Raw genomic sequence first — 108,504 nt, 5'->3', positions numbered from 1 at the left:
ATTCCTGATTGGGAGGTGGCCGTGAGAGGCTGATCGCCCCCCATTACCGCCTGTATACTACACGATGCAGGAAGCACGATGAGGCTGAAACTTGGCCCGATCGAGAAAATTCTTGCGAGACTGGAGAATTGGCCCAAAAAGGGCAAAAAGATGCCACAGAGATATTTCAAAGTCTATTCTCTGAGGTGATTTCTGAAAATGTTACATTTTTTGGAACTGCCTATGCTGAAGAGCGTTTAGTTATCGGCTTCATGAAGATAAGTCTACTGAATCAAATAAAAAAAATATCCAGGATTTTTTATACTGAGTTCTTCTGAAGTTGTTTTCAGTATCAGTGCCTTTATGTCCTGTCATACTGCTAGTCCAGTACAGGGCCGGTCTAATCGTAAAAGTCTGAAATTCTCATCTGGTTTGCTTTTGTGAAGGCCCAATCAGAATCAGAATGTCTTTGTACGTACACAGCAGAGACAATCTGTGAAGATTTTAGGTCATTCAGGTCATGGTTAAGCTTAAAAAAGTTCAATAGGCAACTGGACGTGAAGATTTCTAGAAGACGTTTCGCCTCTCAATCAAGAGGCTTCTTCAGCTTTAACTACTGGTTGGGAGAACCGAGATTAATATACTGTAGGTGTAACAAAGAATTAGGAGGGGACGAAAGGTGGCTTTGATCTCTCCCACTGGATTGGCCAAGGAGATCTCAATGAGGGGTTTTGATGGTCGTTTGGGGGTTCTGAAGGGTTGTTAACGAATGACAATAGGAACATTGTCATTCCCTATGTTGCTGTAGTCCCTGAAAAATCTCAGGATGATTTTCAACCAGCACCAGATCCCTGTGCACTTCAAACCTGGCAACACCCTGAGACAAAATCTGGTTAACCTCAGAGAGAAACCCAGAAACAAGACCGACAATGTGGTTCACGTTGTTCAGTGTAGTGAAAGGTACACAGACCTTTATATTGGAGAAAGCAGGCATTCCCCTACACAGGTGCATAGATAAACACAGGTGGGCAAACTCCTCAGGGCATGACTCAGTGGTTCACCCACACCTGAAGGGTATACAACACTCGTTTGAGGACAAAGTCCATATTCTTGCAAAGGAAGAAAGATCGTTTGAGTGAGGGGTTAAGGAATCCATCTTTGTTGGAAAACCCATCTCTCAACAGAGGAGGTGGTCTTGGACATAACCTTCCACCTACAAAACACTTTTAGGAACAATATCCAGAGGATTCACCTCCTACCTGCCCCCACCTGACTCACATTTCAATGAGGTATGTGAGCGAAACTGCTCTGACAAGGGTTCTTGACGACCCATCAGAACCCCCTAATGACCATTAATAAACCCATGTGACCTCCTTGGCCCATCTAGTGGCAGGTTTTAAAAGACTTGTCTTTTTCAAATGACATTTGAATTGAGAAAGCTTCCTGGAGAGGTGGCGAAACGTCTTCAAACTTTCGAAACCAAGTCCAGTGGATTTTTTTGAACTTTTACGGAAAAAGTATCTTGTATGAGAGGCAAAACATCTTCTAGAAAACTTAACGTTGAGTTGCCTAGACTGAAATAAAAAATATCAAATCCAACACAGTATCTTTACAGGACACAATGGCACAATGCAAAAAAGAAAAAAAAAGGGTCATGCAGTTTGAACTGCTCAGTTCTCTTTCTCTTTGTCCTCATTTTTCATTTTTAGATCTTTTCATTTCCTATTTTTTTACTCTTTGCCTCATTAATTTCACACGAGAGAACAATTTTACTGTTTTATAGATACCCTCTAACGTCGTGTACCTCTGTTGTAAATGTGATGTTATTTTAATATTTCATAGAGTCGTTTTCATGAGTTTTATTAATCTCCAAATGGCTTCCTGTTCTCGTGATTAATAACTGGTTCTGTTGTTTCATTTATTTAAAGTTGCAACTGTATTTCAGTGGACTTTTGTGTTTATGACATAAAATGTATCGTATTACGTCTCTTGGACTTACAGCTCTTTATTTACATTTCATCTGCTTTTCATTTCGTTTTTCTTTTCATCTCGAACTACAGCAACAGCCAACAACCATTTTCATCCTGTTTTTATGGCCATCTTTACCAATAATTAAAGAGAATAGTGCATCTTTAAGAAAACAACAGATCAACGATCTTAGCGATAAGCCATCCTTGTTCAAGAGATGTAGCTCAGTTAAAATGTTAAATTGCAGCAGGAAAATATGCATCATCTAACCTTCTGCTTTAGTGCTGGTTTTGATTCTTGTAGCACTCACTATACAAGCTGAGTCCACCTCCTGACACCCTGTGTTGCTGACATGCGAGTGGAAATTGATGTTTTGTCTCGGATGGAGCTCCTTCCTCTCACTGCAGGCAGGTGAGACTCCACAGACCTCTTTAACCCCGGTGCTCACTTCGCCAGAGGCCTTCAGCTACACTCTCTGCACTCACTATTCAGAAAAAAATGGAGAGGTTACTGTAAGGTCAAGTTTTCCTGTTGATCAGTTTTTCCCAAACTTTATAGAAAACATTTCGATGAGCAACTAGTAGGAAAAAAAAATAAAAACATGGAAAATAAACACAACTGTGACGGATTCTTTCTGATTTGATTGTCTTTCAGCAGATTTTAAATGAAGCACAGCTCTAAGAGAAAAATTATCTTGTAAAAGATTCAAGCTCTATTGATAAAGTTGAATTTGTGTTTTTTGTTGTTGTTGCTTTAATCATGCTGGCCCAAGGAAAAGCTACACTAAGCCAACGCCTGCAAATAATATAAGTTGATGAGTTGGCTTTCCCTGCCAAATAAACCAATTAGGAGCGCAGAGTGGAAGCAGCCCTGAAAAATGTTGGGGGTACGAGGGAAGCTCAGCTTGCTCCATGGCAAATTTCAGTTTCAGTTTTTTTTTTCTTCAACCTCTCAGAGACACTTATGTCTCCAAAGACCCCAATGAGGCCATCCGAGCGCCGCAGGGGGTCAAAATCTGTTTTCATTTGGATACAGAACTTTGCAAACAAAAAAGGAATATTATCAGTGTAATAACAAAACTATGTATCCTTTATATTAGTAAGCTGTGCCTTTCAGGGAAATTTGAACAATTTCATAAGATGGTAATAGATAGCCCATTTTTCTGTTTGCAAAATATGACAAATGTTCGCAGATATTGTCACATAAATTAGTCACATCTGATTTTTTTTTTTTTGTTCCAGAACGTTTCCAAAGTTACTACTTAATACTTTCAAACTGCTGGGAGGAACAACGTGTACTTTTCTTAATTTGTTCCTGAGTTGTTAATGTAAGCTGTTTTAGATGGAACATGTCTACCCCCTGCTGGTTATTCTATGAACTGCAACCAATGTTTATGTGATTCCAGCTTCTTTTCACCGTTTGAATTTAACATATTCTTTGACATCTTGAGAAACTTTTTTCGTCTATGTAAAACAACTTATCAGACGAAACAGTTTACATCATTTCCGTTTTCCATAAGATATTGTGGATATTTTAAATATCCCAGAGCTTTATGTCAGACAGAAGCCAGTAAATATCTTTAGAATATTTTAATTAATCTGTTTAAATAAATAATAAAATAATAAATAAATCTATAAACCTGTATTTTGGCTAATTTACATCAAGATGGCATTAATTTCACTGAATTAGCAGCATACTTGTAAGCTCAGCTCATCAGTATAAGGGCTGCTCGCTGTGTCTCTGTTCTTTGTGTCATCTTTAACTCCTTATTAAGGATATATTAGTCAATAAAGGAAATAAACAATTGGATTAGTACTCTTCTCATTCATCCGGATTTCTCTGCTTAAAAAAGGCTTCCCTGTGTTTAGATAAACAGATATGTAGTTTCAGATTAGTGTAGTAATAAGTTGTGATTGTGTTTGAAAGAAGAAGAAAAACAAGCAAGTCAACTCTTGTTTTCAGGCATATTTAATTGGCACATGAAATTAAACACATTACAAAGTATTCAGTGCTCCAAAATGACAAGCATGGGGCCACCAAATGGAACTCAAAAGAAAAAGTGCAAAAACACACCATTTGGTAGGTCTCATAAAGGAAAAAAGAAGTCTTACTAGTCAAAGCAAATAAATCTGTGGTAAGACTGTCCATAGTTGAAATAGTCGTTTTCCTTTATTTTTTTTATTTATTTATCTTTTTTATTAAAGTCATATATTCTCTCTCTAATATCAACGTATCACATCCTCTGTACAGGCGATTCAAAGGCCTAAAAGATTTGGGGTGAGGCAGATCGCTGCAGTAAATCTGCTTCACTCTCATTGTTTATCACAAAAAATAACAAAGCCAGAGAAAGTTGACATCTGATGAGATGGGGGGGTGGAAGCGTATTTATAGCCCTGCAAATTCGTCATTTTCTCCATCATAAGTGATCATTGTTTTCAGCACCTCTCCATACGAGAATTGTTCATGAAAATCTGCACTGAACAGAACACAACAGAGTGGTATTGTTGGGTTTTTTGTTTTTTTTTTCCTGCAGAGAAGTCATTTAGGTGGGATGAGTAAAAACAACAGAATATTTTAACAACAACAAAATCGAGGAAAAACAAAGAATATCAAAGAAATGAATCAAATAAAAAAGGTTCAAATCTTGTTCACTATGTGCCTTCAAATGTAGGTAAAGAGTCGTAGTCTTCTAGTTTGAGTTAGGCATGGGCTGATATAACTTTCTGGTTTACCTTTCTAAAACAGTATCAAGGAATAAAGATTTTAAATTAAAAAGCAGCCTGTAAACTACCTGCTCTTGTTTAAATACCCCCTTTCTAATTTTTTTCTATGTATACCCCTTTGTCATGTTGCTGGTGAAGATTCTCAGTCATCCTGGTCATTGTCATTCTTTAATTTTCTTTGTTTGGAACCCCCTTGTCACAGACTAAGATTACATGCTACAGGAAATTGGCCATTATTCTACTGCCTATTGTATTGAACTGGCTCTTGTGTGTCGCGGTTATAATGTGTGATGTTTGGCTCATGTTTGCATTGCTAAAGAATGGATAAAACCACAGATGAAATGTCACACTGCCAACCCCAAAAAATAGCATTAACCAGACTCCAGCTCTGCTCTGCTGTCTTCCCTAATGAAGATTTACCTAAAATTAAATAAATGGTTTCATTTTATTGCAAACGAATTCATTAAATCATTTTATCACCACTTGGTTAGACTCTTATAGCTCTGAAATATTATTATTTCCAGATGGTCTTCTGATTCCAATATATGCATAAGTACCAAATCAGCACATTCAATCCCAATAGACATCACCAATGCATCAAAGTAGTGACTTTTTCTGTAAAATCCTCTCTTTTGCACATTCTAAATATCCTAACTACACCAGGGAGCGTAATCACCGATCCTTCCTCCCAGCAGCTGTAAGACTCTATAGCCATCCTTGTTCCCAACAACCTCAATAATGTGTTACATTTATGCTGATTTTTGCACAATCAGTTAAATAACATGCTGCTGCCATTTTTGCACATCTCTGGTGTCACTGCTTTTTTTCCCACATATCCATTACTGTAAAAATGTCCACCGTTATACATTGATTATTTATTCTCCTGATGCACAGTATTTATATTGGTAAAACACTGTACAGTACAGTATTTAAATTGTTTATTTTCTTTACTCTTGTCACTTATTTTGTAATTTTTATACACTTTTTTTAAGGTCAACATCTGTGTGACTACTTTTGCTATAATTTTTTGCTGCTGTAACACCACAATTTCCCCATTGTGGGACAATAACTGAATTTTGTATTCTAGGAACCCTGTAATGTTTTTTGTTTCTTTCTTTTAGGAAACAGTTTCTTTATTCAAAATTTTTGTTGCTAAAAACAGTTGAACTGATCCTTTCCGTGGGTGTGATTAAAAACACAGTAGTTATCTTTCTGTCAGCTGATTAAAGGTGTGCAGCAGGGGATGGAGTTGTCTAAATGATCATTAAACCTAAAGAGAACTCCAATGACTTTGGTATTTCAAATTAATTTAAACATCGAAATATATCAGAAGATTAAGGTATTTTGCAAACCAGTATCCAGCCCATGCCTAAACACACTGATGATATTAACAAACTCTGACCACATCTTTTTTTTTTTTTTTTTGTCCCAAGTGGTTAAGGCTCAAATCAGGTGATGATCTGCATGTTGTCACACTTCAGTCTCAGAAAAATGTTCATCACAGTACATTTTCATTTACAGTAGAAACAGGGTTCTGTTTTTCTGGAGTAGCCAAAAACCACGCTGAGACATTCCTCACAGGGTAATGAACTGTAAACTAACCACAAGTCGCGTTAAGCTTTACAAACGAATGGTAAAAGAAATGCAAAAGACGTCTGTGACTGATGAATGTGTAAGATCAGTCAAAAAAAACAACATCATGGCTCCCTATCGTCCTCATCTGTGATTAAACTTTGGAGCGAAGGGAGGAGGAAACGATCACATATTTGCAGTTAAATACAAGGAGACATGCTTCTGAACAAACAAGACAAAAGAAATGTACATAAATATAAAAAAACACACAGGCACTGAACCCAAACAGTAGCATTCAGGTTAATTTAAACAGTGTGACCAGGCAATGAGGGTTAACTGAACAGAAAGGCTGGAGGCAGCAGCAGCAGGACGGAGAGAGGTGGGAGCGTAAGCCGCCTCTCCCAGCCGCCAGCAGAGGGGGGCGAGGAGGAGGACAGGGCAAGCATGCACCACACCACACGCCCCGAGCCGTTGCCAATTGAGAGGGAGGGGAAAGAGAAACAAGAGGAAGCAGCTGTGGGACAGGTAGGCTGAGCTACCTGAGGGGGGCGGGAAGGAGAGTAGGGAAAGGGTGTGGTCAGAGAGAGGAACGGACACCAGTGACAGGACAGGGATTTATTTTGGATGAGAGTGATGGGAGGAAACGGATCCATGTCCTCCAACCGATCCTGGATATCTGGGAATAATGACGGTGAACATTGACACAAACAGTGGAACAAATAAGCAGAAACACGAAAAGCAAAGATGATTCCTTCAGTTTTGGCTCAGATGAGAGCTGAAAATGATGGCCTGTTGTTGGTGTTGTTTGTTTTTTTTTCTTTTGAGTGACTTGTGAAGGTGATGCTTTCACAAATGAAACTGGGATGATTTCTTTTTTCCAAACCGATGGAAACACACACAGCTTCCTTCAGCTATGTTGACGTTCCCGGCGCCTCCTTCAGCTCCTCTGTCCTCTTTCTGACCACACACTCTCCAATACTTGTGAGCATCACAAGGATTAGAGGGAAAAATAACAGAAAAAAACAGGGCAGCAGGGGGGGAATAAGAGCGAGGATGCCAGACAGCTTCTTCAATGCCGCAAGCAAGGTTAGTGACATTAAGAAGCAAGGCTCTGCTGTAGAACCAGGAGCAAGATGGTGTGCTGTCCCGTGAGCGGGGAGTTAAAATGGAGAATGTTAGGAGAGCCAGAACTGATCTCTTTGTTCAGCGGAGAAAGCTCAACGCTGCCGATAATTACTTTTGCCAAAATGTTTGTGAATTTCAGCCGCCTTCCTATCATCCATCGCTCTCTCTCTCTCAGATATTGTTTTTTTAAGATTCAGCCCATCTGTCACTTTCTCGCACGGTGGTTTACTCCGAGGCTGCTTGCCCTGCCATCCCTCAGCCAGCCTCTCGCTTTTAGGAATCTGTAATTTAGAAGGAGAATACACACAAACGGACAAAAATAAAAAATAAAAAATGAACAAAAGGAGGAAAACAATTAGTCATAAAGAAACTCAGGAAAACCCAGAATATTTCAATACGGACAGAAAGGCTGTGGGATTTGTGTCTCTGCATAAAGTAACACTATAGCGGTAAATGTAGCCTTACTCACCACCCTTCAGCTATTCCACATTCTTACATTACAAACACAAACCAGGATTATTTTGTTGGGATTTTAATGCATGAATGTGCATAATTGTGAGTTGGACGGAAAAAATAAATCTCATGATCATAATAACTTTTGATATTTTTTGCGCTATAAAACTTTCAAAATCAATTGTTACAGTATTTAGATAGGAATACAGTATACTGTATTTTCAATTAACCACCAACTGACAGAGCAATCTCAGCAGGTGGAAAATAACATTTAACCAATTAGCCTTGAGTACAAAAAAAGAAACTGTCTCTCAATGGGGCATATTTGTTTAAAACAAGCTTATTTTTATTAAGTGAAGTTACTCACAATGAATGGAGAAGCCAGACATTATACTCAAGTAAAAGCAAAAAGTACAATGCTTTAAAACTGCTCCTAAAAGTGAATGTGACTATGTGATTAATAGTAACTAGTTACTACCCACCTCTGCTCTCAAGTCTTCAGTAAAAGCCTGAAATACAGGAATATCTTAACCTGTTGAAGGCTGCATAAGACTTGAGGCTGGTGGTGTGGAGGGCAGAGCTACAGTAACACCATAAATCAAAGCACAGCTGTGTGTTAAAATGGCCTAGTCAAAGTACAGACCCGAATCAACTGAGAATCTCTAGCAAGGCTTGAACATTGAAGCTCTAAAATTTAGCCAAAATGAGATGAAGCTATTTTGTAAAGAGAATTAATAAAAATGTTTATAAGAAGTACTTTAAAAAGCTTCAAATACATTGTAGAAAAACACAAATCTATTTCACCAAAACTAGATTCCTGTGTTCTAATTCATTAATTTCCTTCCACTTCACAATTATGCACTAGTTTATGTCTTAAAAACTTTTTAACAGGATAAAATGTGGGGGGAAAAAACAACAACAAAGAGGTATGACTGTTTTAACAAGGCACTGTATGTGTGTAATCAACCAGAAATATAATCTTAGAGCCACAATCCTCCCAGATTATTAAACTAGAGGAGCAACTGCACTTTGTCACAACTTTCCTACTTCCAAGTCATGACCAGACCTTCAAGGATGCCGCAGCATGCAACACTTCAAACACTCTCTGGTAAAAGCTGTAACACAGCTGACTAAAGCTGAAATAAGGTCTTTGAACTTATCTGTGAAATAGTAAGTTTGTCTTGTAGCAGTAAATATTTAGTGGCAGTGAAGCTGAATGACTGAAGTGTGTTGATAGAAAAACCCATGCAAGACACTGCAGAGCCTCAAAAAGTCACATCTCAGCCCAGTCTCACCGTAGAGCTCAGAGAAGCTTATTTCTCTTTCCGTTATTCCTTTACCACTGGCCTGGAAAAAAGATCCAGAACAGGCCAACAATTTCATTATCAAAAAGTGAATCGAAAAGATGGAAAAAGAGGGAAAATAAATGCTTTATAAAATCAACCCTAATAGGGGACAATAATTACTGATGCAGTAGTATCTCTAACATTGAAAGCATGCGACATTATAGAGCTGAGGTCACCGATTTTATTTTGCCTACAAAAGTTACGCGAGACGCAATATTAATACAGCAGATCTAAACAGCATTTTATGTGATTGCACATTGAGCATATTTATCTTAGAAGTGCAAAATGTTACAAAACTCATGATTTTGACTTTTATTGTGATCAGATCTTTAACACTGTTAGTTTAAGTTGATCTTTACAATCTGACATTTAAAGATAATAAAGAAGATCAAGAGGTTGTGTTTGAGTGTCAGTGACTGATTTGTCCCGGAGCTTGACTGAAGGTTGCGACTCATGTTGCGTTGCGTGGCCACTAGGTGGCGGTGCAGTGAAGGGTTGTGCTGTGAGCCTGTCCTTAGGGTCTTCACATGCTAACCATCTGCACAGTTTGCATGTGAGAAACGTCAACCAAGTGCTTTGCTCACACTCCAACTCCCTGCAATAACTGTCATGAGGCACAGCTGACAAATCTGATTGGTCCGTCCCTCTACAGAGACAGGAAGTGTATCTTTTCAGGCCACTAATAATCTCTAATCTCTGACCCAGTCATTTAGTGAATGGAAACGTTCTGATTTGGGTAACAAAAAAAAAACCTTGTCATAGGGTGAACTTTCTGGGTTAAATGTACGTCATAGCACCTTTGGCGTTTGGTTCCAAATTGACCTCGATGTAAGATGTTGGGACGTATCCCTCTTCCTCTTCGTTCCTCCGAACCCGTGTCCAGCCGTCTCCTTTGTCTTCCTCTATGACGTACAACAGCTCACCCTCCGCCACGGCAATGGTGCCCTCGTTATGACCTGCGCAAGGAGGAAAGCAGAGCCGAAGTCAGGGAAATGGCAACTAACACTAACTATAAACTGATTCACAATAATTCTTGTAAATCAAATTTGCAACAAAAAAAAAAGAAGTAACAGTAAAAGGAAACCATTAAACTACCATTCATAAACTTAGGTCAACATAACATAGATCTCTATATTTATGAGATAAGAGCAAAACTAAACTGGGTTCAGCCTGCAATAAAACGGCATCACATCCACCTGCTCAGTCATGCAAGGTGAAGCCTGTCAGAGCCGATTCATCTCACATCAGCGTCACATTCCTAAAGGCTGTTAGAGTAAAACTCATGTTTAGGAGCTGAGAACAGTCAGAGCTAATTGTTTGAAATCAAGAAACAAAAGTTTTTTTACCCCAAGAAAGTTTTTTTTTTCTAAATTTCTTTAGTCTTGATCACCATCCATGATGTCACGGATTAGGATGTTTAGCAGTAGAACATTACAGTTAGTGCATTTTTGTGAGGAAGAATGTAAGGTTCTCTATTTCCAAATGAAAATCTGAACAGTGTGGCCGTGCATCTATGTTCAAAAAGCTAAAACATCCTGTCAAGGATCAACTTTGCATATAAAAAAACTTGTTTATCTGTTCTTCCTCAGTTTGCCATGTATTCTTAATTTGATTTGGGTCTGGACTTTGACTGGACCGTTCTAAATAACAATACGCTTTGATTTTAATCAGAGGTCTTCAACATGGAGGTGGTTTTTTTCCCCCTTGTGGCTCAATTTTTCACTTCATGTGTCATATTAACATGAAAATAAAAACTGCTTAAATAATCATTTAAAATACTTTCATGCTTTATTCATACAAGTGCCAAAAGCTGCGTTAAGATCTGATAACTGTGGAGTTACTCAACATTTCATTTTTTTCAAAATATTTGTTGTTTTAACCAGTTAAATATTAAACAGCACCTTCTACCTATAGAAGTAATAAAAACCAGGTCTTTTTTTGGCAGAGTTTGAATTGATGGACATTTTTTGGTAAATCGGTAGGGTTACCATAACGCTGCTTTAATAATCTCCACAACTTTGTCCCTTGCCTGCTTGGTCTTTGTAATGTTACTAATGTTCTCAAACATTCTACTGATGCGTCACAGAATGGATTTAGCTGAGGTTAAACCAAACTCAGGAAACCTGTCTAGTTTCCTATCTAGTATAGGCACTACTTCCTGGTGCTCCGCCACATAAAACCAGACAGAATACTTTAGAAATAATGAAAGATGAATTGAAATGAATTTTTCCACAATCCATTGGACATTTTCAAGTAGGGCTGCAACCAATGATTATTATGCTAACCCATTAATTTGTCTGTTATTGTTTTTTCAATGAACAGCAAATGGGTCATATAGAAGACTGTTTACAGAATTTCAAATCAGGTGAAACTAAAACTTTTCTGGCTAGAGCATTTGGCAGACGAAACTTTTAAAAAAATCATAAATACAAAATATTTATATATCTTTTATACAAGATTGATATAATTACTGCTCTAAATGGGTTTCTCTCCCAGTTAAGGGCATGTTATAGGGTCTCTATACTCCATTTAACTATTAATCAATGACTAAATTAGTTGACGATTATTTCAATAATCGATTAATCCGATTAATTGTTTCAGCCCTAATTTCAACCTTTTAAAAAGCTATAGCAGAGATGCTCTTTAAAACTGAGAGAGAACAGGTTGATTTGAATTAAAGTAAAGAACCTCAGAACAGTTGGAAAGCAGAATATTTGGGAGGCATCAAAGGTAAGCCTAATGTGTGATGCACATGTGCCGTTGGCATGAAGACAAAACATCTCCCTTAAGTCCGCTTTTTTTATTATAAAGGCCTAAAGTCAGTTAGCTGTTCAGAATCCTGTGGGACCGAATCCTGCAGACGAAGAGGGCTTCTCTTTTACTCTTTTGAAGAGTTTAACTCCTTTCTTTGACTTTCTTGGATGTAAGTAATCCATCCTTTACCAAGCATGATATTCAATGATCATTGCACCAACCAGCTCAGGACAGTTTGCAAATATTAGCAGAAAAAGAGGAAGAGAGAAACACACTTCCACAGAAGCGTCCCGACCTAAGCTGCCTGAATCGAAGGAATCGTGCTTTTCCACATCCTTTTTAACTCAGATCATTTCCTAAAATCCTGGCCTTTCACAGCTTCTAACCATAACTGCTCAGAAAATATGTGAAACTGGCTATCTACCTTCAAAGGGGTACAGAGCTTTGCAGGTGCCGATAGTGGGCAGGGTGTCGTCGTCGTCGAATTCCTCGTCAAAATCCGGCATGGTGCTGGGGATGGTGTTGGGGTTGATGATTGCTTTGACCTGAGTTTCTGAGTTCTGCTCCTCCGTGTAGCTGCCATCCGGGCTGCTCAGGGACCAACACACACATTAAACATACAGTGAAAACACAAGCAGTTTCCATCCAATATAAGAAGGTGTGTGGCAGTTGCTTGTAGATTTCCCCAGCACTGATGTTTGCCTGAGTATACCATACCTCTCTCTGTCCTGTGCACAGTTGTTGCTCACAGCTGTGTTGCTCTGGGCCTCATAAAATCCACTCCTGCGGTTTGAATCGCTCTTGGAAGGCATCTTCTCCTCTACTTCCGCTAGCCAACCCTGAAATAGAAGCAGTTTTCAAACCTACAGAACTGCACTAAGAAGAGGACAAACTCCATAAATATAAGGCAAAGCTGGTAAGAGATGTGAAGCTTGCCATACTTTTGTGACTTTCTTTTTTTTTTTGTAAAAGATGTTATTGATGTTCTGTATGTCCTGCTTTGTGTTGCTCTATTTAATACACAACCCTTTTAAAATTACCAAAATTTTCAGTGTGCACTTTTCAATACTCTTGTAGTGCACTGAATTAGTCCAGTCAACTTAACATTTATTAAAAGTCCCTTCGGCAAATATTGCAGGACATCTGCAGGACCGCTTCATCTGCATCAGCATCTTGTCCTAATATGTCCTTTCTCTTTTGCACTTATGAGCACCTCATTGCTAACTGTTGTGAATTTACAAACATCCCCTCTCTGCCAACATTAACATTCACGGCGCATCTGGCTCTAAACTAACCTCAAACTTCTGCACTTCAGCCTGGAGCTTCTCGATGTTTTGGCCTATTTCCGCTAGCCGGGGGTCCACGCTGGCCGGGTCTCCCATCTGGGGATTTTTCACGTACACATCTTTCATCTTAGTTAGTGCATCCCTAGGAAGAAGCAGGTTCATGAAAGTCATTATTGCATGAATAAAATAGGGAAAAAACAATGACTGTTTTGAATCAAGGTGGCAAATAAACACCTCTGGTCCATTTCTTTATGAATATCTTTGTTGAGGTCATCGATCTTGCCTTGCAGCTTCTTCCTCCTCTGCTCTGGGGGCAGATGACTGAAGTCCTCTGGTCCCGATCCCTATGAGGAGGGAAAAAAGGAGACAAAAAAGAAAAGGGAATACATAAAATCTGTAAGAATGGAGTAACATTGATAGCGTATAACTTCATAGTAAGCTTATCTATTTAGATGCAGTATCTCCATTTACCAAACACCAGATAAGTCAATAGCTAATAAACGGATTAGATTCATCCTGTTACACAGATCAGTAAAGGAGATACTGCAGCCACTCTTTAAAACACTGAAAACTAAACATGAGAAGTTTGTCTGCAAAGTCTTGAGGCCTTTCACCCGTTCAGTCGTCACACCTAATCTAGCACGTTCTGCCAGAAGTGGTATATACTGAGTTAGTGTGAGTAAGCTAATGAGTTTGAAGCGGAGTGATTCATCTCTGGCAGGACTGATTGTCCCTGATTTGGAGGTTTAGGGAGTTTAAAAGCTGGTTTGACTGTTTCCAGTCTGAATTCCTGCACTAAATGAGTCAGACTGATCAATCTGTCAAACTTTCACATTTCTGCGGTTTTATTTTATAAGCTTTATGAACCCAGGAAAAGCACATGAAGCTTCAAAATAAAACCTCATACTGCAAAAATGCAGTATGAGGTTTAATTTAATTAAGTAATTTTTCTTTAGAAGTGTATTCTATCTTGCTTTGAGCAGTTAGATAAGACAATTTGCCAGAATAAGGGGATTTAGGTTCAAAATTAAAAAAACTAAACAATTTTGTGCATCATATCTAAATATCCTATTATGAGGCCATAAATACAAATACATTCAGCAGAAGTTATTTAGCTGCTCAAAATAAAGGCTAATGCACCTATTTAAAGAATATTTTTACTTTTTTTAATCAGGCTTTGCGGTGCAACCAACCCCACCCCACCCCCCCCTTTCTTTTTTTTTTTTTTTTTACAGATTACTGATAGCCTGTTGTTTCTGTTTAAAATATAATGTTCTTGATCACATTTAACATTGTTATTTTCTAAGACACTGAATTTCCATTATCTATAGGTTACAATTATTAGTTTTAAAGAATAAAGCCTTAGAAAATATTTCACTATGTGTATAATGAAACCTTAGTTTCATTATACACACTACATCATTTCAAGTTTGGACATTTTATCTTTTCTTTTTTTTTTGTTTACATGCAAGTTAAAATCCAATTCAGGTCATTTTTGCATGTTGATCTTTCTAAGTCACGAAATGGCCACAAGGGACCAGGCCAGAAGAGGAGCCATGCATATTTTACTATATTTTACTACCACGCCTCGCTGGCTGATGTTAAACCGGGTTAGAAGAAAAAAAATCCCCTAAGCTCTATGTCAGAAAATGGATGCAAAGACAAGCTTATCAACGTAAATTGGAATCATAGGCTGGATATTTAGAACGATAAAATATATTTTAAAAGACTCTTCTAAATACAGTATGAAGGTGGATCTGTGATTTTGATTGGCTAATTATCTTCTAAAGGTCCTGAATCTTTGTTAAAAGTTCCATAAGATTGAACTTTACCAGTAAACTGAAAATGGGTCACCATTCGTATGATCATTAATAATTCTTTACTTATATATTTTTTATGCTTATAAGGTTTCAATAATGTTGCCAGTCAATTCATGATTAGTAATATGTAACCTTTTAAATTCTAAATCAGGAAACTACTTAGAATTATATATTAATATATATATTTTTTTTTATTTTTTTTTTTTGGTGCTTCAGTTTTCTGACTGTAGGATCTGCTGCTGCCTGTGTGGACTGAAGAGGTGAAGGCCTGCAGTAGATCGCTCTCAGACAGCTGGGGCTACACACTGGAGGTCAGTAATAGCTATTGTTAACATGGGAACCTTACCCTTTCTCCCCGTATCACCATGCAACACTTAACCCGACATGCAACATAACAAACATCTGTCAGTCGTCATGCAGGGATATCGTACGTCTTCATCAGTGACAAGCTCAGGAATCAGAGTTCAGATATCTTAGATGTGCAACAGATAAAAAATGCAATTATCTACAGTATAATTATGTGCTGATTGTGTAGATAGACATTTATTCATCTGTGTTTTTGTGGACTGAACAACTGATTCTACTGTTTCTACTTGAAATCAACCAACCTACATAAAAGTTACAGAAACTGGACTTTTAAAGTCAGCTTAAAGGAGGATATAACCCTTTTTGGGGGGGAATTATATTCTCATGACTCCTTGGTGTCACATTTTAACATATAGAAACTTTGTTCTCTTCACACATCAGGCCAAATATTGAAGTTAAACCTAATGCTGCCTCAGTATAGAGGTTCAGTCTCCTAAGTGTAAATAATCTGGTTCATTATGTTCCAGTCATGGACAAAAAGGGGAATTCCTTAAAAAGACATTTGTGACTTTTAACAGGTAATTAAAAAGGGCTGTACAAATGATCCAATTGTTTTTTGTTTTTTTTTTACTACAAACCTTTGAATTATGGTTTGATTGGAACCAACTTTTAGTTTGGATTGTTGATCAGGTCAACTTTCATCCAGACAATGAACATTTTGTCTTTTTTTTATATATATATACTAAACAGCGGAATTCAGAAATTACAGATTTAAGTCTTGCGTATGACTGTTCCATTCTAACCAGTTATAGTTTGATTTAAACCCCACTATCGCAGGAAGTCATCATCCTGCTGGAAGCTAACTTTCTGCACCAGTTATGCTTCATTCAGGCTCTGGCAGGGTTTGTTTTAGGTTTGCCTTATCCACCCAGTATTATTCCCCTACACCTTCATCCCCAGCACATCTGAAGCACTTCTTTTAAATAAAGATGTTTGCTTTCTAATGTTTTCCACCAAAACTTTAACACCATCATAAAAAATCTAGATTTATAACTAAATTAAAATGACAAACTTTGAATTCTAAAGACAATATTTTACACCAGATTATACTTGGAGATATTTGTTTAGAGAGGGCTAAAAACTTCAGAATTTTGGTATCTTTTTCACTCTAAGTTACTAAGTCAAAACCTTATGTTGGTCTATTGCATAAAAAGCTAATAAAAATAAAGTTTATAGCTGGATTTCAAATGAAAAAGTGTGGTTTAATTGTTCACCCACTTCAAGTTTCCTACAATGTTGTGACTCACTGCCTGTTTTATGATGGTGCATTCAAATGTGACACAAAGGCAGCAAAGTGTCATGGTGGACTTAATATATTCATCATATAAAGATGGAGCCAAAGAGAACATCAAATAAAGATTAGCTATTCCCCAAAGCTGTTTATCTAGTCCAAAAACAGTGTTTAGTTAACAGAAATATTCAAATCAGATCCGTTTTCTTCATTAGCATGCCCACTAAGTCATTGGTTTCTTATGTTAGCATCACAAAAAAGGATTCTAAATTTTAAAAAAGTACCAGCATGCAGTGTGAGAACATCAGACAACACCATCTACTTCCAGTCAGATTAGTATTTGTTATGAAGATCAACAATTTTGCTGGAGACGGAACGGATTACAGGACAGAGAGACATGTAAAAACATCGAGTAAATCTGATCACCTCAATGAGACTCCGGACGTGGGAGTTGAGTGTGATCTGCACCACACAGATCACAGACACACGTTTGGGAGAGACAGGACGAGAACACAACCACAACGTGAACAAAAACAAACAAACAAACAAAAAAACAACAAAAAAAGCACACAGGTGACATAAATCTCAGGTTCACTGGTATGTCAAAGCAAATAAATTACACAATTAAGATATATTTAAAGCAAAAAAAAAAAGAGCAAAACGAACATACAAAACACTATTAACACTTGTTACTGGGAGGGAGGGGATGACATGCGTGCTTCGGTCGTGCCTATAAAGGGACATGCAGTCATACGGTCATGCTTACCAGCTTGAGAGAAAGCTTCATGGGAAGGGAGGGGGGGGACAGTAGATAAAAGTGGTGCGGAGCAGGAAGGGAGAAAGAGACAACAGATAACAGTCAGCACCATGTGAAACATTACAGCTAGTTCTTCTCCGAAAAAACCAAACAACAAAAAAAAAAAACACTTTACCTTCATTACATAATAAAGCTCTAATTTTCAGACTTCACCCAATGAGGGAAAGAGAGTACAGCGCCGACATGGAGCAAAGGATTTAGATTTACTGAAAACACTGTTGGGCCATAAATAAGCTCTTTCATTAACTATTCGGATTATAAATCCCCTCCTCTCTTTCCCAAAGAGGTGAAGTTTAACATCCGTGACATGAGGGATTAATGAAACATGAGGAAAAATAAGGAAGCCCACCTACAGCATGAAGCATGGAGGGTGAGATCAACTCAAAGTGGTGACAGACGAAGGAAAAGGCAGAGAAAAGAAGTGAACAGAGGTGAAGAGATGTTTTTTATTTTTATTTCTCTGTCACGTTCCACTGCTGATATTGTGACACAAATGGGGCAGCAGATGGCGACAAAAGCCAATGTTCACATGACATGGAGGCTGAAGAGAAGTTTTTTTTAAACAGTTTTTTTTTTGTAAAGAAAGGAATGATTATGAACTTGAATTGGCGAGCCGCAAAATAAAAAGCTGATGGTTTGGTAAAAAGATTAAAGAAACTTGTTTTTTTTTTTGCATGACTGATTGGTTTTTAAGCATATCTTTTTGGACAGGAAGAGCTGAGATCTGGATAACAACCATTGGCTGGTAGAGCTGGAGCAGATGACTCTTAATCCTGTTACTGGCTCACAGACTCGTGCAATGACGAGCTCCACTCTCATTAGTCCACTAATCAAGTCAACCACCTGGAACGCGCCTCGCTACAAGGCCCGGGGAGACTCACCTCAACCTCAAACATACGCTTAGAGATTTCAGAATGCCATACATGCGATAAGGTGTATGTGCATGTTAAAACTTTAGTAGAAAAACGTCCACAGTGGCAGTGAGTTGCATTTATTATGTCATTATTAGCATAAATCTATTATTCTAAGGCTTTTAAACATGCATTTTGCAAGGGGGAAATATTCTACAACCAAATAATTCAACCAATTAATCAATAAAATGCATATTCATTTAAATTGTTCAAAACTTTCTCTAATTGGGTCTTTTAATAGACAACACGACTCAAATTAACTCATAAAAATAAAGCTGCAGGGACACACATGCTTTTAATTATAAAATCAGATGTTTGACCTCTGTTCTAATCTAAAATAGAGATCAATAAAATGGTTGGTTTTCCTTGTAAGGGATCGTCTTTTACAGAAAGTCTCAGATAGGGTTTAAGTCGCTATCTTCCAGGAGGCTAATATCAGCGTGTCTGATTCAAAACTTAACTTGAAGCATGTTTCAGGATCCTTGTCAGGAATCCTGCTTTCAACCATCTGACCCAAACTGCTATCTTCGCATGAAAGGAGATGGATTCAGAAAAATCCTTCTACTTGCGAGGCTATCATCAACTGGAAGAGATGGAAACACCAAATTCACTGTTTCCTTCTAAATGAGTTCAGCATCAACATGGAGTTGAAAGGTGCAGATAAAGAAGGAACCCTATGCTTTTAAATACTGTTAAGCTAAATGGAAACTGTTTGCTTCAGATGTAAAAAAGAAAATTGCATTTTTATGGTTAATAAAAACAACGTCTACATTTCCAGTCAATATTTTGGCCAAAGTAAAGAAAGAAAGACAAAGCTAAGAACACAGCACCTGCTGACAAGCATGGTGGTGGCAGCATGATGCTGAGGGTCTGCTTCCCTGTCACTGGTACTGGTAAATTTTTTAAACAGGATTTAATGACGTCAGAAGATTAACTGAAATTCCCTAACTTTCTCTTAAATCCACACTTAAAAGATTAAAGGTTGACAGAAGCCTTTTGATGGTATGTTTGTTCAACATCTTGCTTGGCGACTTTTATCCAAAATCTAGTCCTCATCTATCAGTCTATTGAAGCCTATATGTGTAATTTCCACATTGTGAATTAAAGAAAATGCAGTCATGTTTTTGAACTACACAGAAAAAGATAAAAAAAAAAAGAAAAGATGGCCTCACTGGAAATGGAAATTTGTAGTTTTTTTTGGCAGTTAACAGCCTTAGTTCTTGCAGACCTACAATATGCCTCGATTGTTCATAGGTGGCATAGATTTGCTGAATGTTGCCAAAAGATGATAAAACCTATTAAATCTTAAAACTTTACTTAGGTTATCATGCTATCGTGGGAGCTACAACTATAAGCAATGAGTGAGAAATCTAAATTTGCATGGAGTGCTGGTTTATCTTAAATACAGACACAGATAAACAGGTAAAACAGGTTTTTTTGATAGACAGAAAGCAAGTATGGGAGACAGGCACACAGAAAGCCCAGGAGGGGTGAATTATTGGCACTGTAGGGCTGACACCGATCCAAAGTGTGACTAACACCTTGTCCAAACATGCACCTCCACAGGACGTTTATTTAACAAGCATTTATGATTCCTGAGCAGCATGGCAGTAGCCACGCATCCTCACATCCACATTCTCCTGCATCTCGGATGCTTGAGACACTTTGTGAATTGAGCCCTTTTGCAGATGGAGAGCAGGGGTGGGGGGGGAGCCCTGAGACGGCTGCAGGACACTGCGAAAACCTCAAGCCGATAACATGTGATGAGGGATGAGATCACCATCTTCTCCGATCATTCCTCTCCATCCTGACACGTGACACAGCCATGGGATGAACACGGAGCCAGACACAGACACTAGCCTCCTTTGTGAGGTTGTTTCGCCTCATTAATCAGGACCAACAGCATCCTCACATCACAAATGAAGAGGCTACTGCCTGCCTTTAAAACAAGCCTTACTAATCACTCATTCACTCTTTGCTGCAAACACATATAAAAGTGCTGTGATACTCACTGTCTCCTTGCACAAACTCACACACACACACTTACAACATATTGTCTTGCTTCGAAAGCATATGTGGGTTGACCCAGAGTCCTCTTCATAAGCTCTTTGTGATAAATGAGCGAACGCGGGGACTGCTGCTGTGGTGGCAGTCAGAGAAAGTAGAGCTTAAAGTCAGGAAAACAAGATCTTACACTGTCTGCTGCCTTATTAGATGGCTCCTAAAACACAGACACCTGCGCTTCCTGTTCCAACAGCAACACGCATGCAGTGACAACGAATAGCTTAAAATGCAACAAACAGAGGCTCTCCTGCAGGGGGTTCACGTCTTTCCACTGTGCACAACTATCCACCTCCACAGGCACTTTAATCAGTGTAATACTGTGTTCTCCTTGCAGGAAGCAGGCAGAGAAACATAACAGCTCTAATAGATTTTTTATATAAGCTTAAAACATTGATTGATACTGGAAGTAGGTCTTTAATTTTCTCTACAAAGGTTTCTTTGGAATAACCAAAATTCATGAAAATAAAAGAAAATAACTTATTTGATATAAACAGTCAGACAAATGTGACACGTATAAGATAGCAGAAGGAATGGATGGATTGACAAATGATAATTAACATTTAGGTAATGTTCGGCATGGATCTACACCCTCTCATCATTAAGCTAATCTAATTAGCGATATCAAATCAATATAATCGAATCAGATACAAAATATGATTTACATGGCTGCCTTCTGTTAATCTTTAGTGAGGAACTGACTTTCTAAGAGGAAACAGAAATTTGCTTGTTCTCATTTTGTCACATTGGAGCCACACACCTTGTGTTTAAGTTCTTTGTCAGAGGAAGACAAATTAGCAGATAAGGATTTTTCTTAGAAACTTCTAGCAATAAATTTGACCTGTATTTGTATTCAGTTCCTCTAAATGAGCCTTACAAGCAGAATATTAAATAGTTATTCAAGCATTGGCTTCTTCAAGAGTCCGTTAATGAAACTCATCAATTCACCTGCCTAAACACAGCATTATTGTCTGCAGGGTGAGCTGCACCCAATCACAAAAGTTTTTCCATGTCATTCAACCCTTAGAGAACGTTTTAAGATGGCGACTCTGACTTTTAGGGCTTTAATTAGTCAAGCATTGTTACACATCTCAGAACTTTTATATCTGTATGTCCCTGGCAGGTCCCGTAGTTATGTAAAATTTTCTTTAACATATCTAGTTTGATGTACTGTTGTATAACGTCTTTAGTTTTTTCAGTGCAGCCTTAAATGTAGAGGTGCACCGATCCAGTTTTTATTCTGATCCAAACCAATACCGATACCTGGGAGGAAAGTATCAGCCGAAAGCGATCTAATTCAACTGTTGAATGGGTGAACCATATATCTTGACATGTGGGTAAAGACTTTAGCCTTGACATAAATATTGTAATAAGGGTAACACATGTACAAAGATATAAATATACTTTATGTAAAATGCACTGGATTGTATCTCTGGCATCCTTATCAAATCCCTGATATCCGATCCAGATATCAGATCAGTGCATCTCTGTTTAACTGGTGTTATATAAATTCTGATTTAGCTAAATCACTTCCTCAGAAGCTCCCTACATAAAACACAAATCATTTCTTTGGAAGTTAACTAAGCAATAAAAGGTATTTAGCTACAGTTGTAAGTGGTAGAATCATTCTGTGGGAGTGATTTATTAAGATACATAAATTCTGATCCCTTTCAGCAAAGAAACTCTATTAAAGGTTGCAATCTGGCTAAAGGTTCACACTATGGTTCCAGAGTAGCTAACCAGAGTCAATATTATAATATGCAAATGTGCAAAATGAAAGTCGCGTGACATGGATGCAATAAATATGGAAATTAGGAAATGATTTGGCTTGTTTGAAGGACTGTTACCAAATAAAAACCTGTTATAGATTTTAGTAATTGAGGGAAGCTCTAGAAGCACTGGGAAACAAAAGGAAGGAGGAAAAAGTGGATGAATCAAAACTAATGTTATGCTGTTTTTACAATTTTATGATTTTTGCAATTATCATTTTGGAAAGGAAACTTTGAATCCAGACTAAATTTATATAAAATTCTGTGGGAAGGCTTTAAAAATGTGTGTCATGGGTAATTTTTATTCCACCTAACAAAGATTTGTTTTTAACAAAACTGGCAAAACATTGAATCTTTATAGTATGTGACAAATGGGTAAAGTCATTAAAAGTATGACTCAAATAATCCCAAATGCATACAGATGAGAGCAAATATTCATTTACAGGCACTTTACAATAATCCACTGTGTGCTGGTTTATTATGGAAACGTTAAAAAAAATAAACCAGTTTTTGACTTAAGGTGACAAAACGTAAAACAAGTTGTATTGGTCTTTTGCATGGTAATGTAGGTGATTCTTCTAATAGCAGCAAACAGGAAGTGTGCTGAAATGTGTAGCTGTTAAGAAATATTAGCACAGTCTGCAGCTGAAACCTATAAGGCTCCTTCAAAGGCTTGTTTAAAGACTTTAAGCATTTTTATGCAAATACTTCCCCAAATAGAAGTTCTTTGAAAAGTAAAAATGTCTCAGTTCTGCTTCAATCTACATTTAGAAAAAGATAAATGCCACTAAATGAGAAACTTCTTTCCTTCAGCTTCACTCCACGACACGCTTCAGCCTGCTACGACATATAAATCACAGGTTAAACTCCAATATCTCTAAGGTGCCTAACAGTTTGAAGCATATGCATGTGATATGTCTCTGATCCGTTTTTAAATCTTTCTTCTCAAGAGACTGTTGCAGCACTTCCGCTTTAAGAACAAAAAAAAAAAACGTGCGCTTCCTGCTGTATGTGTCCAGAGAATGAAAAACGACACACTTCCCTGTTCTCTGCGTTCCCCATCATCATTTCCTCCTCAATATTACACTCTAACGGGGCTGTTTCTGTCTTCTTCTGTGTTTGCACCAAGTTAATTTTTTTTACAGTGGGTAAATGCTGCCCTTTTGAAATCATTGAACACAAAATAAAACTCGACAATTGTTTGCCCGGAAGGAACATAGCTAGTGACCGCCTGTTCCTGAGGTCAGGGAGAGCTGGATATGGGAGGGGGGGTACTGGCAGTAACGTAAGCTGTGACCTTCCCCAGTGACTGTCACCCAGCATCTCCATTACAACCCATACTGGGACTGTAGAACAGGAACTGGCGCTGACATAAAGCAGGACACAGGGCTGGTGCTGATAAAACCACCCACCGCACAGAGTTTTTTAACCCCCCCTGTCCATTTTCCATCACTTGACTCTTATCTTGAGCTTGTAATCCCTTTCTTTGTGCTTTCTCTACCGTATCACATGCATCAAAAACAAAAACAGTGACAGTATGGCTCCAGTATAGACTGCAGGGGGAGGAGCATACAGGGGGACTACTGCAGTCTCCATGCTACTGCCTGGAACTGGTGGCGTTTTGCATATTCTGGGCAAGGGAGGAGGGGATAGGTGAGTGGGTCTGTCATTGTGAGCATGGTTAATATGGAAAGTAAAGGGGACAAAATGAAGAGACTGCTGGTGAGTCAGATGAGAGACGTGGAGTCATAAATATGCACCACAGAAGCACGCAAGTGAAGCAGAAAAGCTGAGCACTGCATGACAGAAGCTGACAGGCCTGCTAGATCGACTGTCTCAGTTAATTACTGGGTTTTAATATTCACTCAAAAGTGTTTTTTAAATAAAGATAACGTGCAGGACTGACAGATTTAATATTGGCAGAAAAAAGCTGCAGCGGTTTGCAAATGTGTTTAAACCCTTTGAACTTTTTCACAGTTTAACTGGCAGAACTCTAAACCACGACATGTTTCATTTTATGTTTTATTTATTTCAGACCAACACAGGGTTTAATAGACATAAAGGATATATCTATAGCTGTCATTGTATCGGTAATATGCAGCTGCTCAACGTGATTCGGTGCCTTTTTGTGCAATGACACCATGGAGATGGCGTTAGCTAAGTGTGACATTTTGTCTGATCTGATATTTTAGATTAGCAGTTCTTCTGGAATTGTCTTTTAATTCATGTTTGTCAAATTTAAAGGAGAAGAAAATTTAAACAGAGCCCTTTCAAGCTCTTTTCAAACCGTTTCTCACTTGGGTGGTCGCAAGAGTTTGACTTGTGCATGTGGGCAAGTTTTAACACACGTTTTAACATTAATGAGTCAGATTTCCGGGTGATGACTCCTTTAAGTTTGACTCTGCACGAAGGTCAATAAGTTCCACTTTTTATCTATATGTCTGCGGTGTCCCCTGGTTAGTAGGGTGTACTTCTTGCTACTCTGCATGGAAGAACCTGACCTGTTGCTCTAATTAATTCTTCCTTGGATCGGCTTCTCTTTTTGCCATGCCAGTTGTTTCATACATGCCACACCTCAGAGAACCTTCCCAATACTCACCCTGATCTATCTATTGTGTTATTTGATGCTGAGGATGCTGTATCTTTAGTACACTGCAAAAAAAGATCTAGAAATAAGTAAAAATGTTGTAAATTAAGTGTATTTAGCTTTAATTCGATCAGGTTAATAAGAGGATTTGCCGACTTTTAGTCTTTTAGATTCTTTTTTATTCTGACATGTCTTCAGAATAACCTGTAACAGAACAGAATAATAATTCTTGGTCTGTTACAAAAAAAATCAAATGAAGCAGAGGTTCAAAGGTTTTGAACATTGTGCAATGTGTAGTTAATGATGATCGTTTTTAGGCTTCAGGCCTTTTTTGAAAGACAAAGGCTTCTTCATGCAGTGCTGCAGGTGCAGAGCTCAGGTACAGGTGCTGGACACACACTCATATACACATGCACAAAGCTTGCTGGACACGCACTTACCCCTCGCCTCAGGCTCCGGAGGCAGTGCATTTTGGGTTTGGAGGCCATGAAGTCGTTGAGGCGGTGGGAGAGGGGCTCCTTGTGCTGCTTGGGAGACTGGGGGTCGTTGGGAACAGCAGAGGGTGAGGGCAGGGTTGAGGCTGGGGGGGCAGGTGGGGGCTGACGGGGGGACGTTAACAGGGACATAAGCTACCAGTGTGAGAGGGAGCCGATTTGGAAAGGAGGGAGGAAGAAAAACATGGAAGAAAAAGAAGGGGGCAGGAATCCAACCAAAAATGACAAAGGAGGAAAAGGAGGAGGGAACACAAAACGAAATAAATAAGCCTCCTACGAATATTAAAAAATGAAACACACAACAGAAAAAGCCAAACAGAACATAAGACAACCAAAGGAATGCCAAACCTAGTGTATGAGTGCTTATGATGTCGAAACAAAAAAAACGGTTAAAACATATGAAAGAAAAGACAGTTAAAAAGAACAAAACCACCAGCGTGAGCTTAGGGTACAAAATGTGTTAAAGCAAGCGGCTGCAACGAAGCAAAAAGCACATGCTGGATTCCATTTTAGAGATCCAACTCCACTCTTTTGTTCAATCTAGAGGATTAATTCACCTCATCCCAAAGGAAATCTGTCACTGAATATCAGGCCATCAGCACACTGTGCCAGTTACCTACAGTACTTCTATCTTAAAACCTCAGAACACAACGTCTGGCTCCGATGGGAGACAATGAGGCAGAGACAAGAGTTCTCGACACAACAGTGCACATGCAAAGACAAATTATTTAGACAGGCCATTTACTGTATTTCTAATAAATAAGAGCAAACTACAGATCAGTTGAGTGTGTGTTACTCCTGCAGCGTTTGAATTAGTGATGCATAGAAAATTCATTTGGCGAACTGAAAAAGCTGATTGCTAAGAGCTGACTGAAATGTATGCTTACAGGCTAAAAACACTGACATGATTACATGAAGTCTGATGGAGAACAAACACAAGTTATTTAATAGAAAATTGTATTTTTTATTAGAGGAATCTTGGGGCATTCATTTATGCTGCTACTCAAAGAGAGACCAATACTTTCAGTGGATAACAGGAAGGCTGAGAATATTACAGAAAACCTCTGGTCTTCTAATCCTATAGAGCCTTAATTTCTATCATAAATACTGGATTTACTGTTGAAATGATGATGTGTTTAGCAAACTGTCGATTAAAGATAATCCACATTCTCTATTGATCACATAGAGCTTCCACTTACTGATGCTAACCACGATCATTATCTCTCTAATGCACATTGTGTGATATCACTTCTGCTTTTAAAATAAATAGTTAATGTCAGCTCAGAAAACAAATGAACCCTTGTTGTTATTTCATCTAAAGATGAATCAAAATCCCCTAAGTTTATTTAGCAGATCTATGCTTTACAAATACTGGACATTCACCTAAAAAACTCCAACTGCTGCATCAATAGTAACATAGTAACTATATTTGTCTTTTTTTTTAGCAATGTATTTGTCCCCTTGACATTATTTTCCTCTCTCAAATACACAATAACTCACTTACAGGCTTAAATAATTCAATTTCAATAGTGCTCCCAGCCCACCAGACAGCCAAAGGTCAGTTTTAGAGTTCATAAACCGGAACCTGAGAAAAGCTGCTTGAAACTGAAGACCAGTCAGTGAAAACAAAATAAAAGGTTAAAAGAAGTGAGTTACTTCGGATCAGACAGCGGGTTATCATCTGCCAGTTGAATCCGCCCATTCAGCCAAGATAGAAATCCATTAGAATGTGTTATAAAAAGGGAGGCCCCGACATCAGTGAGGGAGATTGCGTGGGAGGAGAAAACGGGTGGCAAATAATAACAACCAAAATGGCAACAGTAACAAAGAACTACAAAACAAAATGTCAAGAGCTACAAAAATACTAAACGAAGATTAAAAAAAGCTGTAATTAAATAATAGACTTGTCAAATCAGAATATTCTAGTGTAATTTAACAACTATGAGATTCCTCTAGTGATCTAATTCACAAAATGCCTCTAAAAGAGCAGGGTGACCTGCATCAGATGCTAATTAAAACGGATGAGGCTCTGATTGTGACCGTAGCTCACATCAGGTGTTTATCTGTGCATTACCTTGTTCTTCTTAATGAAAGGCCACAGTTTGGGCTTGCTTTTGCTTGAAGACTTCTCTTTGCCCTCTTTGGAGTTAGACAGGCTGTTTTCAGATACCGTCCTCTTCATGGCCTGACTGTAGTCTTCAAACTCCACATCGCCTGGGGGCTCGAAGCCCGACTTATAGGCCTCTACCACCTGCTTGGAGTCCTGGTGGGACAAAGCGGAGGGAAAAGACAATGGAAGTTAGATATGTGGCAAGATTCTCAGTCATCCAGGTCATGGTCAAGTTTGAAACACTTCAGTCTAGGCAACTATGTGAAGTTTTCTAGAAGACATATCGCCTTTCATCCAAGAGGCGTCTTCGGTTGTAACTAGTGGTGGAGAGCACTGAGAGTAATAGGTCTAACAAAGAATTAGGGGGGCAAAAGGTGGCTTTGATACCTGCCACTGCATTGGCCAAGGAGGTAAGGTGGGGCGTGTTAATGGTCGTTAGGGGACTACTTAAAAACATTATCCAGAAGTTAGATGTTTAGAAATGAATAGCAGAATTCAGATATTTCCACAGCAATCCTGATTATTTTTATTGAATTGCATTTTAGACACTGCAAAAACGATCTAGAAATAGGTAAATAAAATTCTTAAATTCAGTGCATTTAGCCTCAATTTGAGCAGGTAAATAAGATTATTTGCCATTATTTGTATAATATTTTTACTTCTTGAAATAAGATGATTATATAAAATGCACTTTAACTAAGATGATGCAGTTGTTGTCTCACTTTTCTCTTCAATTCAAGAAAAAATTTACTTATTTTAAGAAAAAAATTACTAATTGAGATTTCATTTTTTTTGCAGTGGATAATGTGACTTGTGTCAAATGTTTCTGGTATCCTTCCACAGACTTCTTCCAATGTTTTTTCTTTAAACAAACTCTCTATAGGGTTCAGATTGAGGCTTATTCAATGGCTCCTCCAACACATTTAGTCTGTTGTTTCTAGCCAGTTTATAATTGCTTTTTAACTATTTGAGTGATTTTTTTTTTTTTATAGTGCAGCTTTGCAAAAGTTTTACATTTGTGGTTTCGGATGCTGCTTCATGAATAACTAATGGTATTTCCTCATAAAGTCCTCTATCTGTGAAGTGAGCCATCCCCTGATACATGATGCCAGCTTTCCCCTTTTTCAAATTTACAGGTATTTATCACAGCTGGAAAACTTAAGTGTATGTTTCATCAGACCACAGGGAATGACCCCGGTAGAAATCTGGCTTTTTATGTTTCGCTTTTTGGAGCGTCAGATTCTTCTTTTTTTTTTTTTTATCTTAAACTCATTCTGCACCAAAACATGTTTATTTATGAGAAACAAAGTCCATTGTTTCCCTGTATGGTATGATGGCTGGACATTCCCACGGTGTTTATAGACACTGTTCAACGTAGAACCTTCAGGGCAAACATAGTTCAGAGCAAACCTGAACCAGGTCCACATTTCTCTTCCTGATGTTTTCCTTAATTTTCATGATTTTCATTTACCAATAAAAAAAAACGTGTTTGAAGTGTTGCACATCCAGAGAATTGCTTCCATTTAACTTAAATAACATGAATGAACCTATCAGAAGCTTATAAAGCCATGACATCATCATCATCTAGGGTTTCCCATATATTCAAAAGGCATAGTATCCACTGTAAATGTAAACTTCTATATTTGAAGAGAAACAATGAATCTCTATTAAAAAATGTATTTTTCAGATAAAAACAGAAGGAAGACCATTAATGGGAGCGCAGGAAGAAGCTCATCCATCAGCTGCAGCCAACAATCTGAGCTGATAAGAAAGTCTGCTTTGAGTTCAACAGGATCAAGGTTAGAAAATCTGCCATCTCCATATACAGTATGACAGAAGAATAAGAGCGGAGCGGAGAAGAGACAGACGGAGGAAGAGGCATGTGATAAGTCATCCCCAGCCGTTGTTTACTTTAGCAGAGCAGTTCCAGGCTGGAGTCGTCGGCCTCCAGCTAAGTCACGCATGTCACACACACACACACACCACGGGATCTATGGGGACAGCCATTTTTATTTATATATTTCTTTTATAATACACCAGGCAACTAGTATATGACATCTTAATTTATCATGGGCTTCTTTTTCTTTTCAGCCTTCCCTTTTAGCATCAAAGTAATAAAGGCACATAAACAGTGACAGAACTGCAGCCAACAACTGTGTGTGAGCTTTAAAGACGTAGATATAGAGCCAGAACTCTTAAACTATTTTTATGAGATTTTGCCAAAAGTGTCTCCATTTACAGTGACTCAGTGATAGTTTGTCTATTTGTGATGAAAATAGTTTTATCGTCATGAATTCTAATGTGATGCTATAATGCTTTATATATAACATGACATTTTTTTCTATTTTCTATTTTCAAGACTTATCTGATCTTATCTTATATCTGAAGGATATAAGTATAAGTAGTCATCGACAGGAGAATTTTTAACCTGAACAAATATTCTTGAAGAGCAGAGATATTTAGCCTCATTTAAATAACATTAACAGTTTATTTTTAGACCTTTCAGATCCTTTTGTCTCAAAAAATCTGCATCAGCATGAAAACTAGGAAAGATTCCTTGTTAGGATAAATATACATTTTCTGGCAAGTGAGTTTAGTAATACGTAGGTTTATTTCTACATATTATTATTCAGAGACTCCTCTGATTGATTGTGTTTGGTTAAAGGTGTGACGTTCAGCAGAACCCTTCTAGCCTATTGGGCACAGCAACAAATAGTGCCTGCCTACCAAAGTTTGGTTTTAACCAATCATGGAGACACATGAAATAGTAGCAGAAATCATAAGGAACCCCAACTTCTGCTTTTATGCTCGTTGTTCCTCTTTCAAAGAGGAAATCTTGGATTCTGACAGATGTGAAAGCAGCAGCTACATGTGGGTCCTCATCTGCTGCCATGTTTATTTTGATCTGGCACCTTTTACTAACGTCACAGCTGTATGTCCCGCCTGAAACCACAATACTGCAACGTGATTGGTCGGTCTAGAAAGGTTAAAGTGGAAGAAGGACAAGATGTATTGTAGTGTGTTTATGAATGTACAAATACCATGATAATTCAGTTAGCTAGCAAAGTTATTAAAATTTGTATTAATATATCTACTTACCAGTATCAATCAAGTTAATTTATTTGATTGAATAATTACAATGCCCAGTCCTCATGGCTGTTATAGAAAAATAACATGCATATCCAATGCCTCTGTGTATTTCCAACTTTTTCTTTAAAGAAACTTTAAGAAAGTTCCCAAGTCTTACCACAAACAAATCTGTACTGTCTGTTTCATAGCGCTATCCGCTGCATCTAAAATACTGACTAAGGTTAATTCTGCTCAGAAAACCCAACTTCAAAAACAATTTTGAAGAAGGAGACTTTTTCTCTGAAAATTGATAGTAGCGTTTAGATTTCGTTGAAAACATCCATGATTGTAGTTTCCCTTTATACTTCTGTTATAACATTGATCCCCACCTCTAGATATTTGGAGTAGATCTGTTGCTACTCCAATAGTCTTTTTGGCTATTTGAGCCGATGTAACGAGTAAATTACTCCACTGTGACATCAATCAATCAATCAATCAATCAATCAATCAATCAATCAATCAATCAATCAATCAATCAATCAATCAATCAATCAATCAATTCTACAGGTAAAACTATTTTCAGAGCTGATAAACAGCTTAGAAACACATTTTTGATCTTAACTTTATTCCTTAAGTATGAAAATCAGCTCCTTCTTTACACAAGTAATGGAGAATAAGGGCTTTGTTTAAAAGTTTGTGTTCATAGAAGAATCCCTGTGACATCATCGGGGACTTTTCTTTTTCAGTTCTTGGAAAGCGTCGCCTAAAGTCATAGATGATGTTCCTACACGTATGGTATGTCTGCAGACATCATTTAATAATAACTTTCTCTGTATAATCCGAGGTGACCATTTGGCACAGACCCTGAGGATATTTTGAACACACACTCAATATTTGGATCCGTAATATAAAAAGAAGTCAAACATTAAATATGGATTTTTGCTTGAAAAACTACAAAGATCCCCTTTAAATCCCAAAAGCACCTGGTGGAGTTTTTATTTTATTCTAAAACATCCCCCAAAATCCCAATTCTACCCTCACAGTTCTTGTTTTAGTGATGCCTTAACACACAGTGAGTTGACTGTAAACTGACAGCCTTGGTTAAGTGAGAGATGTTTCAAATAATGGTGGTAATTGTGTGTACATACAGGTGATGCTGTATACTCACAGTCTTGGGCTCGATGGATTCCGCCGCTGTAGTCATGCCGTCCAAACACTTCCCTACTATGGGCAGCACTTGGCGGTCCACCTCTGCGAACGTCTTCATGCACACTCCTATTCTCTCAATCCTTTTCTCTTCCATGTCTTGAAGTTTCTGCATTCATAATCATACATGAAAACTCACATAAATATGACTTGGTGTTCAGAACAGACAACAGGTTATTAAAATTATGCATAGATTTGTAATTTTTTAGGTTAAAAATAAACTTGACCTCACAAGAACATTGCATGTTTCTAGCAGCTAATCTTGAGATGAGTGGGTGCCAGCGGCTTTGAATGTATAAGGTGGTTTATGCATGTGAGGGCAGGGTTGTGCAGCCATCATGTCATATTTACCTGAAATATGTTGGGAATAATTGTGTAGTAATGGTCGTTCTGCTCCTGGTTGAACTTTTGCAGGTAGGAGGAGTATTCGTTCTTACTGTCAGTGGCCATCTGGTGCCTCATCTGAGCTTGCTGTCGCGCCTGAAGGAAAACAAATTTAAAAAGAAACACGGACATGAACATCTCAGAAGCATCTTTTCAATGTATACCCTGATAGACTTGGACATATGCATTACACACTGACAGACTGAAGTTAAACTATTCCTCTATTCATGAGCCTGAGCACTGACAAACACGTAAAAAAAGCAGCTCATGGACGACCAGAGACAGGTGCTAATCTGTGTCACGAAGCAGCTACAGCCCTGATCAGATGTAGGCCAGAATAAAAACGTAAATTAGAAAAATATCTGACACTGAGGGCAGAATAAAGAGGATTTAGATTCGACTGCTTGCCCTATGTGTCTATACCTACGGTTAGTACTGCTGATTATGTTAGGCTAGTTAAACGTGAGGGAAGCAGGCTGACCGTCAGAAAGGCAGCAGGAGCAGGCTATTACTGACCAACAGTGAGCAGATGGGGATGAGATAATCTCAGCTAGACTGTGTGTGGGTGTGTATGTGTGTGTACACACTCCTAAGTAGTCATATCTGTTTCCTCTTTCCATCAGCACTGAAGCAGATCCACACATTAATAGTGACTGGTAGTCAGTGAGTGTCCACGGCAAAGAGTCAGCTTATAGAACTGGGATTGCAACCTCCACTGGTCTACTGAAAACATGCATTATGAATGGACAGAAGGAAAGCAAATAATCGATTTCTGCAGGACTGCTGAGAAAGTTTTATTATTGGGGAAAAAATCGAAAGAAAGGTTCATAGGAATGACACTGTAATAACTACTTAGCAGTTTCTTTACAAATAAAGAATCTGGCTTATTTTATTTTGAACCCCTGTATTGATATTTAGCAACTATCTAAGATTATTATGGAAACTATAAGGACATTAAAGTCATTTTAACATTTGACATTTTGGACTTCTTTTATAACTACTTAAATCAGCTGATTATGGCACATTGGCAAGACAGCAGGAGGTCAAAATGTGGCAGGCTTAAAGTTGGTACAGGCCTGAATTCCTCATTTAATATCCAGGCACATCTTCTTCCATTTTGTGTCATTGTCCATGCTTAATTTGTGTTTGTGCACCTCTCAAGGAAATAAGATATTTAAAAACGGAGGGAATCATGTAGCGAAGCTATTATAATCACAGTGAAGTGAAATCCAGAGAATTGTACAGGTGAAGAAAAAAGTGAGTGGAAGGTTCCTCACTGTAAATGCAGGTGTGCCGAACTGGTAGGTGCATGCAAAGTTTGCAGGTTGTGCTTAACAACAACGTGAGTTTATGTTGTCGTCATGGTAACAAGGCAGGTAGCATAACCCTGAAAGAGGCTGCTGCAGCCACATCACATCCTGTTTTCACTCCGGAAATGGCTTGCTTTGATCTACTTTGCCTCTGTGTGCAACATAGCGTTGAAGAATCAATTAATCCATCCATCCATCCATCCATCCATCCATCCATCCATCCATCCATCCATCCATCCATCCATCCATCCATTTGACTTTGTTTTGTTTTGCACATATAAAAATGTTGCACATAAAGATGCTGAGTAGAGGACATTGTTTAAAGCCACTGGTCACAGTCAGACAGGACAGGACAGACCTGGTTTAAGCTGTGCAGCCCACGAGTCGAGACAGTGTGTCCGCCACAAACAAAGGTTCTCTCCTCAATTGACCTACCTTGTTGAAGCCTCGCTTCAAGGCGTGGCATAGATAAATACACAAACAAAAACAGAGGGATTGTTAACTGTTTCCAGCTAAACAACATGTTGCCATAGGTGCACTTCCTGAACCACAACACTTTTACTCACTATGGTCGACACAGCACATGTCTTTTTTTAGCCACAGAATTTGGGTTCTGACAGTTCTTAAAACTCAAAAGTAATAAGGAGTCTAGTGGGATTGTTTGTTTTGGTTTTAGATTTGGGTTGTTGGACTGGGTAACCAAATTCCAAAATAAGACACTTCCTTGTTTCTCCAATTCTGAACAAAACTTTGACTTTACAAACAGCGGATACCTAATACTAAATCAAATCACATCTAAAAAAAATATAAAATTCCATAAACCCAAACTATACATCTACAGCATTATTATTTCTAATAACAAAACATTAAGTAAAGAACGTAGAGGTTATGATTCTCCTATTAGTTTTATTGTGAACACAAACCTCAATATATTTTGATCAGGTAATATCTGTGAGATCCCCAGAAAGTATTAAATAAAAGTAAGATGAAGCGAAAACGACACTAGTTTACAAATTTTTCTCTAAAATGTGTATTACACATATGCGTTCTTATAATAAGTGAATACTTTGCAAAACCACCTTTCACTGCAATTGCTGTCTAAAAGCTTTTCACATGTAAATACTTAAAATCCTGGCCACATGTTTTGTTTACAAATTATCTAAAACTCAGATTCTTTGTCAGATTGGATAGAGAACATCAGTGAACATCAGGTTTCAGTTGTTGTTTGGAATTATGTCTAGACTTTAAATAGACATAATTAAAGTCACACTTGAACACACTTTAATCTAAACAATTAACTTTAGCTCTGGCCTCAGGTTCACCTCCACATCACTTCCCCAGGTTTAACTTTATTCTTCCGCTACCCACAGCATGAATAAGCCAACATCGTGTTTCACCATGGTGTGTTAAGTTTCCAACTAAAAATCAGTTTGTGGGCTGGCAAATGAAGTTCTGGTGAACTCTGACCAAACAACCTTTTCATATATTTCTGATCCCTCCAAACATGATTAATGCTAAACAGCATAATGTTTTTAATGTATGTGTTTGTTACCCAGGTAAAGTGTTTTGTTACATCATAAAAAATTGTATTATTTTTTTTCTAGCTAACCTCTTTTTAAACTTTAGAATAACTTTCTCCCTGTCCTCTTTCCTTTGAGCCTTGGTCTTCGTGCTTTTTGCTACTTAGATTCAATCATTCACTGATTCCGTTTCCCTGTTAGGTGACTCCTAAAGCCAATTGGTTGCACCTGGTTTATTTAGTCGGAAGAGGATTCAATAAAAAAAAAAAATGGTTAGGTTTAAAAATCTGCATTAATGGCAAAAATAAATGGAACGCACTTGTTGGTTCAATTCATAAAATACTAATAAGATACATTGATGGTTGGAGTGATAACAACCATATGTGGAATCAGTTCAACATACAGATATTTTAGCACAAAAATAAGCAAAAAATATGCAATTTATTCATTTTTATTTGCATAATTTAGTTTTTCTCTCCATTTCTGCACAACAATATAGTTATAAGCATATATGAGCTGAAACAGAAACTGTATCCTAAACTAGTCTATCTAAATAATGTTTCCCTTTGTAAAGATGTTTTATACAATATATGTATTTATATTGTAAAAAAAACTTAAGAATATAGTATTTTTTTAAGTCTTCACAATTATGTAATTTTCCATTTTTGTGTTATTTTTTATTTTTTATACACTCTTCTAAGGTCCACATTTCTGTGACCATTTTTTCTATAATCTTTTTTCTGCTGTAAACACCAGAATTTCCCCATTGTGGGACAATAAAGGTATTTTCTATTCTTTTGTATTCTTTCTAAAACACATAAAAAAAGACGTGTTTCTTAGCAATGACAGCAACATTGTTTTACATTAATGCAAAACTAATTTAAGATTTTTTTTTTTAGAGTGTGGTGGAAATTAAAGACAAGTGTGGTTAATAGATGAGCAGCTCAGATGGTAATTATAAATTAAATGATAAGTATATGAAAATACGTAGAAATCTGTTTCCTTTAACTGCTCTTTCCCTATATCCCTGCTGTGCTGCGTCTCTCCAGAGGGGTTTATGGTTCTTCTAAATCCGTTGGTAGATGTTTGGCTGCATGTCTAGATTGTAAAAAGCTTCTTTCTTTCAAACGATATTTGCATAATAATCACGTCTGAACTGTGTCAACCCTGAGCTGTGCCTCAGCAGCTGATGGAAGCAGCCGGAGCACGTGCTGCTGACCCATGATGCCTTGCAGGCGTGGGAGATGTGTGGGTTATGGCCAGAGATTCTTGAGGGCTCTTTTAATTGGTCATGACAACAGGAAATGACATCATCTACAAGCCCATGGGGGCTGAGGGTTGGATGGTGGTCTGTGAGAACTTGATAAATGCTGAATGGCGGTTCATAAAAATTTTTTGCTACATGTAGATTTTTATTTTATTTTTTTGCAATGAAAATAAAGAGACACAAGCGTGATGAATCACTAATTCACCTCGCCACACACAGGCATGGCATTAATGCGAAGGCTCATTCAGCCCTGCAGAGTGTCTGGGGGCTCCTCTGCAATGATAATGAGGACTGAGTTGTGCTACCAGCTTTGTTCAGCAGCAAATCTCTGCTGCTGAGACAATGCCAGCTTTGACACAGCCTCCCTGGCATCAGTCACACAGTCACTCAATCTTTATTTTTGATTCCTTTCAGGCTCAGCCGAATGACAAATTAGAGCCGGAAGCTAGAAATGGACTTAAAATGGGTCAAAGGAAAAAAAAAAGAAAAAAAAGCGGAAGGTGGGAAAAGGGGTGTAGAGGGAGCCGGCGGGATGACACATACCTTCTCCACATCGGCCTTAGTCACGTTAATGTCAGCGTCCATCTTCTCAAAGTATTGCTGTGCTCTGTCTGCCTCTTTGCAGTCCCTCTCAAATCGTCTTTTACACTGAAAATATAACCAAATGAGATTGAGTGTTTGTTAACCGCCGCTAAAACCATAAAATATGACCTTTAAATAAGCATAAAAATGGACGTCATAACCTATATGTGTACGTCACAGATGCTTTATTTATTGTGTGCTGTGAAGGCTAATGTCTGCAGGCTGCAGAATAAACAAATATGCATGGTGGTCATTTGTGGAGAGAAAAAAACAAGCATTCATCCAACCCTCTGACCGAAACAATCACTGTTTGTAGGGCCAGTGTGCACTCTGAACTATGCCTCTCCGCCTTGCACACAATGCTATCATTGAGTGCAGAAGCAAGTTTGAGGAGGGTAAGGCAGTTATGCTTTTCTCCCCCTCGTCAAAGGGGCCAGGCAGAGATAAGTAGTGGTCTGCAGGGATTTTTCTCCTGCAAAGTCTTTTATTAAAGTGAACACCAAAACCTAGTCTTTCTCTATTTAAGGCTTTTAGCAACTAATCCGCATTTACCATGAACACACTGCAAAAATGATCTAGAAATAAGAAAAAAATCTTAAGTATCTATTAAGTATATTTAGTCTTAATTTCAGCAGGTAAATAAGATGATCTGCCAATGGAATGAGTATTTTTGCTCTTAAAATAAGATAGTAAGATAATATGCACTTGAAATTAGACAATAACATTTTTTTTTCTTATTTTAAAAGTAAATAGTCTTGTTCCATTGGCAAAGTGTCTCACTTACCTCCTTAATTCAAGAACAAATACACTTGTTTTAAGAAAAAACTTATTGAGATTTCTATTTTTTTGCAGTGCAGATATTTTTTTTTAGGTGTATGATTCCTACTTTAAAATTAGGACATTTACCTTGCTTTGTAAATAAATAATCTTGGTTTTAATGAAATAAAGAGCACATAATTTAGTTTTTAAAGCAGAATCAGAACAAGAGTTTATTGATTACATATGTCATCAATGTTGCAACATGTGTGTTTTGGCCTGTAGTTTTTTTTATTAGGGATAAACCGGATTTGATCCCAGATACGTATCATGTAGCAGCCTCTTTTAATCATCAGAGCTGAGTTTGGAATCCTCAAGATCTGTCTGGGACTTTATATCATCTGCAGCCTTTAAGTGCAGCTTAACATGTTGGTCTATACCAATAGTTTAAGTGGGGTTGTTTGAAAAGGATATATTGCAAAAAGCTTAGAATTTTAGAGAAAATGTTATATCTGTATTTATTTTAGACCGCTGGAATGTATGTCAGCTGGTAAAAATAGAAGCTTGGAACTTACCGATTCCAGCTGTTTCCACGAGCTTTCAATGTACTGCTGTGCTTTGCGTCCATCATGGAAATGCTGTGGGAGAAACCAAGGAAATGATTCATTTCATTGTTCCAATCCTGCACTCCAGAGATTTAAAGGCAGGTGAGTCTGACCTTGACACACTAAAATCTATTAATGGGAAACTGTGATAGGGGTTTCACAACAACAAGGCTAACTGCTATGAATCTTGAGCAGAATTAAAACACTGACATGTTAAAAACATTGAAGTTCAAGAGGATATTAAACAGTTAAGAGCTAAAATGTCAAAGACAGCAATAATATTTGGTGAGGGAGAAGCGAAATGGGTAATTAAGCTTTAAAGTATTGTGTTTAAGCAAAGCCTGATGCAAGGACTCTGCTGTTAAACAGTTTGCTCTTTAGAGAAGCCATCAGTGCTTTAAATTCACAAAGATCATTACAAACCCAACAAAGGCTTAAACAAACTTCTTTTTCTTTTCCTTTACCTCGGATGATCTAAAAGATATATTCACATTACAAGGTCCAAGAGTCAGATTAAGATTTAAAAGAAAAATCTGCATTGCTCTACCCTTAATTGTGCTGTGCACTGCCAGTCAGGAGGCTGTGAAATGCAATTACTTTTTTTTCATACTTGCAAACAAGGCATATTCATGAATCTCATTTCAGTACAGGTGTGCAAACCGTTAGTTTCACCACAGAAATGCTGCTTTACAGGCTGAAACAGACAAACTGCACACTGGCTGGTTTTAAATGAAACTATTCTGATTGACTGATTGTTTTCTGTTATAAATCTCTATACCATGAAACCTTGGTGGTTTTATTCATATTCAATTCATTTAAAAAAATCTTTATTAATCCCCCAATGGAAATTCTGTTTCGGTATGAGGGACGTGGAGTCCAGGGCTTTGCTGCCATCAGAGGTGCTGCCCTACTCAACATCATACACTATTGAAACACACTACTGGCTTATGCCTAAGGATAAATATATATAGTATAATTATATAAAATTTGAATTTAATAAACTTAAATTAGGATTTTTTTTTAGATATAATTTCTCCACCGTTGCAGTTTAGAAAAGGCTAAACATTTCTTAAGTTTTATTCAACAGTGTGGTTAGTTTTTGTGGTTGAGAGAGAAATTTCTAGAACGCAAACATCAAACATCGGAAGAGAAACCAGCAACAGAAATGAAGGTCCCCCCCCCGTCTAAATTTCTTATAATAATCCCGGTGATTCCCCCACCGGAGTTATCAAACTGTGAGTAAATTCAACTAACAAAAACTATTTCACCTTAAAAACTCTTTTGCCTCAGTCAAAGTTAGCAGAAGCTGATTCTTTAACATTTTTAGATTATAATATTTTGTAGATTTTTTAATTTCTTTTCTAAAGGAGGATTGAATAACAAACTTTGAACTAATCGGAAACAATAGCGGCTCTTGATAAATGATAACTAGCACTAATCAGATAAGGATTAATGAAGATTGGAAGGATTTTAAATGTGTGCTAATTTTTAATAAGAGAGAATATGGGCTAAAATAAAACTTATTTTGGAAAATTAAAAATATATTTTCAAACCAACATTTACATAGGTATTAAACATCTGTTTCAAACAATTCTTCAAAACATCTGTCTATGTGACATTGCGCTATTGTTTTTACAAAGTGTTTCGGTTTATCAAATTACTGTAAAACAATTCAGTGTAGTCCACAGACACCCACTGGCCACTTTATTAGGTACAGCTGTCAATCCTGTTAGAACACAAATCAAATCATCCAATCACATGGCAGCAACACTTCCTATAACCATATGCTGTGTGTTTCTGTAGAAAACCTTTGTTTTGTTTTAGCTTTCTTGTCCTTAAGGGAAAAAACACATATCTAAAGCAGAAAAGAAGAAATCCAGACCACCAGAATCAAAAAAGCTATATATTTTTTTTCTATGATCAGTTTCTAAATCCTTCTAACATAATGTTTCTTTCTTGTTGAATTAAAAAATCCTACAGAGGCACTAGACTTTCGGGGATGTGTCCCTCGGTTACACATGCTGCCGGCCGGAGCTGAGCTGAATATCGATGCTTTTATTCAAAAAGACACTCAGGCCATTATAAAACACTCGGGGCTTGTGGTTGAGCCTAAGCAGGAAGTAATTACCGTTTTCTGTCTTTGCACAGACAGACAGACGTAAGAGATATGAAAGTAACAGTGAGGTACAGGAGCCTAAGAGGTTCATCCTACCTGCTGAACACTGGACATGAGACAAGTTTGTGAGAAATGGTTTACCTCTAACAGTCATACTTCTCATTTCCCAAAGATTTTAGGGAAGCTGATTAAAAATGGGAAGTGCTCCTGTGTTTCAGAGGAAGTATTTAAGCTCTACCAGAAACAAAACCTTTAAGTGTTATCTAAGTCCTGATAATCCAGTGCAAAATCCAGAAGCAACGAAGAGAAAAACCAAAGACACCATTATATCTGCTTAGTTAAAAATCTATATGTGGGAAGTTAAATAAACTACGATGCTGCCTGACTTTAATAGTGATCACCACATGATCAAAACCAAACCAAATATGACCAACCCATCCCATCTATATGGGAAGCAGCTGTTTCTTAGTAAACAAAACACTCATCCAGATGTTCTGGGATATCGGCTCACTACATTCAGAGACTCCAGAAATAAACATGTCCGGTGTGGTTCACATCACGTGTGCGTCCCTTCTGAAACAGCAAATGGCAGCTGGAATATCAGTCACTAACCTGACCCTGCTCCCCTTAGTTACCTGTAAGAGTCAAATTTCTCATTGCAGACATTTTGCTGTTTTGATGGATTAACGTTAATAAAAGAGAAGTTGAAAAACATTACATAAGAGACAAACATTTTTTTAAAATGACTGAACATGCTTTTAAAGAAAATGCTATTTTAACTGATCTAAATGTTGCCCCCAACTTCAATAATGACATTTCAGAGTCTTATGAAATAACCAACTAATTAAAGTAAAATATATTCATCTAATTATGTTTTTAATGGGGGGTGTGTCTCTCAACCCAGGGCAACAACATCTAGGGAGGGTCCCACAAGCACACCCAAAAAAGCTTCCTGAAATGATACATGAACAGTAGGTAGATTTCTGTTGTCTATGGTGCTGAAATTTGTTTCTTATTAATGGATTTTACTCACAGCTACAATAAAGGAGCATTTAAGTGTGTTTTTAAACAACTCTGGACTGAATTTCATCATCCATTGTAGGGCTGCAACTAAAGATTTTGCAAATCGATTATTGTGTCGATTATTTTTTCCATTAATCAATTAATAATCTGATAGCCAAAGGTTGCTTGGAGAAGAATAAAAAAAAATAAATTAAACCAGTAAAACTAAAACTTTTACACCTGTGATTTCTCTATAGAGCATAATGAATGACATTTTTTTTTATCTTAAATGCAAAATATTTATATATATATATATATATTTTACAATTTTGATATAGTAAGTACTGCTCTAAGTTGGTTGCTCTCTCAGGTAAAGGCATTTGGCTTTACAGTCTCTGTATTCCAGTTAGCGATTAATCGATTACTAAATTAGTTGACGATTATTTCAATAATTTATTAATCCGATTAACTGTTTCAACAATAGTCCAAGGTTTAAAATCTCAAATGCTCAGAATGTCAGGTCTGAAGTAAACCTTTCCTTTTTTATACATGAAACAAAAAAAAAGGCAACTTTGAAAAAAAAAAAAAATCTGTTAGTGTTATTAAGACAGCCTTAGATCTGGAGAGTTTTAAAATCATGATATCTGGTACCAATACTAACCAAACATTTACTGCTTGATTCCACATAATTTCTTTTTGTTATGTTTTTTGTTGTTGCTGCTATTTTTGCTCTTATTAAGAAGTTAAACAGAAGAAGATGCTAACCCATTTCTAGTTCTTCATTCCTTTCCTGTTCTACAGGGATCTATAAACTTTGCAGCAGGCTTTATTCAAAACAAAACTGAATGTAGCAACATATTTTTTGCCATCTGACACATCTGAGAGAAAGGAAAGTGCTTTTTCTATGTAGCACACTTGCTGTTTTGGGTTCAGTTAACAAGTTAGTCAATCATTAACTGGACTTGCTTCATAAGAATTTCCACCTCCATTCAGAAACATGGACCTGCGTGCAATAGTGTGGCTGTTAAATCTGAACAATGTACCAAACTCAGCTTAAATTAAAATGTGAAAGTAGTCTCTATGTTAGGATGTAGAAAAAGCTTCTTATAGCCTTAGTTTCCTCTTAGCCTGCATGTACTATATATCTGTATCTAGGCCACAGAAAGTGGAGTAATAGTAGCTTATGGGAAAGTTGTATTTTTCTCTACTAATTAAAACTGTAAGAATTCAACTTATTTCGTATCGTTTTTCCATATTAGGTGCGTCTCAACCGAAAGATTGTCTTTGAATAATCAGTACTGGAATCGTTTGCTTAAGAAAACTTCCTGATGATTCCTGATGCTGCTGTGGTTTCTATGTGCTAAATCAGCAGCACTTATAGTTTTACCCCCCTAAACCAACACATCTTGATTGCCCTACTTTTAGAAAATGTGCAAAGTTAAATAGACCTCTTTGTGGCATATCCCCTCTGGCAGTTTAAAAATCTGTTTGCTCTTCATGTTGAAATCTATGCCTATGTAAGGAAGCCCACCTATGTTCGGTACTTAAGGATTTTTTTACAGAAATCAACTGAAACAAAAGCCTTTTATTTTATAATGTTCAATGTCAAGCAAGGATTTTATGACAGCCAAGTTCCACAGATAATTAACTGGAACCATAGTTAAAGCTACAGTGTGTAATTTTTAGCGACATCTAACGTCCAGACTGCATACCGCAGCAACATGAACATCTCCCCCCCACCGCTTCTCCCCCCAACAGTAAGGCGAGCGTTACGGGACAAAATGTCTTCCACGACGTCCGCATCACCTACCTTCTCAAGTGATGAGGTTTGTTTACATAGATAATTTTACAGATAGTATTCTCAGGCATAATACTGCCATCTATTGTTCAGTACCGTCTCAGTTCATCTCTCTCAACTTGCCGTAGTTACTTTCGTGCGTAATGGGCGATCTCTCAATCGCTAGTTTGTTGTCTCTGCGCTGCCGTAGCGCAAAGATGTCTGCCTCCATGGCTGCGAGACCCGCTCCTATGTAATTATAAATAACGAATTCTAAGGCAACGCAAATATTAAGGTTAAGAGGCTGAGCTCGTAGATGATGATAAATAACATAGTTATGTATAATATATTACATTTCTGACTGTATATCCCTGTAATTATTACACACTGTAGCTTTAAGCTGAAAATAGTTTAAAAAGTTAAAAATGATAATAATAACATGCTAATAACCTAGCTAATAGCCTGGCACAAAATTCAATTACTTTACATAAAATTATCATTATCAATGCTAGAAAAGTTTGTTTTAGAGATGAGAAATATTAGCTGAAGAAGATATAGCATATGTTTAAGGTCAGTTTGGACAATGTATAAATGTTACTGTTAGAATATGTACAAGGCTGGGCATACACTGTGCGATTTTTTTCCCTTATTTGGGCCGATTAGTGAGGATACGTGACAAGTTGTGGGAGAGTCTTTCTGCCTCATCGTGCGTTGTGTAGTATATGGGGGTAAGGAAGGGCGATTGGCCTCTCACGACCAACTCCCGATCAGGAATCGTAGGGTTGGGAAAAAAATCAAACATGTTTGAAAATCAACCAGCCCTGTTGAAGCAGAGCAACGAGCGTCTTTGAGCCGATTTACCAGAACCTCATGCACTGCGCATATGCAAACAAGGGACTTCTCCTTCTTCTTCTTCTCCTTCTCCCTCTTCCAGATTGATGAGTCTGACCAGCGCCATCTGTCAGCGGTGACGTGTGTTTTTTTGGACATGCACTGTGAGCAGTTAGATCGCATCAGAGCGTCGGATCTTAGATTATAAGACTTTTAAACGACGCAGCTTCATCCTACACTCTGAACTGTAGATGAATAAAATACAAGAAAATATCGTGGGGTGTATGCCCAGCCTAAGAGAGACATTATTTTTTGAGTTGGACTCTGTGACATTAGATAAAATGAGTCAGGTTGGTATTGGACAGGTAAAAGTCTAAATTTCGAAATCACATTATTAGAACCAGCAAGATGTGTCGGACCGGGAGGTCGTCCAAACTGTTCGAGGGTCTTTATCTGTCCTTATTAGAGAAGACAACTAAGCCACAGGAAGGTCAGCAGGATGCTGACTGAACACCTTAATATGATTCCTCAGCACAACAGTCCAATAGGACTTATATGCTCTTCATCCCATATTAACCTCACCACTTCTGCAATGGGATGCATGAGACCAGTAACCATTGCATTACAAAGAAAAACCATTATCGATTTAAGCTGTAAATCTACAACAGACTGAGCTATAAAGTTCTCTTTCATAAAATATTTCTCCATCTTAGCTCAAACTTAGCAAGCTTAGCAGGAGGTCAACTTTGTGAAACAAAAGAAAGGAGTAGGGATAGTTACACAACAACGTTGCCTGGGAAATTAATGAGGTAATATTGCTCCTTAGATTCTTGTGATGTAGATTAAACCTGCCCAACAAGCAGCCTGTAGAGCCAACAGAGGGCTGGTCTTTGGAGCGCTAATCCAGCTGTCTGAGTCGGCCTATACAGCTGTGCCTGACATGTACACCCAGGAAAACACCAGTAGGGCTTCATCATACTTGAATATCAGTGGAAGGGGGTGGGGTAAAAAAGGAAACCAGTGAAATGAAGGAAGCTGAGAACACAAAGCGTGACTGTTTTAAAACCACCATTCAGGGTCACATTACCACTTTCTCTACTTTAACATGAATGCACTGACTGTAAAATCTACTGTTTTCTTTATGATCTATAATCAGGCAAAGCCTTTTACGAATTACAGGGACTTCCTGTTCTCAATAGCCTTTTCAACATGATACCATTCATTGGTGGTCAACATGTCTTTGAAATGCCGGGACAAATGTTTGCTCTGAAAGGACACTGTTCTGAGTGTGACAGAGAAATTATAGGCTTAATGTCTGCGTTAAACCTCGGCCGACCGAATCAATACAGCTGAAACAAAACACATGATGCTCTAAAAACAGCATCAGCTGCAAGAATCATGCAGTGTTCAGGTTTTAGTTAGAATTTTCAAAGCTACGAGAATCTTCCATTTTACCATTTGAATTATTTAAACTCGTCTCAGTGAGATTTGTGACTTTTTTCTGTCTCTATGGAGAGGAACTCCAAAAATAGCCAATATATCTGGTGTGTAGTCTTCATTATTAGGTTAACACATCATATATTATGGATGTTGTTATAAGATTTGATGTGTCAGACTGCTATAGGGACAATTGCTAATCTTTCTATGCAGATAAATAGACTATTTCTATGTCTTTTCGTTGCAATAATAAGAGGAGAAGGCACTGAAAAGATGGATTTGGATTTAAAAGTATTTAAAAAATGAAACAGGAGAAATGTCAACGGATATTAGCAGGAAAGTTATTTAAAAAGTGATTTCCTGCAGCATGCAAGCTCTATCAAAGGATTCTCTGTGACAAAATACAACTGTTAATACAGTATCAGATCATAGCTATGCCAGGCTAATCTAAGCCTGGAGGATTCCCCCTCAGATGGGCTGGAAATCCCCTTTTGCCTTCACACGAGATGCAACTCAAAATAAATAAAAAAAGAGAGAGAGAGAAAGGGTGGGGATTATCATAGCTCCCCATTTCAAGACAGAGCAACTGCATCTTCCTTGATGCAAATGCAAATGAGGTAATACTAAGAAAACAGTCACATCAATGTGCCTTTGAGCAACAAAGGTTTTTCAGTCTAGTTCCCTGAATTGGTCTTCAAAGATAAAAATTTGTTTTGAGAAAAGGCTTTTTCCAAACTGGTGCTTCTCTTTCTTAGTGTTCCTCTATTAATTCTGCAGTTTTTAATGTCCGCCATAGTGTAATCTACTCCTTATGCTGGGTCAGAGCACTTGATAGATTATTCAAGTCGGCTAATTTTGATAAATGGATGGTCTAAAAGAGGTTGAATATATATATTATTAGACAACAATTCTGTTTTAAAAGCAGGACCCTATGAGTCAGCTTCCACACTTCTGCTAAGTGATTGTCTATCTACACGATCTTTATTCACAGTGACCTAAACATGGAGGGGGGGAGGGAGTTTATTTTTAAGCCACGTGTGATTTAAATAACTCCCATGTCGATCTTAACATTAAGAGAAACCACAACATAAAACCTCCTCACCGATTTTCTCTCAGCCTTCAGCTCCTGCAGATAGCGCGTTAGCTCGGAGATGATTTGGGAGGTCAGGTTCTCCGCTATGACCTCGTGCTGACCCGCGTAGTCGTTCAGCTCATTAAGGGTCGTGAAGAAGGCTCGACAGAAGGTGTACCTGGGTGGAGAAAAGGGAAAGAAACTCAGGAAACTGGAGTAGGAGTTTGGATTTCATCAGAAAGACATTTGTGTTCTGAAAAAGGGAACATCTAAAAGGAACAGTTTGATATTAGAGGAAATGGTTTGAAACTTTCTAAATTACATCTTATACTACAGCAAAGTTTCCATTTCATATTGACACGGAGTGTCGTCTGCAGAATTAAGGAAACAGGTTCAAAATGATTCTTATCTTTTCTCTTATTTGGATGAAACATGTTGACCAGCTGAGTGTTTTTATTCATTCCAAACTTTTGACCTAATATGGAACTTTACAATTCCATGCAAAAGTAGCTTACTTTTTTCCTCTTTAGTGGAAGAAATAACTAAAACCAAGGCACTTTATCTCAAAATTAAGAGACCGAGGCAAAGTAGGACAGGCTGTCTGCAAATGTGTGACCCCTCAATCACTATATATTGTAGGGACTATATAGTGGACTTTATAGTGCTCTCAGTTAACTGACCGTTTAGACAGATGACCACTGCTTTACACTCTTCTGTGGTCACACTACTCTGGCTCCTGCAACATTTTTGTTCCCACCCAATAAAACCACATCAGGCTTGGCAAGGGGGCTCTTGCAAAGCATTCTGGGATATATATAAGCACTAGACATTCGGACATCCCTAAAAAAAAATGGCGTAACCCCTACAGAGTGCTCTATATAGGGGTTAGGGCCCACATTCACATTCTGTTTCTTTTTTAAATATAAAAACAAATATGATTTTCAAGATGCTTGAAAGAAAAAAAAAGCTGAAAAGTGTGGCACACATTTATATTTAGCCACCTACACTTAGCATGTTTTTCAGTGGATATCTTCAACATGGATGACTTTTTGACACACATTTCTCCCTGTGCTTTGGAGCTCAGTAGCTCCTCCAAAGTCACCATGGGCCTCTTGACTCATGATAGACCTGGTAACAGACTAAAAGGCGCTGAATATTTATTGCAGGCTACAATTTTCAGATTTCTGTTTGCTAAAAATATAAAGTAATGCACGGTTTTCCTTCGATCGGCTGATACGTGCATGTTTTGGCCAATTCATTAGTCCATTCAGGAGCCATCCCTTACAATCACTTGAAGTGCACGTATTGCTTCTCCCTTTCATCTGATATCTATTGCTAATATGTTGTTTGATTTATCAGTAAGTTTTTCTTTTTTGTTTAAACTTAAACTCGAGTAACATTTGTTACCACTAAACCATTTTATGAGGATCAGTTAAACTGAGGGTCATCATTGGCCTTTAGAAAACCTGTTAAGGTCAAACTCTAGCTTAGCTGCCTGAAAATAATTCAAAGGGTTTTAATACTTTCTGTCACACGATGCTTTAACTTACTTGCTCTCTTCTTCTTCCCGTGAATTCTTCTTGGGTTGATATTTCTTTGAAAGATTCCTGTGACGACAAAAAGTTCAGCCTTGTTAGATGTTTCTCACCATGTCTTTACAAATAGCACAGTCTGCAGACACCGTTCCCACCAAGATTCTCTGACCCCGCCCATTTAAACCCATCCTGCAGAGCATTTGCTACTACTCCACTTCATTCACATTTGTTTTTATCCCTTGGTGTCATAAATCCATGCCAACAGAAGGGTGAACGCAGAGCATGATCCCAGAAAACTTTCTCTCAAACCGCTGTACATCTGTAAAATAACATTGGAGCGAGGAATATAAACAAAATGAAACGCAGAGTAAAGCAGCTTGTGAACAGACCAAATAAATATGCTGTTGTGCCATCTGTGATGAATTAAAGCTGCTTGAATTCTGCTGTCATCACAGTGACGTCTCTCATTGTCCTTTTCAAACCTCCACATGTCGAACTGTAGGCTATGTTTTATTAAGTGACGAGACCTTTTATTTAGACATACAACACAAACACCGCCCAACTGGTCTATCAGCAATGCATACTATGGTTTAACGTACTCTGATGGATGGGGAGAACAGTTGTGTGTTTACACTGCCCAAATAACCTGCTCTCAAAGAAAACAAGGACAGCCACAGTCACAAGAAAGGCAACATGTTCTACATTCATTGGCACTTTTAAAATAAACGTTTCCTATGTTACAGCTGCATAATCACACATAGAAAAAGGTCTACCTTTTTAGATCTCAGCCCACTTTAAATCAACTTCACAACACGGCCTTTTGGGTAAACACAACTGTAAAAAAATGTGTTTGCTTAAAGATAGATACGAAACATGCTAATCAGCCACTATTTATGCCTCAGATGCGTTTGATACAGTGGTTGCAGCTGGTTGCAAAGCTGCAAAAGCAGCTCAATGTAAAGTTTGTTTAATAAGTGTGCCAATTAGGTGTCAAAATAACCGTAAATTTTAGTTAAAATTTTCAAAGTGTTTTTCAAACCCAAGGTTTCCTTTTCTTATACTAAAAAAAAAAAAGCCTTGCATTGACACAGTTAAACAATTGCAACCCCTCTCTCAATGAGGGAAAGCTTAGAGCTGTATCTATGTTCCTGTTTCCTTTAATTGAGGATCAAATGTCTTCCTTACTTGAAAGGTATATTCTGATTAGTCTTTTTTAATAGAAATAATCCTTTTTCATGATTTCAAAGTAATATCCTAGGACTTTAAAATTACATGTTATGTTTCCATCCAACTGCCAAGGAAATTAAAAGCATTTTTTTTATTGCAAAACAAAGAGATAAGATAAATTAACCATCTACTGGTTTGAAACAAACTAACCAGGCTAAAAAAAGAAATATTTCTGTAATAAACAAGAAGCAGAGGTTACAAACCAGCACTGAGCATTCATCTGAGGAAAATGGAGAGATGTTTTCTGGAATGTGTTCATGTGGGGTGAGTTTTATTTGGTTTTGCGATGTCACCCAGCGTTGGTGTTAAGAAAGGACATTGTAACACATTGGGAAGCAACTGACACTTTAGAAGAAGCTGTGGTAACGTTCACTAAATAAGAACTTATTCGTCAAATGTGATTCGCTTTTCCTCTTAGCTCATTTGAAATAAAAAGTCCAAAAATCTTCAAGCGAGCATAAAATTTTTAAAGATAAATGTCCAATGTTATCTCAAACCTATTCTAACGGAATGCTTCATAATGAAAATAAAATAACGCCAATGCAAACACTGTAATAGATATTAATAATACAATTATAAACAGATCATGAAGTGAAAAAGTATAGTCCAACTTACAAAAAATGGTTCTATAGATTTTATGGATTTTACCTTCTCAGTGAAAGAATGTCCCTAAATTAAAGTGTTTTTTTCTACATTTTGCAGTGTGAGATCTTCCTGCTGCAGTAAATGGATGCATTTGTCTACCAGAGGTGTCATAAAACACCTATATTAATTCACCGACTGCATCAAATCAAAGCCCTAAAATCACACTCCATATTACTTTGCATATTGGCATTCTTTCCAACATTTGTTCCCGCAGCATGCAAAGAACTGATAAAATTGACCGTTATCTCTTTTACAGCACATTAATCAATAAAGGATTATAAACACTTCTGCCTTGGCGTTCTAAAATAAAGAATCCATACCTCCTACTTAAATAAATGATGCATGGGTTGGAAAAACTACATGTTGGGCAGAGCGCTCCATCTACTTCCCTCTGCTAGCATCCCCCCACGCTTTGACTCCCCAGTGGTGTTTTGAGCTGTTGCTAGGCAGATCTGTGTCTTGCTCTCTGTGCTTCTCACCCCCAGTATCTAATTATAGCACTGGTTAGTATTTATTCACGTTCATCACGTGAACAGAGATATGGGTTAAACTATACTCCTGTACAGTTTAACTGCATTTAACAAACCTCTGAAAATGTAAAATGTTCCTTTAAAATGTATTTTTAATGCATGACACAATGCTACTTTGTATTGCATTGAGTAGTCAATAAAAAAATGACATACACATAAATGTATTAAAAATATAAAGAAGTACTTAATGTATAACACTTGCACAGCAGTTCTTTTGTTATTTGGACTTTATTCCAGCTTTATCGTGGATTATGCCAGACTCGAATTTGGGGGAGGAGGAGGTATTAAAGCACTGGGCTGCACAGACTGGACTGAAGCATTGTGCTTGTTTACACCGATGCAATAGAAGAGGATTAATCATGGATTAGAGGAGTGTGTAGTTGGTATGGTAATAGGGTGCAAAAGTGTTGAAGCTTTTAAAACATTTAATTGATGAGATTTTTCTTAAAAATAGGTTTTTAGCTTATAAAACATAATTTCAGATTGCAGGTCTCGTTTCTAGAACTGCGGATCAATTTTTAGTCTATCATAACCGACACAGTTCTTTTGGCCTTTTGAATTATTGATCGGTCACAGTTTGTCTCAATCATTCTGTCTACTATATAGCATCTCATGTGTCTTTTTTTCTATTTTCCCTTTGCAACTAAATAAACCCCAGCTGACTATATGAGTTCTAACTATTTAGTTGACTGAGTGAGTTAGAGAAGTGAGTTAGCAAATGGAACTTTCTATGAACTAACTACGTCTGAAGACAATACGAATTTTATCTTGTTCAAACTGAGATATACCAGTATATCAGTTGTGTTAAGAAAGTTCACCTCAGTCAAGGAAATCTGCCCAACAACACAGACCAGAGACAAAAGAAAATGATCAAAGGCCCAGCTCCATTAGTTTATTAGATCTAAGAGCTCTATGTTTCTTTTGGTGTGAGTGTGGTCAGTAGATTAAACCGGATCTCATGGACTAAGTTGATTAGAAAGGATAATTAGTTCTTAGGTATGACAAAGTGGCGCCAGAAGACAATGTGTTGAGTGCAACTGGAAACTCTGATTCAAGACTTCCTCTATGTCCAAAATATTCCTCAATTTAGTCACCTCTGTGCTCTGCCTTTGTGCTCTGCCAATGAGCACAAACGCATGTTTATGCGAAGATGGGCTTAATAACAGACACAGTTAGACAGCTGGCCCCTTTGTATAAGCAGAAATGGAGGAAAACATCCGCTCCATCTGTGGAGAAAGTTTATTAAACCTACAGTGGTGAGATGAGCTCAACACACTGATTGAATTATGTCCAATCCAACAAGAGGCCAAAATCGGAGCTGCAATAAGGTATGGCTTTGTTCTGCAATGTTTGCAGTGTTATTCAATTACCTTCACCCCCCTACAACACCCAGCAAATATTATTATTAGGAAAACGTTTTGACCTTATAAACAAAGTAATATGTGATATTTTCTTTTAACACATAAAACTGATAATTGCTAAATGGACTCCCATTGATCTCCTTTAGAGTGATACCACTTACTGCAACAAAATGGCTTTTAGACAACTAGTAAACAGAGCACACCTTGGTGTGATTCAATCTCTGTAAACGATTCAAGTGTCCTGTGAGGGCATCGGATGTCTCTTAATGATAATCAGAAACAAAAGGCGTCATGACGACTAAGGAACACAAGAGTTATGGAGACTTTTAAAGGAGGGTAAGACTATAAAACTAAAACTGACCTCTGTGCATCCCATAGAGCAATCCATAGTCTGAAAAATGTAAACAAGAAATTGAAGGCTTTTTTAAAGTTGATGAGAAGACAAGAAGCTAAAATAATTGCAACCCTGTTAGAAAACCATTTAGAACCTGCAAAAGACTTGAAAATGCACTTCACACTATACCTAAACATGCAAAGGAGGATCCTTTTTACTATTACTTTGTGTTGATCAGAGAGCATTGTGGAAAGGTTTTAAGGATACTGTTCTGTAACTACTCTGGACATATCATGGATAAAAACACTTGGACTTGATTAGAGATTATTAAACTAGTTTGCTTCTAAAAATGTAGCTGATATAACATAAAGGATAAAAAGCATAAACAGAAATATAACGACAAGCAAACACAAAAAAAGGTTGAATTATTGTTCATCCATAGCCTTATAGAGGGATGAGTGCTTAAAGAAAGCATTTAACTAAACACAAACAAAGTTATGCTTATTACCTAAAGAGGAACGTTGCAAAAAAGGGTCTTAACCAGAGCTTTTTCCTGAAGTTATTTTGTTCGGATAAATCCTGTCACAGTATTAGAGCTTCATTCTGAAATAGGAAGGTTAAAGTAAATGCTTAGGGCATTAGCCATATTGACCATCCTCTTTAAGGATGAAGATGCGGATTTAGGGGAGTATCTCCCTCTGTAGCAGGCTGAGCTGCAGGAGGCCTGAGGAGATGGATCCTCCCAGAGCAGCACTTCTCATGCTCCAAAAACTGCCTTTGAAAATCACTGACTGTACCACAACAGAGTGAGTGACGAGGGAATGGGAGGAGGAGGAGCCGACACATGTGGTTGGTGGAATTAAAAAAATATTAAAAAAATCTGGGTCAGACCTGGGGTTGATAATGCCGATACCTTGTTATCACTATGGAAACCCAAGCCCCACCCCCACCCCCCACAATCTGACTTCCTTTTTGCCTCAAGCTCGAGCCAGTGACATCACAGAGCTTCACATTCAGAGGAGCAGGAAAGAGGCAGACAGAGATGCAGCTCGACAGATGGAAAGGGAAGTCGAGCAGACATCCTCGCTGAATTATTTCATTGGCTCTACACATTCGCTGTGGTTGTATGCAGTCTAAAATACAAAATATGAAACTGACAAAGTTGCACTCCAGAAACAAACTGGGATAAAAACACTTGCAAAACCTAGCATATTGGAATGTGTTGAGTCTCTTTTCTTTTCACTATGTAGGAAACAGCGTTGCACAGAAATTAGGCCACAAAGGCACTAGCATCGATAAAGGCTCTAATGTTAAAAACACACATCCAGAGTGATGCACATGTGGGAGCCAGTTAGCTTAGTTAGTTGCTAAATAATTCTTAATAAATCTTAAGTTTTAGCAACTTATCAGATCTATCAACTTCGTCTAAAACTAAAAATTTCACATTTACTCTAATCGAGCTGTAGGTTTAGAGGTGTTCAATTAGACCCAATTCAGGAGACACCTTAAAAGCAGCCTGTAAAGTTTGATGTGAATATGAAAGAAAGGAAATCCTGCAGTTGCCTCCAATTCAATCACATGTGATGTGATTGCTGATATCAGCGCAAGCTAAAACCGCAGTGGAAGAAAAAAAACATGCACTGTATTTTGTCACCTGGTTTTATGTTACCTTAAATATATTTTTTAAAAACATATGCTCATTGAAAAGGTTTTAAAACTGTATTTTATGATCGATTTGGGGGCGTGTCCCAAATCCTTCTGACGGACAAAAAGGATCCAGAGGTTTTGAGTTTGAGCCCCACTCCCTCAGACTGCCACTCTGGGTCCTTGAGCAAGACCCTTAACCCCCGATTGCTCCACGGGCTCCCCACGATGGCAGCGCACTGCTCCCCAAGGGAATGGATTAAATTTAGTGGTAAATTTCTCTAATGTCCGATCAATAAAGTTTCAAAAATGAACTCCAATAACTCACCTAATTTGCTTTGCATAGTTGACTTCAATCTCTGATCGCTCCTTCACAAATTTGTTGTACTTTTCCACAAACTCGATCCCCCACTGTGTATGCTTCTCCAAGTTATCAAACTGATCCTGTTGAGAACAAGAGGAAGAAATGACTTTATTATTAAAAAAATTTTAAAAAAACTCCACATCAAACAAGTTTCAAGATGAAACCATGCAGTTAAAATGCTTTGAGGCTACATAGTATACATTTCTCCTCAATTAAGAAACGATTAAATGAGGCAACTAACGAAACAGGACTTTAAAGATACTTAACTTTGCATATTTTCAACAAATCAGTCAGAAATCAGTCAGAAATTATATATTTTTTAAAGATTCTGCATTAAACGTCTAACAGAAATCAGCTGTTTAGCGGGACTGAAATTTAACAGTATCCAAGCGTTCAAGGACGGGAATTTTTTCCAACCCCGCTGCTGTATCAAAGTAGTCTTTGTCCTGAACACGGTTACTGATTAGAAAATAACTTATCTTTTATTTTTCAGGTTCAGTAAGATGTTAAAATTAATTCAGATTAGATGTTTTTTGTAAAGGAAACATTATTTTCTGCAACACATTGAAACAAGTCTTCTTAGATAACAGAAGGCTTTCTTTTATTCTTTCTCTCAACCTGTTTGTCACAGAATGTGCTGAATTTAGAGAAAATAATAATACAATGTAAATTTTAGAGTCAGGACGGATCATATTTCTCCATAGAAAACATATGACGCCCACAGTTAGTAAATAAAAAGTGCAGAAGATATATAACTGATAATACGTCTTAAATACCAAAGCTATAATCATTTAGCCTTTGGGTTTAAAATAGGAAAACCTGATTTTACAGCGAGTGTTCTCTCTCACAGTACCAAACACAGTGTGACGTCACATCTGCCCTTAAAAATAAATCAAACAGAAAGGTTATAAAACAATTATATGAGTGCTGCGAAGCATAAAAATTGCAACCAGCTAAACATAGCCTTCTGTCTCAACCCCTGTAACTTCACCTGCTAACACTGTTTGGCTGCAAAAAACTTGAAAAAAACAAACAAAGCTCTTCTTTTAGTAATTCATAATGAAATTCTGCAAATAATTTGCTTTGAATTCCACACTTTGACGTTTTTTGAACTAAAGTCAAAGCCCCAGAATGCTTCTCAGGACAAATTTCACTGGAACATACAAACATACTGGAGCGCCGTAAACAGAAAAAAAAATGGCTGTTTATCATATCCTACAGTTATGAAAAGATGGCGTCTTTTAAATGGCTAAAATCATCATGACTAGCTGTGAGTATTTCTGCTCTGATGATTTATTAGCCTTCCTAAAAAAAAAAAAAAAGAAAGAAAAAAAACTCCTCTGCCATATGACATCTGTCTACTAAAAGGAAACCATTACCTCACTTCCAAAATCTATCCCTTTAACGCTACTCTTTAGCCAATCATCTGCAGTCCATCCAAACTCCCACTGGTTATGAATTGATCATAAGGTAAAACAATATCATCTGGCATATAGCCTGTTTATTCACATCTGCCTAATGCATCCACCAATGAAAAGCAGCTCAGCAGTCACTCATCTCTCCGTAAGCTCAGAGCTACTAGGTTCACCAGCAACTTCTCCTGCAGATCCAAATATGATTTCTAAAAAGTGGGATGTTCCAGAGACTTATAGTAAAACCAGACCCCAGCAGTCGACAGCACTGATAACCAAACACAGCTGTTCAGACTGAAGTCATTATTTAAGAGTTGCTCGTGAGTTGTGGGGGAAAGAATGAGCCTCGACTTGGCTAAGGTCATGCCGGGAAAGTCATCAGTTCAGCAAAGACAGAAAAACAATTCATCTGGTAAATCAACACACACACATACGGTATGCCACATCTAAACCCAGACTATATTATCGGTCCCTTAGTTGACCCAATCTAACCAAAAAGGAGAATGAAAAGCAACCTTGGTGTGGCTCCAACAGTCCCCCATCCTCTCCTCCACCATGTCTTTTGGTCTTCTTTGGGTCCAACTAATAGTACTTGCAGGAGGAGAAGGTCTTAGAAGGTGGCAGCACCAGAAGAAAGCCTAATTGATTTTCTAAGAAGAGTGAACAGAACTATTCAGGAGTGCTTCAAGCATCCTGCTTTGAGAGCTTTGAGATATGAGAGACACAGGAAGCGGTTGTGGTGATGAAAAAATGAAGAGGACTGCTTTGCTCTGCAGCAGCGTGAAACAATGTCAGCAGCCCAATAGCTTTTTAATAACACTCACGCTAGTCTGAAAGGTAACGTTTTGGAGCTTTACTGCATCCAAAAACTTGTCACATGGGGCGTGATCAAATCACTTCAACGCCCCCGAATGAAGCACTCAGGAACTGGACGACTCTCAATTGATGCACTCAGAGAAAACAATGGAACGAGGGGGGCTTTCCATTCTGCATTGTAGGCCAGTTCAAGAGAGGCTTCTCCTATCAGTCAAGAGCTAGTCAAGAAAATTACTATAAAAGCAAAACTTTCTCTGGTGCGAGAGAATACCTATGAAATCTCTCCTTTTAAGTCCCCAATGTCATGCTCCTTTTAAGAAGTAAAGTACCCAAACTTTTTTTATTTTATCACAACCACAGAGCAAAAGCCTGAAACTAAATAAAAGACAGCTCACATTACTGCTGCTAAATCATGCACAATAAAAACCTCCACTACTCCTCCACACACATTTCTTGAATTACCCTTTTTTGCAGGGGCACCATCTTGTCCAGTGGCTCTCAGCGTGGAAACGTCCAGCCTATGGAAAATGCCCATTCAATCCACAACCTCCGAGTGGAAAAGCTAAAGCTAGATCCGAGAGGTCATCCGTGAGACCTTTGTCTGGGTATCCAAAGTGGAAGCAAGTGCTGATCAGGAGAAGTGTGCCTCTTTTGGGAGCAAAGTCTCCTGACCTGCCCCCACTTCAACGAATAAAGAAGGAACTATCCAGCTGGTTCAAGTAAATCCTGATTTTCTGGTAGGAGCATAACATTTGCATGCAGGGAAAGATCCAAAGCACGACTGGGACGCTCAACAAGCAAATGAATATGAGTCCACGGCTGCCTGCAGCAGGCTTAATGCTCCATCAGGCGTAAGGTGGAATAAGTGGGATGAGAGAGGAGGACAGTGAGAGAGAGCAGCAAAACAAAGGGAGGGGGCTTGAAAAGACCAGGAATGACAGAAGAGGCGGGATTACTCATGAGGGGATTACATTGGTTGGGGGTTGGGGGCCTCCTAAAGTTTGCAAGGTTCTCCAAAGTGTGGAAAATCAAGCAAAAAAAAGTGGCACAAATCTTTTGGTTGAGTTTGTGATGAGTCATTGTGAGGTGATGTATCAAGAAGCACTTGCAGGGGTAAAATGGAAAAGCCATCATTGAAGCAATTTCCAAGATACTCTTGAAACATCAGATGATTAATTAATGAATCTCAGGGAGGGAGCTGTAAAAAAAACATTATGAGAAGTTATTGTGTGTATGTATTCAGTTACAACTTTTCTCCTTATCACATCAACCCCCTGCCATTACAGCCAGTAAAGTAGTTAAACTAATCCAAAGGTTCTCTCTCTCTGACCATAGATATCCTATAGCAAAACTCTATACAACCATAAAAGCAGGGAATTGGTGCATTACGCAGTTGTCTTCTTTTAAAGATGGTAAGCAAAAAAAATATATTTAAAGTTTGTTTTTTCAAAAAAAAAAGAAATTCAAAGGTATATATATATGTATATATATAAATGGCAAGTGTAAGAAGTAATAAGCTAGCACAGACCACATTTCAATGATGGAGCGAGGTTTTATTCAATGTCTTGCAATCAGCTAGTTGTACAAATGTTTACATGTCAGCTACAGTAGTATTAGCGATGGTCTATGCCGTCCAGAGACTTCGACAGAGAAGTTGGATTCTAATGTCTACATTCAGGATGTCGGCTGGGGAAAAAGCTGATCAGTTCATCCTCCTACCCTGTTTTAGTTACACTGGAACCCAAAAGTAACCAGATCGCTCCAGGATGCAGACAAACCGAGACCATATAGGATTCTCTGGTCTGCTTCAGGGTCCAGGATAGGTTCAATTTGACAAAACCAAACTCTGTCATTAAAAAAGCTTTTCACTGGTTTGGTTTGAATGGCATTGTGTGGCTCAAGACCAAGGAAGACTTCCACCTCCTTGAAATAACTTTAATGCCCCAATTGCTACAAAGATTAATGTAAATGTGACTTTATGAAGCTTGAAACTGCTCTTCGGTTTGTATCGGACTCTTTTTCACACAGAACCTGATGTTTACATGGAAAATAGAGCGAATCGCTCTACTTTTCTGCTAAAAGGAAAGATAAACTATTGCAAACAGCAAAATATAACACCAGTTTAAGAGTATGTGCTGTGCTATAGATCAGTACACTGACTTCCATTTTTTAGGGTAATCATTAGGGTAAGTACATGTATCACATAGAAGATCACTAATGGGGACATTTATCCATCCTACTTCCTTTTTATTGTAAAATAATAATAATCAACTTTATTTTATTAATCTGTAATCTTTCATTGTGCAGTTGCTTATGAATGGAAATCGTCTTGTGAAATGAACTTTTGGTCTGTTAAGCAGTATTGTTTTAGATCACTGTTCGGTTTTGTACAGGCCTGACTGTATAAAGGCACATATATAAAGTTAGTCTCATTTATTTTTAACCAACCTGTACTGTCAGCAATATATATAAATATTAAATTGCTAATTCAAAATTAACTTTATATTAAAGTTTTATATTAACATCTTATTAAAGCTTTTCAGAACTATTTCTTCATATAATGTTAGACTCTATTTTTTTTATGAGTAATTTCTGCCCCCACTACTCCCCAGTGGAAACTATAAAGCACCAGAGTGTCAATGATTCAAGCAGTTCTGACTAAAAATGCAAAATGAACATACTTCTGTTTTACACAATGTTATCTCATGGACCATGCATGCAAATAGAACACTGTTAGTAACTCTGCAACAGTTGGCTGCATTCAGGTCAGACCTGCACACAGAACTTAGTGATTTTAACTCCCACCCTCCTATCAAGTCCCTGACCTTGACTTACATCTATTCTTTCATCTGCAGCCTCTGACACCTAACCTTGCTCCCACACAGGGGGATACAGTATGTGGGAGATCCCTTCCAGAACTGCTCGGCTTGTTATTTCAGGCCACAGCCCTGCTCGCCGTGATGCAAGCGCTATTGTAGAAGAACATGAAAGGAAAATAAATAGAACCCTGCAGCTAAAAACAATCCTTTTTTTAATGCAGGAAATTAGGGATTCAAAAATAGAATCCATTTTAGTAGTTGCTAAATACATGTTGGTTCCCTACTGGCTGTAAGAAAAGAAAACAAGTTCATGTTTGTTTCAGGATCAGTCTCCTGACCCTGTAAAGCCCCCCTAAGTAGAGATGGGGATTATGGTGCAGGTTAATGTATCAGGCTAGTGGTTAATCTCAACTAATGCAAATTATTTAGCAACTGGTTCAGTCCAAATCGCTCAATCAAGGCCATACCAGGAGTTCAGCGTGCATTATTAGTCTAGCATCAGTCAAATCATTAAGCTTTAAACACTGAGTGGACTTATGTTTCCAGTCTATCATTCTGCAGGTGGTGGAGGACATAAAGGAAAGGTTTTAATGATTGATTCGTTCATTATCAGGAAAATAAAAGTGACGCATAAAAACAGATGGCAGTAAGGATAAAATCATCAAGCAAAATCTTTCAAAATTAAAATAATAACATAGATTAAAAGCGAAAGTGACTAACTGACTAACAACATACTGGCAAATGCTTTTCCAACATGTAAATCTCGCAAATATCGATGGTTTTAGACACTTTCCTATTTCAGTTCTAAAGAAAAGCTGATGAAAAAGTTGAAAAAGGAGAGTGAAGGTTAAGGCTCTCCTGTAGTACACCCTTCACAGTAATAGAGTGGATTTATAACATAATGGTCAAAGAAATGTACTGATTTTAAAACCCCTGAGCAAACATTTCTGGGGACAATTTACTTTAATGGGGCATGCCCGCCACCGCAGAGGGCGTGCTGCTCTGGTGATCGCAGCTTTAATCAATACACCATTGAAAACACTTAGGGAGGGGGAGAGTTTATGTCAACGGGAGGATAGGGGCTGACAAAGCATAAAACAAAAGCAGAAATATCTGAGAAGAATTAGAGCATATTCAAATGTAGAAAGTGAACGTATAAGGAAGGGAGAATCTGTCCAATTCCTAATCTTAGAAGAGTAACAGTGAGGATGTTTTAGATGAAGGTAACTCTGATGAACTTTAAAAGGGAAGATGAAGCCTTTTCAAACCTACCAACTTCAATTGTTCCCAACCTGTCAGTGGGAGGGCACAGTTAGCATGGAACAGAAAAGAAAAGGACAACATTTGAAGATCAGCTGGCCTTTAGAGGACAGATGTTCTGCTGGACAGAGAACAATGAGAAAATAGGCCTTTTTAATGATTCCTCTTTCATTTGTTCAGCCTGTGGACTAATAAGTATAGACTGGTAGGAGGGGGTTGGGGTTAGCCATACTGAAAACATCTGCAAACCCACAAACATACTTACAAAAGACGATTTAACTTATGTTCTTGCATTTTATCACACTACAATAAAAAAAAATGTTTTACTAAGATTTGCTGTTACAGACCAACAAAAAGGATGGAAATAAAGGAAATAATATGAGGTGATGATAAAACAGGATAGATGGGTTAATTACAAATGAAAACTAAAAATCTTTTATAAGTTCTCTCCATTTCAGTGTTGTTAAATAATGCTGAAAAATTCAACAGAAAGTATTAAAAAGGGTCCACCTATGTGGAAGTTCTGTGCTTTGTCAGAGATCATTCCTGAACAAACATCATCATAAAGACCAAAGATCCGATGAGATGGTGCAGGAATAAAGAAGCAAAGATTTTTTAGGCAGGGTTAGCTTTAAAAAAACATCCCTCTATGATTTGGATATCCAATGCATCAACAGTGCAATCCTTCAACCAAAAATGTGCACACTGCAAACCTAACAAAAAATGGCTGCCATCTAAACTTGCAGGGTGGGAGGGATGCATTAACTCTGGAGGAGCTGCAAAGATCCAAGGTTGAAAATAGGTTAGAGGCAGGAAGAAAGCTGCTGTTGTGAAGAAAAAAGCTTGCATCAAGTCAGCTATAAGCCATGCTTTTTTCCCTTTGCAAAACAACTTTAGCTCAGACAGATTAGAATAACAATCTCTGCAAAGACACATTTTTAAATGTCACCACCAATTCTAAATAAGAGTCAGTATATCTAATCAGAACCATTATGTTGTTACTTTGGCTGCACTGTTACTTAATGTCCTACTGGAAGGTTAACCTTTACTCCAATCTCTTGCCGCCTGTAACAGTTTTACTGTTACACTTTACCTGGCTCCATCCATCTTCCCATCAAATCCCAACAGCTGAAGAAAATCATCCCCACAGTTTGAGTTTACTGTCACCATCATGGTCGGGTTGCTCTGGTCTCATTTTGACCAAAGAACCTTTTTTAGAAAAGGGTGACTCTTCCATTTGCTCTAGGGCAGTCTGCCAGGAAGAAGACAAAGAACATTATTTTCTGTCTCCTGCATGGGGGGGAAGCCATTTCCTGAAAGGTTTGCATCTATTATAATTGAGGAAAAAGGTAGTTTCAGAAGAACTATATGCAAATGCACATCAAACGTTTCAGATTTCTCTACCAATTGTATTTTCATTCATAATAAGGAAAGGATTTTTGCATGTATGTAGCACTGTGTCTGGATCAAAAATGGTCTTGTTTGAATTGTTGTTTCACTAATTTTGTCTTTATTAAAAGACACAAAAACCTCAATTTTTTTTACATTTCTGAGTCTCATTAGCTGACAAACGGGTCTGTTCACCGGACTGTGAGACTCCAACCAATTAAAACTACAAACAAATGGATGAATTGTTCCAGCAACCCTCACCGGCCTCACTGAGAAAAAAAAGACACAAAATGTTTGAAGTGACGGAGTTGTTCTTTCATCAATCAATCATATTCTCACAGGGCATGTAGAAACCACCTAAGTACACTGGATCCACATCTTCAAAGACTCAAGTGAGGAGAAATCCTGTCAACCAGAACCACACAACTGCCATCATCCATGAGCCGACTGCTGCAGCGACTCATAACAGTAGGCGTCCAGCAGCAAGAACAAATATTTAACAGAGATGCCAAACCCCCTCTCAAACACACACCATGCTTTGTCCAAGAAAGCGGGGTCTGAACAAAGCAACTGCAGGCCAGTGGAAATAAGTTCTTAGGAAGAGATTCATGCAAACACACTGGCTCAGAAAAATACAGATGACAACCACGAGCAAGGCTAAAGCTGATGTCATCCAATATTTAAATTCTGGTTATCAAAATTATCATGATATCCCTTTGACATCTGTCACAGAGAGCAGTTCCACAAAGAAAAGGGGAGTTTTCTTTCATTGCATTTAGTGATTATCTTCTACTACTCTAATAAGTAGCCCTTACGACCTTCTATCAACTCCAATAATGAATTATAATATCAAAATGGCTGCTCAAACGCATAAACAATAATTGACTATGAATTAGCAAAAGATTTGTGGTAAAGCTTTAGAAAAAAATATCTAAAATCAGGAAGCAGGTGCAAAATTAGCACATAAAACCTAAATTAAACTCCTCCTTTTTTGCGAAAAACGAAGAGATTGAAAAGAATTGCAGTGCCAATTCTAAATTTCCACTGATATATAAATTTAGAAAACCGGACATAGTTTTAGGCCAATAGACGAGGGGCAAAGAGTGAGTTAACATCTCCATCAGGAAGTCAGAATGAGGTCACAACAGCATTAGATCTGGTTAAAACTAACATAATTTCAGAAAACCCCATAGTCTGAAGCTGCTTTTACTCTTCAGGAAATGCATCAAAATTCTGCTCTTAATCAGAAAACCCAAAAGGAGAATATCCGGCCGCCGAAAAACAAATCCGATTGGCTTAGTCAAAGTTTGTACTTAAACTGACTGAGACACTGCTGTATCTTTAATTGGGCTGTTCATGCTCAAAAAACTTCCAATGAATCAGGTCATTTTTGCCGAGAGCAACAGGATAATGTTAGATTAAAAGAGGGTAATTGATCCTTTTAACCATAATGAATTAAATCATTATTTAAAAGCTGTATTTTCTATTTTTTCAGGTTATATTTCCGTTATATTTCAGTGAAAATAATATTTTTTCAGTGCACTGCTATTTCTATAGTGGTGTTTAATGGCTAATACATCTCAAAAGGAAAAGGCAATGCAACACATGCTTGCAGCCAAATGAAGACGTATGAATCAGCAGCTTGTTTGTGCAGTGGGAGCTCTCAGCAGGTTCCAGGTTTATATATGACATTTCCTGTCTAAGCATGTTTTTCTAACCTCTTGTCTATGCATGTGTGCCGCACTGAGAGACGATCTCTGAATCTATGGTTGGATCCATCAAGAAAAGTCTTCCACTTGTTGCTAAGTAGGGTTTTGCAGATGGCAGCTGACCCCAGCCTGCTGCCATCAGGAAGGAGGATGATTAGTCTTTTCGGTCAGAACCAGCAAAGCAAAGAACAACTCCATCCAACAGGCTGTGAGGAAGCTCAAACAAAAAAAAAAACTCTGAATCTCATCCACCTGTATCGCATTACAAGAGCTTGATGGAATCGAAAAACATGCCATTAAAATAGTAAATTTCACCTTTACATTTTTTGGTTTTTGAGCTCACTTTTTTGTTTTTTTACTTAAAAAAATTAAATGCACATAAAAATAGATGAACATTTGTATGAGAAGCTCTGATTTAGCAAGTATTTACCTCTTTCCGCTGCTGGTGTGCTAATAAAACTACATTTCTGTCTCAGCGTCTCCAGATAGCACGTAACGTCACTAATACAGGCTGACATGATAAAGCAAATACAACTTGCCTGATTGCAACACGCTCATTAAAACCTCCGCCCATTACTAGGCCAATCTATGTAAACATATGACAATATTACATTTAACTACACCTGGTTGACTCTCTCCAATGGATTGAAATAGGTCAATTAGCATTTTCTTTTTCAAAATTTACATGACATTCAGTTGGAACGCAGCAACCTTATTAATCTACCTCATTGCATTGATTTAACTCATCTTGTTCTGCTGTTTTATATTAGATTTTTGTCATGGCATGTTGGACTTTAGCTCGAAGCCTTAACTGTGTGCAACGCATGCATTGTTTCAATGGAAAACCTGTCCTCGGCCCACTTACAGCACTGGTCGTCTTGAACTGAAAGAGCATCTGAAGATACTCCTCATAGGGGCTGACTGTCTGCTCCTCTTCTTTTTGCTCCTCTTCTTTTTCCGCTTTCACAGAAAGAGCATTTTCCACGAGCACAAAAAACTGACTTCTTCTTCTCAACATTTTTCTTGCAAGGAGCGCACAAAAAAAAAAAAGAAAAACAAAAAGCCCTGAACAGAGTTAATCCATCTCGGAGGGATAAAAGAAAAGAAAAAAAAACTTAGTTGAACTTAAAAGTCTAGATGGATTTAAACTCCACCAAACGGAAGCCGGATGGCTCACAAGGGGAGAATGGAAGCTCGCCGAATAGATGTCAAGCAACAAGAGCAATGAGAGAAACAACAAGCAGGGTACTTGATTAAATGACCCTGTTATTAATCTGATTACTAAACCTCCCTTGTACCTGCCTTTAACACCCATTAGGCTGCTCTGTGGATTAATCCCGCTAGGGCAACTAAGACACACAAGCCTTTGTTCCTGCTGAGCTGTTTTTGTTCCTTTTGGTGAGGATAAGGCTATTTAATTCTTATATAATATGCTCCCAGGAATGAAGCAAACTCTGAACTTTAGCATAAACTTACTACCAATGAACTGCAGATAAAACAACACCTTGTCACCATGACTTCACACCCACAAACAAAACGCACGTCTATGAATAGACAAAAAAATTCGGATGTCTAGCTCTATTCGAACCACATTTTGCTGCAGATGAAGCTGCTTGTCATTAGGGGTATGTGTCCACCCTCATTGGGGTCTGATCTGAATACTAGCTCCGGAAAACATCCACTTTCCAGTTTTACTTCTTATTTGAATTGGATCTCTAACAAGCTTCCATTGAAGCTCTGATGGCATGTTTACGGTTAAGCTCTTGCCAGATGGGGAACTTCTAGCCCAGTCTCAGGTCTTTGCATCCAATAACTAATGTTTCATTCTGTTTTTCAGCAACTCTGAGCAGTTTCCCTGTCTATGCAAAGAGAAACCATCACCACAGCATGATGCTGTTGCTACCATGTTTCATCAGGGGTACAGTCTCTTGGCAGGTTCTACAATCGATGCTCTCCTTAAACAGCGTTTCACTATGCCATTAATTACTGCTCTCCATACTTTTGATCATATTTGGCCAATAAAAAGTGTCACTTATCTCTCTTGATACTGGATTGGCACATTTACGAACATTAATATTAGTTTTCTGCTCTAACAGTGTAACTCTGCAGTTAAAGCCCCAGAAATGAAATGAAACAAGCAGGAGGCTAAAGGGAGAGGTTTCAATGCTATTCAGTAGGTTGAACTTCCTATATACAGTAACGTTGCTACATTGGTCTCAGGTGAAACTTGTTCTAAAGCATTTCTGCCACAGGCTGTTGCGACATGCTCTGTTCAAAGCAGCAATCAAAAGATTTTAGAACAAGATGTTCCTCTGGAGAGCTAAAATATACCCTTTATGATTACCAGTTATGTTTAAATCAAACGTGACTGCATCAGACATTTTGCAATGTGGAAAAAAAAAAATTACAAACAAGTTGTACTAGATTATACTGTGGATGTAAATGAGAGACTTGATTAAACACATTCGTTTTGCACTCTACACTAAGCTGGCACTGCATGGCTACAGTTTCAGTTCATAAATAGATGAAATATTTTTTTTTATCCATCATGTGCGATGCCGCTTCATGCAGGGTGCCCCTTACTGAACTGCTTACTAGAAGTTGGACTCGTTCTTCGACAGTTTACCGGAATTCAATCCAGTTGTGAATAATTCATGTTTATCATATCCTACTTTAGATTTCTGTTCTCTCTTGGGTTTACCAGTTTAAAATTTCTTAACTTATACACGTAAGAAAAATATTTTTTTTAACCTAATTTTTAACAAAAACACTCATCATACCATCCAAAATTCTTAACACCTAAACAACTTAGAGGTCTGAGGCCTACTCCGGAAGATTATTGACCAAAACATCTTTTTATTTAGTAGACATTATGGAAGGATTGTTAAATTTTGAAAGTTAAGCTTATTATTACGCAATGCATCAATGTCTAACCAAGTATTAGATAATTCATTCAGCTAAAATTCTGTCACACTGTGCAGGTGCTTTGTCTGCACTGATGAAGATTCCCCCAACTCAGTATTCTAAAATTTATAAAGACCGAAGATTATATTTTTAAGAATTCTTTTCTCTCACTTTTTCTCTCACAATTTACACTTATTTTAAGTGTAAATTGTCTTGTTCAATTGGCAAAATGTCTCTTTTACCTCCTAAATACAAGAACAAATGCATTTATTTTAAGAAAAAATTACTTATCTAGATTTTGATTTTTTTCTAGTGTAGCAGTTTGTATTTGTCAGAAATTTGTTTAGTCCCAGATCTATGTTTAGGTTCATGTTATTGATCTATGTTAGTTCTAGTGAACTCAGTTATCTCATCTTATGTTTCAAAATACACTAAGTTAACCTGGTAACAACTCAAGCTAACATGAAATCATACCTACATTCCTTTCTCAGTTCTCCATTGGTGCAAATACCATCTAACTTTTCATGCGGGTGGGTCAAAGGAATTGAGAAATTTGTATAATACATGATCCTCTGATCTAAATGAGCAAAATCTCCTCTGGAGTTTCCCAGGCTTTCAGAATTACATGGCAGCCCTTTCACACCACCCCTACACGCCTCATTTCAGGATATGAGAAAAGGTGGTATTTAATGCAAGAATGCTTGGCACCATGAGGACTTTTTCTTGCAGGCAGTAAGTTTCAATTTATGGTATAAAGGATGATTTTCGTGCCATGGGGGAATTTGTTAATGAATAAAACAAAGCATAACAATAACTGAAACAGAACAAAATGTTGAAAGCATATTCTAATCCAGTTATGTTTTATCTTCAGCATGATTTACATTTAAACTCCCAACTGTTTGGAAAAAAAATAGCCTAAGAGATTAAGTAGTTTTTAAAGAAGTAAGGAAAATCCTGAAGTGGTGTCCGTTAGCAGAATGAGTCAGATGGATAAAAGACATAAAAGCAGAGGAGGCAATATGAAGAAATTCAAGAGTGGGCAGGAGTCAGTGCTGGATTAATTCCCTGCAGTTTGACAGATCGTGCTGAAATGTTTTTTAACACCGGTTTGAATCATTTAACCTTAACCCAAGCAAACAAAAAGGAAACACTGCGGTCAGTGTTTGCACATGTCCTGAACCACATGTGGCACCGCCTGGAACAGAGAGATATTAAGGAAGCAGAGTGACGACGCTTCGGCTACAGAAGCAGCAAACTCATTGTAGCGTGGCCTCAGACGCAAGCATGAATGTTCATCTGAGACCACAGTGTGATACAGTCTTTCTTATCATGTTTACCCATACAATCTGTGATATCACCCTCCCTCTTTTTAGTAGTGATCTTTAGCTTCCACTGCTTATGGGCTACATAGTTACAACCTAAACCAGAGAATTGAACAGGGAGTTTAATGGTAAGGGTTGCTGCAGCCTTTTGTTCACAATCATCCACCTTGACTTGCTATAAATAGCCAACAATGTTCTCTGCTGCCACTGCTGGGGAAACTTGATACAGTCGCCACCTTAAGACCAAATCACATCTCTAGTATGTAGAAGAATAAAAAAGCATTTAGGAGCAGAGGAGTGACTGCAAGGCTCTATCAGTTGCTTTAGGAAAAGAGGCGTATGATTTACAAGAAGAAGGCTGTGATGTAAGATAAGGGGCTGTAACAAACCTCGCTAGGAAGAGACTGAGTCACGTTTTTCAAAGACAAGATGACCAGTCAGTTCCAGATACACCCTCGGTTTTAAGGTGAGGAAACAGCTCGGCTTACAAAAACGGTTATGCAAACTGATAGTGTTAACAAGTCATTTAAGCTGGTTGTGTGAATGCTAGGAAGCATTCACTCTCATGTGATCCAGCTGCAATTCTTCAATCGGGAACTCCTCCTGCATACATTAAGTTATATTTCTACTGATGAGCTGCCATTTCCTTCAGCAGATCTAACCTCTGGTGTTTGCAACTTTTTAATCTTCTTTTAAAACATACTTTTTTCAATAATTCAGTTTCCTTACAAAAATAAAAGTGTCAAGCCTGTGGCAGTTGTTGATATGGGCCATGTGGGTGCATACTGTACTGTCCATGACTTAATTATTACTAGAGATAATCAGATACATTAGCTGGCCAATATTTCTGCCTCATATTAGTGTATTTAGGTATTGTCTAATGTGTGCATTCATATACAGATTCATTGGTGCGTTGGGCAGCCGTGCATCAAGTTTGGAGGCATTGACACTCTCTACATTCGTTATGTATCTTCTTTGAATTGTCAAAAAATATTTATTTTGGTTTATACAGAGATTTGTGTAACATTTGTTACCATTGTGACATTTTTATAATATAAATGCAGAAAAACAAGGTCATATCAGCCTAAAGAATCAGTCCCAAAATTCATCAGCTTAAAAAAAGTCTTTCTGTTGATCTCTACCTTTAAATATATGCAATATTATGTGGCACCAACGGGAAACTGGTGCAACCTGCTTTCTCTTCAAAATATGGAGATCAAGGGTGTTTGGAGCTAGTTCCACAGAACCTCTCCTTTGGCCAGAAAACTGGCCTCTACCTTTAGATTCTTGGATAGCTGAAGGGGCTGCTGCTGTGGATGTTTGCATCATGGAGGCCACAAAAAGGAGAAGATAGAACACTATGTGTATAACTGTATGCCTGCAGGGCAATGCTTCCCAGGCCACTGTACTGTACTGTAAATGCACTGGAGAAAACTTTCAAATCATTCCAAAACCTTATGACCTTTTGAAGACAAGTTGCTTCCTCTAATTTCCACTGAGAAAGACCATTGCATCTTGTTGCTACACCTCTTATAAAATATCAAAATGTATATTAAATAAGACAGCAAAATTCAATCCGCTTAACACAGTTTGGCTTTTAGATAACAGAATCTAATGGAATAAGAATGCTAAGAAATCAGGAGATCCCATTCATTCGCCTGTAGACTTTATCTCTAGCTTAAATGTATTGCATGCCTGAAAGTTAAGTAATAGCTGTAGTAGCAATAGATGCATGCATTCACCAATTCGTTGCTGCATATAGCAGCTATAGGTTGAAAGCACGTGTAGCGGATCCATTGCTGCTATTGACTGTCAGTATTTTAGTTTGATTTGTTAAATGTTACTTCTCTTTTTTGAATCGAGACATGTGTAGCATTTCTTATCATTTTTATTTTTATCTTTTAAACCTAGAAAGAAAAGCCAAGATCGGCTGCAAGGTTCAGTCCATAAATTCTGCAGCACATATTGAGTAATTATGGGTAATTAAAACAAGCAAATAAGTTGCTTAGAATTAAAAAAATCTCTCCATGATAAATGCTTAATTAAATTCATTTAATCAAAAGATTACAAAACAAAATTGTCCCTGAGGGAGTCTCATCGAGGAAGCAGGTGTGATTTGGCGAGCAGGTCCACTGTAGTCTGGCAAAGCTATCAGTCTCTTATGGAAACAAGGCGGCTCATGTTTCAGTCCTGCAAGTGATCTCCAATGTCAAGCAAGCAGCGGGGGGGATGCAACTAAACCCAGAGGGGTTGAAGCCTGACTCAAGATGATATACTGGAATTGGATAGACTGAGGAGATTTAAAGTATAACACCAGGGTGTTTCAAAGGCCAAATAAAAGCCCAAGGAAACGAGCTGAGACATCCCAGCGCTGGGAATGTACAGCCAAAGTTAGTCTAGGCCCCTCTGGCTGGGTGAAAGGGTTCTATGCCACTATTGTGTCTTAAGTCTTTCCAGACAATCCCTTGCACACAATTCAAGTTTGACTCACCTTAAGCTGCTGCTCTTTGATCAGAGTTTCAACTTTGTCCATGCTGCCGTTTTGCAGAGAAATCCACCTTCATTCCACAGAGTTGAAAAACGACTGCATACGTTAGTGTAAAATGTCCGATACATCTACTTCCCAAACGACTCACATGTGGGAAGTGAGACTTATAAGGTGAGAATAATGGTGAAGAGGTGTGACAACTGGCTGGTTTTCACTTACACTTGTGCTGTTTCTGGTTATATATCACCTTTGATACCATTTTGGTTTTAGACCCCACGCGTCTTTTTTGTCTAACTTCAGTGCAGACTTGACACCATGTAGAAGGGTCAGCGAGCTAAGTTCGCTTTAAAATATTCTTGTATGATTTCAGTTTTAGCCATTTCTTTTTACTTTTTTTTTCACTGCAACCAAATCAAATGTATTTGATTTTACTTCCCCATTTTTTCAGCTGAATTTGTACATTGTCCTATAAAGGGAAAAGTAGGATGCACGTGATTTAGGATCCATTTCCCAATTCTCTGCTTTTACAAAAAAAAATTATGATTTCCTTTAAAGATTTTTTTATTTTCTCTTTAAAAAAAAAAGTCAACTGCTGGTGCACTTTGGCTTCCTGTACAGAGCTTTATCTTCACTCTTTTACTCATATGCATTCTGACTAAATTTTACATTGCAGGTTACTGCTACAGTTTGCGTGCATGCTGTCTTTTTGCAACAACTCTGCGGGTATCCAGTTGGTGATTTTTTTTTTTTTCAGGGCAGAATGATGACGACAACAAACATTTCCACATTGTGTTTATAAAGTCAGTGAATACTATAATCAGTCCTGTGATGTTGCACTAAAGGTATTCAACATGTTGGAGCTGAGTCACAAAAGCTGAAAACAAGAGAGAGCTATCAGAATCTGCTCCTTTGTTACGTTTATCTAACTCTGATGCCTTTTCTCCAAAACTTCTCCAATCAGTTTGATCCAGTTCTGCTGATTTTTGTTGTCCTCTCCAGCCTGTATTTGAACGATGTGATGCAGAAGTTTATACCGAACAGCTAACAGAGGGTATATCACAGTCCGACATGTGTGCGCAGCCTCACCGCAGTCATCATGGTGACAAGTTGAGCAACCCTGGCCTAGATTGACTTCACTTCCTGAAATGTCACTTGCTTTCCTGTTCGCAGCACAGGAACAACAGGATGAGTGCAAAAAATGTGTCATGCATGTGGTGAATAGTGAGCGCCTGACCCCTGTTATAATAGTTCTATATGCAAAATACTAATTGCTGCAGAGAGATGCAGCTATATCTGCAACAAGATACATGTTTGGTCTTAAATGTGTTACATGAACTAAAAGCTTCAGCGGCTTCTAAGGTATAAACATCTGTGAAAAGGTTTCAGAGTTCGTTCCATTACAACCACAAACCTCTATTTGAGAGTAATTTTATGGTAGATTAAAAAAATAGAATTTGTAACACCCATTTGCATTTATTCTACAAAATCAAAACTCTGTTTAAGTAATGCTGCAAGCAAAGTGTTCAGGCAAGATCAGGTGAACCTTTTTGCCTCACTTTAAGCACAATATCTCCATGGTGAAATATGGTGATGGTGTAAATGTTAGCAGGAACGAGGAAACAGGTCAGAGTCGATCAGAGGACGACTGGTGGTAAATACAGGGTAAACTCGGAGGCTTCTGATAGATTTCATCTTAAACTATCTGCAAAGGGTTTAGGTTAACTAATATATATTTGTTAGATTTTCACAGAGATCGAAACTTGAACCTGATTAGGTATATATGAACTCTTCTTCCACCCCAGCTGAGTTATTTTTAAAAGAACAATAGGTTCAACTTTAGCCTCTAGTCGTGTTAAGCTGGTAGACCTGTAGCTGTATTTGCTGCTAAAAGTGGAGCCACAATTTGTTGGAATACAAATGCATGCCACTTACTTCAGATATTTAATTAAAAGACTTTTTTTTTTCTTTTTAAAGAGTCCTATTTTTTCTTCCTCTACACAACTACGCAGGACTTTGTGTCTGTAACATAAATGCTGTCTGTGGTTGCATTATGACAGAATATAAAACAAGTTTTGTTACCAAAATGAAGCAATTACTCTGCTCCGTGTCGCCGTCTTGTACTATGTATAAAATGCAGACAGTTATTAGATTTATTTATGTGACAAATTGTTTGGCTGCAGCACTGCCCATTATGACTGAACTTTACTTCAGCTTTCCAAACCACAGCCAGGCTTCTTCTGCTTTGCATAAAAGCATGGATGCTGCCACACAAACAGGAAGGTTGCATGCTTTGCTACTTGAACACAACGCAGCGAGCTGAGCACACTCTCCAGTGGCACAAACCACCTGTGGAGATATGCTGAGCTCTCTATGCTTCCTTACAAAACAGATTGAGATTAAAGAAACAGGTGTCTGGAATCCACTTAGTGTATTCAGGAAACAAAGCAAGCATCTGGATGTAATACAGTACACCCCTGCAATATTTTAGGCTTTAAAAAAGAAAAAAACTTCTCACTCTTAGACTTGAATGTACATGTGGAGGCCTGTGAAGGCCCTTTGGGCTATACTGGCTTTCTGTGACTGACTAAGCCATGGTGGGAACTAAAAATAGTGGGAAAAAGAAACAAAAAACTTGTGTTTTTTAAGGGGTTTTGCTGAAGCAAATTCAGAATCTCTAACTTCACACCATGTGATATGAACTTGGTCATCTGTGCCTTCCCTTTGGGGAATCAGAAATCTCTAATTAGATCTGTAGATCAACAGGATTATGAGATAATAAAAGTCTAGACTTCTGAATATCACAAAGAGTAAAAAAAAAAAAAAGTCCAATTCCTATACAAAACATAAGAGAAAATATATGATTGTGTTGGAGGAAAAGAAAGTTTAGGGCGATCTGCCTGTCCTTTTTCACCTACACTTTTCTGAATTCAGTGGTGTGTTCAGATTTGCCCAAAAGAAATTAAGAAAGTTGGCAAATGCACGGTTTCAGTGATTTAGGGAAGTATATCGAAGTCCTCAGCAAACTATAAGCTGTTTTGGTTGTTTCAAGGCAACCAGATGTCCATCTCTGTCTGCCAGGGGGACATTTCCTATTTGCTTTGGCAACCAAGCAACCTAAAGGACTCATAGTCAACACTGTTTATTACTATTTATGGGGAACTCCAGCAGCAGGTTACTCAAGTAGTTTTGGTTTGATCAAGGTTTATAATCTCTCATATCTTAAAATCTAACTTGCCCAAACAGAAACCTAAAAAGTGTTATTAAGCTGTATTATATGATTTTCAGAAAATATGCAGTTAGATTAGAAATATGATTTCAGCAAATTAATGACTTTTAAAGTCTTGAATTCATGGAAATACTTCACATACTAAAAATCTCTTAGAGAACGCAAAATCTCCAACTGAGGTGTGAGTTTTCTCACTTTAACTGTTCCCTGAAACCATCGCTGCACCAAACTAGCAGTGTGAAAGCAACCTAAGGCGCCAATTTACCACAAACCCTGTTTCTCTTTTAGAATATATATATATATTTTTTTATATATATATATATATATATTGTCAAGAACAGAAAAAAACACATTTCAGTCCAGGTGCAAACCATTTTTTTCTTTATCCAGGTGAAACAAACAATTGTTTTGGTTCTTCTCCTATCTATTTGTCTTTAACTGCTTGCCTTTCAGGGTTAATCTATGCAGAAAGACCCTAGGCTGGGAATCAAACCCAGGACCTTCTTTCTGTAAGGCAACAACGCTGCAATCTGAGACATTATGCAGCCCTGGATTTACTTCTTCTCTTTCAAACAGTTTAACAAGCATTGCATATTTCACCCCATTCAAGCCATTGATAAAGCTGGATACAGTAACTTTGATTCCAATCTGGTACCATGCCATACCAAATGTATTTATAGAGCACTTTATAGACCCATCAGGAACAAATGGCCATACATACTCATGAGGTATGAATGATCAATCATAAAAGAGTAAATAAAGTGACATATAAAGCAGCAGAAATAAAATAATGAAAGAAAGCTCTCAGATTGTGTCAGAATTCAGAGAAAATAAATGTGCCTATAGAAGAGATTATGTGAAGCTTTTCCTGTTATCTATTTTCTAATAACGGAAAAACACACATGGCGTAACCTTTCAAAGACTGGACACCCATGGATATTCATCCATTTTAAGTTGACCGATAATGAGACAAATGCAGGTGCTTTTAGCTAACAACTATTGAACCAAAATTAGACATAAACAGGACTTGAATATTGACATAGTACCAAATCTGCCTGCAACATGCTTAAAAACATTCAATAAAGCTAAACCAGATTTACACATTAGGGAAAAAGGCAAACTTTTCACCGGGGCAATAATCTTTAGACTTTACTTTTGTTATTGAAATAAACCTGACTTCCACATATTAAGTTGAACCATATAAAGCTGAGAAGTCCTTCTGAGTGTTAGACCAGGTGCTGCATAAACATGTTTCAAACCAAATATTAGGACGGTCTGTTAAAGACCAATAGGATTCAAACACGCTTCAAATCACATGAAAATTTACAAACATTGAATCAGAATACGTGAAGAACCTTGCCAAACATCAGACACATAGGCCATATATATTAAATAATTCCCAGACAAAAGGAATTTCCACTCCCAAGAGCTGCTTATTATCACCTCGTAAAAAAAAAAAAAAAGGCTGGACCCAGAGCGGTTTTCATCATTTACTGTTTGTCTCTTTCCTCCCTGCCTCTAAATATGGTGAAATGCTATAATAGGGACAGAGAGGCAGCCTTGATAAAAGGGCTACCTGGCTCCTTGAGAGTAGGTTTTAGACAGATGAAACGTGACATCACAGCAGAGGAATGCAAAGCAGTGAGATCACCAGACGGCTACGAGGTCTCCTCCTCCTCCTGCTGCTGTGCAGCACAAAAGTTTGGCAAAACGATGAACCAGCATGAGCACATGACAGCTGGACTTTGATTTGGTGGAAATCAAAATAAGGATTTTGGTTATTCAGGCTTTGAAACACTGAGCCTACAGGATAAAGCATTAGAATTTTTATTGCTTTTAACCCTCAGTATCTTCCCAAAGTTACATTTAAACCTCTTAACATTTCACTTTAGGCATATTTTGGTTCATTTGAAAATGTATAACATGACTCGTGTGTGCACAGATCCTTTACTCTGATACCACTAGACAACATCCTGTTCAAAACGTCGCTTTTAGCAGCAACCTGATCAAACAGAAAAACCCTCTGTATAATGGATTTAAATTATACATCATATATACCTGATTTATAAAGATGCATTAGAGGTGTTTTAGAGGTGGCTGTATCATGCTGAGGGAACTGTTTTTCTCATAGATTACTGTAATAAACACTTCTAAACGTACGGACAGCACTACCACAGAATGGTGAATAAAAGGAGAGGGCAGGCACCGATTAAAGCTGAAACTTAAACCCAATTTAGAACGGCGAGACTGAAAAATTGCTGCTCTTAGACGTTCCCCAGTCAACCTGACTGAGCGGCTTACAGAGGAGTGGCAAACCATTTAGTAACTACACGTGGAAAGCTGTAATTATATAGAAAAGTTATTCCCATTAATTGAAACTGTGAAACTGGAATACAGAACAGAAATACATGGGAAACTCTTCAGATCTTTATATAAAAAAAGGAAAACTATGTTTATTTCAATTCAACTTTACAGCAATTTGGTTTATTGCACGCCATCCCCACATAAATAGATTGAAATTAGCTGCTGTGAGGTGACAAAATGTAAACAAATAAATAAAAGGATCAACAGACATTTATTTTTACACATCATTAGTGGTACTAATGTATAATAACAAGTGAGCTACCTAGTAAAGGGAGAAGCATGTGTACTTCCTCTACTGGCAGTGAGTGAAAATACTTCCTGTGAAAGGCACAGTGCAGGTTTTACCTGCTTTAATACTAATCCATCCTATTGTAATAAGGCAGTAATAAACAGAAGCAGCCTGAGCAGACAGCCTGACATCCATGGACTGCTCTGTTACATTGTTATTGTGAGTGGGTGTGCGCAAAGCGTGATTTGAAACGCACAAATGTGAACTAAAATGGATGGTGAGTTAGCATTAGCTGCGGGATTATTTTATTTTTATTTTATTTTTACCCAAACCTTCCAACCCCACTACTATAACAGATGTAGGGAGGGGGAAACACACATATCAGAGGCTTTGGCAATAATTAGAATCAGCCTGAATGTCACCAAGGCTGGACGCGCGCACAGCGACATACAGGAGGAGATAAACGCGTGTTTATTTTCATCTCAGGACCGTTACAGCCACAGCAGGCTGAATGAGCAAAGATTACAGCTGAGACTCACCCATAGCTCCGTCCCCCAGCTCATGGTTTCAGCGCGGTGTCCTCGAAATAATCCACACTGCTATGGAGGTGTTATTTCAACACACGCACATACAAACAGAGAGAGCGGCAGCAGAGAGACGGTTTTTTTTTTTTTCTTCTTGTCTCTGATGTATTCGCCTGTCGCCAGAGCTACGCGGTGGGAAACCTATCACAGCTCTTTGATTTTCCTTCCTTTTTTTTTATTTCAGAGCTTCATCGTGTCTGATTCACGCTGGCTTGGAAGGAGCTGCTGCATAATAATCTTCAAAGTGGATAGTCTTGCTTTACGCAGCGCGCGACCCAATGACAGCTGTTCCTGCGCGTGCACTAATAGAGCAGAGGGAGGGGAGGAAGCATGGAGGGGGGTGTCACTGCGGGGGCTGTCCAGGAAACCCTCCACCCTTTTATAACTTACTGTCTCCTGCAGAGCTGAAAAGTGGAGAGTTCGGAAGAGGATTAGGGCCACTGGGAAAAAAATATATTTAACTGATTTTCAAATTTTATTTCAGTTTAATATGGTGAAAAAGTCTGAATTCTGAGATTAAAGTCAGAATTCTGAGAAAAGAGTCAGAAGTCTGAGATTAAAGTCAGAATTCTGAGAAAAAAAAGTCTGAATTCTGAGATTAAAGTCAGAATTCTGAGAAAAGAGAGTCTGAATTCTGAGATTAAAGTCAGAATTCTAAGATTAAAGTCGGAAATCTGAGGGGGAAAAAAAGTCAGAATTCTGAGATTAAAGTCAGAATTCTGAGAAAAAAAGTTAGAATTCTGAGATTAAAATCAGAATTCTGAGAAAAAATTCAGAATTCTGAGATTAAAATCAGAATTCTGAGAAAAAAGACAGAATTCTGAGATTAAAATCAGAATTCTGAGAAAAAAGGCAGAATTCTGAGATTACAGTCAGCATTTTGAGAAAAAAGTCAGAATTATGAGGAAAAAAAAGCCAGAATTCTTAGGAAAAAGTTTTTTTCCTCATATTATACTGAAATAAAAATCTGTTAACTTTTTTTTTCTAGGTGGCCCTAATCCTCTTCTGTAAGAGAGGCTCTGTTTAGAAATGCAGGAGCTTGAATGCTGAAGGTGGGGGGCTCAGAGAGAGGTCACCACCCGTGGCAGATGTTTAATTGAAACCTCCCAGTGGGTTAACTGCTAACCTCTAGGGAGTGATCCCACTTTCTCTGCAGGGCACTCCCTCATGTCTCTCTAAAGCCCCTCAATAATTTTATGTTAATTTGCGTAATATTTGCCCTGTTGCACTCCGGCAGCTGCACACAGGATGTTGCATTCAAGTTGCACAACAGTACCGGTATATGGCGCATAACCGTCAAAGTTATCATCTGCCATCTTCAATGTCATACATTTATTCAAGAATCTCATTATCTGTGGGGGTTTGCATATAGTCACACCGGGTTTTCACTTTGTTAGGATCAAAAACAAATGCAAAACATGGTTTTCAAAAGCATATAAATAAGTAAAAGATGTAAAAGTGTTTTTTTTTTCTCCTTTTATTAATTAAAATGATCTCAGAGGTGAATTTATTTAGTCCACCGCTGTCTTACTGAATCTCAGCTGTTTTATTTTAATGTCTGTTAGAGAACAAACTGAGTAAGCTTCTCAAACAATACTCCAAACATCAAATGAAACAGCACAAAATGACCCACTGGAAAAATGAAAGGGCATACAACAAATTTGAGACACTTGGCCTATCCCACAGGCTGAATGAAGACATGATTTTGAAAAACATCAAAGAAGCCCTAACTTTGGAAGACTTGCACAGACTACATATTCCATTGTTTTGGTGTGAGGATATGTCAAACAGACATGACACCACCCTCCAAAAACAGAGCAATAAGGAAATATTTGAAAGGCGATTATTTGGTTAAATGAATCTGTAAGCTGACATGCAAAACCCTCTGTGTGGCAGAAAAGTAATAACACAGCACCACCATGAAAACTGAGTTGGAGATCATGAATGTATTTCTTGAAACAACACCTCAAAAAACATGTTTAAAAATTCTGGTCTAATGACACACTTACATGTCCTGGTAATAGCGGGCACCGCCTGACACTGAATGTTTTCTTTCAGAGATAAAAAGGACAAATAAGCCAAATCAGAGAGATGTGATGTAATTTGATTATGGTAGATAATTATCTATTATTGATTGTGCTTCCTTCGCCATATTAAGTAAAATTCAGGTGTCAGCAGTCAGCCCCATTTACCTTCGATGACACTGCCATCTAGTGGTATAAAACAGAAACACATCACTTGGTGGAGATTGTTTAACTAATTTGGGACACAACTGGAACTGCACATGTCTAAATCTAATTATTTCATAAGAGTGTAAGGAAGAAGCCTTGGAAATGTATTAGTACAACACAAAGTTTTATTATGAGTCACTAGTCCTTTGAAAATACAGCACTTTATTACACAATTACTTCTACGATGGTTAAAAGACTCTTAAGAGGAAACAAAATGCAAGTATATTCAACACATAGGACAAATTCATATTATGCTATGTTACAACAACACATTTTTATGTATTTAAATGGGGTTTTATATAAAAGGCCTACATAAAGTGGTACATGTTTATGTTTTATTTAACCAATAACAGTCTAACATATTGAAGGTTTTTATTTGTATTTAACCATTTTCAAAATCCTTGTAGCCAAAATCCAGCTGAAACAGCTGGAGTCAGAGGAAATCTAGTTTTAAAAACAAAGTTTATGTGTGAGTGGTTAAGTCTCGGTATAAAAGCAGTTGTCCTTTGAAGGCCTCAGAGTGTTGTTAGAGAACCCTAGTGAGCAACCAGCATCATCAGGCCTAGGAGGAACATCTGGTGGGAAATGTATCACTATCTGTCACATGCAAAAGGGTTCTTTATATTGGATCGCTGCAAGTAAGGCAATGAAGTTTGACACAGGCCTTATAGAGGCTATGACAAACAGTGAGGCATTTTGGTGAGATAATACCGTCATTTTCTTTTTTGGCCTTCATGCAAATATCTATCTGCTGAATACAAATACAAAAAATCTCTGAAAATACTTTTAAGACATTTATTTGTATACACTGTGATCAGTAGGCTTTATGAAAACCTCTAAACCACAGCCTCACTCTTTTTTTTCCACTTTTGTATTTTTATAACAAATTTTTTTTTCCAATTGCATACTACTTTTTTTGTTGTCTTAGAATAAAATCTAAAATTGGGGAATAATTCTCACCCTAAGTTTTGTCCAGTAGCCTAATTATCATATTACCAAGTAAAAATAAAAAAGAGCAACTAAAATAGCATTACAGAAGAAACAGAACTATTTAACTATTTATAAAACAACTTGCTATTTCAATCTAATCCATAGTATGGTGGCTGACAAGATTAAGCATATGCACAACAACCCCTTATTTAAAATACACTTTTTCCTTCATTTTAAAATACTTTTCATTTAAATTCACAAAAGGATCCACTGAGAATGACTGACTGGGGATTTTTTTTCCACCAATGGATGTCATTTATTAATTTATTTATTTTTATGTTTTGGGTCAGAAGGGTGCATTTTCTTAGGTTATTTGCAACAACAACAACAACAACAACAAAAAAAAGTACTGTCCCAGGCATGACATTCAGAAAAATATGTTGTCACAACTGTAGTTAAGGATGTAAGTCACAAAACTTTATTTAAATGAAAGTCTTAACATGTGCCAGGTGCCTCACTCATTAAAAGCTGATGTGGATTATCATCATACATCTCAGTCTCTGTTATTATTTAGCAGAAAGACTGCTGATGTTATTCCATTTATTCAAGTGTTACATTAAGTATTTTTATATAATATTCAGCTTTTCTGCTATGCTAAGACATGTGTTGTAACACTGAATAACAAAGGCTCTCTCACCTGGGTCGTCTTGGCAACAGTCCTCTTATAAACTTATAGTAAGCAGTGTCATCACTCTGACTAAAAGGGGTGTTGATAAAAAAAAATGGGTGTGACATGATCTAAAATGTAAATCTACCTTACAGCAGGAATACAAAAAAATTATTATTTTATAAAACTCTATTTTCATATCCTTAAGCAATCCTAGAGTGTTTGTTTTTTTTATGACAGATTGGTAAATTCCAGCTTTTTATCTCACAGAAATATATTCATGGACAGAAACGTGGTCGACAAGAACAGTCGCACACATTTGCTGTGTTCCTGGTTTGCAGCAAACTACAAACCCACATTTCTTTATTTTTTATGCACAATTCAAAGTAAAAACAGAAACCTGAAATATTTTTTTATATATTAAAACAGCTTTGAAGCAGATCAGTAAGAGTAATCACTGAGCACATTATATCAGGATTATCTATCATCATGCTCCACATCAGGTCTTCGATGTGGCTAAAACTTCTTTAGCAGAACTGCTGGACACTTTCAGATTATAGCCAATTGGATTATTACCACTAATCCAATTAAACCTCTGCTTTAATCTGCGTTTAAACTGTCTGATGTACAGGATGACCCATTAGAGGTAGTAAATACTCAGTGATTATTACAGAAGTTATTTTGGATGATAGATAATATGAAAAAGTACATAACAGAGCAAGACCAGGCTAGAAAGTTAACTTTATGGCTTTTTAAGGCCTTCCAGTGGACACAAGTGACTAGATTTTCAGAGAGCAGGTTGGCGGCATGTTGTACGCACAGCTTAGCATCAAAGTTAAAATAGAAGAGATATAAATTAATGATGCATAACTAAACATGCCTGTGCAAACACACAGATATTCGGACTGATTAAGGCCTTTTTGTCAGAATAAAAACATGTTTGAAGGATGGTCTTTGCCTGGCCCTTTGTTTGCACTAATGTTGCCTGTAAAGGGCAAGCATAACTTTGCAACGCTGCTTGCCTCTAAATTAAAGGGAAGATAAATGGCAAACTTTAGGAGAGATGACCTTTTAAGGCTCAGTACTCATGTTTAAGAAAATGAGGTACTGTATGTGCAATTCTTCTTCTTCGTTTTTTATGTGGTTGGCAAGCAACTTATTGATGTGCATTACGGACATCTAATGGAATGGAGTGTGGATCGGGATGCTATATATAAATTCTCCCACAAAACAAAACAAAAAAATAAATAAATAAAATAAAATAATAATAATTAAGATAATAAATCTATTCTTTCTATCAATTTTGCTTTCTTAAGGTAATTCATTAAATAAAAAACATTTAGAGGTAGAAAGTTTGTCAAAAATATCTTGTATATTTAATTGCAATTTATTTTCTTGTAATCGACTAACTAATTCCCTTCTCTCAACAGAATACTTAGAACACACTAACAAAACATGTTTTACTGTCTCTTCTTGAAAACAAAAATCCCATTTCCTGCTGGATGTTTTCCCACTTTAAATAATGTACTATTTAACCTTGTATGATCAAAACGTAATCTGATATAATAGTTTCGTCTTTTCTATTTTTTCCTGTTCTTCTCATTGTGCCAACTTTTCTTTGAATACTGTAAAGTTCCAGTTCTATCCTCTTCCCACTGCTTTTGCCATCTTTCCTGAACTTTTTGTTTAATAATAGATTTAATTTCTTCTTTACTCAGTGGTATCATTATATCAATGTAACTATTTTCTGTAGCTTGTATGTGCAATTCTTCTTCTTCTTCTTTGATTTATTGGCGGTTGACAACAAACATTTAATAGCATTACCGCCACTTATGGAGTGTGGTTGGTGATGGACTATCTACTAATAAACATATAAATAATTTCTAATGAAAAAAAAACAAAAAAAACAACATACCTATACATAACTTTGTATTCTACTCGTCTATATCATACACAAATTCACCCTCTGTATTATCAAATTCTATTAAATAATTTTGTTTTCTTTATAAATCGAATAATTATTTGTATATGTTTACTCCCCAAATTCTTCCGCAAAATATCTAATAATTAATCTTTTCCTTAATACATTCAAACTCTCTCCTCATACATCTTCTCTTGCTTTCATATCTATGACATTCCAGTATAACATGTTCTATTGTTTCATATTTACCGCTTTTGAATTTTGAAAAGTGTATAATTAAGTCCTGTATGCCCAAATCTTAACCTTGTTATCACTCTCTCCTCCTTCCATAGTCTACGGAAGAGGATTAGGGCCACTGAAAAAATTAAAAAAGTGAACTGATTATTAAATTTTATTTCAGTATAACATGAGAAAAAAGTCAGAATTCTGACTTTTTTCTTATGTTATACTGAAATAAAATTTAAAAATCAGTTCACTTTTTTAATCAGATGCATTTTATTTCAGTATAACATGAGAAAAAAGTCAGAATTCTGAGAAAAAAAGTCAGAATTCTGACTCTAATCTTAGAATTCTGATATTTTCTCAGAATTCTGTCTTTTATTTCAGAATTGTGACTTTTTTCTCAAAATTCTAACGAGAGGCGTGGCCAGGCAATAACCAAGTATACTTATGGGTGACCAAAAGCAGATCGGCACCAGAACCTCAGGGTCAATCTACACTATTGCAACAGGAACAAGCACAACGTCCACATTTCTAAATAAAGACAAACTATAGTTTAATACGGCCTTTGCTAACAAATAGATGCATATATTTAAACATCCATCAAGATCAAAGGTATATAGAATAATTTCTTTGAGGTTTGAGTTCTGGAGCGAACATCGTTTCCATCATCATTACTTACCTACTTTTATCAATATCATTCTACATTAAATTGATATTTACAAGTACTAATATCTACATAAATTGATAACTTAATAGGTTTTTAGTAAAATAATTATTTACAGTATCTATGATTTCACTGAAGACTCTTAGATGACTTACACATTATTTTCTCTTTATGGCATATAACACAAAATCTACTTCTGAAAGAGTATGAATTCTGTACTAATTATCTCTAATGTTGGCATATTGATGTGGACAGTTAGCCACAGTGTTTTAGTTGTCAAGTAATTGTTAATATATATAAAATTAAATTGTTTTGAATACTCTACTTGAGAGAAAAAAATGTTAGGGGAGGCCACAGGGTTGGCTAATGATTGGCTATGATTGGTGACCATGGCCACCCCTGGCCCCCCATCTAGCTCCGCCCCTGATTCTGACTTTTTTTTTCTGAGAAGTCTGATTTTTTTCTCAGAATGCTGACGACTAACAAACATGTTAGCATCAAGCTGTAGCCATGTCTGTTTTAGAGACAATCTCTCTAATTTTTATCACCGCTCAGAGACGTAAATAGTAGCCTAATTTCGTCATTTTCCACCAATGTGTTACTGGAACTCGCAAACAACTCACACCTTTGTCAGTAAAGCTGAGTGCTCCTACGTCTTCCTTCATGGTGCCCATCTACATTTAGATCCAAAATTCTGAGGTTAAAGTCAGAATTCTGAGAAAAAATCAGAACTTTGAGATTAAAGTCAGATTTCTGAGAAAAAAAACTCAGAATTCTGAGATTAGTAAAAATTCTGAGATAAAAAAAGTCAGAATTCTGAGATTAAAGTCAGAATTCTGAGATTAAAGTCAGAATTCTGACTTTTCCCCCATATTAAACTTAAATAATATTTAAAAATCAGTTAACTTTTTTTTCAGTGGACCTACAATTCAGTCGTTTTGTTCTCTAAAATACAAAACATTTAATTGTGGCCTCAGTGACCTCTGACCCAGCGGTGTTGAAGCAACCGGAAATAGAAAAACAAGTAAAAGTGATGACGATTTGACTCCACCTCATGATGCCATTTAGCAACAGATGAGCAACGTTGAATGTTCATTTCTTGCAGCCCCACTGTCCAAGCTTTGACTTTAAACTTGCGCATAAACGGGACTAATTTCCGGTTGTGTAATGTTTACCGGGGTGCGCCCCTTCACCCTTTTCGGATCGTAGCCTGTGGGATTCCTCCATCCGACCCGCGAGCTGCTTTCTGCTGGCCGCGAGCCTCTCCGGTGCATCGCTATGGATGTGGTGTGGATGCTGCCGCTGCTGCTGCTGTTTCCACTCCTGATGTGGACCAGCAGCACGTTCCTTTTTTATTTCAAAAAGTTCTTCTATGTGGCCTGGATGATGTTATTGGCCCTGCTGGGGATTCCCGTGTGTTTACTGAAAAGCGGAGGTAGAGACGTGGAGAACATGAGGTGAGTTGGAAATGTCTGACAGCTAGCCTGCGTTAGCTTAGCTAGCCCGTTTAGCAGCAGTTGGAGATGTGAAACACTTTCAGCTCGCGGCGCTCTTATTTTGCCTAAAAGTTTTGTGGAAATATGAAATTGGTCACATTTTACTAAAAGGGAGGAGTCTGGGATTATAAAGACGCTTAACTTTTCGGTCGGAGTAGGAAACAAAAATTAAAGTCGGTGTATTTTTGTATTATATTTTTATTAAACATATGCTATATTAGCTCGGTTGACATAATGTGTGACCGTTAGCGGGCGAAGCTAACTCAGGCATGTCTGACAGGAATACTTTTCTGTTTATTCTCACAATAACAATCTCAGTCAGCTGTCTCATACCTAAACAAAAGTTTGGAAAGCAAACTTTGTTTCCCTAAACAGTATCCTAGAAAGAAGATCTGGAACGCCGATATTTTACTGAAGCAGTGTTGCAATGTCAGGAATGTAGGATTATCGTACTAAAGACACATTTATAATGTTTTGGGGAAAGTTGTAAAATCTTCATAACTAAAACAACAAATCTATAGTTATTCTAGTGTTTAATAATTGAATGAATTCATCAGCAGACCCACAGCTGCATTATTGTAATGTGTTCTCCATAAACAATCCTTAAACAAACAATCCTTATTACAAAAACTGGAGATTTGTATATTAAAAACAAAACACTAATCTCCTTTGAACAATGTTTTTATGTAGACTCCTTTGTTCTCCTATTTTTTTTCTTTCTCAAACTTCAGATTTCGCAGTTATGCATCAATATATGTATATTAGGAGTGCCACTTATGATTATTTTGCAAATCGATTGATTTGTCCATTATTATTTAGATTAATTGGTCGGAAAGGAAAGGTCCCTTAAAGAAGACTTTTTAAGAAATTAAACCAGGTGAAACTCAAAGCTTTCCATTGGAGCAGTTCTGGCTGGAGCATATTGGCAGATGAAAACATTTATCTTAAATGCAAAATGTTTACATATATATTTTTTTTTACAACTTTGGTAGAATTTTTGCCCTCAGTGGGTTAATCTGTCAGCAAAAAACATGTTTTAGAGTCTCTATACTCCAGCAAAAATTAATTGATTACTAAATTAGTTGACAGTTATTTTAAGAATTAATTAATCACGATTAATTATATATATATATATATATATATATATATATATATATATATATATATATATATATATATATATGGGGGCACCGTATTTCATAGTGTATGTGTGACCAATGAAAAGCCACTGAGAGCTGGCCTGACAATTGTGTCAAAGTGGATGCTGGCTTGACGTCAGTGATATCCTACTTTAATTCTGCACATACTGAATATTTTCCAGCTTAATTTATGACGCTATCTCACATATTATGCGTGCTTTAATAATTGATAACATTTTTTCGTAGCCTTTTCAGTTTCAAAATGGGATTATTTAAAGCCCCTGCATATGGTATAGATAATTTAATGTAGAGCAGCGCAATCCATCATGTCAATAAAAGCATGGCCAATCTGAAGTGACTGCTCCTCCCAATCGTTGGGGAGCTATTTTGTTGAAAGCATCATGAATGCATTGTATACTAATGTATGTAGCTATTTAGGTGGACTTTTAATGTCCTTGATTTCCACACCTTTTTTTTTATGCTCTCCTACTGATTCAGATATCTCCTTGATAATAACAGTTAAGCATTAAGGATATGTCTCAATAACATTCTTTTGGGGTAAAGGGGGACACTTTACAGAAGTTGCTCTCAAATAAATTTATACCAAAGATAAAATCCTTTGTGCTTAAGTTTTAGCATTTTGTGTGGGCAACATTCTCAATGTGCTTTCTTTAGAAAATAAATAAAATTAGTTTAACAGACATCTGCAAAAGACTGGGGCTTAGAGATCCAGGGGAGAAGCTCAGAAAGATAAACCTGCTCTTACACTTCCTGGTTTCTTATAGAGTAGGCTCTGGTCAGTTTATCATTTTGTCATTTGGAAAGTTTTTTTTACCCCACTTTAACTCACATTAAAGTCTAACCTTTTGTAGTGATCTGAAATAACAGGTGACAGGCCACTTTTTCTGACTTGTTTCCCCAGACTTTCCCTTTAAACGCTTGACTAAAAGTGAAAATCAAGAACTTTTATTCTCATCTGCTTTTATCATTTTCACAGTGAGAAGTTTTGTAGGATACTGGTAGTGCTTGGGTAGGATGTTTTTTACTGGTTGGAAAATGATTATATTTAGTATTTTCTTTCGTTGACCAGTCAAGTTGAAAATAATAAAATTTTAATTATCGTCTCCCATGCACATAGTGGTGACTGCATATTTTTTTATTCAATGGTTTACTATATTTAAAGACAGAAATTTGACTTTATTTCATGTTGAAACATCAGTTGCCAGACAAATTGAATTAGCTTTTTCATCTGTGCCCTTTGTTGAAACCAGAGAATCCCCCAAAGCCCCATTTTGGTTCTCCTCCTGAATTTGTGGAAGGGTGCTAACAATAGCCTGCCTTGCTTTCATCAAGCCATTCTCTATTCCACCAAAAGAAGGGTTTCCAACACTCAGGAACTTAAATCCAAGCAGCCAGGAAGCTTTGCTGTTGTGTAACTTTTTTACCTTTAGTGTATTTGACCAGGAAGCAATGGTAAATCAACCTCTGAACCCTCGTGAGGTGAAAGTAGGGTATGAAACAAAGTCTAAATGAGCTCTGTTTCATTTTTTTTTCTCCTGAAAATGATTAGACATAAATATAAAGACAGCGATGACTCTTTTAAATGTCTTACTTTTTGCCAGCTGCATGTCTGCATTTAGAATCCATATATTCAGAAGCACATGATGTACAGACTCAAAGTGAAGCACAGTGGAAGGAATCGGTTCATTTATTCTTGGAGAACAAAGTGTTTAGGTCAACTGTTGGGGGCTGGCTTACTGTTGTTAAGCATTTGTCTGCAGGGATGGACTGCTGCACATAAGCCAGTAATTACCTTGAAGACAGATGCCAGATGGCAAATTTCCTCTAATTAAATATGGGTTAGTGAATAGTTATGAGGCTGATTCTGCTCCTAACCTCATTGGGTTCTGATGTGCTGACAGCAGACCCTAAGGGCCCTTCTCAGTCGGTGGTGGAAACACCTTTAACCATTATTTCACACCAGCTATATAAATATTTTTCTTTAAGTTGTAATTGTTTTGACAAGTTATGGCTTAAATTAAGTCCTAACTGAAAACTTAAAAAAAAAAAAAATGTTGGACTAATGAAATATTTTCCCTTATCTATTAAAGCAGCATTGATATTGTAATTTATCATTACAGAGAACAACAGTTTAACTCAACAGCACGCAATTAGTCACTTGTTGATGCAGCAGTATTAAGGCTTATGCCCTAACAAGACTTAAAAAAATACAGGGGAACACTGAAATATTTTTGTAAAAGAAATCGAATATAAAAAGTTGCGCTTTATTAAATTATCCACATATTTTATAATAATACTGTTAAGACAATTGGAAAAAAAAAAAAAAACCTGCTGCAATAATATGATGCGGAGGACTTCAGGGGGTCCAAGGAGGTACTGTATGGGGGTCGTGAAAGCTTTTTTTTTTTATTATTTTTTTTTTATTATTATTATTATATATATTCCCCTTGCAATTTTTTCCACTAATTGAAATGTCTTTAAATACACATTAATATGAATTCAACACACTGTTGTAAACAGATAAATGGAGGCAGAAGATGTCTTTCAGTCATCAATGCACACATTCAGCAACACACAGGAGCTCATTGAACCTGGGAACCGTTTCATTCAGAATCAAAAATACTTTAATAATCCCAGGGAGAAATTACTTTCGTTACATGACTCCATCTGTAATAGACTGACTATAGAACTAGTTTCATATAACACAATTTCATAATATATATAATCAAGGGGTCCCCGCTCCATCTCGCCATCAGTTTGGCCTGGAAAATGTTGAAGACCCCTAATATAATGGATAGAAACCTTTGAGCTCTTATAAAAGCCAAAGATCCTCAAAGTCTGTCCAGCTTCTATATATTCATTAACAGCTGCTGTGGAGAGTAAATCATTTCTAATTAGGATTATAAAAATAGGAGCAACATGGGACCATTCTTATATTCACAATTTCCATAATCATAGTTTGTTTAAAGAAGTTTATTGTAGCTTCATTAGTAAATAACGGCATGTACTATGAGTCTGTGTTACTTTCTATAGCCTCGAACCGTTAAAGAACTCAAAGGTTTCCAGTTTCTCTCCTCTCTGTGGGCCTCTCAGATCAGCTGTGTGCACCTCTGGTTGTTCAGCTGGTCAGAGCGCTGATGAGAAGAGAAGGACAGGAAGCGGACAGTGGACCTGTCTACAGAGCTTTTTAGGAAGGCAGACAAGTTCCACAAAGTACTAAAGCATGTGCTCTATTCGTGCATTAAAAGGAATGACCAGCGTTAACAGGACTTTGTTTTTGCTCATTTATATGGTTACTCTGACAGCCCCTCTCTCCACTGTTTTTTTTTTTTCTTTACTTTATAAATGAGATTTCCATTCATCAACTCATACCTCTGTCTCTTCCTTCTCCTCTCGCTGGATTCCTGGTCAAACAGGTCTGAGGCATAAAGCAGACTTCTTTTTTATTCCAAATAATTTGTTATAATCCTACTAAGATGTGTGAGCGACATGGTTGAGCTCACGGTAGAAAAATACTGATAGCCGGATCTCTGTGTCCTCAGTATTAGCTATGGCCATAGGTGCGTGTTCAACGTTTTTCTTCTAGATGATCCTTAAATCGTAGGGAAGCGTACGTTCTAAACGGGTGCATTTCTGAGTTCTCTTGAGCGGTACCCGGCTTTACACGAGTGAATAAAATGAATGTTATTGGTAGATTATCAAGGGGGCAGGATTATTGAGGTGGAAGGTTCGCAAACGAGTCTGTTAGTGGCCAGTGTCTCGGAAGCATCTTGTTAACCAGTTAGCACTTGGTGCTAGAAGGTTCCCATTGGGAAATCACATTGGGACCAAGTAGCGCTAAATTGGTGACTTAGGAAGGACAATGTCAAGGAACGTTATGGACAGCGGAAACTTGCAAGAGGGGGAGGGTTTTGTGTCGGAGATCGTGGATGAGTCATACATTTTTTTTTTATTTAGAGGAGGAAAGTGGGGACGAAATTGTTGTGGAAGAGGACGCCAGGGCGGCAGAAGCTTGGTTTGGTGTAGAAAGCCTTCAGCCGTACATGTTTGAGTCCTTGCCTTGCAACGCTGCCAGTTTTGTTAGCTCTATGCCTGCCAAAGATACAGACGTCAATCCCTGTGAATACTGGGACGGAACTCAATGGTAAAGTAAATAATTCTTATTTCAACCGTTGCGTATATTAGCTGCGACATATGAACAAAGTTGCTATGACCAAAAAAAATTAGACAGATGACCGTTGGTACATGTTTGGCCGAATTAAGGTGTACAAGCTGACGTATAACTAACTGGCCAGCACAAAATAACGAGAGAAAAAACACAGATTTTAAGACATGATTTTTTTTTAAATAGAAATGTTCTAACTTTTGGGACATTATGATCTGATAAAGAGAACATTTATATACATGTTTAAGCCAGAATGATTTGACATTTAAATATGACTTCCCTACGACTTTAAAGCGTTTGTTCTCCAGCAGCCAGTGCATTATGGCAAAAGTCACTGCCAGTTTGGACTGCTACCATTGTGACGACAGTTTCCTGTTTCATTAGTCGTGGTAGGCCATCTCAAAAGCGGAGGCTGTAGTTCTACCTTAAAGCACTTTCGAAGGGACTCTGTTCAGCAGCGAAGGTGCTGTGAAGTGAGTAGGGGGAGGAAGAAGCCTAAAGAGTCGCTTTGGTTCACTGGGAATAACTCTTTGACTGTAGTGCTGGTTTCATGTTGCATCAGTGTACTGTGCTGCCAGCTCAAAGGTTATCTGGGCTTGTTGACTATGACAAAACAACACAAAAGGGGTGGGAGGGTAGAACATAAGCAGAGGGTGAACAGAGTTCTGTTGGTGCACGTTTCTGCATTTTATGCAGGCCTAGCCAAAAGGGTCGGGTGATTCATCAGGATGGGGGAGGCTGTCAGAAAGGCCTTAGTTCTGGATTTGACTTGGGACTCTGCAGCTGACTTACAGCTCTGTCTGTATATAGACGGCCTGCTGGGGAAACAATCTCACATCTGTTCACTCTATTAAATGCAACCCATAAAGGTTACAATTCATTTGGTGCATGTGATTTTGTTTATGTGCTCTTCACCAGAGAATCATCATGAATGGATGCTATATTCTGGGCATGAGTCAAGTCTTCAATATCCTCTTTGGATCTCATGATAATAATTATAGATAAGATGCTTGGTTATCTCACATCAATGCTTGAGCTCAGATTACATATTAGCAATCATACTCCAGTCAGCAGGAGAAGATTCTTATTCAACTTGATGGTTGTATTTTTTATTAAATCTGAGGATTATAGCAGAAGTAGATGATCAGACAAATTCTGTGTTGAAAAGTAATCTCATCACTTTAGAATTTTACTTTCTTACCATTAATTGAAAGGCTGAATGCAAATGATAGATGGATTTCATTAGACAACCATAACATTTTGGCAGGGATTTTTATTCGGCCTCCATTGTAAATCATTTTTGGAATGACCCTTTACAATTATTACTATGGCTAGAGGAATTTGCAAAACCAAAACTGCAATTATTTTTAACCAATATTGCGTTTTCATTTCTATTTTTAAGATTGTAGATGTTCCACCTCAGGGTTTCAGTTTTCTCATGGCCTTGTAAGTTTGCTTGTCCAGAGTCGAGTGTTGCAGGACTATATTGTAACTTTGGTATAAAAACAAATGTGCTTACCTCTACCTGGATGCATGCTTGCTGCCACTCTCACTACCTTTTCTTTTTTTAACAGATGGATTCTGTTCACTAATCATTTGTCTTCTGAAAGCTAGTGGTTGCCCTGCTTTTTATTTTGGGTGTTGGATACTTTTGAAGTATTTTTGGTTCTTTTTCTACTTTTTTGCTGATTAGGCTGGAATGACTTAGATTTGACCAGATGTGAAAAAAAATATTTTTGCTCTATTTTGCTTTGGAAACGAATCTAATTTGACACAAATTTCCTTGTTTGTGTTTCAAATAAAGTAAAATATGAAATACTTTTGTGAGCTACTGGATTCTGTTAAGATTACAGAGCTATTAGCTCTAGAGTACCTTAGTTTTGGGGTCTTTTGAAGATCAAACAGTAGAGTTTGTCCTTTTTCCGGGGTTGGAGTGGGTCCATTTCAACGTTGTTTCAACTGTCGCTTCATACCCAGACTTTTGCTGTCGCATGCGCTCAAACCAGATGAGCACAAATGGCTAGTGAGTCAAACCAAACCGGCCAGTTGTCAATGTTTTTTTTTTCTTTTCTTATTTTTTATTTTTTATGTTTTTTTATTTACCCCATAAAGGGCAGCATCGATGGTGCAACAGTGCTCAGCCGCTCCCGGCTGTTTGGTGCAACATTAGACTTGGTCATTCTGATATTTCCCATTTTAACGAGAGAGATGAAAGGTTCCTACTAAAATAAAAATAAAACATTCGGATGAAATAAATAGTTGTGGGTCAAGTTGGCAAAGATCCTAAAAAAGAGAGATGGGGATTGATGGATCAGAGAATAAGAATAAATAGAAGATTTGAAGAATTTCTCTTTACCAACAGTCTCTTAATCAAAGTGAAACCTGATCTAGCCCAATTACCAAGATTCTTTCATTTCTAACCAAAATTTTTGTTGTTTCCTCATTAATTCACTGTCACCTTATCGTCAATAATCTGCTTAAATCTGATGGAAAAAGTTGACCTTTGCATTGCAGAAAAAATAAATAAAAATACCATCCAAGCTGACCAAGTTTAGCCCTATTGCATAATTTGCTGTTCATTGGTTTTATAAAACAGCAGATCTACTTTGGACTGTTGTTTAGGTGTTATTGACTTTTGCTGTCACTCACCCTTCAGAAGTTCAAAGGATCCTTCTTACGGACTGATACTGAAGTCAACCCCAATGAAGTTAAGTTGGACTCATCATAAAAGTCTTGTTTGCAATCGTTGCAACAGGAAGTGATTGCGTGTCAGTGGCTTTTGAACTAGATTGAGCTCTTTATCTCTATATTGTCCTGCTGAAGGTCTGGCTTAAAGTCACAACACAAATTACCAGGGGAAGGTTTACAGGGTTTAATCCTCCCAGTTAAAAAAAAAGATCATTTTAAATGTTTTGCACATTAAATCCAGTATGATTTAATTCGTTTTGCCAAAAATTTACTTCCTACCTGTTGTATTAAAGGCTCTTTTACACAACTGCTACTTTGTAGGTTGCCAGTTTTCTTTTTCTTTTTAATTAATCAAAGGTAAATTATGGTAAAGATTACTTTAACACATGTAAAGATTTGGAAGAATAAAATAATTAACTATGCATGTCTGTACTTTCCAGGTCATTTTATTTAAAAAATAAAAAACACTTTTTTATGTTCCACAGCAATGTCGATCATAAGCTGTGCCTCTGCTTCATCCCCACAGCATAACGCTACCACCACCGTTCTTTTGAGATGGTTCCTTCAGGGTGAACTTTTGTGAGGTTTATCTCCGTGTATAATTTCTGCTTGTCACTCTTCAATAGAACTCGCAGTAAAAACTGCTGCTATGACTTCACCCATTGTTTTTAGACTGCCTTTTTGCTGCCTTTCCTCATCGTCCTAGAATAAGCACATTTTGACATAGGGGTCGTCCAGATTGAGCAAAAACAGAAACCTTGCATGATGCTGTATCTTCTTTTAGAAACCCTTCCCTCATAACTTCACATCTCTGTTGTCACACCCCTGCTTTATATGCATTCTCCCGGGTTTGCATCTGTGCAGCTTTGCATTAACCAAACCACCAACTGTGATCGCTAGAGATGATATGATGGAATGAATCAGGCCTTTGTTTATTTTTAGGAAGTTTCCATTGGTAGATCCAGGCTAGGATGATTTGTGGTTTTGATGATGACTGCACCGCTGCTGGCTCATGAACACCTGATCTTATCTAGCTACAGGCTAATCTAACAGTTAGTTTTTATTTTGTCACTGTTTTTTTTTTTTATTTAATATCTGGCAGGTTGTCATATCCAAGACTTAAACTCTGTGTATAGTGTGCTTTAAAAAAATCTGAAAATGTGTAACATAGTTTTGTCAGATGGCCACAAACTCAGACATGATTTCAACACATTTAGATGTCATAACATGAACTAAGAATACAGATTGTCAGAGAAAAAGAGCCTGTACCAATTGGATGTTAACAGTAATTACCTTCTTTTTTTTCACCTTTACCCATGCAGGGTTATCCGTGCGATGGTCCGCCATGTCAAGTACTTTTTTGGCCTTCGAATTGAAGTGAGCGGCTGGGAGCACCTGCAGACAGTAGGTCCTTACGTCATCATCTCCAACCACCAGAGCTCTCTGGATGTTCTCGGTAGGTATTCTCTTTTTTTAGGAATAATGTTTTTATGGATTTCTTTTTGCTATGGGGACTGCATTGACAATGGATGCAAGGAACATAGTCCACTCAGACTCCATGTCTTCAGCCTCCCCCAGAATGACCAATATAAGTCGGACCCGTTCGCGGTGCATGCTGGACTCCGTTAGAGCTGTCCTCTGTCATCGGTCCTGACTATGTGGTTCTACAGGCTCCCTCCTTCCAAGACCTACAGCATGATCTGGGGTGGTATTCATCCGAGTGCGAAGTGACCAGGAAGAATCAGCTCCACTAAGTCTGAGGCCATGTTCTGTACAGGAAAAAGGTGTCTTGTCCACTTCGTGTTGGAATAGAGTTCCTACGTCACATTGAGAACTTTAGATATCCAGTTCACTAGTGAGGGAAGAATGGAGTGGGACATGGATAAACTGATCGGTGCAGCTACAGCTTTAATGCAGACTCTGCACAAGTCTGGTGCGGTGAAGAGGGAGCTGAGTGAAAAGGCAAAGCTCTCCATTTACCAGTCAGTCTACGTTCCTACCCTCATCTATGGATGAAGTCAGGATCATGACCAAAAATACGAGATCCTGGGTACAATCTGCTGAAATTAGCTTTCTCTTTAGGGCGGGATAAGGAGCTCAGTCAATCGGGCGAGGCTGTGAGTAGAACCGATTATTTTTTTTTTTTTTATTGCTGAGGTGAATCGGCCTTCTTTCTTGGATGACCTGTTGGTCCTGTACTTTGGGAGGTGTTCTAGGCAGGTCCCACAGGAAGGTGGCCAAGGGAACAACCCATGAAAATCTGGAGGTCTCTTGGCTTACCTGGGATCATTTCGGGCTTCTGTCTAAGGAGACGGAAGTCTGGGAATCACTACTGAAACTGCTGCCCCTGCGACCTGGTGAAGGATAGAATAGAACTGAATTCAACTTTATTGCCAATACACTGTCACAAGTACAAAGCAATGAAATACAGTTTTCATCCAACCGGATGTGCTATACAGGATATAAATATTTATTTACATGTGCACCCAGACTATGCATGTATGATAAATACATGCATAAAGATAAATACATACACAAGAATGTTAAAGAGAAAGATGACCAATCCGAGTATTTCTTTTTGATTAATGTCTTCTTTGATCAAATTATAGTTTATCTTTCAGAAGAGAACCAAAATTGAATGTCGACCAGAAACAAATTTCAGACTACAGAGAAGACAGACTGTCATCCATCTTTAAGCACAGATGGTAGCTTGTAATCAGACTTTCCTAAAAAAAGAGCAGCATTATGATGTAAGCCAGTTATGTATTTTAAATTTAACAGTGGGTAATTTTATTTTTATTTAGTTTTGACCTTTTTTCCTTTTATTCGGTTAGTTTTATTTAGTTTTTTAGAGAAGGTTTGCTAGTTTTAATTGAGTATTTTACTAATACTTAGTTTTAATTTACTTTTTATTAATTCTAGTGCTAGAATTCCCCCTAAGGGGGAAAACACATTTTCTTTTACAGAAATACTTAAGCTTAGCGCCAAAAGAGCAGAAAGATGGCAGATGTCCAGGTGCAGGGCGAAAGAGAGCGGAGCAGGGGAGCCAGCTGACTGAGGCGGGGAGCTCGGTTGACAGAGAGAAAGGAGGACAACGTAGCGCTTCTGATGGTGGGGCGGGTGTGACAGTGTGTGTTTGAGGAGGAGACAGAGAAAGGCACAGTGGCTCAGAGACGAATCACGCCGTTAATTTCATGATCCTGCGATGTGGCCAAAAAAATTACAGATTTTAATAGAGTGAATGTTGTGCGTTTAATGGCAAAAAGGAAGTGTTTCTCAGAGATGGCAAATTAAGGGTTAGGCTGCTTTTTTTTTTTTAGCTTAAATGCAAAATACTTTTATACTTTTTTAAATCTTGGTATAATTACTGCTCTAAGTGGGTCACTCTGTCAGCTAAACACATGTTTTAGAGTCTCTCTACTCCCGTTAATGATTAATAGATTATTAAATTAGCTGACAATTATTTTTTTAAATAATCGATTAATCAGTTTTTTCGATAGTTTCAGCCCTATTTTCTATGCAGCAGTAAAGCCCCCCCCATCAATGGATTCTGGACAAGAAAGCATTTAAAGCCATGAAATAAATTAAACCCTGTATTTTATCTTCCCTCTGCTTTTTACCTTCAACAAGGACTGTTGCTCAACTCGGCAAGCGATTCCCTTGAATTAAATTTTTTTTATCTTTTTCTGTGTTGGAATATATCTACAAAACATTTATATCTATAAGATGTGTTGCTTTTGTTTAGTGCTGAGAAAAATCCAAAGAAAATCCCTATCTCAATTGTGATTTTTGTCAAAATCGTACAGCCCTAGCTTTAATTACAAAAGTACTGTTTGGGTCAACATGTGGTTTATTTGCCAGGACAGAATTCAGTGTTTGTCTCTGGACTCTGGCCAAATCTCTGATTAAAGAGCAGAAAGGTTAGACCTATAAGGAGAAAGAGGACTTCTGAACACATCTTTGCCGTCTACGATTTAATACCTCTGCCAATTCATTCAGGGAAAACACATTGCTTACAGTGACTTCATGAAACAAGCGTTTAGGCTTGCCAAGGATCCCTTTCAAAATTTCAACCTTTTTGTTTCACTACCAGTTACCCTTACTGAATCCTCTGAATACAGATGTAAGACCAGCTTGGCTCTTATTAGATTTAGCGGAGGAGATTGCTGTGCTGCCATAGAGCCATAAACAGATTATTATGGTTTTAATTTGGTCTCGAAGGTTAAAGAGACATTAAGTGATCACTACTTATCAAGCTGAATACCTGCCTGTAAATTGGATGACAGTCTTGGCCTTAATTGTGTGTTTGCTGTCAGTTCTGTTGGCTTTTTAACTCTTAGTTCTAAATGTGATCGTGAAGTGACACCAGTTTGGTGGGGATGTATTTAGTTCCTGGAGGAGAGTTTCTCTGGGTTAGTGAGTGATGAGCACAGGCTCATGTCCAGGGGAGTGACAGCAGAGAGAGAGCCAGGCATCTCATTAGTGCAGGAAAAAGCTCCACAGGAAGCTAATTCAGCATCCAAGTTACCATGCCAACGGCTACACACGGCCATTAATAGCAGATCTCCTCCCAGAACAGGTGTGATGAGAGAGTTTGGAGCCCAAATAGTCACCTCATCCCTACAGATGGGACTTCAGTTTTCCTTTTCTTCTTTGTTGGTAGAAATTCATTCCCCCTCCGGATTTTCTCTCTTTTGCTGATGTTGTCTTCCTCTCTGAGTTTTATGACCCTGGCATATCACTTACTACAGAGAGGTTGTTAAAGCATGCAGATAACTCCCTTCAATAAAGATATGTTTGGTCTACACATGCAGCATGGCTTATCAGATGTTTACCTACATTAAGTCTGATTCCAAGTCGAAAAGATCAAAGTTCATACCAGACCTTTGCATGTTATGTATTAATGCTATTATTGCATTTATGGATCTTTGTGCCCATTTTGATTAAATGTGCTTTAATCTTTTTTTATTGTTCAAGTAGAGTTACTCTCCAATCACTAATCATAGTAAATATTTCTTATTTGGACACTAATTTGTGTATATTTTGGGGTTTATGTGATAAACTAGGAGTCTGTTTATTTAGTTATGGTTTAAGCTAACTCTAAAAGCTAAAGTTGATCCATAATAGAATTCTTTATTCTTCAAATTTCCAAGGCATTAAATTAACAGATGCATTTATAGAGTAAATTGGACACAGATGGTGCGTTTACTGCATTTAGTGGCAGCAGAGTTCAGAGGGGGGTGAACATTTTTGAAGTCACACCAGTCGCCCTCTTCTGGCTATCTGAGGGCAGAGCAGAACCATTCCTGGTCTCTGTGGTTCTGTATGTGCTCAAAGAAAGTTGGGTTTCAAATGGTTGAAAACAAACCTCCTTACCTTGTGCCTGTCAGGAATGATGGAGATCCTACCCGACCGCTGCACCACGATAGCCAAGAAGGAGCTGGTTTACGCCGGCACGGTGGGCCTCATCTGCTGGCTGTCTGGCATCGTTTTCATCAACCGCAAGAAGACGAGCGATGCCAAGAGTGTCATGGCAGACGCTGCCAAAACCATGCTTGACCAGCAGGTAATCAAACAGTTTAGGAAACACATAGGGTTGCATCTTAATCTAGAGGTTCTTTTTTGGCCGAGGTTTGGTTTTAAATTGCACTCCTCCTCTGTTTAACCTCTCTAGATTCGGTTGTGGGTTTTCCCAGAGGGAACACGCAACCAGAATGGGGATCTGCTGCCCTTCAAAAAGGGAGCTTTCCACCTGGCGGTGCAGGCACAAGTAAGTGTGTTTCACCTATTGTCTGCTGATGATACGTTTCATTTCCTTTGGAGTGGTCCTGTCTGCGTCCCCTCAAACTGACCCAGAGTCACACTTTTAGTTCTGTTATCCACACCCTCATCTTTGACTGAACGGGCTCGGGCGGCTCTGGCTGCTTTCCAGGAAACTTTGCTCAAACTTCGGCTTACAGAAAAACGATAGGCCACTCACCGACACATGGGGGAGCCAGAAGTCTGATGTGGAGCACAGCCAAGTTATAATTCAGCCTTATTGGCTACATTAGATTACAGCATCTGCTTTCAGCACAGACCTCTGTAGCACTTTTGTTTAGGAAACCCTGCTTTGATCGTCGTGCACATTGTTTTCTATTCTTTTATTGCCTCAGATTTTTAGAGCAAGGGTGAGCAGAGCTTTCAACACAGATTGACTGCCATGTAGTTCACAGCTCAGCTGTGTGCGCCTATGATCTTTAGGCTCTGCATGCCTGCAGGTGGGAGGTCTCCGTTCTGTCGTTGGTGTTCGATAGCGCACATGCAGGCTCACACAGGTGGAATGAATTAAGAAAACATGCTGTTGAATAGAAATCTGGCGTGAAAGCACAGCTTTTTCGAACCTTGAAAACAATACTAAATATGTGTGGCGAAGCTAATAGTTCTATAAGTTTCCGCTAAAGATTGGTGTCTGTTTACTTATCAGGAGTTTTTTTGCTTCAAATGAAAATACTTTGCAGAAGTTTTTACGCCAGAGAATAACCTCCCCCCACATTTATTTAGTTTTTTTTTTTAACGCAGATGCTGATTGGTTTTGATGTTAGTCTTCCTGAGAATTAATAACTTAATTTCATTATTATTTAAACAATTTTTTAAGCCAGTGTAGCTTCTGAGGCTGTTGACATTGTGGTCTTTTTTGCTTTGCATAGAAGCCAAACATAAATCTTTCTCTCTGCATTCTCTCTGTCATCAGTTTTGAGTCTTGCAGACATATTGTATTGGTTTTAGGGCTGGGTTTGGATCATTGTAACTTGTGTGAAGTCTTTTCGCTGTATTTCTAGCTTTGTTTTTAGGGTGGTTATCCTGCTGGAAGAGGAACCCTTTTCCTATTTATATTTGTTGCAGCTCCTATCAGGTTTCCTCCAGGAACTGAACTGTATTTGCCTTCATTCATCCTCATGTTGACTCACAATGCTGCCTCTACCATGTTTCACTCTCAGGATTGATAGTACTTATGCAGTGGTGTCTTTGCATGAGGTCTCCTGTCCTTTATTGTTTCCTGGCTCTACATATGTAAAGGAATGTCTCATTACCAGCTCTCTGCAGGGATTCACACCCATGGCTTTCTGTTGTCGGTGTTCCAGAAAGGCCTAATTTGTTAAATGCATGGTTAACCGTTGTCCTGTCATCAGATTCTCCCACCTGAGCTGTGGTTTCTGTGATTGGTGGATTAAGCAGCGCACCAGATGTCCAGACATGGAAATATTATTCATAGAAAAACAGAGCAGCCACATTCATACAGAGATGAATCGGGACCCGTCGCTTTGTTGGAAGGCATTTGGTCGCACTGGATTTTATTTTGGGTTATGAAAGTAAATGGGGCTGAACGTATCACATCAGTCCAACTTAAAACTAGAATATTTTTTTTTCTTACTTTAACTAAGTACATTAAGTTGTGGACTTTACTGTCGTAGAATGTTAACTGAAAGGACTTTGGAAGGAATTCGTTCTATGAAAAATCTGCTTTGTAATGTTCCTTTTTTTCCCTTTGCTCTGCAGTCTTTCTGTTTGTACTCTGCCTCATTGAGAGGAAGCAGGACAGCCCCCAGGGGGCGACACGTTTGGCTAAGTTTGGGCCCAGAGAGCTCCTCAGCCTCTCTGTGATCCAGAAGAGATGAAAATGTGTCGAAGAATGTGTTTTGACAATATTCCCACTTCTGTCTCCTTTTTTTCTGTCTTTGTTGCCTCCCTTTCAGGTTCCTATCGTTCCTGTAGTCTTCTCCTCCTACAACAGTTTCTACCTTCGAAAAGAAAAGCAGTTCAATTCAGGTAACCCCGCTTTAAAAGTTGCTCAGTACTTCTGCACATGTTTACACGAATTAATGTTAATATTTGAGGTTTATTTTCTCTGCAGGAACCATCAAGTTGAAGATCCTTCCAAAGATTGAGACAAAGGGAATGACCTCAGAGGATGTGTCATCTCTGTCCGACCTGTCGCATAGCCTGATGCGTACCGCGTTCCTGGAAATCTCTGACTCCGTACCCCAGAGCAACGGGCCCCTAAAGCACTGAATATTGGCCCCCGCCACCCCTGAAGGAGACCCCCCAGCCGCCCAAGACCTCTCTGCTTTTGCCAAGTTTGTCCCGCGGCCCGCCCAGGAAATGACACGGGGGCGTATTTGTCCTCGTCCAGCGAGCCTCTGGCCTCAATCGTACAGCTCAGTCAGTCCTGACCCTCGGCGCCGCTCTGCTCGGCGCGAGCGGAGTGACGGACGGCAAGCCGAACAGTATGGATGTGTCGCTCATGCATGCCTTTCAGATGACTCTGTCCACCTTCACTGTAGCTGTGTACTTTGGCTTCATCGTCCCAGTTAATATTAATTCTTTTTCCTTTCTCTCTGCTTTTGTAGCCATCTGACTTCTGTTAAACACATAAACTTTGGCTGTTTTTTTTTTTTTTTGCGGGGTAATCATAACATTGCTAGATATTTATTTGCTCCTATCAGATACCCTTATTTCATTTGGTACCCCATCATCTGTCTGCTTTTTAATGTCCTGAGACATTTCTGCATTCCAGTCTGCTTAAACGGCCAATGGAGCGGGATCTCCATGAGAGGTAGAATGAGCAGAGGAGACGACACGAGTTCAGTTCTTCTGTCATATCGGCTGAACTGCGTCAGAAAGCAAGGATTGCAAGATGCCGTGTTTAACAATCGCACCCCATCTGTGATAGATGAACAAGCTTAGTAAACTGATCGGTGTTCTGTGTTTGTGGTCTTTCCAAAGCAGCAGAGAAAAAAAGAAAACTTGGCGCTGCGATCAGCCGCAAATCTCCTTTGGCTTCATTTGCTTTGTTGCTGTATTTATTATTTCCCCATAGAATTAGATTCTTTTTTTTTTCCTCCTTGCTTTTTAAAAGCAATGGCTTTTCCTTTCCTTAGGAAAAATCCAGAGGACATATTTAAGATGTCGAAAGGTGACTTTGTGTCTTGAAGTGATGCCGTTTTAGCATTACAGTTCCAAAGTGCAAGCTACCTGCTGTGCCATGACATTTCCTATAAAAATTCAAAGCAATGTTTATTAATGACCTTCTTTTCCCAATAATATGAAGCTGATCTAATCGACTAATTATCTCGCTTGATTAGCTGACCTGTACTTAGATAACAATTTAAGTTGAAAATGTATTTTGATTGACTGAAGCAAGTTTTTCCTTCTTTATTTAAAGTAAATTTTAGTTGGGATGTTTTTGATCTAAGTTATGGCTGAACTTCTCTAGAGAATTGATTGCATTATTTAAAAGAAATTGTGAAGATTTTGGCCTTATGTTTTTTTTTTTCTTGGCTTTTCTGTATTTTTTTTTTTTTTTGTCGTACTGATGCTAACTTCTAACCTCCTCAAACTGAGTTCCTTTATTTTTACATCCAGGTTTTACTCACTGCCTTCACACTGTCACTTGTTTGGCTCATCAAACACCATTTAAGAATGTACTGCAGGGTGTAGGATCTTTTTGTTTGTTTTTTTGCTAAAATACCTCTAATTTTTTAACAACCCCTTAAAGATGAGTTTTTTTTTTAAAGAGTAGCAGATCTTTCACTTGAACTACCTCAAACGAGGTTTAGTTCCTGTTTAGTTTTTGTGTTTAAATTTAAACAAGAAGCTATTTTCAGGTAATTTTCTAAACCCTTCTTTCTGTAAAACCATGACATGTTTTCTCCTTCTCACATTGAAAAGTGGCTTATAGAAAATTGCCACCATATCCCTGTTTGTATTTATGCAAGAAGGGAACAGAAGTCATTGGATTCCAAAGTCCCTTAGCACTCTGATTAATATGTAAAACAGAAATTAAAAGAATGCATTTTTTTATTTTTATTTTGTAGAAGCTCAACAGTTTTTTTACAAGCTGGTTTTCAAAGGAAGACATTTCAGAGTGAGGAAGACTTTGACTACAGGTGCTGGAAAATTCTCCTTAGACCAGAATTAATGGACCTTCCACAGATCCTATTGGATCTTAAAATAATGATGAAAATGTATATTATTTTTATATACCTTGGTCCAAAATTTTTAATATTTATCCTCCTGACAGACCAAATTTCAGTTTACAGGTAGACTCCATCAGATTTTTAATTTAAATGTTCAAAGATTTACCTTTAGAAGAAAAACAAGCCCACAGCATCACAAGTGTGGGGGGGTGGGGCGCTCCTACACAAACCGGTGTTATGTAGATACTCTGGTCTCTGGAATATTTATGGAAGCTGTTGGTGCCGGGGTTAAAATAACCAACTAATTCATAAATTAAAGATTTTGAGTTTGGAAAAGCTTTTAGTAAATCTTTATTTAAAGGTGCCAATGTAACAAGCAGGGTGCTGTTTGGTTCTGCTTGGTTAGAGGAGGAATGTTCTGTACAATACAGCAGGTTTAGCTCCTAGAAGATGTTTCTTTACCCTGTAGATTTTATACTTGTTCACAGTTCATCAGAGGGACTGATCCATGGATTTATCTAAACATAGAAAGTCTCTATTCTGCTAATCAGGTAGATTTTAGGGATGTATGTCACTACTAACAGTTCTACTGATTAACAGTTTTCTTCAGTAGTTTAGATCTGATTGTCTTTTTCTTTGCAAGTATTCGTTCTATGCTGCAACTTATCCAAATGGTTAAAAGCACTCTACCAAACTGGGCTATTCCAAAAATGGGGAATATATTATGGTTTATATTTAAATGATCAATTTCCAGCTTATTTCCTGGTTTTATTTGACAGCTTTTGGATTTTATTTGTGTCTTGATGTCGATGCAGTCAAGTCTGCAACAAACTTTGTGTTCATTCTACAGGCACTTCTTTATAATTAAAGATCATCCCAACCTGATTAAAGCACTTTTCCTTCTGGATTTTGAAATGGAAAAATATAAATATATATATATATACCTATATATGTTTTTTCTCTTTTTCTTTGTAACCAAAGTGACATCCAGATGCGTAGCTGAAATGGAGCAGAGATCCTGCAGAGCCTTGTGTGAGTGATGTATGTATGATCTGTTGCCCTGTTTTGCGTTGCAGGAAAATAAACTTTTTTTTTCTTACCTGTCTGTCCATGGAAGTTATTTTTCTTTCAATCTTTTTGAGAAACTGAGCAACTGATTTTAGACATGTATACCACACTAAAGAGTGTTATTATACCCCTCTAGCTGAGTAACATGAAAATAAGAACCATCTTTAACTTAATCAGCAAAACCTAAAGTTATGTTTTTGGAAAATAACGGCAGTCATCCAGGGAAACTTTTTGGGAACGTCTGTATGATTAGTCTGTTCCTAAGGGCAGTTGTAGATACTGATGTTGATTGTAAGGGTTCAGTTGTACATTTATCAATTTAGAAAACATTTTTTATTAAAACTATGTAATTCCCATTTTTTTAAAGACTTAAACTTGAATTTTCATCTGAGACAGTGAAAAAATATTAAAAATTCTGAGATAAATCTATTAGTTTCTGACAAATTCTAATTATATATATATATATATATATATATATATATATATATATATATATATATATATATATATATAGCCTCTGAGTTTGTAGTTAAGATTTCTATTAAAAAAAAAAATAATATAATAGACTCCTTTATAATAAAAAAAAACAGGGATTTTGTAATTATAAAACGTTTTTCTGCATCCCCTTTGTACACATTGTATAGTATTTAAATTTGATTCAGGATTTTTTTGTTCTTTATATCTTTACCTCTTGGTAAAGATCACATGACATCAGATCACAGATCTGTTGCCTCAGACTTTATCCGTCTGATTATGCAATCTGTGCAGCTCAAATGCAATATCTAAACGAAGTTTTTAAGTAAGGGTCAGGGTTACCTTGACCAACCACGCTGTTATCACTGCAACAACTGTACTCACTGCCATAAACCCAGGTTACTAAAGGTTGAAATGGTTTTGAGGACACTTATGGAAAAAAGGAAAATAAAAAAAAATTCAGCTATGACTTTTTTTTCTTGTTTCAAAATACCATTTGGTGCTTTAAAAATCTCATTAGGACATTCAATTTAAAATAAACTTATTAATCCCATATGGAATATGAAATATAGCTTTTAGATGTTTCTTTGAGTTATTGATGTAATACCCGTCTTTCTTAAAGCAGATCTAGAGAGGCTGCATGAATGGGGCCCGCTCCCTCGCTCAGTGGTGTCCTGTGTCAATCCAGGTTTAGTTAAGGCAGCTCACTCAGCCCACAGATCTCAGCACATCAGGCGACATCAGGATCAGCCCACGTCAGCTGATAAGCTCTAGATAACCGTATTCAGGCCGGCCCACATTTGCTCCAAACCTTAACCCAGCTGGGGGACTTTTCCTCTACAGTCGTGTGGTATTTTTTCCAGCAGTGCTGGTTAGTTTACTGTACCTTGGAGAAGTATTCATACCCATGCTTCACATTTCAGTCACATACTTCTGTATATGATGGAGCGCAAAGAGAAGCTCTGGTCTAGAGTTGAACTATTCTAGCATAGAAATGTATTAAACTAGTATTACTCATTCATGTTTCCAGAGCAACTTTTTCTGTCTCATGACTAAAGGCTTTCTCCTCGTCCTGCTCTTGCAGTTTGCAACTCATAGCTGTGCGGTCACTAGATTATCTCACCTGAGTGTCTGATTTCTGCAGCTCCTCCAGTGTTAACATGGGCCTCTCACCCTGCATATCAGATATCCTGCCTCTCATGACTGATGGATTTAACAGGCTTCTGTGTAATGTTCAAAGCTTGGGGCAGTGTTTTATTAATCCTCCTTAAACTTGTCTGTAGCTTCCTATCTGCCCGCTCTACTGCTGTCCTTGGTCTAAGGCTGCTGTCCACAAATCTTCACAGTTTGATGTTAAAGTTGTGCATTTTTAACATTAATATGTCTTGGATCATGTTGAATCCTATTTAACCCTTTATAGGGCTCTCAGTGAAACACTTTGAAAATCTAAATTTCAAGCCAATAGTGTTATTGGAATCCAAGACATTTGTAACATTCAAAAAACATGGATATTTTGATGGCAAAATGAATGTCAATGTAATAACAAGAAATGTCAACTTGCCCAAATAAAGAAACACTTTTTTTTTTTTGGTACTACATAACATTAGAGGCATTGATGCTGATAGTGGCACTTACATTTTTTAGTTTATAAATCTAAATATAATTGTTAATTAGGCTTATTAATTTTTTAACTTTACTTTTTAATTTTTCAATTAGCTTTATACCATTTCATTGACTTGTTAACCTTTTTTTTTTCAACTTAATTTCCAGTAGGTAATATATCATTCAAGGGCTCATCTAATTGGTCAAATTAGATGTAAGGGGGACGCGAGGGATCAAAAACAGTAACTTGCCTTATAAAGGGTTAATCATGATAATTACTTGGGGAAAAAATGGAAATACTTGAAATTTTATTGTATTTTTGATTGAATTATTTCTGTTGTTGTATAATTTATGATTTCTATATATCGAACCTGCTGTATGTTTTTATTTTTGCACATTTTTTTTTTGCATTTGGAACAACGTAAAAACCACAATATATTTCTGCTGTAATTAAACTGCACACTAGTTTATATTATTACTTTAATCACACAAATAAGAGACTGTAAAAGGTACAGAGCTGCATTAAGTTTATAGTGGGAATGTTTATGATCAGACCATTGCAGTATTGATTGCAGGGCCCAAAAATCAAAGATGGCTAAGGGCCCTGTAAGTGTGGGCAGGCCTTGCTCTAAGGTTACAAAAAATAGCTTAATTTATGCTTACGTTTATATCTGACAAATGCAAGCCACACTTTTCAGATGTTTCTTTCTAAAACTCCATTGAAAAAGAAAAACTTTTCTTTGACTAATGCAGAACTTTGTGTTGCTTTGTCACATAAAAACATTTTGATAAATAAAATGTGATAGTATAGAATGTAATAGTATGCAACCAATTATGCTAAATCTGTATAGATGTTTCATTAAACATTAATCTGTGTTTGTACTGAGAGAGCACGCAGGCAGCGTTTTTGGATTCAAACTTTTATTACAAAACCGTTACAAAACTAGAAGCACTTAGGAATGCCTATGAGTGATCATAATTTAAATAGATTAAAATAAAAAAGATGTGTGCAAAGGCCCCAGGGCGAGGAGGGGGCCCCTGACATGGGAGAAGCCGACTGCTCTGATGCACATGGCTATACGACCGACACAGGGAGGCGATGAAGCGCTGCAGCCGACTCCTGCTGCAGGTACCGTTGCAAAATCAAGACCCAGGATGAACAGAAACCATTCTTTTAATTTCTTTTCTCTCCTTTTTTTTTTTTTTGGAATGGTGTGAAGAAAAATCTCCGAAACGTTTGTGCGGTGCGTGCGTCACAGCATAATAATGAGATGATTCTTGATGCGTGGGCTAATTCTCCTGACAAGAACCTAAAAAAAGAAGAATATGGAAAGAGTTACAATGGTGTTCATCGTTAAAATAGAAAAAATGCATAATCAGAAGAAAATACATTAGATTTGAAGATTAAAGAAACATTTTGGGGCCCCTCCAGAGTGGCAGTCCTCCCCAGCACAGCTGTTCTGCTGCCTCTGGAGACATTCTAACAAACCAAAAGCTTTCAAGGTTGGATTTTTTGAAAGCCAGATGAGTAATAATAACCATTAAAAAAGTTTTATTTGGATAACTTTTGACTGATTGTTTGAAATATATGAAACCTTTAAAAAAAGAGTAAATATTTTTGGTCCCTAGATGACATATTTGGCAGCAAAACATCTGGACACATTTGAACTGACTCCTATTTAATTAGATTAAAACTTAAGAGCAGATACATCACTTTGCATAGTTTTATTTGACTGTTTCACACAACCTTTAGAGCAAGACATTATGACATTAAATTCTCAAGATTTAATCATCCTATTATTTTATTATTTATACATTATGGATGAAAAGTATTACATTATTTGCTATCGTTACATCTCAGATCTTAGGGGCCATTTTGAGTCCTCCTTTCATGGAAATAATTTTGGAATTTATGAGCACAAGAAGCAATCAAAAGTCAACATTTGGTTGCTCACATGTGCCCAGACGCTCCTCTAGGAAGCCTATCTGCTCGCTGAGGGAGTCGATGCGGTCCAGTTGGCGGAAGGAGTGGGTCAGCAGGGTGGTTTTCTCTGGGAAGTTCTCATCCAGCGACAGCGGGAAGAAGCTACTGAAGGGCGCCAACACCAGCTGCAGCTTCTTTAAGTAAAAAGGATAAAAGATTGTTCACTTAGAGGGATAAAAAAGGATTTTATTAGGATTTTGTACATGTATAAAACGATCAGGTTCCTCTGGAGCCGGTTTGGATGCCTTTCGCACCTTTTCAAGGATTTCCACTCTGTTCCTCAGACTCTGGACCTCCTCTGTGACGTTCTCCGCCAGAGTGAAGCTTCCTCCTGAGGAAAAAACCCCCCACAAATGAATCACTATATATTGTGTGTAAGTTCAAGCTGTGGTTGGCAGGGGGTTAGACTACAGACAGCAACATCTTAAAATCAACAAAAAAAACTCTAATGCATGAAAATTAAGGGAATTTCCGTCAAAGGTAGAGGAAACCTACACGTTTTACCGCTTTAGAACGACAAACTTAAATCTATTTTTTTGGGATTTAATGTGAATTGACCGACAAAACTAGTGTATAATTGCAAATTTTATGGAAAAGATGCAGGGACATAGTGGAGAGACAGAGAGACCAAACCCACTTGGTTTGGATGGAGAGTAACTATGAACATCTGCCACAGATTCTCCTTTGGATTTCATTGTGAACTTTCACTGGTCACTTCTAACTTTATGGGCTTTGATCCAGAGCGGGGAGTCCCAGCATTGTGCTGAAAAAAATGATCCTGATCTGCTTTACATCCTCCTGCTGG

At 37.7% G+C, this 108,504-nt stretch overlaps 3 protein-coding genes across 26 annotated transcripts in view; 1 reads left to right on the top strand and 2 right to left on the bottom strand.

Annotated features, from left to right (window-relative positions):
* Positions 1–6,099: 6,099 nt before the first annotated feature.
* Positions 6,100–76,735, bottom strand: fnbp1 (formin binding protein 1). Of its 24 annotated transcripts, XM_015399317.1 has the most exons (19): positions 55,874–55,915; positions 53,911–54,026; positions 47,857–47,913; positions 46,337–46,484; positions 38,042–38,104; positions 36,672–36,776; positions 31,999–32,127; positions 31,610–31,756; positions 27,337–27,525; positions 25,209–25,397; positions 17,390–17,404; positions 17,050–17,085; positions 13,441–13,550; positions 13,216–13,348; positions 12,638–12,759; positions 12,345–12,520; positions 9,964–10,122; positions 9,116–9,167; positions 6,100–7,648 (listed from the first exon to the last, which is right to left on the bottom strand). In XM_015399317.1, the coding sequence occupies exons 1-18, from the start codon at positions 55,913–55,915 to the stop codon at positions 9,157–9,159; spliced, it is 1,947 nt and encodes a 648-aa protein (XP_015254803.1). In that variant the 3' UTR covers positions 6,100–7,648; positions 9,116–9,156. The 24 variants fall into 24 exon arrangements, with proteins under 24 accessions (XP_015254803.1, XP_015254805.1, XP_015254807.1 ...); XM_015399319.1 differs by lacking the exon at positions 9,116–9,167; XM_015399321.1 differs by lacking the exons at positions 6,100–7,648; positions 9,116–9,167; positions 55,874–55,915 and adding an exon at positions 76,424–76,735 and having other exon boundaries at positions 9,482–10,122.
* Positions 76,736–84,381: 7,646 nt separating this feature from the next.
* LOC107100728 (1-acyl-sn-glycerol-3-phosphate acyltransferase alpha-like) lies at positions 84,382–103,649 on the top strand. Its single transcript, XM_015399343.1, has 6 exons — positions 84,382–84,560; positions 93,935–94,068; positions 98,003–98,178; positions 98,287–98,382; positions 100,349–100,421; positions 100,507–103,649. The coding sequence occupies exons 1-6, from the start codon at positions 84,382–84,384 to the stop codon at positions 100,662–100,664; spliced, it is 816 nt and encodes a 271-aa protein (XP_015254829.1). The 3' UTR covers positions 100,665–103,649.
* Positions 103,650–106,907: 3,258 nt separating this feature from the next.
* The window catches only part of egfl7 (EGF-like-domain, multiple 7), a 13,673-nt gene continuing 12,076 nt past the window's right edge, over positions 106,908–108,504 (bottom strand). The window contains exons 7-9 of the mRNA XM_015399346.1: positions 107,954–108,030; positions 107,671–107,833; positions 106,908–107,025 (exon numbers count right to left, since the gene is read on the bottom strand). Coding sequence (XP_015254832.1) covers positions 107,006–107,025; positions 107,671–107,833; positions 107,954–108,030 — 260 coding nt within the window. The 3' untranslated portion in view covers positions 106,908–107,005. The remainder of the gene's footprint in view (positions 107,026–107,670; positions 107,834–107,953; positions 108,031–108,504) is intronic.

This window comes from Cyprinodon variegatus, unplaced genomic scaffold, assembly GCF_000732505.1.
Source record: "Cyprinodon variegatus isolate N-32 unplaced genomic scaffold, C_variegatus-1.0 Scaffold1004, whole genome shotgun sequence".
NCBI classification, from domain to species: Eukaryota; Metazoa; Chordata; class Actinopteri; order Cyprinodontiformes; family Cyprinodontidae; genus Cyprinodon; species Cyprinodon variegatus.
The sequence above is the reverse complement of the archived record's forward strand: the minus strand, read 5'-3'. Positions and strand labels throughout refer to the sequence as shown.

What these genes read in the sequence shown, in the direction of transcription:
- fnbp1 (XM_015399316.1), bottom strand. Translation starts at nt 70,110, where the DNA reads ATGGACAAAGTTGAAACTCTGATCAAAGAGCAGCAGCTTAAG. An exon ending in TCAAAGAGCAGCAGCTTAAG is followed by an intron (nt 54,027 to 70,068) that starts GTGAGTCAAACT and finishes TGTTCTCAACAG; the next exon opens with GATCAGTTTGATAACTTGGA. An exon ending in CGGGAAGAAGAAGAGAGCAA is followed by an intron (nt 46,485 to 47,856) that starts GTAAGTTAAAGC and finishes TTCTCCACCCAG; the next exon opens with GTACACCTTCTGTCGAGCCT.
- LOC107100728 (XM_015399343.1), top strand. Translation starts at nt 84,382, where the DNA reads ATGGATGTGGTGTGGATGCTGCCGCTGCTGCTGCTGTTTCCACTCCTG. An exon ending in ACCTGGCGGTGCAGGCACAA is followed by an intron (nt 98,383 to 100,348) that starts GTAAGTGTGTTT and finishes CCTCCCTTTCAG; the next exon opens with GTTCCTATCGTTCCTGTAGT. An exon ending in AGAAAAGCAGTTCAATTCAG is followed by an intron (nt 100,422 to 100,506) that starts GTAACCCCGCTT and finishes TTTTCTCTGCAG; the next exon opens with GAACCATCAAGTTGAAGATC.